This window comes from Ixodes scapularis, unplaced genomic scaffold, assembly GCF_016920785.2.
Source record: "Ixodes scapularis isolate PalLabHiFi unplaced genomic scaffold, ASM1692078v2 PGA_scaffold0__279_contigs__length_252992795, whole genome shotgun sequence".
In the NCBI taxonomy this organism is placed as follows: Eukaryota; Metazoa; Arthropoda; class Arachnida; order Ixodida; family Ixodidae; genus Ixodes; species Ixodes scapularis.
This window is the reverse complement of record NW_024609835.1, coordinates 5385259-5529437: the sequence shown is the minus strand read 5'-3', so window position 1 is coordinate 5529437 and position 144179 is coordinate 5385259. Positions and strand designations below refer to the sequence as shown.

At 45.1% G+C, this 144179-nt stretch overlaps 3 protein-coding genes across 3 annotated transcripts; 2 read left to right on the top strand and 1 right to left on the bottom strand.

Moving 5' to 3' along the window:
• The first annotated feature begins 28275 nt into the window (after positions 1-28275).
• On the top strand, positions 28276-72422 carry LOC115309897 (dermonecrotic toxin SPH-like). Its single transcript, XM_040213573.2, has 7 exons — positions 28276-28466; positions 49792-49868; positions 51729-51969; positions 54903-55034; positions 58786-58911; positions 67404-67641; positions 72036-72422. Exons 1-7 carry the CDS (start codon positions 28325-28327, stop codon positions 72352-72354), a joined length of 1275 nt encoding a protein of 424 aa, XP_040069507.2. The 5' UTR covers positions 28276-28324; the 3' UTR covers positions 72355-72422.
• Positions 72423-108426: 36004 nt separating this feature from the next.
• On the top strand, positions 108427-124350 carry LOC115314065 (dermonecrotic toxin SPH-like). The gene is made up of 6 exons (XM_040213574.3): positions 108427-108468; positions 111073-111313; positions 114369-114500; positions 118680-118805; positions 120499-120736; positions 124019-124350. Exons 1-6 carry the CDS (start codon positions 108427-108429, stop codon positions 124335-124337), a joined length of 1098 nt encoding a protein of 365 aa, XP_040069508.1. The 3' UTR covers positions 124338-124350.
• A 15662-nt stretch (positions 124351-140012) lies between these two features.
• On the bottom strand, positions 140013-142055 carry LOC120842439. Its single transcript, XM_040213567.2, has one exon. It carries the CDS (start codon positions 142053-142055, stop codon positions 140013-140015), a length of 2043 nt encoding a protein of 680 aa, XP_040069501.2.
• Between the last annotated feature and the right edge of the window lie 2124 nt (positions 142056-144179).

Here is a 144179-nt window from a genome sequence, read left to right as displayed (position 1 = left end):
ATTTATTTCTGTAGCTGGGCCCGTTTTGTGCTCGTTAATGTCCGTGTGCTATGATGTTGTTATCATGCATGTGTGGTTCTAAATATCCTCTTTGCAATGCCCACAAAGGCCAAAGTGACGTCAGCCGACCCCAGCTCACGCATTGGGCACTAAAACTTCGTCACTCGGACGTATGCGCTCGTCAACAATCAATACGTCGACGAATATTTAAATTCGCGTTCGTATCCAATGAGTGCCCTGACGGAACTTATCATCACTTGCGAATGCCAAGTTCTATGGTGTGCTTAAAAAGCACGGTGGAAGCTTGGGGTCATCGCACCGCTGCCCTAGCATGTCACAACCGCGTGATTTCACAGTTCACTTTTGAGTTGAGGATTACAGCTAAGAAAGAAGTAAAAAAATCATTTCATGGCCCCTTTAACACGGATATGTGTGCTACACCAAATAAAAATATTGACTTTTTGCATGCCGGTAAACTTCCGGACGACCACTTGGACAGTCGGCAAGAACGCCTCATATTCGGTGTCCGTCACTATTGATGGCGTTAACAATCCTCTGGATTGTTAACGCCATCCTGTGGACCATGCTGTCCTTCTTTGTTTAACCCCATCGACTGTTTATCGCCCAAACGAGGTTGAGACCGTCGTCGACTTTGCTCCTCGCCAGTCGGTGAGATACTCACCTTGAACAGTTCATTGGGTTATGAAAAGGTATGATGCCAAGCATACATTCGCTTACTATGGGGCAGTCGAGCAGCGGTCATGTCTCGAGGCAATTGTCCTGTCGTGGCCGGCGTAATCGGATTTTGTTCCACAGGAGCTAAGTCCGAAAGCACAAGGACGGTACGTACAGAGCGCGACACTCTTAGAGAGAACAAGCGATCGCCGGTTTTTCCAGTTTTTCTCTTTAAAACCAGGGGATGTCATCCAAGTTATTATTGCTACGGAAAGAGCTCGTTTGGTACTGTATTGTAAGCGATAAAACTTCGTGCTCGCTAATAATATTTAGAAGTAAAATGCGAAAATGCGCCGATGCAGTGCTCGCGCTAACAGTGTCGCAATGTGTACGTCCCACGAAGCGGCCGCCATCCCGGCTGCGCGGAAAACCACTCGTCTTGTCCGTGCACCTACGATACTTAGCAGCTCTTGTCGCCCGACAGTCCCCGGGCTGCAAATCGTCTCACTTTCCAGAAGAAACAGGCACCGTTCCTCCAGAGGCCCGTGCCGCACCGCCATGCCAAGCGTCTTTTACCACTTTTCAATGAACGAATAGAGATATCAACGAAACTAGACAAAAAAAAGTTGCCGCCCGGCGTCGCTAGCAGCACGGTTACCATGGCAACCTTTCAGGCCCAAAATGGAGATCACTATCGGCGCTTCTGACGTCGTACATCTCGATAATTTTGCGTCGTGTCGCTACTCTGGCAGCTACCCTCTAGCTACGCTGCCATATGGAGTGGCTCTAGCTAGAGCCACTCTATATGGTTGCGTAGCTGCCAGAGTAGCGACACGACGCAAAATTATCTAGATGCACGACGTCAGAAGCGCTGATAGTCATCTCCATTTTGGGCCTGGGAGGTTGCCTTGGTAACCGTGCTTCTAGCGACGCCGGGCGGCAACCTTTGTTGTGTAGTTGATATCTCCATTCGGTCATTGAAAAGTGGTATAAGACGCTTGGCATCGCGGTACGGCAAGAACCTCTGGAGGAACGGTGCCTGTTTCTTCTGAAAAGTGAGACGATTTGCTGCCCAGGGACTGTCGGGCGAAGAGAGCTGCTATGGTATCGTACGTGCACGGACAAGGCGAGTGGTTTTCGGCGCCGCCGGGATGGCGGCCGCTTCGTGGGACGAACGTACCGTCCTATTAGCCCCGAGAAGTTCGCGTGGCGCCCCCTTACGGCAAACCGGGGTGACGTCACGGCGAAGAGAGAATTTTTCCCCGACTCGCCCCGCTCGCCCTGTGGAGGCTGTGACGACGCTAGCTGTCGGCGCGCTCGTTTCTATTTAATTTTTTTTTTTGCGTGTTTTTCGTAGGAAGTGTAAATTTTTATATGTGCCTTTATTGAGGTATGGCCTGTAGCTACAGGCGAAACTTCAACCAACATTTTAAGCATGGTTGACAGGGCAGGCAAACACATGAGTCGCAGCTGGTATATGAAAATAAAGAAATACGGCCACAACTGCAGGAGCATCACTATAGATTTACATCTCGCACAATAAATGCTGCTGATGGTCTGAATGAATTGGCAGGTTATGTATACTATTTGTTTTGTATCTGTTTTTAAACAAGATCGCCGAAACAGAAAAGCTGCATGCTGCTCGAGCAACATGCTAAATACAGTCTCGGCCATGGGGAGAGAATCACACGTAAGACAGCCCAACTGCAGGCGCAAAGTAAAAAAACAAGCAACATTTATTATATATATTGCTCGAATTTCACCTTTGCTGGATTCGGAGTATTTCAATGGTCTCCACTGGTTGTATCTGTACTTTTGTTTATATCATCCCTCAAGTAATGTATAAAAACGTAAGCGAAGGTGTCTAGCTCGTTATTAGTCCCTTAAGCCCTCAAATTGATATTTTACTCAAATCTAATTGTCCTGAAGCTAAAATACCAGAAGCCTTTTTTACGCAGACTGTTGCCCTTCACAGGATCCACGTTTTCTGCTGCTAGTGCTGCCTCTACCACAAGACAGACGTTCGAATGCTTGCTTTTAATCCTGTTTTCATCTGTTGTCAGAGAGTCTAGCCGTAGGGAGTTTGGAGGCTGAGGAAGCTTTTGGGGACCTGCAGCAGTATCTCTTTTAATTGGAAATGACAATTCAGACTAAACGGTGTATTTTCCGAATACCCAAGGCTGGAATAAAAATGTCAGGAAAAAGTATAAACATACCAAATTACAGCACTATTGCTGTGCATATTTTGTGCAGTTCAACACATATCAAACAGGCAACTCGAGCCAATTCGGCCGTTTTTTGCTGCTACCACACAAACCAATTTCCAGTAATGCTGCATCCTCTAAGAAATATGCCTGCATACGTGTATAAACTATATAATTAATTTACGAAGAAGCTACATTTATAAAAAAAAAAAAAAACTGTTCCATGAGCACTTCAAAGATAATCAGACTCAGGGCCTTTAAAACATCTGCGAACCAGCCCATGCAGAGTGGCAACGCAAAGTCGGGGTCGCGAGCTAATTTGCTGACCACCCAAAGGCCCATGATATAAATGCATCTTCAAATGCCTTGAAAGCGGGATGTAATATCGTCCTAAATCATGAACATGCAAGGAACAGAATTCCAGCGTCTGAAACACCTGCGCCACCGCTTCACCGATCCATCGCAAAATTGCCTTGTGTCGTGTGGACGGCCGGGGAGGTTCATCGGCGGAATTGCCTCCGCCGATAGCTTTCGGGGTTTGTAACCCAATTTTAAAGGTAAAAGGGACAAGAAGGCTCATAGAATGTACGGAAGCACGTCAATATCGGCCTAACTCAACGTCTTGTACGAAGTCCAGCTCCACGAAGAGCTTGCGGCACACAACGCCAAACCAGGAAACCGGTGCTGGGAAGCGAGCCGATGCGAGATCGCGGAGCGGAGTCATCTCCCTGACGTCACGGTGCACCTCACCCAATCAGGGCGCGGCGACCGCAGCGACGCTTGTGTTCGCTCTCGGGGCTAATAGTCGGTTGCAAGCTAAGAAAAAACCGGAAATGCCTCTCAGAGGAAAATTTAATCCTACGCCGAGAAACGCCAGCCAATCGTTTTCATGACGTCACGATTCCGTGGACCAATCGCGATCCTTTTGAAAAAAAAAAAAAAGAAAAGCCCAACATGGCTGCTGCCCCTTAGCAACGCGACGCTAGTTTCTCGTGACAATTATTCTGCTTTTTTGCACCGTGTTTTACGTGCCCGAGGTTGCGCCACGAAATCTTGACGGTATCGGCTTGCGTTTGCAGCAGCTTTTGCGCGACAACGTGAGAATCCAGCGACGCTATCGCCAACGAAAATTTCGAAGCGGGCGCGAGGCTTAGCACTGCTGAGAGGTATGTTAGACGGTATGTTAGACAGTATCTTGGACAGAAAATGAATCAGGAAGACGGTACATTGTACATGACTTTCTTTCTTTACTAAACAGCTATTTCGTTGACAAAAACGTATTCTAACTTATTTAAATGTCCTGAATGAATTAAATAAATATTGTAGTAGTTTAAGACACGTTTCCTGGAGGAAGGAAAAGCAACGTTGCTAGCGAACTACTTTCTCGACGGCGGACGCACTTCAGATGGGCGCAATGCGCTTGTGTGTGGAGCTAAAAGATTGTTCTTAGGTTGCATCCGACTATAGTACTTTCAGAGTTCACTCCGATGGAACGAAATACGATTGCGCCGGCCGCGACCGGATGATTGGCTCGGAACATGACTGCTGCTCGACTGCCCTATAGACTAGTGATCGAGTTTATATGTTTAGCATCATACTTCTTCAAGAACCGATCATCCCTTCAAGATGAGGTTTTCTCACCGACTGGTGAGGAGCAACGTCGACGGGGTTCAACCAAGAAGGACGGCATGGTGGTCTCTAGGGAATTGTTGAGAGGCCATCAAAAGACGGACGCCGGATATGAGGTGTTCTTGCCGACAGGCCAAATGGTCGTTCGGAAGTTTACCGGCATTCAAAAAGTCAATATTTTTATCTGGTGCAGCACACATATCCGTGTTAAAGGGGCCACCGAAATTATTTTTAAACTTCTTCTTCCTTACCTGTAATCCTCAACTCAGAAGAGAACTGTGAAATCAAGCAGTCTTGACATGCTACTGCACCGGTGCGATGACCCCAAGCTTTCGCCGTGCTTTTTAAGCACACCGTAGAACTTGGCATTCGCAAGTTATGATAAGTTCCGTCAGGGCACTCATTCGCCAGAAACGTGAATTCAAATATTCATGGACGAATGCTGAGGAGCGCATACATCCGAGCGACGCAGTTTTAGTGTCCAATGCGTGAGTTAGGGTCGGCTGACGTCATTTTGGCCTTTGTAGGCATTGTAAAGAGGATATTTAGAACCATACACACATGATGATAACGTCATAGCACCCTGACATTAAGGAGCACAAAATGGGCCCAGCCACTGAAAATAAATATTACACTCGCAAGAAATAAATACGTCTGTAACTTGTTAATTAGAAAGACGGACACACCTCTGAGCATCTAAGTTTAATAGTATGTGTTGATGCATTGTCATATAGGAGGACATTTCATATACGTCACTTGAGCAAACGCCAGCTTTTCATTGAAAAAAAAAACAAAAAAACTCTGCGATCAAATGCAAGTTATTGCAACGAAAGCAAGTTATATCGAAATCTTCAGAACTGCCAATTCGTAAAATTGGCGATTAGTAAAAAAGGTTAAAGATCGCAGGAGCTTCCTCGCTAAAAAATGCTGCGATTATTCGGTGACCCAGTGCTGAAACAATTTCCCCTAGGCCCTATGCGCCGTATACCTTTCGTTATGATTCTCAGAAATTCAGACTTTCAAAGGAAGCTCGAAAAATGCGAAAATTTTATCCTAAAAGCTATGTGGAGCACAAGTTCGTCTGCTTCTTTTTGCAGGGGTTGTGGTGACGTCAGAACGCCGAGATTTTAGTGGCTCCGATTGAAGGATAGTGGGTTGACCTGAAAGCAAGCTGCCTTGAGGTCTACCCACAATTCTTTATTCAGAACCAATCAGAGCTCGGCATTCTGACGTCACCACGACCCCTACTAAAAAAAGCAGACGAACTTGCGCTGCGCATATCGTAAAATCGTTGATTAGTATACTCGGGAGTTGTGTGAATATTTATACAGCGTGTACTTGGTCAGCCATTTCAAAGTTGCGACGAGTCACTCGATGTAGATGAGCAATTTAACCAATGCAGTATAACCGCTAGCTCTATTGGTCTTTAAGGTGCACCACGCAGCAGTGATACACAACCGCAGGCCGGTACGATGCTCATCCAGATCGAAACGGGCAGGGGTGGGGATTGAACCCAGGTTCCCTGGTTGATTAGTGCAAAACGTAAACATTGCAGGAGCTTCCTCGCTAAAGGTTTGTGATCATGCGGTTACCTGGGGCTGAAACAAATTCCCCAAGGCCCAACATCCGACGCATAAATTTCGCATCGATTCTCAGACACTCCAACGTTCAAATAAAGCTAAGAGAATGCGAAAATTGCATGTTAAATATCTTATCGATGCTCAAACACATCCGGAAACCCGAGCACCGCTAAGGCGATATTAATGATGCTGTCGCACAGGTGCTAATATCCAGAGCGATCTTGCACAGAGAGGGTATAAAGTATCATTCTTTCAGATCTTCACGTTATACCTACGTCAGAAAGCACGAAGAAGCCCTAAATCGTCGGCAAGCTGCGGCACATCACGACTCCGCGCACCGAACAAACTCGCATCCACCAACTCTGGGCGCTGCCATCTTACCGATGACATCACGGCTCTTGAGAGGTCACGTGACGAGTCGTCACTCGGTTGCTACGGAAACCGAGCAAGCTCAGCTCGTTGCTATGGTACCGCGTGTGACCAATCGCGGTGAGAGGCGGCACAGGGAAAAGCGTGGCGCTACTCTGGCAGCTACGCTGCCATATCGAGTGGCTCTAGCTCTAGCGCACACCAGCTCGGAGCACGTGGAGCGAAAGCTGGCGCTGCAGAACCCAGGGATCCTGGGTTCAATCCCCACCCCTTCCCGTTTAGATCTGTGAGCGCCGTACCGGCGTGCGGTCGTGTACCACTACTGCGTGGTGCACGTTAAAGACCCCAGGCTAGTGGCTGTACTGCACTGGATAAATTTCTCATCTACAGCGAGTGACTCGCCGTGACTTTGAAATGGCTGACCAACTACACGCTGTCTAAACATTCACACAACCCCAATTATTTTCCGTCCTTGGAAGTGCCACTGCTTTGGAGGCGGGTCCATTTCACAAGAGCGAATGACATTTTAGCGAACAGCGACATCTGAGCGAATCGACGTTTTAGCAAATAACGAGGCGCGCGTCAACCCACCCCTCCGCGCTGCGCTTACGCCGCTTCGCAGTGACAGTCTGCGGTGGCTCATTACAAGAATATAGACCTTTTCATCCTCCCTCGCATGGGCGCTGCCATCTTAGAATCACGTGACGCGGCAGCCATTAGGTTGCTTCAACTTGTTGCTCCGCTCTCCCCTCCGCGCCTTGGCGGATGCGTTGTATTCGTGTTTGTCGTCGCGTTTCACCGCGCTTTCTTGCCTTATTTCAGAAACTGTTGTCCGATATGTCTACGTGGCGACTAAAACATCACGAGGCTTCGAAGGTCCTTATTTCAACTGAGGTTTGTTTACTAATAGCGTCGGAACATTCACATTAAGAAGCGTATATTTATGTCGCGCATTAAAGATCGGAAAGTGTCAAAAATAGTTAGCGCAATAGGACTATCTGTGTTTACTGGAAGTATCGTCCTTTGTATTCATAATATATCGAAAGCAGTTTATGTTGATTATCTGAGGGAACTCGCGGAGGAGATAAGCAAGGAACGTTTAACTTGTATGTTATCTAAAGCTAAAAATAATGGTACGTCAACATCAGGTGATTTTTTTGTTCATATTATCACACCTACATGTGTATCAGGTTCTCAATCTTCTTTTCCGACGTAAACATTCGGTTGGTCGGTTTACTTTTGAAGTTTAAGAAATTGTATCCCGTGCTCGCTCCCAATTCGACAGTCATTTAAGTGATTTATTGATTATTTTTATCTTTAGATTACCAGTTCAATCCACTTAATTTATTTTAACATAAAGGTTCGGACTTCCCGAGTAAGAAACTTCTACAGGCAACTTAACAGTAGCGAGTTTTAGAATAGCGCATTAAAAGAAATAACGTCGTTTCTATTAGCAAATTCCAAATGCGGTCATTATTGCATACGCAATAATGGCAACGTTTTTTTTGCGTACGCTGTTTTAACTTTTGCCAGTATCTAAAATCCAAAATATTTGACGCTGGAAAAAAAAAAAAAAAAAAGAAAAGCCGTCTGCATAACAATTACCCAAGTCCAGCGTTGTCGATGACGAATAGAGGCTTACTTTTGGTGGCAGACGACACCGAAATTTACAAAACGAATCTGTTCAACTTCAAACAAATAAATATTTGTCCTCACATGCCCGTGATTTGACGGGTTTTTCACTTGAGTAAGCAAATGTTTATATAAAAATAATTTATTTCCTACGGCCAATATTGCGAAATGCCGCTTATAAGTACTTTAGCAGGGTTGATAACTTAAGAAATTTCTTACTCAGCCTAGGTCGCACTGTCAAACTATGCTCGAATACTGAATTTAAACAAAATAATAATAAAGGATGCCGAGATGATACCAGCTTATAAAATTATCTGCGTCATTACTCGTCACTTTTTTTAGTCTGAGAAGTTCACTAAAGGTTGGGTGCCCACGAAAGCCAAACAGTGAGTAGTAAACTCGAGAGTTCATCTGCTCTGCCCGATTCAGCACATTGCTAATCAAGCTCTTGATGAGATTCTTTAGTGTCACGTGTTAGTCTCTTCATAAGTGGTCTTTTCTTGAAACTAGTGTGGCGCGTACGGCCGTAGACGATAGTAATCTTCCCTGTACATCAGTCAGGTGTTCCGCAACCAACCATAATCAGGTACATCAAAGGAGTTGGTAAAAAAAGCCCGCAATTAGGCAAAACACATCTCGTAGTTGTCATAGTGGCTCACTACCACTGTTGAATTGGTTGTGTGCAACAAGGTAAATACCTGATCACAAAATTGAGCAAAAATCACGTAAAACATTGAAACACGTTGAACCCGAAACCAACCAAATTGAAGCAACCTAATGGCGCCAAGTGCGTCAGCGTCCTCTATCCGCCGGTGAGGCAACTACTAAAATGAAAAGGTCTATAAACCCACTTAGCCCACCAGAAAACGCCGCTTCGCGGCGTCTGACTATTCGCTAAAATGTCATTCGGTGAAACGTGGGCGTTCGCTAAAACGTCATTCGATCTAGTGAGTGACTCCCTCTGGAGGCGGCCGTTGGAGTGTATGTAGGTGGATAGGGCTTGCGTATTGCCGTGTAAACGGCCTGCATCTTAAGGTTATTATGTAGTGCAATCAATGCAAAGGTGCAAGCGAGCTGTACAATAATGAATATCTTAGAAGCTCGTAGGTTTACTAACTTTATGAGCTGGGAATATATTTTTAAGAATACAAGTGTTTCAAAAGAATACTCTGAAAAAAAAAAGAACCAGATAGATGTCCATCAGACAGCGCACTTTTCGGTTCAAATGATCTGGTGAGCTAGTTGGCTCTACATCTTGGTGAAATTAACGCAGACAAGGAGGAAAAAGGGTAGAGACAGGACAGCGCTCTATCCTGTCTCTACGTTCTTCCTTCCTTGTCTTTGGACTAATTTTACCAAGATATTTTCGGCTCAAAGTGAAATGTTTATTTACCTTTAACTTTGCCCGTGTTAAATGCTTTGTAGTTTTAAGTTGAGCTAAGGTTTGTACACAGAATTTAGAAAAGCGTCATTGTGATTCCATCTGAATTGTCTTTATTTTTGTAACTAGTCGTAAGTAATTAGTCACTAGTTATTTTTATACAGCGTGAGGTTAGCCTGCCATAAACATACCGATAACGTTACCCGCTGTAGGTGAAAAATTTAGCCAGTGCAGTACAGCCGCTAGCCTGGGGTCTTTAACGTGCTCACGCAGTAGTGATACACGACCGCACGTCGGTACGATGCTCATCCAGATCGAAACGGGCAGGGGTGGGGATTGAACACAGGATCCCTGGGTTCTGCAGCGCGAGCTTTCGCTCCACGTGCTCCGAGCTCGTGTGCGCTAGCCCACTTGGCCACTGATTCCATCTCTTTCTTTTGTATTATTTTCTATCTGTTCTGCTCGTCTGGGGTGCTATGTTGCGCTTTTTGCACTCCGAGGAGACTTGGAAGAAGGAAGTGATGTCAACGACTAGAGCAAACGCAGATTGGATGTTGACAGAAGAAAACAAAATCAACATCCAATCTGCATTTCCTGCGTTGTTGACGTCACTTCCTTCTCCCTAGTCTCCTCGGAGTGCAAAAAGCGCAACATAGCCCCCCTGGTCTTCTCGAAACAGAAGAAAATGACGCATTCTGAATTTGTAGAGCCAGCGCCTGGTAAAGCATTCAAGTGGACGCCATTCGAGGCGTTGACCATACCAACCAGATCAACTCAACCGGGGTCACTTCAGCAGACCTTCTAATGGCGGACGCATCGATTAAAGTAAGGAAATACGGCCCGCTACAATAACTCGATGAATGTTACATCATAGAACCATTTTTAAGGGGAGGGGGGGGGGGGGGGGTCGCGGACAAAAAGGTTTCACCCGTGCCTAATATTTTGATGAGCCTCAAGGCTGGTTCACACAGTCCCGTTTTCTTACGTTATGTTACGTAAAGAAAACTTACGTCTGCTTACGCCACAAGTGACGGGACCTCGGTGCTTCCTATTAAGCGTGGCTACCAGTTCAAGGAGATAGCCGCGCACGGGAAATTCGAAACACGAGTGTTTCGGCGGCTTATACGTAACGCAAGATGGCGAATAAAGACAGTGATGCGTGTACAAGCCTTTACACAAAAAAAAATTGTTTTTGAGTGTGTGAGGGAGGAGGGGGGGGGGGGGAGGATAGGGGGCATCTGACAGTTGAAGTTTTTCACTGGAACAAAAGAAAAAAGGATTACATTGTCGCAATTAATAGGACTGCTAACCCCAGAACCAGCAATTTATTTATTTTGTGTCTCTTTTTTTTTTCCAATTTAGGGAGCCCTTCTTACTGAGGAATCAAGAAACAAGGACCCTCAAGTTCCTATAGAGGCCAACTAGCCGACTTTAAAAACGTTTTGATTATCCTTGGAGGGTTATCAGCCTTGATACTAGAGAGTTTTAGGGAACCGGAACAAAATACGATCGATAAACAAAAACGATCGATACCTTGGATCGGGCGTGTGGACCGATCGTGTGCCCTGAAACGGCTTTGGGGGAACCGTATTTGCAGACGATAGCAGACGATCGGTACAGGTCGCGCCCCCTGGCAACGGAAACCTGCATCCGCCTCATCGAGAAAAGACAAATTTGCGTTTGTTTGTACAACTCGCAGAAACTCAAGTAAATAAAAATCGCACCCTAAATATATAGAGAACCAAAAAAATAGTATACCTACTTATAGTTCGTCTCGTTTTTTTACTGAAATGAATGCGCTTCCGTAATACAAAAACTGGCGCACCGCGGCGTGTCGCCCCTAGCACGGCGAAGTTCTAAAATGTTCGTCTGCTAAAGAAGCAGACGAGCTTTCCGACAACAATGGCGCTCGATCTTTTTGACCATGGCTTGGAGTTGGCTCTATTCAGCGAAAGCAATTTAGAAAAAGTGATTTTGTACGACTGTCTGCGCACTAAGTGTGGCGTGAGTCTCTTTTGAACTTCCCGCTTTCTATAAGCGAGGCACGCACGCGCGTGCCGTGGGGCCCGTGACTTGTGCAGGGGCACGAGTGAATAAACATTCTTTTTGGTTTGCCGTGACACGGAGTCAGTCGCATTTCTTTCGGGTGCCACCGAGCACCGATACACTAAGAGAAGGCGCTTGTTAGCGGCAAGGCATAGAACGTTCAACTTGGCGTAGCTTTTGAGTAAAGAAAAAAGTTGTGATACCAGGAATGATGTGCGGATACCACGAATGATGTGCCAGCGTATTTTTTTTTTTCTTTCAGTTTACCAGATTTATATACTTGGGGAATAAAATAATGCCTCGACCGTACATGGTAACTTGTTTTCAAATACATCATGCGTTCTCAGTGGGCAAACTTCGGTGTTTTACATCAACAAATATGATGTTTACACCAACCACGTCCTGATATGCTGAAACGTTGCCGAAAGCAAACTCGATTTGGCACAAGAACACGCTCGCGCGCGCTTATCATCAACATTCGAAGTCGTCTGCTAGCGATCCTGTCTTTTTCCCTCGAGGCCCAATGCAGGATCGAGTATTAAGAAAGCTATGGAGAAATAAAACTAGAAATATTAAATCTCGAAGAAAATACAAAAATAACCAAAATATACTCACTTTCTCAAGTTGATGCGGTCATTTTTCTTGTACAAAGCTAATTCAATTCAATTTTCAATTCAATTTTCAATTTAATTCAATTTTTATTTTAAGATCAAGTCATACAAAATAAAGAGCTGGCCCACAAAAGCAGCATTATGCTTGCATGTGGGATCAGGCGACCAACTACAATACATGTTACAAAAAAAAAAAAACACTCAGCAGCACACAAAAAAAAAAAAAAAAAAATGAAAGGAACACAAAATTAGCAGCACAAATAAATACAAAAAGGAACACTTTAGAGCATGAAATATAGGTGTTTATAGCCAAGTCTACTCACGCAACCATGAAATAAAAGTACGAAATATCTCCAACGGTTAGGCTACGATATCTACAGCTCAAATGCTTGACACCAATTCCTTAGTTTCCTTTTTAGTACCCTAGTGGATTCTATATTCATAAGGGACTCTGGGAATTCGTTACTTTCCATACAGTGTGTATATTTTTGAAATGACGTATCTTTCAGTACGTCTTAAATCTCTATTTTACTTACGAGGAGGTCAATCCGTTCCTTTGCTCCTCGCAACGATAAGTTCTTTTTCAACGCTGCGTCATTCCAAAGTGCTGGAGCGAAAAAGGAGTAGCGCCTAGCAGCTCCTGAAGTAGAAAGATGTTGTCTACTACTGTAAATCTCTTGCGAGGAGGAGGCGGAGGGACGGAGGTAGATGCGGCGCTCATGTTGCTCTCTTACGGTACAGGTAGCAGACGATCACGGTCGTACGCACGCGTACCGATCGTTGCGCCGTGTACGGTACGACCACGAAGAAAATATAAAGGAAAACCTGTAACTTTACTGCTGTACACTTATTAAAACTATCACCAAATATTCAAAGGGCTCGTTTTATAGGATATATGTGATTAGCATTTGTACAGAAATTTTTAATTCATGCAACATTTTTAAACTAAAAAGTATCCAGAGCCTTGATGCAGAAGGCTGTTGCACACTCTGTTGCCACTACAGATAATCCTGTCATAACAGCAGCTGTAAAAAACGGGTGATAAGTGCTCAAAATTCACATCCAATGTTTGTATAAAAAAAAAAAAAACATATAATATGTAAAAAAAAAAAAAAAAAATTGTTCGGGGCCAGCGGGATTCGAACTCTCCACTACCGGTCCTCTACAGCTCAAGAAATCGGCGCTCCAATCCACTAAGCTACCAAGCAGATTTTTTTTTTTTTTTTTTTGAAACTGTTTATTTACATATTTATATACACAAAAACAGTATAATACACTATGTACAAATCATCAAAGCGAAAAAAATCACGTAAAATATGCCTCAACATTCTTCTCTCTCCGGACGTTTGTAGTAAACATCTTTAGAGAGCAAATATTGCAGCTCAGTACGAATTGTGCAAGATTTTAGCAGAAACTACATCTATCTTTCTCGGCGCAGTTCTGTCGTTAAGTCCATGACTACGTATACAACTCTTTGTATTTCCATAAAAAAATATTATATGATGTTTGGTGAACGACTGATACTTGCTACGATTTCTTTCCATTCCTCGTCCTCGGAGCGTGCCAACAAGCTCTGACCAACAAATATAGAGATGCTCTTGAAGTTTACCCAGGAAGGTTTGGCGACACCTCCATCCGTGTCCACTTTCCGTGTTTTCCATAGGCTATATAAACCAAGTACCACAAGTGTGTCAAGGGCCGTATCTAGACGGTCTCCGAAATGCAGGTAACGAAAGTTACTCTCCTCAACTTCAAATTCCTTTTTGACTGTTCTTTTGAAAACGTCCCAAAAAAATACAGCATCAACACATAGTACGAATGCATGAGTGAATGATTCGGTGGTGTTACACAATCTGCAGTTAGTGCTCCAAAATACATCGAATCCTCGGGATTCACGCCACTCTTTCACCGGTATCGTTCGGGAGTGAAAGCGGAAAAAGAACGACTTGCACTTTGGTGGTATAGGCATACGTTTCACTCTTTTTAAAACATCCGTAATACAATTTAAAGGAGCATTGAAAGGACTCAAGCGATATAGTGGTTCAGGGAATAGAGAACTAAGTAGACATTTCTGCAATTTCTTTTTGGAGCACGACTCCAAGAAAGCGCTTGTGAAACGTGCTCCCAAAAATTCAATGGTGTCTGCGACCTCTTTATAAAAGCCGCGTAAACGGATTGCGTCATTCGATGGAATTCCAGATACCTGTGCCTGTGTATACTTTGGTAAAAAATATTCTTTGCACGCTTCTAGGAACGGGTGTTGGGGAGTTTTAAAAAATTTCCATCTCGCGATTAGCTGTCGCACAAAGATGTGACCGAGGCCTAGACCACCATCTTCCGTTCGTCGAAAAAGGTTAGATCTGCGCATAGGCTCGTACGACGAATTCCAAATAAATGTCGCAAAAACTCTATTGAACTCATTAACTGTAATTCTAGAACAATGCATAACCTGTAGAAGGTATGTTAGCCTTGACAAAAGGAAGATATTGCATACGGCAACCCTCCCAAATGTAGAAAGGTATCGTTGGCTCCACATACGTACAGCTGACTTCACCTTTGTGCCTACAGAATCCCACATAGACTTTGGATTGTCCATCGCACTGAGTGGCACCCCTAAAAGCTGCGGTTTGTTTCTAGACCATTCAATGTCCACGTACTTGGCTGGTGTTGATCCCCACTCCCCGCACCACGATCCACTACTTTTAGCCTTATTCACAGAAGCACCAGACACATGGCAGTAGTCTTCGACATGTGACATAGCTGTCACTATGCTTGGTTTGTTGGAGCAAATGAGGGCCAGGTCGTCTGCGTACGCCAGGAGTTTCACTTCGCTGGCATGAAGTTGAAAACCTTGTATCTTTGTGTCGTTGATGATGACCCTGCAGAGTGGCTCTAAGTAGATATTAAAAAGTAGCGGTGACATTGGGCAGCCTTGGCGTACTGAGCGTAAAACGGGGATAGATTTTGAAAGAGACCCATTTATAATTAACTTAGTCGATATGCTATTGTAGCAAAGTGTAATGCCCTTTTCAAGAGTTTCGCCGACCCGTATGGGCTTCAACAGGGCAAAAAGAAATGAGTGGTCTACTCTATCGAAAGCTTTTTCGAGATCTAGCTGTAAAATGGCAGCTGCTTCTTGTGTGCGTTGGCATATCTCTAGCATTGATCGAACAATGTGGAGGTTTGTCTGTATATTTCTTCCTCTTATTGAACATGTTTGGTGATCTCCTATGACTTGGGTTATGACAGTTTGGAGTCTCCCTGCGATTAATCGAGCCAGGATTTTGTAGTCAGTATTGAGAAGGCTGATAGGTCTATAGCCTTCAATTTTTTTAAGCTTGTTAGGGTCTTTCGATTTAGGAATTAGTATTGTATGAGCCTTACGAAACGACAGCGGTAAGTTACCCATGGTGTAAGATTCTTCAAAAACGTTGCAAAGTATGGGGGCTAATTTTTCTTTCCACTTCTTGTAGAAGCTAGCAGGCAATCCATCTGGACCAGGAGCTTTGTGACTTTTCATTTCAGAGATGTTTTGCATAATTTCTTGCACATCCAGGGGTGAATTAAGTTTTTCCGTTGTGTCGTTTTCTAAGCAGGGTAGTGTTGATATTATCCCTCGCAGACGTGGATGAGGTGCCTTAGTGCCTGTTGCAAAAAGATTGGTGTAATGCGAGACAAAAGCCTGGTGAATATCACTTTCATTCTTCAGTTCCTGGCCGTTCAGTATTAGCAATGACACCGACTTTTTCTTCGCATACTCTCGTTCGGCATGTAGGTACCTCTTCGTAGGCTGTTCTCCTTCAGTTAGTTGAAGAGTGCGTGTCCTCACAGCCGCACCTTCATAGCGCTTCTTGTCGTGTTCTTCTATTTGCTTCTTTATATTTTTTATTTCATTCTTGTACATCCCTGGCTCTTGACATTCGAGATTATATAAGTACAAGAGGTCGTTATTTAGTCGTCTTTCTTCAGTTTTTTCGCGGTACCTTTTTATCGAAGATATCTCGATAGCTACTTCTCGAATTTTAATCTTAAACAATTCCCACTTTTGGCACCACCCAGTTTTGATGAGTCCAAAGTCAGTTATAAGGCTTTCTGCGGCTGTTTGAAAAGCATCGTTTTCTAACAGGCTCTCGTTCATCTTCCAGCATTCCCATGATTGCGGCTTTTCCTTTATTCGTTTTCGGTTCGATCCTACACTAACCATGACCATACAATGATCTGTGAAATATGCAGGAATTACTTTATAATCACTAAATGAACTACTAGCCGAACCAGACACATAGATACGGTCCAAACGCGCATGCGACGATCCCTGGAAGTGCGTATACTGAAGAACATTTTTTGTTGTGAAAGTGTCCAACAGGTCGCAATCCTGAACGAGAGCCTGAAGAATGTCAACACTTGGATCAACGATTTTCTTGATAGGAATTCTATCTTTGGCAGACAATACGCAGTTAAAATCTCCAAGGAGAATAACATCGAATCTTGTGTCGGCGTGAATCCTCACTTGATTGAATAAGTTCTCCCTTTGCGCGGAGTCATTGTACGCGTAAACAACAACTATGCGCCAGGGGTGACCATGTATGAGGACATTTGCAACTAAAAGCCTACCTGCATCTGTACCTTCCACTAAACTGCACATACGGTATTCTAAACTTTTTTTAAACAAAATGGCGCATCCAGCAGAGTAATCGGTTGCTGGGCAGTGGTATATATCGTATAAGCTTGACCATACGCTGTTAGCCGAGAACAAAACGTTATCCTGAGAAACCTTAGTCTCTTGCAATGCGACTATGTCACAATTGTGTGGTTCTAGAAAACGATATAGTTGATATTGCTTTTTGCGTGAATTAATACCGCGCACGTTAAGGGAGCATATGGTAAAAGAACTTATCTGGGTGGTGCCAAAGCTGACTGTAACCATTTAAACATTTGATTCAGATCGGGGAAGGTTTGGTTTCTTCCGCTCCTTGAACTTCGCCTTTCCACGTTGTTCTTGGGGATGGACGTCTTCCCTGCTCTGGGGGACATCTTTGGAGCAGCAGGGATCTGCTGTTAAGGTGGTGTCGATGGCGTCGACTTTCGCCTTTTTGCACGACCTTTCGTCTTCTGTCTCTGTCGCAGCAGGCGGAGTAATCTGTGTGGGAAGCTTTCTTGTCTCCTTTGATTTAGTGAGTGGAGCTTCAGGTGTGGGATCATTTGGTGGTTCTTGGATTAGGGCATCGATGGTGCAAGCTTTAGGTGCCTCCTCTTGCTCCCCCGAGGAGACCTCGCATGAGTTGTCGTGGTTTTCTTCAGATTCCTGAGAATCGTCCAGAGGTTCCAGGTCCTTAGTGAACAGTTCATCGACGTCCATGAGGTGTTCACTTACATCAGCCGATGGCGAAGCATTACCCTGGAGCTTGGAGGCATAGGTTACAACGCACTCCTCGGTGGAATGGCCATACCGCCAGCACTGTTTACAGCGTGGTGTAGAGCACTGTCGACGGATGTGGCCAATCGCTTTGCAGCGAAGGCAGAGCGGAGGTCGTCCGGGAATGACCACTAGAGTATTCACTCCGTAGATGGTGAGCATGTGTGGGACCTTATCAACCGAGAGGTGATCCTTGAGTACTAGTGTTACAAATCGGGTCAAGGTGTCTGTCTCCTGGAGATCTGAAAATCTCCACCTCTCCCTAGTTATCTCTTTCACCGTTCCAAACGGTTCAAGCACCTTCTTGACCTCGCTGTCCGGTAGCTGAGGCGGTAGCCAAAGCAGTTTCATTTTGATTTCATCCTTTGTAGGATCAATCACGAGGCACTTTTTCTTTTTGATTTCGAGTTCTTCTTGTGCTTTTACCTTGTATTTTGCAGCGCCATTGGCGAAGACGGCCATCCAAACATGGCTCATTTGGAAAGGGCCTAAGGCGACGAGATCTTTCCGGTCAATTATTGAAAAAAGAACTTCTTTGAGATCTGTTGCCTTGTACGGTCGTCCGGACATATCCGCATGCAAGAAAAGGGAGTTTGTGACGAGCATACCTGTAGGTAGACGTGGTAGAATGATTCGATATTCCTTGGTCTGCTTGGAGCATTCCGTTGCCTCTTCGTTAACCCGGTCTTCAAGGACCGTCATGCTGCTCTCCTTGGAGCTCATCTTACTTGTTGAAGGATCGCTGCCCTCTTCGTATCGGGACCCAGGGCCACAAGGGCCCCAGTGAATCACTTTGGTTCAAGAGGACGAAAATTAAGCGTCCACTTACGATCACTTCTTCTTCTTCTATCAGCTACCAAGCAGACGATTTTGGGCTGCAATTTATTGCGATTAAAAAAGTCCTATTGCGTTCTGTTCTTTATTCTTTTTCTTTTTTGCTGACTCAAACTTTATGGACTTGCTGTCACACATGGGGCTCCTGCTAGGCACTGCCACGAGTTATTTTATTCATGTTTGGAGCCACGGCACGCTCTCTCCGCCAGCGAAATAGCCGTTTTGCTAACGAAGCGAGACTGTCCATGTCGGCCATTGGTCGTGCCGGTCGTGCCTTACGGTTCCAACAGCGCATTACGGTAAGGTCGCAGAAGACAGGCGCATGCGCAGTTCGTACCGGAGAGCCCATCGTACCGTATCGGATGTGCAAAAACGGTTCCCTAAAACTCTCTACTGTCTGTTTCCGTAATGTTCGCGGTCGTACTGAAGCCTAAGACCAAAGGAGCCTTATTTCAGGTCGCAGTAGAAAAATGCAGCAGCCCAGACTGCGCGTATGTTTCCTCTGCCTCCACAGAGAGCATCAATTCGAGCGCAGACCCTGCGACGACTTCTACAAGTACGTCTGTGGAAACTTCAGGTCTGCTTCGGGGAGTGTGTCGAAGCAGACCGAAGACGAATTGTGGCTACGGGTTCGCGAGGCCTTATCAGATGTACCGGTGCCTCAAAAGAATCAAGACGAGTCAGTCTTTTACGGGATCGCCGCGTTGTATAGGTCTTGCAAGCGGGTTGCGGAAAAAGACAACGCACCAGCGGTGAAAACGCTTATGGACAATCTGACCATCCACTTTAACGTGGAGAAGAGTAGCGATGCAGTTACGAGAGTTCTTCGGCTTTCTTACTTCTGCAAATTCCAGACTCAGTTTGCGGTGGAGCTCGTCAAACTCAACCCGAATTCAGTCAGGCGAATTTTAGTGGTCGAATTCAACCAGGCTTACATCGAGCGTATCAAGAAGGTGGGGTTTAAAGGCCGCGATCAAGAAGATACCTTTTATCGAGAATATTTGGACGTGTATGACAAAATGTTGGGCCCTGCTCAAGATTCAATCATTGCGAGGATTCGTGATGTTGAGGTGAAGGCAACGCGCTTGCTTTTGAAACATTTATCTGCCAAGTTTAATGAGACAACGATGGATCTGCTTCAGGTATGTTTATATTCTGAGTAGTTTCATATGAGTAGTGGCGCTCTATAAATCATGAATACAATATTTAGCATGTCACCTTAGTCTAACAATCAAGCTCGGGCCTAAAACAAAAGCAAGCCAAAATATATTTCTAAAAAAAAAAAAAATCTACATTAAACAAGACGCATCATCCCGTGTCCATTAGAAGCTTGCAAGCTAACTTTTTTTTTTTTTTATTACGAAATATGTTATACCACGAAAAGACAAATGCAAGGCGTGTTGACTTTTTTTTTAATAAATACGACCCGTTGTTCACGTAATGTCTCTAATACATTTCAGGGTGACCGACCCGCTCTAGAATTTTACAGGAGCTACATCATGAATCTTCTGCGTTACGTGAGCTACGCAGGGGTCAATCTACGGTTCGCCTTGGACGTTCTAAGGTACCTGGCTCCGAAGACCGTTCACGAGCGCCGTTGCTGGACTTACATCCTCGCGCTGATGACAACCCCTGCAGCTACCGCTTACTTTTTACAAGCCGTATCGTCCATAAAACTTGGAGTGATGCAAAACATGTCGCGCACTATCCGAAACTACCTGCTCTCAGGGGCGGACGGAAACCAGTCAATTTGGAGCCGCGCGGCTGCCAAAAAAAATTAGAGTCCGTTTCCGTAAAAACTTGTTTCCCGAGGAACGTAGCATCCATAGACAAACTGGACGCGCTCTACCCGAAAATACTAGACGAGAACGCCCCTTTCTTGGAAAACTGGAAAAGTGTCTTGGCAGGGCATTTTCAGGAAAGGAACTTCCCTTGGCCACGATCTGAATTCCGACGCTACGCCGAACGCAATCTTTCATTTCAAGAAAGGAATTGTTATTTCCTCAGCAATGATGTTGAGGCCCTTGTTTTCTGTGGGTGGAGTGGCGGCGGTGAATTATGGCGGGTTAGGACACGTTATTCCGCATCAGATGTTTTGAGCGGCCGAGATCTTGCTTCCTTACGATTCCAGCAGCAAATCCTTGGAAGCCAAACAAAAGTACAAGGACAGACTCGTGTGCCTTCAAAAGTCGTATGGCGTGACTCTGAGAGCCCCCGGGGGAAACTCGAGCAACGTGAGGTTTTTCGAAGTGGTGGGTCTTCTTGGACTTTTGGCGGCGCATGCCAGCTTCTCCAGAGAAACGAGACACTTCGGTACTGAGAAACTGACTTCGGAAGAACAGCTCTTTTTTATCGCCGCCTGCTACAAATTTTGCGAAAGCAGTTCCCCCAGCGTGGGACCCTGGTCCAAGGCCGGCTGCCATTTGCCGCCGATGCATTTCGGTGTGGTCAAAATACGCAAATGAACCCCCCTAAGAAAGGCTCTTTTTGGTAGGACGTTACCTCGTTCTTCCACTTTTCAAAGATGTGCTAGGGGACTATGGTACTCGAATCAAAGTTGTCTAAATTGGTTACATAGGTGTATTCTCAGGTGGGAAAAGGTTTGACATAATTTTGACGCTCACGTTTGTGTAGTAGAACTGCGTAAAATACTTAGAGTCAGTGACAGGTAAAGAGTTCAGGGGAAGCTCCTCCCACCTCTTTCCACTTTGGCATAGCGAACGCTGGAGAGGAGATGACCTTCTCCCTGCCGTCCGCTCTGCTAAAGTTGGAAGAGATTGGAGGAATTTCCCCTGAACTCTTAACCTGTCACCGACTATAAAACGTTTAACGGTTTACGAACTGTCACATTCTTAGCAGAACTGTGAACATAAAAATAAACTTCACAGACTTTAATTGACTGCCACTTTTTGAGCGTGTGGACGACTCTATACTCCGTTTCACCTTCCGTCCGAGCACAGCGGACGCTAGGAGCTATCCCAGCCAATGCGGCGTTGAGGGAGTGTCATGCGACCTTGAGCTCCCTGTGTCGCCCCGCCCCACCGGCAGGTCACGCGACTTTCTCCCGGCGCTGGATCGGCTGGGATGGCTCGTAGCGTCCACTGCGCTCGGACTGACGGTGAAACGGAGTATAGTCGCCGGCAAGATAAGAACGGCAGGACGCGTCTCTCGGGCGCTCGACCTCTAGCAGGCGCTCGCTGCCTTTTGCCATGCCTTGGCTGCGTGTGCACGCCCGGGACTTTTCGAGACGCCGAAGAGTCGTCGTAGGTAGGGAGCTCGCGCTGAGGGCAGGACAACAAACCCCTGCCCGCCGTTCTGGTCCTGTAATGCACTATATTCACTGGAGCGACAATCAAACAACCGACACCGGCAAGTCTCAAATGCGTGCTGCAAGCATGAGAATGTGTCTTTGGCAGTCTTTCAATCACTCGTGCTAACCTCGCGAGCACCGAGAAACTACAAGCCTACCAAAGGTACCATTGCGTCATAGCCTCCTTTATCAAAGCCTGGCAGTTCGTCGACGGAACTACAGAGTGCACGGTCGCAGATTTGGAGCGCGAGGATCTGGTAGTACACAGCCTCAAAGAGCCCTTTGTCGGGAAGCTGGACGCCAGCGCAGAGCTTTTGCAGCGGCAAGGACCCGAAACACACTTTCGGGTCCTCCCGTCTCGCCGCAGCGTTTCGCCGCAGCGGGGCGCCAGTCACGTGGCTCTCCACTCTTCTGTTGTCTGCTGCACGTGCTGGAGGCTGGTCAGTGTCGCTTGTATCTCTTTGTCGCTCTAGTGGGACTCGGCCATAATGCCCAAGTCGCGCTAGAGCAGAGGTCTCAAACACGCAGCCCGGGGGCCGCATGCGGCCCGCGACTCGTTGGAACGCGGCCCGCAGGCACCCGGCTACTAGTCCCGGTTCCCATGCCTCAAGCGCTATAAATGGCATGCGCCAGAGTGATCTCATCTCCTCTATTCATTTTCGCTCGAAAAGTAGCCTTACACTTTTAACGTATCCACACAGTTTATAATAATCTGTGTTCATTTGCCCTTTTGTTTTGCTTCTGCTTCCCAGATTTTGTGATATACAACAATTCCGCTAGTAATCGAGCGCGAGCTCTTCGTTGAGGGGTGTTTCTCTGCCGCACGAACACTCGTTTAGCAGGAGAAACTGCCAAAGATAAAGCTAGAAAAAGTTCGAGATTTTCGCCTTAAAAAAATATTACCTTTAAAAGACGAGAATTTGTTCAAGCTTACTAGAAATCACCAAGAAAGCAAAAACTCAAATGAACAGATTTTTTTTTGTAGACATGTTAATCTTGGTTAATTCCTGAGTAAATTAAGCAACACTTACGACAGTGTACCTGCTTTCTTGTTTTATTAAAATGTCAGCACGTTGGTGGGGCGGTGTTATTTCAATTCTTGTTATCGCATCAGTTCAGGGCCCCAAAGTACTCATATATACAAATAAAATCTAAAGACGTCACTACCAAAACTGTGAGTTTAGAAGAAGCATAAAGAACTATGTATTTCATCTTTAAAATCTTTTAACAACCCCCCCCCCCCCCCCCTTTCTTACGTTGGCCCCTGACCTTTCTGGTGTGGGCCATCTGGCTTCCTCACTTAAATGAGTTTTAGACCAGTGAGCTATACTTCGTTTCACCTCATGTTGCACCGCAGCGAAGGCTAGAAGGGTGAGCTCATAGCGTTGGCGCCGAGATGTGCCCCAAAGCAAGGAGCTCGCGTTTGCAGCCTTTCCTGCGGTACATCATAAGGTGAAATAAAGTATAGAGCGTCAAACAAAAACAACTGTCACCGACAAGCCTCAAGCACGTCAGCATGCATGTGCACAAAGCTTGCCGGTGTTGCCGTTTTTAGATGCGGAGCATCTCTTGCTCGGGTCTATGTCCCGCGGCGTCGTAGTCCGCACTCACACTACGCATGCGCAACTCTCCTTCTTCCCTCTCTTCAACAGCTGCGCGTTACTCTCTCCGCTCTCTCTCTCTCTACCAGCTGCGTGCACTTTGCTTGCGTTCGCTTCTACTCACACCGCGCGCGCATGCGCAACTCTCCTCCTCTAGTCTCCTCTCCTTCACGTGTGAATATAAGCAGCGGTAGCGCGCTGCGCGCGTTCAAGGGAGGAAGTGGCCGAGTGGGCTAACGCGTCTGAGCTCGGAACGTGGAGCGAAAGCTTGTGCTGGGAACCTCCTGGGTTCGATCCCCGCCGCCCCCTGCCCGTTTCGATCTGGATGAGTTTCGTACCGGCACGCGTTCGTGTTATCACTACTGCATGATGCACGTTAAAAATCCCAGGTTAGCGGTTGTACTGCACTGGCTAAATTTCTCATCTACAGCTAAGAGACCGATTACCCCTTGAGGCGCATCTCCATCAAGGCTGTATAAACATAAAGAGCAAACCAATGTTTTTGCGCGCGTTCAGTTCACCGCTGTTGACTCCACTTCACTCCGTTCTTCCGATGAAGTGTGATGGAAGCAACAGTCCCGTCAGTTAGTGGGTTGGCGCAAGCAAGCGTCAGCACCACCCCACAAACTAACAGCAACGCTACGTCCACTGAAGACAAAGCTGCGCAGCGAAGGGCACGCGACGCTGAGCGCAAACGCTCGAAGCGAGCGGCAGACCCTGAACTACGGCAACGAGAAGCGGCGTCCATTCGTCAACGTCGAGCGGCGGATGCTGAACTACGACAACGTGAAGCAGCGGCGGTTCGAGAACGTCGAGCAGCAGAACCTGAGGTTCGGGACCGTGAAGTTCAACGTAAACGTACGAAGCGAGCGGCGGAACCCGAACTTCGAGAACGGGAAGCCGCGTTGGTTCGTGAACGTCGAGCAGCAGAACCTGAGGTTCGGGACCGTGAAGTTCAACAACGTTACTAACACCGTTAATAACACCGTTAATAACGATCCGCGATGCTCCGCATCACCCCATGGTTCCCCTCGGGAAGATGGTGTCATTTTTTTATTTTCGTTTTTTTTCGCCCTTTTTTTTGTGGGATTGGGTTCTAAGCGCCTATAGGCGATTCCAGAAATATGGATGACACCTAGTGGCTAGAACAGAAAGCTCTTGTGGTAGTTTCGCTCGCCAGTTTTCTCGATCGAATGAGATGTTCACAGCGTCTGGCGGACTAAAGACGAAGCCGTGAAAGCAGATTCAAAAAGACGTTGTGAAAAATCGCCAATAGGTGGTCTTTGCTTCTGGATTCATACGACTCTCGCAGATAGCTGTGAAGTTAGATCGGCGATAAACTGGCTGTGCTTACATGGATGCGACCGTAGAGCATCGAATCGGGATTTGACCCTTTTTACTGGTACTACGGTAGCAGGTGGTCAGAAGAGGAAGAAGTAGGAAGGCAGGGTGCGGTGCGATTGGTCACTGCTCGATTCGATACGCTACGATCGCATTCATGTTAAGGTAGCCTATGAAACGCTTTATTTAAACGAGAACAAAATCGATGCTATTTTAAACTAATATATATTTTAATCGGTACTTTCTTAAACTATATACGAGGTTTCCTTAAATGCTGTGGTTCAGAAAATGCAACAACTGCTTTATTTTTGCAAAAAAAAAAATCTCTTTTCATAGTTTTTATAAGAACAAAAACTTGAAAATTCGGCAGTATGCTATGCGACTCGTAAATTTCTTTCTAGACGCACAAGCTCGCAAACAACTCACACGCCCTCTTCCACATAAAATTAATAAAAACAAACTTCCAGCACGCAGAAGGTTTGCACTCAATCTTCGCCCCTGTCCCTTTCGATCTGGATGAGCATCGTACCGGCTTGCGTTCATGTATTCTCTAACGAGTTGTGCACAGTCAAGACGCCGGGCTAGCGGTCGTGCACCTCAAGCACTTCTCAAAGGGAGACCGACCTCGCACTGTCTCAACAGACTAGACTATTTGGATTTGCTTTGAATTTGGCTCATTTTTGTGACAGAAGTATGCGCTATTTTATAAATACCAGTGAAAATCAGGACTAAGCTTTTGATTTTAGGTGCTTTGATCTTAGTGCCTATATATTGCGAGCAGTGCATGTACGCTCATACTCTAGAGATAGACTTAAGTCAGCAGGACGCCACGCATAGGACTGAGCACGCCAATTTCAAATATGTATTTATTTATTACATACTGCAGACCTAATAATGGTCGAAGCAGAAACGGCAAAAAGTAAAAAGAGCAAAGCCCGATCTCAGAACAAGTGAATTATGGATCATTGAAAAAATGCAGTAAAAAAGTCGTGTACAAATGCGTATCTTCACTGACAAATTATAGGCGCTGGCCAAACTTAGAAGCAATATTTAAAAGCTGGCGCGCCGTTACAAAGAAAAGATAAAAAGGAAAACTCTGATGAACCGATTAATTGGGGAGAGAGCAGGATATATTTATTTAACTGTTAGGTTACAATCCGCTGAGAAGCGTCTTGTTTGGTCTGTGACCGCGCCCAGTCTGTTCTCTTCCAGGCGTCACGTTCTTCTCCGTGGCTCGCTTTCCCCCGCCGACGTCTCCGGTTGCATCAGCCCACCGTTGCCTGGGCTAAAGGTCGTGTTTGCTATGCGTGGCGAGCACCGCACACAATACACGGCAAAAACAACAAGTCGAACAAGACTTTTTTTAAAGACTGTTCAGTGTTGAGATAATAACGCGAGCATTTACAATGGGTGCAACGCTGAGAACCACCGAGAATGATGAACTTGTGTTGGTAGCATGGTTCCCTCAAATTTATCTAGTGAAAATACTTCGATCGTCGGTCATAACGCCACATTAAACCATAGCAAAAAAAAAATAGTTCACAAAAAAACTTAAAGGCCTGTTTCACTAAGTTACACGTATTTTTTTTTTTTTTGCTTTTAAATTTGTTTTTGTATATACACGAACTCAACTCTCTTACGTCACGCCGCGGTGGTGGCGCGCCGGACGCACTTCCGGTCTGGGGCGGTGGGCAAAAGTCGCCGTGCCAGACATGCATTCCTGTGTTCTTTTGGAAGAAACGAGACAAAAAACCTGCCTTCTCGTCAAAATTCTGCGATGGGGGCTGTACCAAGAGAGTCTGGAAAGGTTTGAAGATCAGTTTTCATGTGTTTTTGCCCCTTCCGTTCGTCCGATTACGTGGATAGTAGCCGTGAAAGGGGCAAACCAGACGCTGTCGAACTACGATTGCGTGTGAGGGCAACACTTTGTGGTCGCCAGATGAATTTGCTTTGTTCCAACATGAACGAGAAAAACCCGCGAAGTTTTCCGGACCACCCACGGGTTCAGTGCGTCTTCAAATTCACACGGCCGCCTGATCGTTCGAACTTTCGTCTGCTCTTTCAAACTTGTCTGCTTTTTGTCGTCCGCTCGTTCAAACAAAAGCGGCCCGTAGACCAAAATTTAACCCGGTGATTGCAATAAGAAGTAATTTCAGGCCTCAAAAGACTTAAGTAGGCTCGGTGTGAACAGTAGATACAAGATGTTGATCATTGGTACCGGTGGCCATCACCGACTTGTTACGCTTGGTCTGTTCCCGCTTCCGATTTTCAGTATCGACGTCGATCATCGCCGCTACCTTCTACACTATTGCAGCACGAGCGATGTCGCGACCGAAAATAGCTAGAAGAATTTTATCATAGTTTTGGCGTCCATTCTGCGGCGTTCATGCGAATGAATCACCGCACGTCGAATTATTTACGGAAAGTTTAGCAGCCGACGGTAACGAGCCTTGATAATTTCGCTCAGGCGATTAAAGTAATAAGACATTGCGATGAGGACGTAGAATCGACAATTCCAAAGCGAAAAAGAGTACGCAGACTCACACAGACGCCGACAACGTGACGTTCGAATGGTTTGTTGACGCGGGACGCGGTGCTTGTTGCCCAAGTTTTTGTCGTCAGCTCGTTCAAACGACAGCGGCCCGTAAATCAAATGTTGACCCGGTAATTGCGATAAGAACTAAGTGCAGGCCTGAAAACACTTTTGAAGGTTGGTTGGGGTGAGTAGGCTAAGTGTAAACAGATACAGGAAGATGTTGATCATTGTTACCAGTGGCCATCGCCGACTTGTAATGCCCGATTCTATTTGCGGTTTTTAGTATCGACGTCCACCATCTCAGCTACGGTCCACGCTTTTGCAGTCCGAGCGACGTCGCAACTGAAAATAGCGAGCAGAATCTCATCGTGGGAGTCAGGCTTCAGCGCCTATTCTGCGGCGTCCACGTGAAATGAATCGCCACACGTCACATTATTCACGCAAAGTGTTGCCTCGTTAGTTTTGCTGAAGCCGCTCAAGTAGGCAGGCATTGTTAGGAGGACGTAGAATCAACAATTCCAACGAAAAAAGGAGCACGGGGACTCCCACCGACGCCGACAACAACGCAATTCAATGGTTTGTTTATGGGCGACGGCGGGCTTCTTGCTCAACATCCCGGGCCCGCGCATGCGCGGCTCCGGTGGCGTCCGCTAGGGGCGCTCCGGTTTGTTTGTAAACATGAGTTGGTGTATAGTATAAATTCAATCGTCATGGCAAGCGTTAAAAAAATAACATCAAGGGTTTTTATTATTATTTCTTAAAAACACAGCCCTTCTTGTTTCTACTTGTCCTTGTATCACAGTGGCTATAAATAAGTTACATTCCAATTTATTTATTTGCTTTTTATATTCTAGAGATTGGCCAATTAAATAGAGCGGATCGACTTCTATGTGGGTTAATTCATTATTTTGTCGGCTGAGAAACGTGTTTATCAACCAATGACTTCACTTCTGACTGTAGACATCTAGTAGCGAATTTGTACTGCATTTATATTTATTGTTTGAAAGGAAACGGGATGGAAGAAGCGAAGGGCTTGTCCCCGACCTACCGTCTCTATCTCTGTCTCCGTTTCCTGAACAAGTTGCGTCACGGCGGAGCTTCCGTGGTTGGAACATTTTATCCGCAGGAAGCGCACATGGCGAAGCCCTCTCACGTGTAGCTTATGTTCCTCGCTTTAAGGAGTGTTTTAGAAGTGGGTGCTGAGTTTTTACCAAAAGCTGTGCACGCCGCTTTTCTAATTTTTTTGTTAACGCACTTGAAGTCAATTATTGAAAAAACTTCAAAACAACCGAAGCAAAAACAAAGTGAGTAACCTTACCAGCTTTTCTTAAGTCTCCTATTGATCTTCGTTTGAGAAGATAGGCCTTTTGCCTAATATTCAGTGGTATGATTAACACTTAGTTACGGTTAATTTTTTTCTACAAAGCAAGTCGGTGTAAAACGAGTGCATTTATATAACATGATAATTGAAGGGTAACTCCGGTCAAAAGTTGAACCAAAACGGAGGTTAAAAATAACGAGTAATGTCGAAATATTACACTAATGGGAAATAGCGATACATTCTAAAACCGATATTACAAATGCTACCACCAGCCTCTCACGGGCATTAAGCCGGTTGGCTGTTTGTCAAGCAACCTTGTGTCCTCATGGCATCTTCGTTTTCAAGAAGCTTCGTTGTTTGTATTGCCACTTTTTCGCCGGGTTTTTTGCTACGTGATGGGCCGAGTCAGCCAAAGTTCGGATTCGGCAAAATACGGCACGCGCCGAACTTTACGACGGAAATCCGGCAATGATTCGGGTGGCGTTTGTGCGCGAACACCAATCCACGTTATTCGATTACCTCAGTTGTGGAACGCCCGCGGGGGGGGGGGGGGGGGGGGGGGGGGGGGGTATCCTCTTTCACTTACTCACTCCAATCCGCCAAGCGTCGATCGAAGTGCCATCTACATTTTCGTTTCATAACTATTCGTTTCCAAGAGCCCGACTGAAGCGCCAAATGGCGATCTCAACGCCGCCATTTATCCCGCAGCGGTCACTCAAGGAACTGCACGTAATACCTATTTTGGCTTCAACCGGCTATCTCGGAGCCGAAACAGATACAATTGAGAGAGGTCACAGGGATGCCACCACCGTGTCCCCAGCGGGTGCGCCGCGCAATTGCCCCGAAGTTAAGACGGGCCTAGGTCGGGACTTGCTACCTGAAATGGCCGCTGAGTCATGGTTGTATGAAAACAATAATTATTGTACTGCAAAACCTTGCAATCTAAAGAACTTAGAAAACATCACGCGCCCCTATTTTGTACTAAACTCCAATAAAAGTTACTACAAAACGAGTTTTTTTCCGTCGGTTTTTACGTTTCTAGTAACGTTGAAACGTACGTATCCTGATTCAGTTACCAAAGCAGCTGTCCGGCGGCGCGTCGAGCGACGCTTGGCGAGTCGTGGTGAGTGAGGGGGGCTACTGTTCGTGCATGCGGCGCCTATGAGCAGTTCCGTAACTGAGCTAATCTAATAACGTTGGCATCAATTGACCGATCTCGCCAAGCGTTGGCCGCATGCGTGACGCCACCATAAAGGCCGGTTCAGACACTTGCGTTTGAGTGCGTTTGACTGCGTTGCGTCGAGTACCGAAAGCGAGTCACCGGCGCATCTGTGCTTCGTATGAAGCGTGGAGTCCAATTCAAGGAATCATTTTGGCACGCGATATAAGCAGCAGGGATGTCCTGGTTTGTCGCTGCCGCAACGCAGTCAAACGCAGTCAAACGCAACTGTCTGAACCGGACTTAACTTTAGTTCGCAGCAGGCCGCCGGCAGTGCACGAGAGGGCCCGTGCCGTCTCGTGCTCTACACGCGCAGAGCTCCAGCGAGTTTGTCGCACGTGCAGAAAGACTAAAGTTCTCTCGATGCATTGCGGCAGCGGTGGCGTAGTCAAACTGGCTGGTGAGGTCGGTCTATTGCAATGGCTTCAACATCGGCTGGTGGCGGCTACCATACGAACGTGACGAAAAGTAGTTGAGACAACTGCAAGGAAGATGAACAACGATGTTTTAGCACGAATATTACACACCCTAAAGCGGAGGTAGGCACAGCGCAATTTTAAACAAAAACCGTTAATATTTATTTTTTTCTTTTTTTTAGTCAAGAGCTGAAGATTAAGCAGGCTGTGCATTGTGCATGGCACAAGCGGCCAGGGCTGTTAGCTGAAATAATATTATACTGTCTTAAACAGCACGGTTGAAAACATGATCACCACATGTAGAACTGGTGCAGTCTACAACATGTTTACGTCTTAATTGTCACATAAGCTGTTGACATTCCTAAGAGTAACGCACTTTTTGTGATAGTAGGGGAACATTGCAACGTTGACTAATCAATACGTTCAAGGGCCCGTCGCCATTTTAGCGATATTCAGTTTGACGTTAGTAGGAGTTCACGCAGAAAAGTATTCTTTTGTTCATTTATTTAACGTGCATTCTGTTTATTTTTTTTTTATCTCGGTGTAAGCACCTTCATACAAAACTAAACACAAACCAAAGCCTTTTGTTCTTGCATATCCGAAACTTCAAAGTGCCATGTTCCTAAACAATTCAGAAGCTATCAACGCATGCAAAGCTGACAGAATATTAAAAAGCTTGCATACTTAAAATAATAGTGTCACTTCTGGTGGAGGCTCAGCAGGCGGATTCATTGCGGCAAGCAGAAAACGAAATTATCCACAGTTCCTGCTAGGGCCACAGCAGCAAAATGCTCACATTTGCAGACTTACATTGATAAAGTTCCAAAATATAAACTAAACTAGCTATCCAGGCGTACGGGAGTACCAGAAATAACCGCTTACCTGCGCGTACCTTGACTGAAGTCACTGCAATTTTGCATATAAACACACAAAAAAGACACTAATACACGTTTACTAAAATATCCTGTTATTTAGCAATAACTATGTCAACGTATATATAATTTGCTATACTAGACACTTAAAAATGTTTTCGCCAAAATAAAACATTAATCAGTTATTCAGTCCGACAACGGTGCTTTTTCGTCAAAACTGCCGTTTTTTTTTGTTTTTTTTTTGTTGCAATTTTTAGTTGTGTTAAATTCAAAAATTCGGCGCCGATTTTTTTCTATTCCGCAAACGTTTGGCCCATCACTAGTTTTCAGCCACCCCAACGGTCGATTTCTGCTTGTAATGTTATGTTTTAACGGCCGTAGCTTGTACGTGCTCTTTGGCGATCACCAACGAAGATTATTGACTCCCTGCTCGCTCAAGGGCGTCGTGGTACCCAAGGAAGCATTCACAGGCGGCCATACTTTCGTCCGTTCCTCCTCAGCGCGAACTTACGATTAGTTTCCACTAGAGACACCAAATAAGCCATGCTTCCCAGTAATGACACTTCGGGCATCCTGGTGCTTACAATCATGGCTGACAGTTATGTGAAGTTTTATCTGAAATCGCCGGAAACGCCTTTCCGTCCTCCAGAAATGTTAAAACAGTGCGTGACAGAGCCAAAGAATACCACCCGAGCTTCCTAACACCGTATCTAAAACGAAAACTTAAGAAGTCGCACTTCTTAATTTTGACGACCGACAGTTGCGTCTGCTCTGCACTATAGCACGAAGATGGCGGCGCCCAAAACAATATCGGGGAACAAAGTGCTTTCTTGAAGTCACTAAATATGAGCTACGCTTAGTGTATCGGCACTCTGCTCCCCAATATTGTTGTGAGCACCGCCATCTTGGTGCTTACAGAGCAGACGCAACTGACGACCGTCATGATTCAAAAGTGCGACTTCTTCAGCTTTAGATTCGGTGTTGGAATGCTCATGTAATATCGCTTCCCTGTGTCGCGCACTGTTGAAACATTTGTAGAGATGAAAAAAGATTTCATGTGATTTCAGATAAAGCTTCAGGTAACTGGCATTCACGATTTTAAGCCCCAAGACGGGTACAAGTGTCGTTACTCTGAAGTGTAGCTTATTTAGTGGCACTATACGAATGCCGATATTCTAAGCGTAAGCTCATTTTGTGGCTCTATACTTTGTTTCAGCTGAAGTCCAGACGCAGCTTATGTTACGAGCGCGAACTCCGGGTTTTCAGCGTCCCTGCCAAGCACGTTCACTCGTGAAGTGCAAGCACTGTTCAGGGGGACATGCTGGCCCTTGCAGCATAGTCTGCGTCTGGACTTAAAGGAGCTGTGCAACGATATTCATTTGGAATGTTTTTCAATATACACGAGCTTACTGGCACTAGTGGGAGTCAAGGATACTCGCACGCAACTCCGCTGGCCAAGAAACTCCTTTGTTGCGGTGTAATTTCAAGGACAAAAGCGATCATTTTCATTCAATCTCTCCTTTGCAAAATTTCATGACGTAACGTGGGTATCGCAGTACACCCCAAGTGACGATATTTGAATGCTGTTCATAGATTGGACCCGAGCATTGCGTGGGCACTCGATTTGGGCTCGTGATAATTACTAGCTCGAGAAGCATTCGGGTAGTGGCCCGCGTCCAATCGCTGCAACGACGACAATAGCCGAGCCATAACAATATCTGGAACTCAGCGCGTGCCCTGTGCTTTGCCAACCCCAGCGCGTGGCTGTGATCTACATTGGCGGCATATAATCGGCTCCAGATCACGTGGCCGCTTGTTCTGGCTGCGAGTTGAGGGGGTGAACGCTGCTCGTTTTTTTTTAATTTTTTTCTGGGACTTCTATTGCATGGGGTGAAAAACGAACGCGTGTTTCATAGGTCATTAATGTCAGGGATCCGTTCTAAGCGGTATTTGCGCAAAGTACAAAAATTGTTGCATCGCCCCTTTAAGCTGGGGGATCGGTGGCCGAGTGGGCTAGCGCACAAGCTCGGAGCACGTGGAGCGAGAGCTCGCGCTGCAGAACCCAGGCATCCTGGCTTCGAGCCCCACCCCTGCCCCATTTCGATCTGGATGAGCATCGTACCGGCGTGGGATCATGTACCACTACTGCGTGGTGCACGTTAAAGACCCCAGGCTAGCGGGTGTACTGCACTTGCTAAATTGCTCATCTACAGCTGGGAGACTCATCGCTCGTTGAGGCAGACCAAGTTCTAAGCTGTACAAACATATACCCACCCCAATGTTTTGACTTCAGCTAAAACGAAGTTTAGCTTCCACGATGAGTCTGCAACGTGTATCGCACACCACCAAGATTGTAGTTCTTCTCAGAAGATAAGTGGGAGTTTGTTCAGAGCCTGTGTTCATATGGCAAAGTTACTTTTCGGCCGGGCACTTTAGGAATGTGTATTAATATTTGCTACAGGTGTTTTATATCTGCAAAGCCATAAAACAGCCGTAGCATCCTACTTGGCGAAAGCAATATTGGCGACTCCAGCGAAAGCGACGCCGCGTAGCGGCAACGCCGAGAAGCTCAAGAAAGGAGGCCGTTTCGACTCTGTATTCGGCTATCGCTGCATGGTTCTCCTATAGGCAGCATAGAAACAAACATCGTTTCCTGTAATTACTATTATGCTTCCGCCGTGTAATTCCTACGCACTGGCTAGAAGGAGGTTTCTACCATCGAAATATCGCTTTGTTTTCATATGTAACACCGATTTAACGCTACAGTGCAAGAAATTTCTGGTGGTCCGCGTGCTGAACGATGAAAACAACCTATTTTTGTCAACCATTTTGCATGACCAACACGCCCACTTTGTTTGCTGGAGTCGCGAATAAGCGTTGCATCGCACGATGACCATGCAGTTGATCACAAGGGTTGCCATCATGCTCGAGTCGGTAGTTTCGGTTTCGCCGTAGACTCCCAAACAATAACGTGGATGCTTGGGCTAGTTGGTAATTCATGCTTGGATGGAACAGTACGGATGAACAGTCACACTCATAGGCACACAAGAATGAAACAGACTCGCAGCGCTGACTTACAACTCAGTCCTACATTTCTTCTTCCTCAAATCTTCAACTTCTTCGCCTTCGCCGTTAATGAGAACAACTTAAATTTTTACACACCAGAGACTAAATAGCCAATAAACATTAATAAATAACTTAATAAATAACTCATAGTTACATAAAGAAAAGTCAACTAAAGAAATAATATTGAAAAAAATAAAATTAAAAAAAAAATAAGCGAAAAATTTCTCATCACTATTGGTGCTTTAATGATATCTCTAGGTAAATCAGGGAATCTAGGAAGCCATTGCCGGGATTGCGGGTGTTCAGTGGACCTGAGTAACTGCACTGTCATTGCCAGGAGTGGTAACCAGCTGACACGAGAGATCATCGAAGCTGAAAAAATAGCCAGGTTGCACAAACAATGTGTTAGTGTATCACCCTTAGATTTGTCAAAGAAAGGATTGTATTGTCAAGAGATATCATCAAAGCACCAAGAGTGATGCGAAATTTTTCGATTAATTTTATTAATTTTTTTATTTAGTTTTTAATTTAATTTTAATTTTTTAATATTATTTCTTTAGTTGTCTTTTATTCATAAAATTATTAGATATATATTAAGTTATTTATTAATGATTATTGGCTATTTGGTCTCTGGTGTGTAAAAATTTAAGTTGTTCTTATTAACGGCGAAGGCGAAGTTGAAGATTTGAGATAGAAGAAATATAGGACTGAGTTGTAAGTCAGCGCTGTGAGTCTGTTTCATTCTTGTGTGCCTGTGAATGTGACTGTTCATCCGAGCTGTTTCATCCCAAACAATACATTGAGCTAGTATATCTACAAACATACACAAAGCATAAAAAACTGACATATCGTAATTTAGGGTCCCTTCCCAGAATTACGTCCGCAGTGTGACGAAAAGAAAAAAAAAGTCTACGCCCGCGCTACGAAACTTGGAACAAAACAAAATAACTGGGACATGCAAAAGTCCTTCCAGGCGCAGTAACACCATGTCGGGATTTTATATGTAAAAACCACGAATACGCCTACAGATGGCGCTAGTAGGGGGGAGAAAAATATGTTGAAATAAAGTTTTCCGGCTTCGCCAAATCGCAAGCTTGCTCCTTTCATTTCGCAACAAAAACATATGGATGTAAACTGTTATAAGATATAGTTATAGACAAAAGTCAGATGTCATATGTTTATCTGTGGCTCGGTTGGTTTCAGAAATGCTCGTGAGTGGTTAAAAATGGGCATTTCGAAGTAATTAGTAGGCCCCCTAAAAAGCATTTGACCACAAAATCGAAACAAGTTATTTCTGTAAGCTATTAAGTTATTTAATATCCTTCTAATAAAATTATTCCCAAATGAATCCGTTGGATCGTTACTGAGACGAAGTACCAAAACATTTGCCACAGGTTTTGCACACGATCGAGGAGCTACCATATCTTCTTAATTCAGGTGTAGATGTCTAGAAGCGCTGTATTTGCTGGACAGAGACACAGCATTTTTAATTGCGGAACACTTTGTTTCAGATCTACACAAAATGTTTTCAAACAGTCAGCAGGAAGCTTTTTGCTAGTTGGGCTGGAACAGATGCCCGACAAAAATCAAAAACACGAAATAAGTTCCATAATGATTTTCGAAATTTGCTCTCAAACGTCTCTGTTCAAAAAAAAAATGCGCGTGGGTATTTATCATTAAACATTTTCCACGTATAATTTTTCTGAAACCATATACGTATGTAATTTTGGTACGGCAAACTCCGTCGGAGTGTTTGCATTTCAAAAATAGCGTGGTACAAATTTTCCACGTGTTGATTTCAGCGAGAATTTTGGTTCCTGTTTCGGCATTTACGCAGCACTTCTAGAGTACGTCCAAAAAGGGAAACTTCGGAAAGAGGTTAAATTCGTCAGTCAGACAGGTAATAAAACCTTGGCATTACTTAGCACCAGCGGCGGGCATAACATGGTTCCTTAAAAACAAACGCATTGTTCCTTGAGTCACACTGTGTCCTCGTATACCTCACGGATATGAGGGAGAAATAAAACGGCGTCTACAACATCCACGGAGAGAGTTTTAGAAAATGCGTTTTCAACCGGGGCTGCGGCTTGATCTCTATTGTAGTAAGCTGGATCGCAGATGGGGAGCCCGTTGCCCATTACTCGACATCAGGCAATACGTCTATGGAAGAAATATGAAAAAAGTAGGAGTATGGAAGTTTCCAGGTTGTGCTCGAAGGCGAGTATATTATGATGTGCTGCGATCATTATATCGCGTTTCTGAAGATTAAATCGGTATTTGTCAAGCGACCGAACGCCGATTAAAAAGTTCAAATGTGCCGGAGCACCACCGACTGCACAGATGTCGCTTGCATCGGTTGCTAAAGGAATGACAAGTTCAGCCAATCAAGGAAATTATTCGAGTTTTAGTTCATCACAAAAGCCCTCGCTGCAGCTCAAAGCAAAAGATCGAACCAGAAATACTCTGTATGAGCGCTCGAAATGGTGCGAATGTCTCCAGTAAAGGCCTTCTAATTTCTCGTCTGCTAAGCTCTGATGACTTCGAGATCACGAACGACTACACATTGACTTTCGGCCACCCTTATATCATTGAACCGAATCCCAATTTACGCCCAACAAAGTCGCAACCCTCGACCCTCAACAACAAAACTTTCTCAAACATGATTGGTATCTAAAGCTTTTGATTTTCGCCCAGAACATTACCTCTCATTCCCGGAAAAGAACATAAAAGTTTCTTCGTCGAAAACAACACAATAACCTAAGAAATTACAGTTTTCCCCGTTTCTCCCATAGGGCCCTGTGCATTAAATGTTGTCAAGAGATGACTACCGGTGGTGCCGCTTGACACCAGCAAGACAAGCCTCGATACCCAATCCAGCCTATTCCGACAGTGGTTAGTGGCTGCGGCTATCAACGTGAAAACATTCTCAGCGTTTGCGACTCATGAGGAGGTGACACCAACCAGCAGCAAAGACGTCAACTTTAGAAACAGGGAGCTCCCGAAATGTCTAAATATGTATTGAAAACTTCCGCGCCTGGCGGCGAGAATGTAAATCAGAGGAACGAGGATTAAATGCACAGCTCTGGCGCCGCGAATATACAGAAGGCAGTGACGCGTCACGGAGGGTAAATTTACTGGGGATTTGAGCAGAAGTTCCCGGTACAAAAGAAGCCATGGCTTTGAGAACTTGGTGTTCCCATCTGAGTTGGCAGATAATAAGGGAAACGGGTTCTTCAACACGCCCAGCTAGGATAAATTTAATTGCGGTGTTACGTCTTGAAGAAAAAAAAAAGAGATTTGAGAATGTTTAGTGTTCTTTAAATATCCTCCATGAGACTAGCTTTCTCGGAACTTTTCAAAAGGAGGCTTCTAAGTTTTATTCATTGCATACACATCATTAGAGACAACAATTTCAAGTCCAGCTCTTGATAATTAGAATTTCGTTGAGCTTTGTGCTTTCTTGGCTTCTATGGCGTCACGCTGACAGATGAACAATTAAGGATTATAGATTAGCACTAGTACTTGGAAATGAGTAAATGGCACCTAAGGCGATGCAAGTGCATTCAGAATTTCCTCAAACTGCGTGCGTTAGGCGATATGATCGATGTACGGGAAGTCCCCGAGGGGGGCAAGATTTACGCAAGAATAGGCGGATTTCCACCTGAGATGTCGCGCTCACTACGCCCTCCAGGCAACTGGAATGCCTTTAAAAATGCTGTATATAGAGCACTGCGTTATTTCACACTACACGACACAATGCCTTGTTTTGACGTAGCCTTCGTCAGCTTTATAGTGTTTCTTGGATGTTTTATCCATACAGCTGCTTTTCTCTTTAGCCTTGGAGGACATCCTGTCCCACACAGTCATTGTCCTCTAGAGAGAAAAATCGGAGCAGTCCTGCTCTTGTTTTCTCAAGTTTTCAAGCACTCCTTGTGAACAACCAAAATGATAATTGGCTTTAGTTTTTATTTACGCGAGCACCTATACCGACCGGATATTTCTTGATTAGAGCTGTGAAGCCCTGATTAAGGTACGTGATTGCCACTATAGTTGCATAGGGCGTAATGTCCATTGACTAACCTTTTAAGACGTTTCCTCGGTTTTAAGACTGTCTCAGCGAACGATTACTGGACGGTTAACAAGCATTTGTTTTTTCTGATTGGGAAGAAAAGCTTACGCTTACTTATTCTAGACTGTCGTCAACTATGATTTTTTTCTATATTGTGTTATTTGCAGTACCTACAGAAGGAAACTACGTAACCTATTATGCAAAGCCTTTTCTGTGAACTCTTTACGTGCAAATATACACGGCGTATAAGTTCATCATGTATATATACAGGGCGTAAAATTACTTATAACTTTTTAACAAGGTAACGCTTAGTTCTGACACGCTGGCATCTGGTTCAGATCGCTAGCCGAGACGATTATTCGGCGATGCTTGATTTATTTTTGTGGTAACAAAAACACGGTAATTTTTTTTTTTTTTTTTGCACCCTGTCCTTGAATAACCAATCGCTGAGATATTTGGAGGCATTCGGTGTTTATTTCTTTCCGCAGAGTCAGTGTTTTGCAGCGTTTATTTCTGGTTTCGAGCTAAAATACGGTGTTTCTCGGGGCTTAAATGTGTTGAAGCAAACAGGACACGGCTAAGGACTTCTTGAATCACCGGGGTGCAAGAACGCGGCCAGAATACTTGGAAAAGCGTTTCGGCACCGATAAAAGAAGGACACCAAAGAAGGGGTCTGGTTCCCGATGGCTGAAGCAGCTTCACGTACAGTTCAATGTGAGCTGTCTTCCGGAATCTACACAAAATAAACCTGTCGAGAAAGATATATTTTCGTGAAGCTTGGATTTTTTTTTTTATGAAGAACAGTGTGTACAGGGTGTCACAAAAGAAAACTTACGCGGTCTTTTTTACCACAAAAATAAACTAGGCATCGTCGAACGCTCATTCTCCACCCAAAGGTAGCGCTAGAGGTCACAACCAGATGACAAAGTTTCAGCCCGATCCGATTACTTATTCAAAAGTTATAAGTGACTTTCTGAAAAGTACAATGGGAAAATGGCGGCCGACGGAGTTTTCAAACTCATGGGGCACTATGGCACCAGAAACCGAAAACGGGCAAAAATGGGCTCCATTTTCCCATTGAACTTTTCAGAAAATCACTTATAACTTTTCATTAAGTTATCGGATCGGGCTGATACTTTGCCATCTGGTTATGACCCCTAGCTCTACCTTTCGGCGGAGAATGAGCGTTCGGCGATGCCTAGTTTATTTTTGCGGTAAAAATAAGAACGTGTAAATTTTCTTTTGTGACACCCTGTACTTGGGGGCATTTGCTTTTCTCAGATTTTGATCAAACCGTTGAAGGGTTACTTGTCTGGTTTACCTGTGTAAACCAAAAAACACGATACCCCATTTATAAAGAAATAGGATTAAGAAAGTAATATTTTCTCATTTTATACCGAGATAAAAGCATTATTTGATGCCTTCATGAATAATCAACTTAATCCGTCTTAGTCCCTGTCCCATATTGTGTAAAGAAAAAGAGGCGTTTTTTTTCTTTTCGCGCTTCCTGATTGAGCAGGAAAATCTGGTTTTGCGACATACTTTGGATAAGGTCCAAACCATACCCTTCACTCTCGTTTATAATGTTTCGCCATAGCGAATTTGCTCGCACAACTCTCTTGGGTTTTTTGTCGTTCAACAGGAGCTTCGAGACACTCCAACGTCGGAGGGATATCCATTCATGCGAGTATTTTCCCGTATATGCCATTTATGCGGAAGTTTTTAACTTAATACCATTGTTTTCGCTTTCCTTGCTAATTAGCTTCAGCTTACTGGCTCGCGTTTCTTATCCGTTTGTTTTATTTTAGCTTTAAAACGAGTCTCGTGTGCAGCAACACTGAAAAACGTCGCGCTAATTTTGATGGCTGCGGCGATTTTCGAAGCACGCGGTTATCAAATGATGGGTTCAAGAAATGTCATCTGCAAACGGTTGCTCGAGATATAAAACGTTATGTCGCAGTATACGATGTTTTTTCAAGCCTTATTTTACGCTGAGCGTCACGGCAAGATTGCGACAATTCGACTTTCACGTTAAGAAAAAAAGAAAACACAAACATATTAGTTGTTCGTGATGAGACAGTTTAAGGTCGGTCTCGGACAGCCTTCCAGATATGGCGGCACTTGTTTGCGCTTTAGATAAGAAACATCGCAGTGCAGTAAACCTGCTATACTTAGTTTCAGCTTAAATTCAGACGCAGCCGACGCTATGAGCTAATGGGACCGATCAAGCATCGTTAAAAGTGCAGGTCATCGGGATTTCTTTGTTGATGATAGGTTCAGCGATGATAGAACACGTTCAGAAACATCAGTATACACCATGATGGTGCCCTTTGGACGTCCGGTTGGTCCCAGTAGCTCGGAGCGCTGACTGCGTCCGGACTTGAAGCGAAACTAAGTATAAAAAGGCAATTGGGCGATGAGAGTTTTGATGGCAAAGTAAAGCTCGAGGCCTTCGACGTGCATCGTGCAGTAACAGCAGGCCGTTCCCGATACACCTGGTAACGACACGATGCATGCTCAAAGGCGGAGTATTGGTGGACGTTATCTGAGTCATCGAAACGATCTACTAAAACTCCATATTAATACACGACCGCACACCAGAACGACGCTCACCCATATCAAAACGGCCAGGAATGGGAATGGGACCCAGAAACCCTGGGCTCCGCAGCGCGAGCTTTCGTTCTATGTGTTCCGAGCTGCGGTGGGCTAACGCAGTCGGCCATCGACCCCTCAACCTCCGTGTCCTTTATGGTAAAACGTTGTCTCTGGAAGGCAATGTCTACAAGAGAAACGGAAGTGTCAGCTCAAAGTAGGGGTCAGTGTAAGTGTCCGCTGTCAGTTTTGTTAACTAAGTGTTTAAGGGGATACTACAACGAAATTTCGGCGCTTATTTTATAGTCTATATGTGTTGAAAGGAGCAGTATCACATCGAACACACCAATATCTTGTTAAAAAAGTCACGAAAAGGAATTTTAAAACGAATTAAACGATTACCAAAGAGCACCTGGTGGATGTCGCTAACGCCTCGTTTGTAATGCCCGTTTACGAACCTTGACAGCTAGTGATGGTGAGTGTCTCGCCTCCGGCCACGACGAAAGAAGAGGGGAAGGAGGAACTCCCGTCTTCCCGAGAATCCCTTTTGTGTGTTCCAGGAGTAGCAATTGCCCCCCTACAAGATTTTAAAAGATTAACCCGTCACTCAAAATCCGTACAAAAGCAGCCACTTCGGTGGCTGGAACGACTAGGCCATCCCCTCAACGTCAGCCTCGCCGTAGCTTTGCTCGTCCCGAGACGACCTACGTCACGCTTGCGTCGGATGTCACGTGCTCTAAGCTGAACCTTCTCCGAGAGCTTGCTAGAGTGGGCCGTTTATAAGAAAAGATACAGCCACCAGACTCAAAATACAAACGTGTGATTGCCATTTACGGATATTGTGGATCATATTCAATTTATTTTTGAACACGACTGGATATATTTCAAATTTCGTTGAAGTATCCCTTTAAGGTTCCAACTATAGTTCGAGCCTTAAAGGGATACTTCAGCGATTACAGTTACAAGTTACAGGTTAAGAAGGTAGCGGCAAATGACCCTCAAAGGGAATCATATATCCCTCCGCCACCTCCGCATCCAATAGCGTCTCATCATTTCCGTGACGTGCGGCCAACGCTCGAGGAGGGTCTTACCTTCCTGTACCATATTTGCTTTATCTTTCGACTTTGACTTAGCATTGTGGAAGCCACGAGAGGGAGATTCGAGTTTTCCCTCTCCGATGGAAACAAATACGACTTTCGGGGATTAGCTTCCCCCTCCGATGGATACAAAGGCTGCTATCAGGGGCTCGGTTCCCCCTCCAATGAATACAAAGGTCGCTTTCTTAAAAAGTGGGATCGGAGACAAGTGGGAATCCATTGAAGCGGAACAAGGAGCACTTTCAGTGAACTCTTCTTTCGGGTCACTGTCATTCCGGCCAATAGTCGCATTACGGCCGAGAAAGCATTAAGGCCGAGGGGAGCGGAGGGGCCGGGAGTGACTTTAAGGCCGCATAGAGCATAACGGCCGAGAACTGCATTAAGGCCGATAGTCTCTGAATGAGCTAGTGTGGCCGACTTCTCGGGGGTCGCGTTGTGGTTGATAACTTTAGTTGCCACCAAATAAGACGGATGTCGCAACATATTTATTTTATTTGTCAGTGCTCATTCTATCTCTTGGTGACGGCAAATACTGCGTTTTTTGTTTTATTGATTCATCCTTTTTTTGTTACACTCCGTGTCAACATTTTTTAGCAAAGGCCGAAGGCTATGCTTTCGTGAGCTAATTAGAGAGACGGAACGAAACGCGTGATACTTCTTCAAGGCAAGAATGCAATCTGACGGTGAGTTAATTGCAATGTTCTGACATTCTGATGGCCCACTCTACTGAAAAAGAAATCATATGAATTTATTTCTGATATGTTTATTGGACACCCTTCTCATATCAAATCCTATTATTTCATAAAAGTTTGATATGCCGCATATCAGTTACACTGGGCTAGGTGGCGGTATGTACCGCACAGTTCCATGTGCTACAAAAATAATTTTATTTACTCACGCCACCATATAGATGCCTTCCGCATATCACTAGCATCAGCTGAACATATACATTGAGCGCATGCACATACAGGGCAGAACAAACATGAATACAACAATAACTACGTCTGAAAAATTGGTTTGCTCTGTATGTTTATACAGCCTTGATGGAGATACGCCACGACGGGTAATCGGTCTCTTAGCTGTAGATGAGACATTTAGTCAGTGCAGTACAACCGCTAACCTGGTATTTTTAACGTGCATCTCGCAGTAGTGATTACACGAACGCGTGCCGGTACGAAACTCATCCAGATCGAAACGGGCGGGGGCGGTGGGGAATCGAACCCAGGGGGTTCCGAGCGCAAGCTTTCGCTCCACGCTCCGAGCTGAGACGCGTTAGCCCACTCGGCCACTTTCTCCCTTAACTACTTCCGAGTTCTGCGTTTCCGCGTTTTATACAGGTCGTTTTGCAAGTACGACGTTTTTCGGTGACCACCTCACCAATAAATAATATTCTCAGTGTTGTATTCGAGTAGGCAGAAAGACTACCGCCGAATACTTCGTATTTATTCTGGTCCGGCCGTTGCGACCGGTCGGCAGATCGAGAGCTTGCGAGTGCCCGCGTTCTGCGTGTGCGCGCGTTCTGTGGCTGCTGTGCCAGCATCGTCGTCCTCTAGCACAGTGTTCCGACACCGGGTATAACACTTCTCCCCCCTAGAGAGAATCACCATGTTGCTGAGGCAACCGTCTTGGGCGTAGAGATCTTGATGATGCAGGCACAATGCTTGAGTCGGGATGTGCAAGAGTCTCTGGGCCTGGAGCATTTCGTTCGAAGTTTGTGGGCTCACTATTTATCGCAATAGTCCACTGCGGTAGAATACCTGGAGCCGGCTTCCCACTAATGTCCCTCGAAGAGGTCTCGGCCACCGGATATTCTGCGTGTTTCTCAATTCGGTTGCTGATGTGGTCCTCGTGCCGTCGAACTGTACCTCGCTCGGTAGCGACCAGCCAAGAACGCGATCCAATTCTCTTTGTGACGGTTCCTGGCATCCACTGTGGTGTTCCTGTAAATATTTTTACAAAGACGTCTTGGCCAACCGCGAGGCCCCTCGGCGACAAAGACTGTTGCTCCTTACTTTCTTCCGTGTTCCCCTTTTGCTCGCTTTCGAGGCGACCCAGGCGAGTGATCTGAGTTGTTAACTCTCGACCGAACATCATCATCGCTGGTGTCTTGCCTGTCGTTACACTTGTGGTGGTGTGCTGCTTGAAAAGAAACCGGGCGATCCTGCATGCCAGAGTTCCTGTTTTGTCTTTGGCCAGTGCACGCTTCGTTTCTTGCACCATTCTTTCGGCCTGACCGTTGGTGGCAGGATGGTATGGCGCACTTGTTCTGTGCTTGACTCCGTTTTCCTTAAAGAATTCGGTTGTCTCTTGTGATACGAACGATGTTCCATTATCTGTAACTACCTTCTCCGGCAGTCCAAACGTTGCAAATAAATTTCGAAACTGTTCGATTACTGAACTTGATTGTATGTTCTTCATTTGGCGTACCTCCAGCCACTTGCTGTAGGCGTCCACGACAATTAAAAACATTTTACCTTCCAGAGGACCGGCAAAATCAGCGTGGATGAGTTCCCATGGCTGGGATGCACGATGCCAGTCTGGAACAGGTACTTGAGGTGGGGATCGCTGGTGTTCCAGACAAGTGACGCAGGATCTTGCCTTTCGTTCGATGTCCTTGTCTATGCCCGGCCACCACACGTAGCCGCGTGCAGCGCTCTTCATTGTAACTATGCCTCTGTGGCCAGCGTGCAATAAGTTCAATACTTGAGATCTGCATGCGCTGGGGGCTACTATCCTTGTACCACGAATTAGGCATTGGTTGACTGTTGACAGCTCATTGGAGATGCTCTTGTAGGGACGATAGTCTTCGCCCTTCAACTTTTGCAGGTTTCCTTCTTGAACGGCTCTGTAGACGCGATTCAGGATATCGTCCTGCTCTGTCAATTCTGCGATGCGTTCTGGTGACAGATTCGAAATCGGAGAACATGCTAGCATTAGCACATCTCCAGGTATGCACGGTTCGTCTACCTTGGCTGGTAATGGTAACCGGCTGAGCGCATCAGCGTTCTGGTGGCATGCTCCTCGCCTGTACACCAGGGTGTAATCGTACGCGCTCAACTTGACGCACCATCTTGTCATTCTTGGAGATAACATATGTGGAATCGGTTTGGTCGATCCAAGGATTCCAAGGAGCGGTTGGTGGTCAGTGTATATGACGACATGTCGTCCGGCAATGTACTCGTGAAAATGACACACTGCGTACACGACGGCCAACCCTTCCTTGTCTAGCTGCGAATAGTTTTTTTCTGCAGCTCCCAATGTCCTTGACGCAAAGGCGACCGGCGCTTCACGTTTTAGGTCATCTTCCTGGGCAAGGACTGCCCCCAGGCCGTAGGGCGACGTGTCGCAGGAGAGCAGCAGCGGCTTGTTTTCGTCATAGTGTGCCAAAACAGTGGATTCTTTCACCAACTCTTTCAGTTTCTGGAATGATACCCTATGCTTGTTTTTCCATTCCCACGGGACATTCTTCTGAAGAAGTCCATAGAGGTCGGTTGCAACTGTGGCTCTGTTCCTGAGAAACCGGTCGTAGAAGGCCAGCAGTCCCAGAAACGCCTGCAGTTCGTTTTTTCCTCTCGGTTCCGGCGCGTCCAGAATGGCTTGCACTTTTTCATCTGTTGTGTGAATTCCTGCTGCGTCAATTCGGTGCCCGAGGAACTTGGCTTCGCGAACTGCGAACTGACATTTTTCTTTCTTGAGCCGCAGGCCTGCGTTTTCGAGTCTGGACAGTACTTGGTCCAGGCGTGCAGCATGTTGTTCTCGGCTCTCTCCACTCACGATGATATCGTCCAAGTAGATACTTATGCCCTGAATGTCAGCCAAGGTTGTTTCCATTGCACGCTGGAAAATTGCTGGTGCCGCTGAGATTCCAAAAGGCAGGCGTTTCACTTTGTACAAGCCTTTTATGGTGTTGATGGTCAATACAGCGGCAGTGGCTTCAGACACTTTCAACTGTTGGTAGGCTTGACAAAGGTCCAACGTCGAGAAAACGGTGCCCCCTCTCAGGTTTGCCAGAACTTCTCCTGTAGTTGGTAGTGGGTACGCTGCCTTCTTTGATACGGCGTTGACAGTACTTCTGTAGTCTCCACAGAGTCTGATCTCTCCACTCTTTTTACGTACGAGGACTAGAGGTGTAGCCCACTCCGAATGTTGTACTGGCTCGATTATATCCTGCTCTTGCAGTCGGAAGAGCTCTTGCGTTACTGCAGATCGCAGTGCTAGTGGAACGGAACGAGCCTTGCAGAACTTGGGCGCTGCTCCCTCCTCTAGTTCTAAGTGAACAGAGGGTCCAGTGTATCCCGAAATGTCCTCATTGAAGACCGTGGAATGGCGGTGTAAAACCGCTTGTACCTCTGGCGGCGTGTTCTGCTGTCGCACTTGGTTGATTCCTTGTAACCTGATGTGTAGGGCCTGGAACCAGTCGCGGCCCAGGAGGTTACAGCCGGATCCCTTCAACACTAGAAGCGGAAGCACGTAGTCTTTTGACTTGAATCTGACGGTAGCTTGGAGGGATCCCAGAAGCTTCAGTCCTTCGCCACTCCAAGTACGCAGTTCAACATCGTCGTGCGTAAGTTTCGGCGGATTCCGTGGCCAGGTTTTTCGGAAGGTCTCTTCGCTAATTAGTGACCAGGCGGAACCCGAATCAACTTCGAACTCCAGTGGTTTGCCTTCAATTCGAAGTGTGACGTGAAACTTTGAAACAGCTGTGTCCGGCGCCAGCTTGTGAAGTTCATAAAATGAGCATCCAGCATTAGGCGGTATTTGGCTCTCTGAACTTGTCGATGCCATTATCTGGTTCGCTTTCTTGAGCGGTTTGCTTGCCTGATGCTTTTTCTTGGCAATACAAGCTTTTTCAATATGTCCGCGCTTGTTACAGTATCTGCAGTCCGCGTTCTTGAAACGGCACTCTTGCGGATCATGTTGTCCCGTACACCGGTAGCAACGTCGCCCCTGTTGTGTTGAGGGCTCCTTGTTCCTCTTTTCCGTCTGGTGCACCTGATGCTCGATTTTGCTCTTGATGTCCTGCTGCTGCTTAAGTGCGCTCTCAGTTCTTACTGCCATGTCAAAAGCAGCTGCAAACGTCAAATCTTTTTCTGCAAACAGACGTTGCTGCAGCAGCTCGTCGCGTATGCCGCAGACAAATCTGTCGCGCAGCATGATGTCCAACGGCAGTCTGGTGTCGCAAAGAGGTGTTGCTGGTGTCCCAGTCGTAGCCCTTGTACCGGAGACCTGACCTGCCGTTGATGGCTGCGATGCCGTCGTCGCAGCAGTTATCGATGAGGTCAAGGGTATACTGAAATTGCAGTCTGCTGCCAGTTGCTTCAGAGTCGCGACGTAACTGTTGATTGACTCGTCGGCTAGCTGGTCCCGACGCTGGAACTTGTAGCGACTGTACAGCTCCGAGGCTTGAGGGTCGAAGTGTGTCCCAAGGATCGACACCAGTTCCTCGAACCCGATATCTCCCGGCGTCCTAGGGGCCACTAAAGCTCGAACGATGTCGTACGTTTCTGGCCCGCAAAGCGTGAGTAGCAGTGCCCGCTTCTTGTCCAAGCTCGTGATAGAATTAGCCACGAAGTAGAACCCTAAGCGTTCGATCCATGACGCCCATGCCTTGCCTGAGAAGGCTTCGATGGTACCTTGGGTCGGCATGGCTTGCGGTGGCTGTCCAGGCTTCGTTGGCTCGTACCAGGTCTCGTCGCCAGTGTTGTATTCGAGTAGGCAGAGAGACTACCGCCGAATACTTCGTATTTATTCTGGTCCGGCCGTTGCGACCGGTCGGCAGATCGAGAGCTTGCGAGTGCCCGCGTTCTGCGTGTGCGCGCGTTCTGTGGCTGCTGTGCCAGCATCGTCGTCCTCTAGCACAGTGTTCCGACACCGGGTATAACACTCAGCATGTTGGATTTTTTTTTTTCAGTAATGTCATATCTCTGAGAGTATTTTGAACGGCACAGGGAATGAATCTCTTAATACAAAGTAAACGCTCATACCGTAATCATTTGAAAGTCAATAAATCAAGCCGCTCCACTGCGGTCTCAAGCCACTTGTTTGTTTTCCCACGCGGCACGTCGTATACTGAAAAAAAAAATTATATGAATTTATTTCCGATATGTTTACTGGACACATTCATATCAGTTCTTAGATGTCGCATATCAGTTTTTGGTATTTCATATCGGTCTCAAATATCGCATATCAGTTGTTTTTTTTATATTTCATATCAGTTTCATATGTCGCATATCAGTTTTTGGATATTTCATATCAGTTCTTATATAGATGTGTTTTTCACATTTCCTAGTATGTGCTTCCTTCAACGTTTCGCTGTAAAAAAGATTGAAAATAAGATTTTAAAATCAACCTCACTCATTGTTTTCGTAGCCGCCTGGTAGAATCAGAGACATAAAGTGCTGAAATTTGAAAGACACAATAAATGTTTCACTAAACTTTTAAAAAGCCGATAATTAAAATATAGGAATGTTATACCAAAAAGGCGCCCTAAATTCGTAGCATTTATTTGGAAATACGTGCAGATGCAGATGAAGGAACTGCTGATAAAACGAATGATAAATGATAAAGCGCAGAAAAGCACATAAATAAATGAAAAATTCGGATAGGCAAGGCCGGCGTACCGAATGGTGCTAACCGTGAAGGGTGAAAACCAGCCCAAAACCGCAATACTTGCAGTCACCGACAGATACACTCTTAAAAACGTCATAAGTTTACTTTCCCGCGGAATACTGGAAACGAATTATTTTTCACGATTAGGTCAAAGCTGCAGTTTTTGAATAATCTGCGGGTTATAATTTTCGCGACGCGGTAAGATCTCAATATAGATTCTAATGTTTTTACATTATAACGGAATAGTTCGCGGGGCCTATTTTTTGCGAATCGTGGCCGATTGGCGAAATCTAGGCCCTCTCGAAAATTATGTAGTTTACAGTATTTGGAGCGCCAATCATTGTAATCTGAGTAGAGACCACGACGATTGACGAGACTGAAAATATGTTAGTTTCATCCACCATGCTCAATGTGGCGCCATCTGTCTTATTTGGTGGTAACTAAAGTTGTCAACCACAACGCCACCCCCGAGATTGCTGCCACACCAGCTGATTCAGAGAGTATCGGCCTAAATGCAGTTCTCGGCCGTTATGCCCCATTCGGCCTCAAAGCCACCACCGGCCTTTTCGCCCCTCTCGGCCTTAATGCGCTCTCGGCCGTAATGAGACACTATCGGCCTTAGCGAGATGCTCCCCTTCTTTCGACTGCGAAGAGATGTGAAGCGGGAGCATAACGCTTGTGGGAGGAACTTCTCTATACCTTCTTCACTTGTAACCGACTATAAATATAACCCAACCGGAACTACTTTGGAATAATGTCTTCGTGGTTCAACCGGGTTGCGCGAATCTGTAACGGTAGGAGAACATAAAACAATAATTTCCTTTAGAGCGCGTAGTTTTATTTCGAAGCATTTCTGCCAGTTAGTGCAGTTCAAATTTAATTATATTATTCGGGAAAGCAGAACTTTTAAAATTTTACATTTTGCTTCGTTTACCATACTGAAAAAAAAAAAATTGCCTGGTGACCAAGTAGTACGCAAGTGTATTTTGCTAGGTTATTATAACAAAGTCAAGTGTGTTACTAAGTTAAGGGGCTAAATAAAATGCGAGGCCTGTTTTTGCACTCCGCAATTCAAATACACGAAGTTTTTTTTGTTTTTTTTATTTTTCTTAGGTGCTTGACTATTTTCTAAAGTGCTCATGCGATGTTCAAGCTTTGTTCAATCGGATACATAGGAACGCATTGCGATTAAAACCGAAGGCACAAGAGTCGTAGCTTTAAACATTGGAGGAAAGGGGGGGGAGGGGGAGGGGGAGTGCGATTAGACGTTTGCAAAAGGTATGATGAAAAGCGCTGGCAAAATGCAGCACCTCTGATCGCAAAATGCGCGTATAAATTATAAAGACCACAATGCACATGTCCTTGCAGGAGTTCATCGTCACTGCGTCAGCGCAAGAGGCAGCATGATTCGTACCTTTGCTCTGATAACAGCACTCGCGATTACGGTAAGTGCCAATCAAAATGTAAGTCGCGTGTTCGAGTTCGAGGCCTTGTAGTCACGTTACTTTCGTTAATACTCTTATGTCTGGAATACTCTGCAGGAGTACGAGACATACCGCAGTATCGTTCTATTAAGAATTATGGGGATTTAATTCACGAACGACTGACTGCGTAGATTCAGCGCGGTAATAACCGACAACCTGAGGAAAGCCGGGCTTTGCGAGTCCCAAGCAGTACAATGCAGAGCGCAAGATCGTCTGCTTCTCAGACATGGGTTGCAGTGACGTCAGAACGCCGAGTTCTGACAGGCTCTGATTGGAAGGATCGTAGATAAACCTCAATGCTAGCTGCCTTGAGGTCTACCCACTATCCCTCCGATCGCAGCCAATAATTGCTCGGCGTCTTTCTGACGTCACCGCATACACGGCACTATAAACAGGCGAACTTGCGCTTTGCATATCACTCCGCAGCCCACACCACATCTTTACTTACTAATTTCCTGCTTATGTCATAAGTGTATCAACCTAGCTTTGTGGTGGGCTCTTTCGCTTTGGGGATAATAACTCAATATTTTGGCTCGTCAATATTTCCGTGTCAGTAGTACCTCGTCTTAAAACCCAGAAACCTTTAAAATATATATATATATACGCGGCCGACTCAGTGTAGAAGAAATTCGCTCCATCCTGAAAAGGCTAAGTTCTTTGCCACTTCCTAACGCCCCTTATTTGTGTGTACAAACCAATATTAGCATATTTCTATTGTAAAAGCATCCATTCAAGATTAAACAATAAACAATAATCCGTTAGATCAACGAGTAGAGGTGGATTTTGAATATATAACATCATAACTGTATATATATATATAATGACAACTGCCTTTAAATTGGTGGATGACTGCTTAAGGCTTTCACGATGTAAAAGTGCAGATGGCGAGAGAATGTGTTTTAGAGAACAAGAAAAAAGCTTGTCCTTAATTAAATAATTTCTGTGCTGGTTATGAGACGGTGTAGTCCTTCTCTCTTCTCTTTCTTGTCTCGAGGTTTCTTATTATGGATGTGCACCAGCTCGCCGGCGTTTTTACTCTAATTTCACAATAAAAACCTCATTCATTAGAAAAGTTCTAAATCGTATTGCGTGAGTGATGCAATATTTTTTAGGATAAATAAGTGAATTTATTAATCTATCATACAACTAGAGCTAGCGACCGGTAAATAGCTTAGAAAATACTCTTCCCACACCTTTGCACCTTTGCACTTCCCACACCTTTGCAGCAGAGCGAATGCCGGAGGGAAGGTGACCTCCTTACCAGCGTTCGCTCTGCTGAAATGGAAAGTCGTAAGGGCAGTTTCGAACTCTTTACCTCTGCATATAGAAGTTTAAACATCCCAACATAGGGAAGCAGATATACATACTACTTATGGCATAACGGCTTGTCAATGCACTCATTTTTAATAATTTTCGCACTATCCATGCTCTGTCGCAGCGTACTAACTATAAGCTCTCGATACGAGCGCGTTCGAACTTAGTGGCGCAATGTTGTTTTTTTTTTTCTTAAATTCAGGGGAGGGGGGCTGGGGGCAGAGAGAGAGAGAAAGTCCTTTAACGCAGTTTATAAGTTTTAACAGTCTACTCGCATCTCCAACGGCGTGCATTGGATCCCCCTTTCTCCGTTCCACATTTTGGCCACCAGGCCGCGCCAATTTTAGTTGCACACTTGGATAGGATGTACCACACCGCTTCCTTCCTTCACGTCTGTCTTACTAGGAGGCGTCGCCTCCTCTGGAGTGGCGAAGAGAAAACATGGCGTTACTGCTATATCGTGCTGTTTTAGTTATGACGTCGGCTCTCACATTTCCCGCCATTCAGGTACAGTGCCAAGACGACAGGAGGCCGTTTTACGTTATCGGTCACATGGTGAACTCTATCCCACAAGTGAGCCAGTTCCTGGAGCTCGGTGCCAACGCCATCGAGAGCGACGTGGAATTCAGCGAAAACGGCACCGCACTCAGGACCTTCCATGGACTTCCGTGCGACTGCCTGCGAAGATGCAAGGAGAGCGCAGATATCGTGGATTACTTTCAGTACATCCGGAACGTCACCGGGTTCAGTAAGATTTTCTGTCCAGAGCCAATTTTAACGCGATATACTCAAGGGGTTCGTGTCGCAGGAAAGCCGGCATCGGCGTCGGTGGACTTCTGACGGGAAAATCGTGATTGGCCACTAGGGTCATGACATCAAAGCCACATGACCTCGCGCGGGAATTTTAAACCCACAACGCTCACGTGAATTGTGACGTCAAGCGTGGAATGAAAGTGATTAAGACATGACATGGTAATGCGAATTATGGGTAACCTTATGTCTGAAATGATTTCACCTTATAAAACAATTCTTTTACCTTAAAGAAAAATATATAAGGATTTCAGGCGGGATTCTAGCCCACGACCCTTCAGTTGCGAGCCAGATACGCTACTGGCTACGCTTGCATGACTTGAAAACGAGCGGGAGTTGATGTGCTTCGCCTATCGCGTTCCACCTTTTTTTCACACCTTGACCAACGGTCTTAGCCGCGACCAACGGCGTCGGTTGATAGCTTCGGCCACAGTAAACCAGTACACAAGTAAACCGTGAAGCAGTGAGCAGGCAGTCTTCCAAAGCAATATAAATTAAATTGATCCATGTTGCGCAAGTCACATAAACCTCTTTTTAGGAACATTTATATTCGGATGATAGACTGCCTCGAGAGATGGCCGCTTTTTGAATATCGTAGAAGGAAGCCAGTGCCTCAGGACTGGCTTTCTTCAGGCTGTAGTGATCAGGTGAATGAATGCTGGTAGAAGTACACAATAGTTATTTATTTATTTATATATTCAAAATACCTTGCAGGTCCGTTTCTTGACATTACACAATAAAAAGGGGGGGGGGGGGATTTAGTCAAAGTAGACCATAAGCATTTTTAAAAGCAGATACTTACAACGAAGGATTTCACGTTTTCTCAGCCGTGAACAATTTTAGCGGAAACACAACGCAATTTCTACATTTTAACACTCTTTTAGGAAGAGCCCTACCAGCAACGAAAATTCACGTTTTGTAGAAAAATGTAAAAGACTATTTAGGTAAGACCATCATGGGAAATAGAAGCTATAAGGCACTCAAGTAATCTAGTATAGCAGCTCGAAATGTAGCATGGTCATAAAGTGAGGTTATGTTGTCAGGGAGCCTATACGTCTACTCCTTTTTTTTACTCCTCTTATCTAGAGTCCAGTCCTCCGCTGACACGGATGATGTTCATTTACAACAATTATTTTAACCCTCACGTGGGCTTTTTTATACCTTTTAAAAAGTTCAAGAATAGTATAGTGGTTAGGATTGCCGAGTAGTTTGTTTAGTTCAGTGCCGTTTCATGTGAAGTGTAACCCTAAAAAAGGCCCCTAAAGCTGTTTGGGAAACATAATAAAACTCCAATTGATTGATTGATTGATTCCAGTTCATAACAGCGCGTGGCAACGGGGTTATTGAAAGCAGATGACCAAAAATACGCTTATAACTCTGACTGTTAGTTAGATGGTGTGATGTTCGGTTAGGAGGCGCAAGGAGCTAGGCGATAACTCTGGGTTTAGTAAAGCTTGATTTGTGAATAATGCATGGGAGGGCAGTGATGCGACGCATCTCGAGAACCTGTAGGGGGATTTTGTTTTTAAAGAAATAGGCACTTGTATGCCGGGAGTAAGATGATGTTATACACCTTGCAGCACGATTTTGGAGGCTTTCAATTTAGTTATTAAGGTATTTCTGGTGGGGATTCCATACGGCAGAAGCAAATTCAAGTAAGGGGCGATCGTATGTTGTATATGCCAACTTGCGTAGGTGAAGGGAGACAAAGTAAAGGTAGCATCGTGAATATCCCAATGTTCGGGATGCAGAACTGGTAATGACGTTGGCGTGGTTATTCCCAGGCAGGTCACTAGAAAGATCAACGCCCAAAACCCGAAACTTTAGAAGCGAGAGGTTTAGAGACCCGAGTTACCAAGATGATATGAATAAGGTGATAGTTCTCTAAGAATTTATTATTATCACAAAAATGTGTAAAAGACATACAAAATTTGGCGAAGCTGGTAGGAATAATTTGAAAAGGAATCGCATAGGTGTGTCCTACTGGCTGTCGACGTTTTGCCAAGAAATTAGTTTCTTCGAGCAATGTAAGCTAGCAAAATACGGGCTACCACTGTAAGACGTTCAGGTGGTTCATTCAGTGTATCACTTACCCTTCCTTTCTATGATGAACCTAAAGGGTTATGCCAACAAGTTGTTCAACGGCGACGCCTTTATTCCTATATATTAAGAAGTATGATTATATAACAGTTTACATTTTTGTTTTCTGAGTTCGTCCTCTGCGCGCCATAATCCGCCAAATTTTAACGCGCTGCTTTCTTGACGGCACACTTGAAGAAAAAAAAAATGCAACGATTAAAATGCGCTTTTATCGCTTTCGCTCACTACTGGTTGTGGGCTTTAAGATGCAGATAACAAAAAAAAAAATGAAACTTCAAAGGTGAATTTTAATCGGGGTCTTCAACAGTGTGCTCATCAAATTTTTAATTGAAAACAGTTAGTTTCACTAATACCAACTAATAATTAGAACATTGTTTACCACTTTAATGTACTACAAAAGTCACCTTGTTATATGTGTAGTTCCGGTGTCGTTGACCAAAACGTCATTAACCTTTTCTTTTTTCTTTTGCGATGCGTATTGTACGTTTAAACCTTTACTTTAATTCTGTAAAAAAACTGTATACTGCCTGTAAAAAAAATGTATAGTCATATTGTTGCCCTAAAATAATAAAGTTATTGTGTGTAATAAAGTAGCCTATAAATAATGCATATAAAAATTAATTCCTGCATTAGTTACCGTGTCATATAACCTGAAACATCGTTAAAGTGCCTGCCATCCCGATGGGAATAATCGAAAAATACATCCAAAGAATCTCTCCATGTTTAATGTTTTGTATACTTATTCCTTTTGCTCCTAATATATTTTTTCAGGACACAGCCAATATAGCGAAAAACTTCTGCTCGTCTTTCTGGACCTCAAGGTATCCAAACTACCTCCGGAGAGTAAATACGCCGCTGGAGTAGACATCGCCACCAAGCTCGTTCTACATCTCTGGGACGGAGGTTTGTGCGCCTAAATGCCAATACTCCGGCACACCAAAATAAAAATAAAAAATTCAGTGCATCTAAAGTGGTGAACTGGGCGAGTTGGTTAACGTTGAACACGATGAAACATCGCGCGCAAAGAAACAAGGACAGAAGAGGAAGGAACAGATAAAGCGCGAAACACATGTACGACGAAACCGTCCGATCCGACGTCCGACCACGCAATACCACGGTCGGAGGCGAGGGTTTTCAACGCTCTCCGATGCTACGAAAACCCTCTCTCCCAAGGTCATTCCGGCAGTCCGCACGTCGGATCGGAAGGTTTCGTCGTACATGTGTTTCGCGCTTAAGGCGCCCCTCTCTGTGTTCCGTGTTCCTACCTCTTTTGTCTTTGTCTCTTTGTGTGCTATTTATTTTTCATCATTTTTAGTTCATCTCCTTTTTCGCAAAGCGCTTGGGAAAGCAAATTGCTTCAATCTATGGAGGAAGTTTGTCGAATGACGACGAGGCGAGAGGCTAAATATATTTATGCTGGCGGTCAGCTTTCTCTGGCAATGCAGTCAATGCTAGGGGAGAGGGTCCGCCAACCGCTGTATACCAGATAGACGCGCTTTCCTCCTCTCTTCAGATTGCCGCAGAAAGCAGACCGCGAGTACAGAAGTTGCAAGTAATCAAATGACTTGTAACCGAGTTCTTTTTGGAGTTATTTTGTAATAATCTGATGGCACTTATTAGAAATGAATCACAAGAGCAATAGTACTACTTTTTAACGTGCTAAAAGTACTTGTAACTGTCACTATTTATTTTCTCCCCTATCTAATGGCGCCCTGTATTTCTAGAAGTTTAATATCAAGCAATTACCAAAATATGAGAAATAAGAAGATTTGAGTTCTTAATAGTTGGGGAATTCCCAATTCGAATCTGAACTAAGTGTTAAAAGAGAGTTTTCAAACCGGCAGAAGAATCTGTCATTCGGAAATCTGAAGTGATCGGAAAAGTAAGGGTTACTTTTCAAGTAACGGCCAATTTCTTTTGTTCTAAACTAATTAAGTGACCTAATTGAATATTTTGCAACCAAGAGTAAGTGTAATTGTAATCAATTTTTTTTTTCTTGTAACGCGTACAAGGCTGGCCGTTATGACGCCAAGCATAACCTGAACCCCTGAAACGTCATGCTTAATGTCATAGCGCGGCGCAGACAGTTTGTCACAGCGAAACGCAGACGAGTTCGTCGAGCTTCCGCTGTAGACTGCAGCTCTCTCGAGTACTTTTGACGTTTGAGAAAGTACGCGTACCAGATTTCTTAGAGTGTTTATAGCGTTGATAATCGAAATGAACTCAATGGCTACTTGGTTACGCGTATTATAATATATGCACCACGGAAAATGGCAAGCAAACTCGTGAAACATCAATTGTTCTACTCCATGTCGCACCAAGTCCCAGTGAATTTGACGCTGTGATTCGACGGAGAGAACCAAGCAGTACAAAAAGTGCACCGTCACGGTTTCAGTCGTTTTTGCGCGTTTACGGTAACCGGCTAGACTACTGTACGCCGTGTCACCAGTTTCGTGCAGTACAGGCGAAGGCAACGCGAGGCGAGTTGGTAAACGTTGACGAGCACTAGGAAGGCTGAGGAAAGAAAGAGAAACCTCCCCTCTCTTTCCCCCTTCTCCTTTACTGCCGTCGTCTCCGGTCCCGCCGTCCTAGTCCTAGTTGAGACGTCTGGTGTTTCCCTCTCTTTGGAGCCTCCGTCTTAGGTGTTAGAAATGTTTATCTTTAACCAGCTCGCCTGCCTTAGCGCTCGTCTTGTCTTCTAGTTCTGCTACGGTTGGTGACAGGTTAAGAGTTCAGGGAAAGCTCCTCCCACCTTTCTTCCCTTTGGCAGAGTGCTAGAAAGGAGGCGACTTCCTTTCCAGCGTTTGCTGTCCTAAAGGGGAAAGGGTGGGTGGAGCTTCCACTTTATTCTTAACATGTCACCGACTATAGGCCTTGTCCTTTTGGACTCTGTTTATTTTAATAGTGTCGATACGTTTCCTAAATTAAAAACATGCTACTACTTCCACAAATGTTCTAAAGAAGTCCAATCCTTTGTATAGTATTGTTGCCTCGTTGCCTGGCTCTGGCGTAAAATTACGAGGAAGACTGAATTAAAATATATAAGGGTTTCTAAGCTAGTGCTGGCGCTATTACTTTTTCCAGGCTTAGATTAATAATACTTTATGTTTTTTTGTTTTTTTTTTCGTTTTTTGTTATTTTCCCCTTAGTCACTGCGGCGTTCTGAACGACGCATTTTGAAGATAAATGCTGTAATTGTTTTTAGAACTTTGATAATAACTGTGTATTAGGTCTTACATCACGAGTGAGAGTTTTACGATGATCCTCATTTATGTAAACGTTGCTAATTATTTTAATATAAATTGCGTTACTCCAGAATCATTTTAGTTTGCGTTTTTACAAAGTTATATAGCTTAAATCCAGGTGATTCTCTGCCTTAGAGGTCGTGTTCAGAGACAGTGAAGCCGCAGGTGTAGTTTAGAATCTCATCTCTTTCTTGGCTCTTGTTGGGTTATCAACACGGCTGTACGTAAAGCTTTGATCCGTGTCAAATAAAAGCGCGGTAAGCCCGAGCTACTAAGAAAAGCGCGCAGCGTACAGCTCTGCTTCCCAATAACGCCACTATACCCTCTAAAAAAACCCTGTGCGTCTATTTCCCCGCACAACACTCGGAGAGCCAATCACCGCAACTTACGGAGGCAGCTCAGCGAATGACAGCGCCGAAACATATGGTGTGACTAGATGGAAAGCGCCGAATAAACAAGCACGAAGAAGGGGACAGAGACGAAGCGCACTCTCAACTGAAGGTCTATTGAAACAAACATTAACTATTAATACCGTTTATCTGGGTGTTGGCTCAAAAAGAAGACCTCTTTATCTGTTAAGTGCAGTGACGGCGCACTAATACACAGACTCTCCCCTTGTTCTCTTATGCGGTCTGCCTCGTGTATTCCTCGCGCTGTTTTGTTTGCGTATCTGCCCAGAACTGTTGTTTCCTCCAATTCCGGACCACAGTGCACCGTGATTGCGCGACGGGGACTGTTTCGCTGACCAGGCATGTTCCCTGACCCTTTCATTTATGCAACGCGCCGTTCAGCCCAAATACGATTTCCCGCAACTCATTGGTATGTTATATACCACTGACGTTGCACACTCCACATATTGCTTAGCGTGTTTCCTTTGGCACACTTTACCCTCTCCCTTTCCGTTGTTTATTTTTGAACATAGATGAGACAGCTTGTGTGGCGCTGAAAGCACCACTGGCACTTCAAAATGAGCCGCCACTTTTTTAGATTGTGCGACAGATTGTGAATGTAAGGAATCTTTAAACCAAAAAACGTAGTCTGAGTTGTTACATTAAGCAATGCTAGCGTGACAACAACTCAGAATGCCACAACTCAGAATAGGAAGCCCGATTTAATACCTTCACGTTTTCTTTTTTCTTTTATTTTTTTTTCTCATCATTTGTTGTTCAACGTTTTTATCGCCTCATGCTGCAATCCCATTGGCCGCAGAATGACAATGAGGTGTTCGGCACTAGCCCGCCCAACGTTTTTTTAAGATGCCACTGACCGTCGTTCTGTGCAAGCCCTGCTGCGAACCACATGGCGCCCCTTTTATACCCGTTGGTCGCAGCGCGTGCCGCTTCTTTATTTTATTTTTTTGGCGAAGTAGACGCTGATCCGGATGTGTGTCTTCTTTGTCGCTTCTCTAGTACCGTTCTACGACACGATGAACGTGTTGCTGTCCATCGGCCGCGCATCCGACATGGCCGTGCTCACTGGAGCCATCGACACAATAATAGGTTTCGACCCCAGCCTGTCTCTGTTCAACCATGTGGGTGAGTCTGCGTTTTCCACTAACTGCTATAGATAAAAATAAAATCAGCACTACGACATCCTTCATTCTCGTTCCCATGACGCTTTAACGCTGCTATACTCGTATTCCCCTCAAGAAAGGCAGTAAAAATGTAGTCCGGCTCCTCGCGGAACGTTACTAATTTTCTCCTTCATGCGTTGAGCGTTGAGTTAAGATATGAGCGGGTGAATTTTATATTAGCTTTGTGTTTCTTTATCAAGACGTACTCGTTTCGAGCGCCACAAGCATCACCTCATCCTCCGACAACCATACATCCTTATAAGTACTACCTCGCGCAGCGCATAAATAATGCGCAAAGCTCCTTTTTTTTTTTCTTTTGTCGTTTCTTGATGTGACAACGAGTGTGGTAGAATGTGCCCTCAACTGGTCAATACAAATACGTCCGACTCCTAAACCTCACGGGGGTGGTGAAATTCAGACTTACAACATTGGTCCAACATAGCGTCGCTTGGAACAATATAAGCCTTCACATGTTGACGTCATCACAGTGAGATCGGGCGAACACACCGATTGGATACGACTGCTGCGTCAGGGTTCGGCTGGGCCTCGCGTCCAATCAGCGGGTCGCAGGATGCTAGGCATCGGGCTCGTGTCCAATTGCTGAGTTGGCGCCGTCTGACTGGGATGGCGTTCCATGGAAGGAAGAGTCGGGCGTTCGGAGGACTTCGTCATTCTAGGTGGCGTTTATTACGGCCGCTTGTAATCGCTTACGGAAAGAGAACACTATAGAGAGCCTAGATTGTAAAGAGGGTTCTTCTCAAACCACGGGGAGCGTTTGCAATTTAATGGCGGACGCCTCCCGCGCCCGATTGGTCCTAAGTGCGCATGCGCTGCGTTGTCGCGTCGCGAGGAGGAAAGCAGGTGGACAGACAGAGACGTTTGCTGACGATCAACGCGTTCGTCACCTCCTCGCAGATCGCATTGCGAACGCGGCCCATGGACTACGTGACCCCGATCGAGCAGTTGGACACTCTGTGTAATACAGGCTCTCTAGAGAACGCACTGGAAGACTGGCGCCATCTCTCAGCTCTCCGTGGAACCCTTCCGATATCTTTCTATATATATATACAGGGTGTGACAAAAAGATCTACAGGATTTTTTTTTTTTTTTTTACCGCAAAGATAAACTAGCATTACCGAACGCTCATTCTCCGGCCAAAGGTAGCGCTAGAGGTCACAACCAGATGCCAAAGTTTCAGCCCGATCCGATACCTTATTGCAAAGTTATAATTGATTTTCTGAAAATTTCAATGGGGAAATGGAGCCCCTTTTTTGCCCGTTTTCGGTTTCTGGTGCCATGGAGCCCCCTGTATTCGAAAACTTCATCGGCCGCCATTTTCCCATTGAAATTTTCAGAAAATGAATTATAACTTTTGAATAGAGAGGTATATATATATATATATATATATAACTGAGAAGAAAAAAGCCCTTAGTGAAAACAGCAACAACGGACGATTTCGAAGATTAAATCGTCCGTTGTTGCTGTTTTCACTAAGGGTTTTTTTCTTCTCAGTTATATACCCACGCCTTCGGCCTCCCGCCACCATGAGCGTTGTATATATATATATATATATATACCGGGTTTTCGTTTTTGATTTGAACAGATTTATTTTAAAAAATCCGTAAAAGATGGAATGATACGGTTTGTGCAGGTGAGTTATACGGCCAGGGGGGGCATTTTATAAAGAGCTAATCGTAACGATCAGTTGGCTAATTAATTAAAATTCGTTAATTTACTTTTTAATTATTGAAAATAGACATATGGTTCTAATTAGAAACTTGCACAGCGTCACCGAAAACCACTAAATCAGTCATTTTCAGAAGGACTTTGAGCGCGTGAGAAGCGTAGTAGTGCACTAAAGTTACACTCGTGGAGCAGGTACAAGGCTGGGGCTAGATAAGAGACGGAAAAATCGCGCGGGCGCCTTACCGCAACCGCTAGCTTTGTACCTGCTCCACGAGTGGTAACCACTAAATCATCTGATTCTGGAAAGATATAACGCCGGGGAAGCATTTTACGGCGTTCTGTAAAAGCGTTCCATTTGGACGCGTTTCTAGATTTCGGTTTCTTACCGGAGCGCATCACCGCGCCCTCGGTCCTGCTCCCCAGTGGCTGAGCCGCGCAACAGACGTGCGCCGTACTTCCCTCGATTCTACGAGGAAGGCGAAGAGGTGGCTTCGCGCCGCGACCTCCGGGGAGCAGGAACGCGGGCGCGTAGATGCGCTCCGATAAGAGACCAAAATCTAGAAACGCATCCAAATGGAGCGTTTTTACAGAATGCCGTAAAATGCTGCCCCGGCGTTATATCCTGCTAAAAATAGTTGATTTAGGGGTTTTCAATGATGCTCAGCAAGTTTCTAATTGGAATAATATGTTTAATTTCAGTAATTAAAAAGCTTATTAACGAATTTTAATTAATTAGCCGACTTATAGCAAAGATTAGCCGCCCACATAATGTCCGCCTGGCCGTATAACCCACCTGCACAAACCGCATTAGTGTAGCTTTCACGGTTTTTTTAAACAAATGTGTAAGAATAAAAAAAACACCATATATATATATATATATATATATATATATATATATATATATATATATATATATATATATATATATATATATATATATATATATATATATATATATATATATATATATATATATATATATATATATATATATATATATATGGGTGTTTTCATCTCAAATCGGGCAGGCTAAAAGGGCCTAATTTTTAATTTTCACGAAAAAAATATATGTTTTGGGGGTATTTCTCAAATGAAGGAGGGCGCAAACCGCATGTTCTCCCGCTTTTTCGTTCTCGAGTTACGAGCCGTAGAAGCCGCAGTGGCAGAAACTAGTGTTTTTGCCTGCCGTCGCAGGTCATGTGTTTGACACCCTCTGCTGACGCTATTGTTTTTTCTACACCCTTTTAACTTTCCCCCCTCATTTAATAGGTATTACAAAGATACCTTGATGTATTCAAATATTTTTAGGAATTCGATTGTTTTCTAAAACACACGTCAAACTCGTCACTCCGGTCGGTTTTTGGTCAAATTTGACAGGTCATTACTTTGTCTGTACTTAAGGTAAATTTTCTTTCTTTGGCTCTACAGAAAGCCCAAAGCAAGCCCATTATAGATATAATAATATCATTATAATCTGTCGACTAACCGCTCCGCTACCTTCACGTAAACGTTGTAATAAATAACAAATGTTGAAAGTTTGAGGTCGATTTTCTCAAAAACCCCATTTTTGTACATTTTATTTTTTTAACTATCTTAGACATATTAGTCGACTACAAAAAAAAAACAGTCTAGAAATGTAATATTTTTGTTGTATGTCCTCTGTTTGAGCCGCAATCGCGTGAAATGTGTGAACATTTGTTATTTTTTACAACGTTTACGTGAAGGTAGCGGAGCGGCTACTCGGTAGATAATAATGATCTTATTATATCTATAATCGGCTTGCTTTGGGCTTTCAGTAGAGCCAAAGACACAAATTTTACCTTAAGTATAGACAAAGTAATGACCTGTCAAATTTGACCTAAAAGCGACCGGAGTGACGAGTTTGACATGTTTTTTAGAAAACAATAAAATTTCTAAAACTATTTGAATACATCAAGATATCTTTATAATACCTATTAAATGAGGGGGGAAAGTTAAAAGGGTGTAGAGAAAGCAATAGCGCCAGCAGAGGGTATCAAACACGCGACCTCCGACGGCAGGCAAAAACACAGTTTTCTGCCACTGCGGCTTCTACGCTTCGTAACTGAAGAACAAAAAATCTGGAGAACATGCGGTTTGCGCCCTCATTCATTCGATAGATGCCCCCAAAACATATATTTTTTTCGTGAAAATTAAAAATCAGACTTTTTTAGTCTGCCCGATTTGAGATGAAATTTCGCATATCGGGCAGACTGAAAGGGTCCAGGTTTTAATTTTCACAAAAAAAAATATATGTTTTAGGGGCATTTCTCAAATGAATGAAAGCGCAAACCGCAAGTACTCCAGATTTTTTGTTCTCGAGTTACGAAGCGTAGAAGCCGCAGTGGCAGAAACTAGTGTTTTTGCCTGCCGTCGCAGGTCGCGTGTTTGACACCCTCTGCTGGCGCTAGTGTTTTTTCTACACCACTTTAACTTTTCCTCCTCGTTTAATAGGTACTATAAAAATAACTTCACGGATTCAAATATCTCTAATAGTTTGATTGTTTTTTAAACAAAATGTCAAACTCGTCATTCAGGTCGATTTTTGGTCAACTTTGACAGGTCATTACTTTGTCTGTACTTAAAATAAATTTTCTTTTTTGGCTCTACAGAAAGCCCAAAGTAAGCCCATTATTGATATAATAATATCATTATTATCTGCCGTGTAGCCGCTCCGCTACCTTAACGTAAACGTTGTAAAAAATAACAAATGTTCACACATTTCACGCAATTCCGGCTCAAACAGAGGACATACAACCAAAATATTACATTTCTAGACTATGTTTTTTTGTAGTCGACTAATATGTCTAAAAAAATTTAAAAAAATAAAAATTTACAAAAATGGGGTTTTTGAGAAAATCGGCCTCAAACTTTCAACATTCGTTATTTCTTACAACGTTTACGTGAAGGTAGCGGAGCGGTTAGTCGACAGATCATAATGATATTATTATATCTATAATGGGCTTGCTTTGGGCTTTCTGTAGAGCCAAAGAAAGAAAATTTACCTTAAGTACAGACAAAGTAATGACCTGTCAAATTCGACCAAAAAGCGACCGGAGTGACGAGTTTGACATGTGTTTTAGAAAACAATTAAATTCCTAAAAATATTTGAATACATCAAGGTATCTTTATAATACCTATTAAATGAGGGGGAAAAGTTAAAAGGGTGTCAAAAAGACAATAGCGTCAGCAGAGGGTGTCAAACACGCGACCTGCGACGGCAGGCAAAAACACTATACTCCGTTTCACCTTCAGCCCGAGCGCAGCGGATGCTAGGAGCCATCCCAGCCAATCCAGCGTTGAGAGAGTGTCATGTGACCTTGAGCTCTCCGTGTCGTTCTGCCCAACCGGCAAGTCACGCGATTCTCTCCCGGCGCTGATCGGCTGGGATAGCTTTTGGCGTCCACTGCGCTCGGACTGAAGGTGGAACGGAGTATAGTTTCTGCCACTGCGGCTTCTACGGCTCGTAACTCGAGAACGAAAAATCGAGAGAACATGCGGTTTGCGCCCTCCTTCATTTAAGAAATACCTCCAAAACATACACTTTTTTCGTGAAAATTAAAAATTAGACCCTTTTAGCCTGCCCGATTTGAGATGAAATCACCCATATATATATATATATATATATATATATAGAGAGAGAGAGAGAGAGAGAGAGAGAGATATATATACAGGTTTTTTTTTTTAAGTTTAACAGAATCTTTTTTTTTTTTCAAAAACCATAAAAGCTAGATTAATGCGGTTTGTGCAGGTGAGTTATACGGCCAGGGGGACATAATTGAGGAGGCTAATTGTAATGATCAGTCGGCTAATTAGTTAAAATTTGTTATTTAACTTTTTAATTAATTAAAATAGGCATATAGTTTCAATTAGAAACTTGTTGGGCGTCGTCGAAAAGCCCTAAATCCGTCATTTTCAGCAAGACTTTGAGCACGTGAGGAGCGTAGTAGTGCACTTAACTTAGCACTCGTGGGGCACGTACAAAGCTAGCGGTTGCGATAAGGCGGCCGCGCAATTTTTCCGTCTCTTATTATAGTCCCAGCTTTGTACCTGCTCCACGAGTCGTAACTTTATTGCACTACTACGCTTCTCACGCGCTCAAACTCTTTCTGAAAATGACTGATTTAGTGGTTTTCGATGACGCTGAGCAAGTTTCTAATTGGAACTATAGGTCTATTTTCGTTAATTACAAAGTTAACTAACAAATTTTAACTAATTAGCCGATTGATCGTTACGATTAGCCGCCTATACTATGTCCTAGAACATAGAACATAGCTTTATTTTTCATTTTAACAATACAAACATACAGATAACGAGCCGGTATAAGCCTCAAGGGCTTGTGTACCTAGCTCGGCAGGTGGCGAAATCACAGTGTACTTCAAAATGAAAGCGTCTATTTACCCTCAAAAACACAATTCAGAAAAATACTGACGAGGAATACACACATATATATACACACCCGTATATAGAGAGGACATACCGTTACTTGGCACGTAATACAGGAGGTCAGAAAATGTCAAATCACTGATCTAGGTTTCGGAGTGCTTTTTTAAGTTTATTTTTAGATCTTATAGAGAGCAATGATTCTCGCAAGTTGTTGAAAACATGTGGTGCATAGTACATTCGAGTACGCTCGCCATATTTTGTTCTGATTCGCGGTACATCAAAACGAAGTGAAGGTCTCATAGGTCGCGGCTGCAGATATGGAGTTTTAAACATAGAATTCCAGAAGTGCCGGAGAACGACTGTTTCTTTAAAAAGCCCCTCAAAAGACGGTAGTTGAAGTTCACGAAATATACATGTATCAAGTAAGATATCTGGCTTATCAAATGCAACACTTTTCAAAATACCTCTTTATAAAGAATTCGCCCTGGCGCGCCAAAAAAGGGAGCAACCAGAAAAAATTGTTATACCGTATAGTAAATAACTGTATGCCAAAGCTTGCGTTAACATCTTTCTAACAGAAAAGGGCAAGAACATTTTGACATTGTAAAGACAACAGGACATGCTTCTTAGTCGCTTACATAAGTATGACATTTGAGTACTCCACGACAAGTCGCTGTCAAAAAAAATTCCCAGGTATTTTACCGTTTTCACATACTGCAGAGCTTCACAACTACAAGAAATACAGGTGGAAGTATGCAGCGCTACAGTATCCGATAGTTCTACCTGCTTGAGCGGGTGCCTAAAACAAACAAGTTTTGTTTTTGACGCGTTCACTTTGATTAAGTTGGAAAAAAAACCAATCCATTGTGAAAATAAGATCTTTCTGAAGTTTCCGAACGGCAACGTGGTAATCTGCGTCACATGACATCAAAACTGTGTCGTCCGCATATTTATATATTTTACACTCCGATATAACATTAAGAAGATCATTTACATAAAGGTTAAATAACAAACGCGATAAAACGGACCCTTGCGGAACCAGGCAGTCAGAAAGGTTTTATTACTTTTGCGATTTCTAAAAGCTACAACTTGGGATCGTCCTGAAAGATACCCATTTAAAATCGAAACCTAGACCGTATAACTCACCTGCGTAGACCGCATTAACCTAGCTTTCATGCTTTCTTTTTAAAAATTCTGTTAAGCTTAAAAAAAAACACCCTATATATATATATATATATATATATATATATATATATATATATATATATATATATATATATATATATATATATATATATATATATGTTTTCTGACCATTCCTTCACCGCGGACTTAAGGCCCGTTCACACACTGTTGCGCTTGCCTTGGACCGAATTGTTGTGATCTTTTAAGACGAGAGAAGAGACTGGCACGCTGGCGCCATCTTTGAGGTGACCCGGGAACTGCGCTTCACTAGAGCGAAGGTTTCGCGGTATATTGCGAGATCAAAGGTGCGTACTATCCAGGTGATGTTATCGTCTGTAACAATATCAAAACTATTTTCAAGAAAACAAATAATGATGCATGCACATACAAACAGAATATATACAGGGTGTCACAAAAGAAAATTTACACGGTCTTTTTTACCGCAAAAGTGAACTAGGCATCGCCGAACGCTCATTCTCCGCCTAAAAGTAGAGCTAGCGGTCACAACCAGATGCCAAAGTTTCAGCCCGATCCGATAACTAAATCAAAAGTTATAAGTGATTTCCTGAAAATTTCAATGGGAAAATGGCGGCCGACGGAGTTTTCAAACACATGAGGCGCTATGCACCAGAAACCGAAAATGGGCAAAAATGAGCTCCATTTTCCCATTGAAATTTTCAGAAAATCACTTATAACTTTTGATTAAGTTAACGGATCGAGCTGAAACTTTGGCCTCTGGTTGTGACCTCTAGCTCTACCTTTGGGCGGAGAATGAGCGTCCGGCGATGTCTAGTTTGTTTTTGCGGTGAAAAAGACCGTGTAAATTTTCTTTTGTGACACCCTGTATACGGTAACTGCGAGTGTTCCACCGCTATACGATAGAAGGAGCCAGTGTGTTATCCCGTCGTAAGCGATTTTAAGAGTTCTGAAGGCACACAGTTGGAACGCAGTCTCAAATGTGTGAACCAGCCTTAAACATAATTTTGACAATTTTGTTAGCAACCGTTTCCCATACAATAGAATGGAAATTTGACCTCGCAAATGCTACAAGACTTTCAGAACAGCTCCAGGGGAATAGAATGCCCGCGCCTCAGTGTGCTCTTCGCTTTTTCCTCGATAATATTCAAAACAGCTTTCTCCATTTGGGTGTTACCGACGCCCGACAAAACCTCTTCGCAGGATTTGATGTGGGTCTGAACGACAAGCTTGAGAACATCGCTAAAATGTACGAACGACTGGGTGTTAATGGACACCGCTGGCAAGGCGACGGTATCACAAACTGTCTGGTCAACCTGCGATCTCCACTCCGACTGAAGGAAACGATTTCGTACAGAGATACCAACAAGAGAGAGAGCTACGTCGACAAGGTCTACTACTGGACCGTAGACAAGGTGGCGACCATAAGGAAGACGATCCGGTGAGGAGACGTGATTTCGTTTTAATGTATATTTACGTTTCTCCCTTGTTCTACGTTTCTGTGGCTATAGAATCAATATCAACTTAGAAAAGACCTCCGTCAAGTTTATTAGTGTATTATCTATATAACGTCTCTCTTTTTGCTAGGCATTGTTTGAATTAAATGCATTGCATTGCAGGTTTTAATGCACAACAATGCAGTGCATTGCATGTGTCTAATTGAAACAGCAAACGAAGACAAAAAAAAAATCAAACGGCGCAAACTACAGGGTGACACAAAAAAAAAAAATGTTCAGCATTTTTGTTTTTACCGCAAAAATAAACTAGGCATCGCCGAACGCTCATTCTTCGCCCAAAGGTATCGCTAGAGGTCTCAACCAGATGCCAAAGTTTCAGCCCGATCCTTGAACTTAATCAAAAGTTATAAGCGATTTTCTGAAAAATTCAGTGGGAAAATGGAGCCCATTTTTGCCCATTTTTGGTTTCTGGGTTCATAGAGTCCCATGCATTCCAAAACTCTGTCGGCTGCCATTCACCCCCCCCCCCCCCCCCCCCCAATGAACTTTTCACAAAATCACATAACTTTTGAATAAGGTATCGAATGGGGCTGAAAATATGGCATCTGGTTGTAGCCTGTAGCCCTATCTTTCGGCGGAGAATGAGCGTTCAGTGATGCCTAGTTTATTTTTGAAAAAGAAAACTGCACTTTTTTTTTCTTTGTGACAACCCTGTACATTCGAAGTATCGCTGCGTTATACCCCGGCTTCAAATTATAAGGGGGGGGGGGGGGGGTGTTCTCTACTCCAGTAGGACAGTTTTATGCAGTATACGTTATTCGCAAATAACATTTTAAGTACAGACATATTTTATTGTGCAGACTGATTACAATAGATTTTTCTAGTGTCAGTGGCGACAGCCTTTCGTCGCACCGTCTTGGATGTTCGTTCATCTCATTCCCTGCTTCGTACGCGCTGTTAACTATACGTTATAACTTCTACATCTAACTTTTTTTTTTAATTTTGGTACCAAGTGGCGCATGAGCTAGAGCCTATAAAATGTCTGAGAATCTCGAGTCACACCTCAACAATTTACACTAACGCGCGTACCGCTAATACAGAAACTACACTAAAATACTTACTGTACTTTATTTCCTAAAAAGCACGACATGAAATCAGAAAAATATAGTGATTTATACCGGTACTAGTGTTCAAAGATTCACATATCGTGACCAGGACGAACTTTGGACCATAAGCAACTTCACGGACTCGTTATTCGCATCATTATTACTGCAAGCTGGTTAGGCGCAAACGCGACGAATTTTCGAATAGTCACAAAGAGAAGCACATGCGTGTAAAGGTGGCAGAGTACAACAATGAGAGATGTTCTGGAATGCGCAGCCGCCGTGCTAAAAGATTCTTACCGTGCGCAACATGGTGGTACAGAGCGCGACACTGTAAGTGCGAACAAGCGATCGCCGGTTTTTCCAGTTTTTCTTTTTGAAACCAAGGGATGCCATCCAAGTTATTATTGGTACGGAAAGAGCTCATTTTGTTCTGTATTGTAAGCGATAACATTTCTTACTCGCTAATACTACTTAAAAGTAAAATGCGAAAATGCGCCGATGTCGTGTTCGCGCTAACAGTGTCGCGATGTGCACGTGTCTTCTTCACCCAATACAAACCAAAAGACAAAGCCTGCAACCCTCCCCCCGCTCTCCCCCCAAAACGCCACCACCAAAACGTCACCACCAAAACGTCACCACCAAAACGTCACCACCGCGATCCAAAGGTTGCGTGTGCATCACCGCCAACGCGTCTCGCAGCGTCTCCCAACGAGCGCGACGCTAGCAGGCGGCGACGCCAAGGAGACGGTCGCGTTTGCCCCCTTGCGGCGACTCTCAAGAGCTTTAGCGTGTTTACCGCTTGGGGCGTGTCGGAGATCCACTAACAATGACGTCACGCACAGGCCTTGTCTTTCACGCGGTCGTGCTTCCGCGGGCACCGACTTAGGGACATTTTGTTCCGTACCAAGTTCCTATAGCTCTAGGAATTTGAAATTACGAGGCGGGCAACTCGTCTGCTTCTTGCGAGGAGTTGCGGCAACGTCAGAACGACGCCAAGCCCTCATTAGCTTTGACTGAAAGGATAGTGGGTAAACATCAATGATAGCTGCCTTGAGGTCCAACCACTATTCTAGTTTTAATTTAGCTAATAAGAGCTCAGCGCTCTGACATCATCGCAGCCCCTGTGCAGGAAGCAGACGAACTTGCGCTCCGTGTAGGTTCGCGAAGATCTAATCGATCTGTGCCGTTCCAAGTTTGCCAATTCTCTCTAGATGATACCTTAACATTTGGGTGCACCTAAGAGCGGTTGAAACACAATGGAGCCAAATAAGGTGGACAATTAAATGAGAAAAATTGTCAGGTCTTGTTCTGGTCCTTCAGGCCTTGCGAACAAATATGTGCAGTCGCAAATGAAATAGAACTAGAACGTGCACTCTCTGGAACCGCATACTCTCTGGTTAATTACACATTCTAGTGTCTCCGGCCAGCGATAGCAGTAACTGTCGTCTGAAAATTGATCCGTTATATTCATCCTTAGGCGTTCTGTACACACATTTTGCTTACAGGTACAGCCGGGCGAAATGTGTGCAGTGTTGCACACGTTCCTTTAAATCAAAAGGAACGAAAGCTCGTTTCTCGTTCTTTCTGAATTTCGGAATGTGTTCCCGCTAGAAGTTCCATGTGTGAAAGAGGAACTCGTTCCCGTTACAGCTAAACAAATGAAACGTATCGTTACATATACGTTACTTTTGTATTTTGCTGATTACCAGATATAGTCAGATGCAGCAAAGTTTTCTTTTGTTTTTTATCTATCCTATCAAATGGCAAAGCACGAAATTGAATGCCGTGATGAAAAGGCACCAGCAGAAGAGAACAATCGTAAGCAGGGTTTCATTTGGTGATAAATTCACCTATAAAATCGCAGCTTTTAACCGTACTCATGGTTGTGGTGGGTGATTCAGACAAGCCACATGTACTCTTGCCCCACATTACAGGAGCGTTTTAGAACAACCTGGACACCTTAACAACTGTTGCTTCTCGATGTTGCTGCCAGTAAAACGAGCAAGTGAAAAAGAGGATAGGGCTTTTGGAAGGTCAATCTTGAAAACTACAGGTCCTTCGTGAAGGTTGGATTTGTTGTTCAGTCTGATATTGGTGGTGGTGGAGGCGGGGGAGGGAGGTGTAGGAATAAAGGTTAATTTCTGCGTATCTTTTGAAGGAATGTTGAACCAAACCTTTTAGTGTCTATAATAAGTGGCGCACTATCTTTTCATGAGTCAGCAGCCGCCGGTGTGCACGAGCACACGAAACAAAATTGACGTTATAATAACCCCCATTCGCGCTTAATCGTGAAAGGGGGATATGATAAAGTCAATTTTGTTGCTTGTGCTCGTACACCTCAGCGGTTACTGACTCGTAGAAAGATAGTGCGCCACTTATTATAGACACTGAAACGTTTGGTTCAGCATCCCTTTACGTGACCAATTTTCTGAATACAAGGGTGCGTTAAATTTATGTCACCCCCGTTCTTTTGTCGTAACTGTAGGTCTCTTTGTGTAAGTTCAGTGAGGGCTGTAGTCGGCCTGGAGATTTTATGGTGTATGAGGATTCGTGGAAGCAAATAAAGTAACTTAGTTTGAAACGTCCGTGTTTCTATGTATTTTCCTTCGACGAAAAGTTTGGTTCCTGTACCGCAGTCTCGGGCACTAAAAAAGGAATCTGTGTCCACTAGCTCTCCTGCACCCTTCCCCCCCTCCCCCCCCCCCCCCCCCCCCCCGGACTGTTACCAAGCGAGGACTACACAAAATAAACCCTAAGATAGGTAACCAAAACATTAACGAGATCCTGGTCTTCGTGAAAATATTGTTTTTATAGTTTTAAAATTTCCCTCTTGAAAATGAAATAAAAATGACCCCACTGGACGAAAAAAATGAACGCCGTTCCTTTTTCCCTTCCAGTAAAATTGTGACGTGTTCCCGTTTCAGTTCCACCGATGCAAAATGGAACGGCGGCCTTCCTTCGTTCCTCCTGACAGGAGGAACGAAGGAAACGCCGTTCCATGGAACGCCGTTTCGTACAGCACTGAGAGTGCGTACGCGTTTAATGCAGAATGGCATTATTTCCAAAGCTAACTAGTGATGACGTCTGCGACACAAATGAGCAGGCTTTGTCTTTTAGCTGTTATTGCTTGGCAGCAATTTTGAGCGTGTCAGTTGGGTCAATAGATCAAAATGCAACTGGAAGTTATCAACAACTGTACTGGGAAAACTTAATCAGGTCAGATGTACTTTAACTATGTGTGTAATATTTTTTTTTCGCACGTTTCTTTGCAGGAGGGGTGTGGACGCTATCATCACGAACAGACCAAAACGCGTGACAGGCGTTCTAGAGGAAGACGAGTTCAAAAAAACTGTTCGACTCGCAACCTACCGGGACGACCCTTGGATGAGGCTTCAGAGTAAAACAACGGAGCGCAGACCCAATGAACCTGACTCAGACATGGATGAAATGGGGGATGAAGCCAGCGAGTTCGATTTTGAGCCTTTTTCCTACCCGTTGTCTCCTAGAAGACCACTCTCTTCCCGGAGTCCTGCCATACGAGATAGTTACAACGTATGGCCACAGCACAATCCTTTGAGCCCCTTTTACTAAGCCAGGTCACAATGAACTGACTGCCGACCATATTTACCACGAATTATATATTGTTCGAATTTTGAAAACTTTGTCGTGCGCCGTGTAACATGCGCTTGCAGACCCGTTCTACTTTAGTCTTCAAGTATATAGCCAGAGCAACAAACACCAAACGTTTCTTTTTTTAAAGCTGGTAAATATCGCTTCGTAACGTTTGACAACAAGTCACGTATTGCTAGGTACTATTCGTGGATATCATCTTTTGTAAAGAGTCCTACCTGTTCTATAGTTATCTGTGCCCGCTACTTTAAAATAGACAAATAAATTCGTATTCAAGTTTGACTTAAAACGACGGAACAAAAGTACTTATTGGCCGACGTGGGACACCGCGCAGTCCTAGAATGGTTACTACGATGGGCATTGGAAATTACTAAAGTGCCTTCCCTTGTTTCTATCTCCAGTCTCGGGTTTACAACTATATCATATTGGCTGATTATATGTTACCTCTTTTTATTTTTTTTAAACCATAATTTTTCTTTTTTTAAACCGTTATTGTTTGAAATTAGCTTCCATAAGCGGTTACCCTAGTCTTAGTTTTTTTGGGAAAGTGTATAGGCGAGGCGTTGGTAGAGCAATTCCCCTTCATGGACAACAAATAACTTGAAACTTGTGACTGGACGCAGCTGGAAAGCCGCAAGCCCAGGAATTGATGTCCGACTGCGCTTACCTTGTATACGCAGGAATAGGTTTCTACTTTTTGTTTACATATATTAAATACAAAAGACATAGAAGGTATTATAGAATTATTAAGCTATGTTATAGGTGTACCTCAAAACAAGGTACCATGGCCTCGAGGAGATACTAAAACAAATACAACAATACCTTATAAGTCAAAATGATTACAGGTGTATTTGTTTTGTTTCTTTTAGTATAATGATTTGTTAATGAAGACCTCTACGGTCAATTTCACAGGGCGGCAGAATACTGTAAATGGCCATTTTCGGAAAATTTTTATTCCCTTTTGAAGGGAAGCTTCCCGTAGAAAGTTGCCACTCAAAATGAGAGGCAACTTTCTTCCATATTGTAGGCATTAAAGTTGTCATTGTCATTTTCGCTCGCTTTGTTCTTTGTCCAATCAACTACATTCAAACTTTCTTTTCAGTCCAAAACTCTTCGAAACACGACACCACCTTTTGTAGGCCTCCTGCAACTGACGTCAGTTACAGTTAGACTCGAAACCAACATTGTTTTGTCCCTTGTCCGTATCCCCAGTCTCGGGTTACAACTATGCTCAATATTGTCGTCCGCTATCTGTTTCTTGGCGCCAAGTTGGAGGCATTTGGTGTCTTATTGAAAAAGCAGTAGTGCCATAGAGTCCGAGCCGCCTTTGTTTAACCAGATTCCAGGACATTTTCTTGTTTAAGTCAATCGCAGAGGTTCCTCACCTGACACGAAGTGCACTCCAGAAACGCTCAGTTGGGGTACGAAGCTCTTCTGTAGAAATCATAAAGTTAAATATAATAAACTAGAGTGAAATGCTCCACGAATTTGTTTGCTTCGGAACGGTGGGGCATAGACGCGTGTATCAGCAATACCAGTTGGTGGTCCCGATGAGCCCGTGTCGCTGGTGGCGCCTTAATATGCTTAAAGAGACACTGACACACCAAAAAATGTTTTTTTTTTTGTTTTTGTTTTTGCCAGACGATTTATTATGGGGTCTGAAGACTACCCAATCAATATTTTGCTACAGCGTCATGTATATTTTTAATAAAGTCAAAAAACGCACAATTCTCGAAAACAAAACCAAAACTAAAGAGGTGGCGGAAGTCACGTGGCGGTGATACTTTTTTCTTCCCAAACAACGCATTTGCAGCTTATTGGAAGCCACGAAAACTGGGTATCGTATTTATTTTTTTTTATTTTTAATATTGTGTGCGTGCCATCGATGACCTACGACTTTGATTAAATTTGGTGGTAGTGTCTAAATCTTAGAAAACGGCCCGTTACCACGGAGAAGAGAGCGAGCGCGACTCAAACCGGCCAGTTCTCGATCGGCGGTTTTCGGGCGGAAAGAGGCCGAATTTTGAGTCGCAAATTCTGTTCCGGGTTGTGGAGCTTGCATATTTCACGTACAATCAAAAATCTCGGCGAGCATAAATACCCTGTCAGTGTCCATTTGAAGAAGCTGCAACACATCACGTGTAAGGTCTCTATCTTCTCTTTTTTTTCACTTTGCAGAAAAACATTGGAATCACGCATTGACCAACTTAAACAAAATTGGCAAGCGCTCGTGCAACTTCAACTTGTCGCTGAAAAACGAACAGGCTTAACCCATTGTCAGCGTGCTTTCTTTCACTCTTTTGTTGCTTTCTTTCTCGTTCTTCCTCTTGCGACCGGAGATGTGAGCTCCAAGGATTTGCCGCGTTCTGCCCCCGTCTTACCCGCCTGTTCGAGATTAAGCCGGCGTATCCGTCGGAGCCATTCACCAGGGCCGGATTAAGAGATTTCGTAGCCCTGGGCTAATGCTGGCCAAGGGCCTGAAATTTGGATCATAATGATGATGATAATAATGACGACGACAATGATGATGATGATAATGCTGGTCAATAATGAAGAGTTTCATTAAAAGAAAAAGCCTATTTTATTAAAACTTCCCCGCTTCAAATGCCTATGTAAATTAATGTACTAAGTTAGTGCGATATCTTTTAATAATATTTACAACGAAATTTCTGACTATCCGTATATACCATCAGTATCATACAGAATACAATCTTATGTATTGCCCTTAATTTGCACGTGAATGACACAAAGGCTGAAAATGAGCTAGTTCAATCAAATCTGAAAGAAACACGCTACGGCACTGCGTTATCCGGGCGTATGTGCACGTTTTCAACCCAGCAGAACCAATCAAGACGCAACGCGCAGAAATCCTTGTGTTTGTGGCTCCTCCCACTATAGACGTTCCAAGCAGCAAGTGGCTCTTGAGAATAATTTCCTTACGTGTTCTCTCTAGGCAGGGGCGTGCTCTGGGGTAGGCCGCGTACAATGCTTTGTCGAAACAGACAATTTTAAAACAAATGAAGCATGCACGTGCACCAAGCGGGAGACGCGTTTTGGCAGTCGTAAATCGAGCGGCTGTGAGGTCAGGGTCTGGTCTTAATTTGAAAGAAAAAAAAACCTGGATTAGGCGATTGTCAACGTGCCGCTACCCAAAAAGCAAAATGGCAAGCAAAAAAAAATTAGTTAAGCCAAAGATATTGGCTTTAAAACACCCCAGTGGCACCCAGAAAGTTCAGACGTTCCGTATGATCCCCCCGTCGAAATATCGGCTTGTAACAACCCTCGAAAGAGAAAGAAAATATTTTTTGCTTTATTTGTTTTGTGTCGAACCGCAGCGGAAGACTAGGGGCCTCCACTGCTTCAAGCGCAAGTTCAGAATTGACGTCTCCTGGCTCCTCGGGCGTGAATCAGCGCGTGACGACACCTCTGGACTGGCGCTTGATTGTCTGTTGAGGCCCCTAGCAATCCGTCCTGGTTCAACACGAGATGTTACGAAGTATGTCGGAGCTGGAAAAAGTAATATGACCCTGTAGAAAAATAAAAAGGCTTTAAAGGAACCGACAGGAAATTGATTTCACAGTGCTTCGGACGCGCTGGTGATGAGTGGCAACTGTCCCAGGCCAAAGTGATTCACGACTAAAGTGGTTCTTTAACAAGCCAGCAACAAACACAGGAAAATAAAGAAAATCCTCGTTTCTGGGGGGTCTTTCGCACCCTAAGAGGGAGAAAGGGCTACCCGAGCGAGGGCCAACCCGCAGCCCCACCCCGAGAGCCGAGCGAGCCCCCCCCCCCCCCCCCCCCTTGCTCCTTCTTTCTTGAGGCTAGGAAGGCTGTACCCTGGGCTCCAGCCTTCCTACCCCCCCCCCCCCCTTAATCCAGGTCTGCCATTCATGACGCCGGCGAACCGATTGCTCGATGGTCATGGTGTAATACGCCAAAACAACAGGGACAGACAAAACGAAGGTAGAACTAGACAGGACGCGGCGTAACTTTCAACTGAATTGTTTATTTAGAAGACAGAATTTAGGAAAAATATAATATAAAAGCAGGCACACGTGGCAGAACAACAGATAAGGTCCAAAAACACACCCCCCTCAAATGCCAGTGTCATTGGTTCTTCAAATAGTAGAATTCTTTATCAGTCAATGACAAAGAGGGAGCGCTTATGCAAGTATTGTCGTGGTGGGACCTAATCAGGAAAGCTTCATGAATTTCTCTTGCCGTTTTTGTTTTATAATGGCCCATGACACAGGTGTCACCAAAGATGGGGCTGCACTTTTCAGAGTTGGGCCCGCAATCGCAACGGTCACAATGAACCGCTAAGTGGCCAGACGGGGACTGTCTGATCGCCAACGCATGCTCTCTGACCCTATCATTAATGCATCTCCCCGTCTGGCCAACGTACACCTTACCACATGACAAGGGGATTTTATACGTGACACTGGTAGCGCACTCGCGGAACTTGGTGACATGTCGTTTTTTGCATGACTCTCGTGTCACATCCGATTCGTCTCCTAATCGGCTTATCCTCTTACAGAGCGAAGAAAGTTTGTTCGGTGCTGAAAAAACGACTGGTACGTCAAAGCGATGGGCCACCTTCTTCAGATTGTGGGACATCTTATGTATGTACGGTAGGACAACAGGCCTACCTACTCTCTTCGGAGCCCTTTCGCACACTGCGCTGTTGTCTTTTCTCATCTTTTTTGCTAAGGTCTCTGAAACATCCCGAAGAACATGACGGGGGTACCCTGCCGCTTCAAGTCTGCTGAGTTGAGAATGAAAACTGTTGCTCGAGCGTCGCCTTGTCCTGGTTTCCAATGATTGCCGAAATTTTAGAAAAAAACCCTACTGCCGCATGTAGCTCCGTTTTCTCATCGACTTCTACGGCTGGAACAATTACTTAAGGTGCAACTGACCATTGCAAACCTCGAGAAACGGACAAACTACACTGCGAACACGGCCCCAAAGTACACGAAACATAATAGTGACGAATGCCTCCAACATAGATTCCGGTGGGCTCCTGTGATATTTACAAACCGGTAGTAGCGTTCCATCATGGTCTCATGCAAGAACCCTATCAATGAGGCGCAATAAAAGAAAAATTATTGAAAGCATTATTTCTCAGTTACTAGTATGACTCTTTTGGTCACTCCTACTTCTTGCTCATCAAAGGTTGTAATTGTACAAACAAAATTCAAGTGCCTTTATTAAACTATGTGGCATGATTTCCTGGTTGCTTTAACTTCATGATTTCCTGCTCATTACACTGCTCCGATATACAAAGCAGTGCATCAAGGCAGCTTGCTTGTTTCTTTTTTCCACTGTCTGTACTTTCCCTAATGAAAATACCCTTCAGCACTGATGTGTTGTGGGACCTTCTCAGCACTTCATCGTATGTCCTGTGTCCTTCTTCTACTTTCCGTCCCGTCCTTTTCGCGCTGTTTTTTTAATATGTCGTCCGACCAACCAGTCCAGCAAGCTATTCTGTTACACTTCAAACCCCTTCAACCCATCAAACCCCCTCAGCCGATCAAACTTTTCAGCCCAAACCCCCTTATCCCATCAACCATTTAAACGTGAGCCACAAAAGCTTCCATCGTACTGCTTCTTCGCAAATGTGTTTTGTTTTGGCATGCTTTGTGGGGCGTTTGAAATATCTACAAATTGCCTTCACTCTGTCGCTTGAGTGGGATGTGTTGGAGATCTTGTTTTGGCTTTTGTGCTAACAAGTTATTTTGATCTCTTTGTGTGGGTTGCTTCATTTTTTAATTCATTTCAATATAAATGCAAAGACGGGGGAATAGTTTTGTGAACCTGATGCCAAAAACACTTTACTGGTCACCGAAGTATTCAACTAAAATTGGACAACCTAGGTGTGCTTAATTCGATGTAAGCACTTATCCAATTTAATAATATGTGAGTTTTATTTACACTGGCTAACTTTAAATATGTAAGGGGAAGGAAGTGTTGGCAACCCTGTAGGTAGGCGACCAACTCGGGCTCTAATAAGTTAGTTTTATTTACCTCTTGCACTGGTGCAGAAAAGTGTACGGTGGTGTACTTCCGGTATGTGTATCGAGATACGACCTCAAATACAGAGCCCTACACTTTTCTGCACCAGTGTAGGTAAATTGAACGACCCTAATATCCTCCGTCATAGGCACAATATAGCCGTCTTTACGACGTCACTCTTGACACGACGACTTGAGCTGGCTTGTCAAAAGGAAGGAAGCAGCACGAAGAGCTTTGGCGGAAGCCAACGCGGCTGCCAAATTGGCTGCAGAAGAAGCCACGGCTGCAGTTACGGCTGCCGTAAAGCATCCGCTTCGGAAGCAACAGCAGCAGAAACACCAAGAGGAATCTGAAAAGAAATCTGTGGCAGGTAAGCCTTCCAAGGGAGCCAAAGACAAAGCCAGAAACCAGGGCTCTTCGCGTGAAGTGATGACCACCCGTTTCAAGCCGAAGCTCCTGAGCTTGTTTTCAAGCTGGTGGAGACAACAAACTGCGTGCGGAATTGTTTCGAATGAATGCGGCTACTTTCTAGTCCGGTTTGTGTCAACAAACCAGACTATTTGCAATTCCATCCTGCCACTCGCCCTCTTGCGGACGAACGAAGAATCAGAGGAGCGGGGACAGCGGCTGCGGCGCGGAGACGATGGAAGGGACTGTCGGTTTTGGTGCCTTGGTGCTGCTATATTACCGCATGGTTCTGGTCGACGTGTTCGTGCGTGAAGCGGTTTTAACGAAAAAAGGTAGCGCATTAAAATAGGAATTCTTGTGTTCCGCCTCGCAACAGCGTTGCACGAAGGGACCGGGATGTCTCATGTCACCGTTTCGTGAATCGCATACGCCGCGGATGCCTGGTCTTGGGGTCGCCAGCTCAATTTGTGCTCAACGTGACGGCAAACGCTCCATCTGGTAGTGTGGAGTTCTATAACGCACGGTCTACGAAAAGTCTATTCTTTGCGCTAGGAGAAAACTGTCGCGCATTTCGATCAATAGACATCGGGAATGGGTTCGCGTTTTCAGGCGGTTACAAGGAACATGGCCCATTTGTTCCAAGCACTTTCAAAAGACAGAATACGCGTACTTGATTTCAGGTAAATACAAAAACAAATAAAGGAATGCTCGAAGCTTTTCCAGCGCGTCTGTGCTTGCCAGCTGTTCATGACATAGCTTTTAATGGTCAGTTTTGGTGAGGCGGGTCTCAACGTTGCAAAAACACTGTACAGTTAACCATTTCGTCGTTTACCCTGAGCTTGGGGTTTTTTTTTTTGAAGAGCAGAAGTAACAGAAAAAACAGACAGACCTGTCTGTTTTTTCTGTTACTTCTGCTCTTCAAACAAAAAAACCAGTCTCAGGGTAAACGACGAAATGGTTGACTTCCACCAGCTAGCCTGTACTTTGACTCTTTTCTCGTTACTGTACAGTTGCCCAATTCTTTAATAATATCACGCGAGCGTCGATCGCCGGGACGGCCAGCGCTGTGCCGCGGAGAAATGCGGCGTCACGGGGGATATTAGGCACGTGCGCAGAAAGCTCTCTCCGGTGCGAGCGTCGTCTGCTAGGCTATTCTGTTGACCGCACACAGCCCCTGTTCCTTATCTGCCGGCATAGCTGACCGCCTTTAAGCAAAGATCTGGACAGCGCTTGCTTGCGTGATACCGTGATACTGCTCAAGCGTGAAAGAAACCGCGCTTCATCTCGTTTAATTTAATAATTTTTTTTATTGTTCTTTTAGTTTTTGTTTGCGTTTAGTTTCTCAGCACCAAAAAAAAAAAAATACGATGACGCGACAAGCTGGATGCAACGATGCAATAAACTATATACCACAGCCAATGCTACAATCCATCAAAACCAATCCAGCGCTGTCGCCCTGCCACGTGACATCGTGCTTCCAAGTGGAGTTGTGCCCAACGGGAAGGCCACGTGAGACACTTTTAGCGAGGGACTGGCCAAGATGGCTCATAGCGTCGACTGCGGTACAACACAAAGTGAAACGGAGTATAAACAATCGGCGACACGCGCTCCTTTGCTACGGAGCAGGGCCTGTGAGCGATCAGTAGAATAGCCTAGCAGACGACGCTCCCGGAAAGGGCTTTGTGCGCATGCGCTTAATCTCTCCCGTGACGCCGCATTTCTCCGCGGCACAGCGCTGGCCGTCCCGGCGGTCGACGCTCGCGTGATATTATTAAAACATTGGGCGACTGTACACGAATGTACGTATGGTATATTAAAGTAGCTCGTTTTGATAGAGCATTAAACAAAACTCCTAAACATGCTGATGGTTTTAATAGGCAGTTTTAGCATAACCTTACCGCAAGTTACTGTGAGCACAGCAGCGCTCCTGGAGCGCGCTGAAAATTAAGCTTCAAAGGCGCGACACAAACTTCCGATTGCAATGCTTCACCATACGGTAGCCTGCGGCCACGCTATCCTAAAACGTCCTATGAATAACCATAGCGCAATATTGTCACGTACTGCAGTACACTGAAATCGTGACTGTGAGCAGCGAGTTGTGTGTGTGACACGAAGAGGCCTGGCTAGAATCAAAAGGTAAAAACAAGGCTACTGTGATGTGGCCTGTTACTTGGCCGCAGGAATATTCGTTTCACCGAGATTTCTTCACATTGTCATGAAGGACAAATATAGACAGGGTTAAATAGCAAACAAAAATAATAAAGCAAAATTTAATAAGACTAGTTTTTGCTAACAAAGAATAGCTAGTCATTGGTATTCGCAATGAGAAATCCTGGTGAAGGAGGTGTGAAGCTAACATGCAGCCAATAAACAATATTGGAGGTCCCCGTCACTTAGGCACAAAGCGTCTCATTGGATCGGAGTCCTCAACGAACGCTAATGCAGCCCTCATGTCCGATACAAGATCCCGGTGTATGTACCCAACCAACGGCACACTCTAATAATTGCCACAACCACTGGATGGAGCACTTTTGAAAAGGGCCTATCACGAAATGTGGCAACAGTTGAGCAGTTTTGTTCCTCATCAAAATGCAGGTATTGGTAGTGGCACTAAACGCTCTTGTGAAGCTTCACATAATCAAAGGATTTCCGTGGCTTTCCTTAGTTAAAGGGGTGCTCCGGCGATTTTTTCATGATCCCCAATTAGCCTGAACATTTGCATAACACATCAGCGAACATCGCTGAAATAGAAGGGAGTTCTAGCGAGTCGTTTTTCGAGCCCATACGGTTTCGAAATCACGAATGGTGCAGCTGGTCCGTTCTGTGAAACCATTCGTGAAATTCGTCATATTTTTCCGAATCCTGAAACTGGCGCAACCGTGTAAACGATGATAATGATTGTGTTTGACCGGTGGCGCCATCTTTTAGTAAACATGTGGAACATTTTGTATCGTGTGAATATGTGGCGGCTCGTGTTTCCGGCGTACGACTGATGTCAACAAGACGGCCGACGTAACAATTGCCGGTTGGAATTTCAAGAACATCGAAGCTACATAGAGTAAGAAGTATCTGAACGACCATAAAGGTATGTGGTGTGTCTCCTTGAACTTAAACGATCATTCACGTTGTGTGCCGTCGAACCAAATTATTTCATCTCGTCGCGGTCGTCACGGCAGCCAGTCTGCCTGCAGGTCGCAAACATTTACTAGCATGCGCAGTTTACAGCATTCACAATCGCTTACCATTGTGAGCAGTCGTCGAAATAATTTGGTTCAACCTCTTAAATGAAGCAGATTAACAGCATGCCCCAATCGCCTCCGGCTGTCCTAATCCTAATGCTCGACTGGGTCGGCGGAGTCAGTCACCGAACCAACCGCAATCTTCTTTTTTCCCCGAGTCATGATCGGTGACGGCTGCGTTGCGGTGACGACTCCAGCGGCCGGAGTGGGAGAAACGAACGAGAAGAGCCTCCCGATGCCCCGAACGACTCGCGCGTGCATGGCAGTGGCGTCGCCGATGCGTTCGAGGGCGAACCGTTCATGTGGAAATGACCTGCTAAAACTCCCTAGTACGCCAAATATCAGGTAGAAATATTTTTTATAAGTTTTTAAATTTACAATTTTGGCCCTCACCGTGTTTTCAAACAAAGTCTCTACTGGCAACAATGAAAAAGTGACACCTGTGGAAGACACTGGTTCACTCTTTGGGGTGCAAAATTTGTTCCCAACTGATTCCAAGCAGTTTGATGGTGTCAAATGACTCCCTCAGAAGCTCGCCCCAGTACCCGTGCACCAGCACAGAACAAATGTCTGGCAAAGTCTATTTTTTCGACTGCTAACTCGAGTGGCAAGCCTGCCTTCCACTGACGTCACAGGACTGAAAAGTGCGGGAATATTTGAATGTTAGTTTTTGCAACACTTTCATTTGCCGATTTCACAATAACTATTATGAATTTCGCGATACTAAAGAGCATACTGGAAAGGGTAAATGCCTGGGACTCAGAGAATATAGTTAGTTGGGGTAGGTCATATTAGGTTAGGTTAGATTATTAGAGCAAGATCGACGGCGCAAGACGCGATTATGTTGGCAGTCACCTCCTTTCCACTTGTTTTCTTTCTCGGCATTTCCGGCGCCTGGAGGAGAGGGGGACCGGCTTGGCCATCACGTTGAGGTGGAGAGAGTGTATGCCCACATCGTTGAGGTGGAAAGTTTGTATGACGATTCCGCGACATCATGAACTTTACGTGCAGAATTGAAAATAAAACTCGCGCCGTCAACATTGCTCTAAAAAGAAAAAGAAATTTAGCATAAAATTAATTTTTTTTGACACACTTGTCCTAACCAGACTGTTTAATTCTTTTTTTCAGTGGCCAGGGTACAAACTTGTTGCCGTATAAGCTGTCATTTTAGCTGGTGGATGCGATTATGATGAAAGATGTGCGTTAACCTCGCTCAAATTTTGTACACAATTTTTTTTTTATTTATAAAGAAGACACCAGATCCCAATACATTATTTAATGATAATTACATTATGAAATGTTGTTATTTCTCACTCAAACCTGCGACGTTATCCATGTGCCTTTTTGGTTGCTTCATCACTTCGCTTTTGATTCGTGAATCCTTTTTCGGCTTTTGGGCTTGTGAACACTGGATTGAGTTTTCTTGACTTTTTTTTTCTGGTCTTACATTTTTTAGCGCCTGCAAAAAAAATGTTATCAACTACAAATTACTACATAAGATCGAAAGCAGCTTACACAACAGAGTTGAGATGAAGAGAAGGGAAAAAAAATGTAGTCGTTTATAGTTGGTGACAGGTTAAGCGTTCAGGGAAAGCTCCTCCGTCTTTCCACTTTAGCAGAGCAAACGCTGGAGGAGAAGTCACCTTCTCTCCCGCATTCACTCTTTTAACCCCTAAACTCTTCTTGACCGTGTCCATATGGCCATCGATCACCTGTGATCGATGGGTTCCAAGCGCCGTCAAAAAATTAAATTTAGCGCCTAAAATTACGTTCCACAATATCGTGGATAGAAAAGAATCCTAGTTTCGGTTTCAAGGCAGGTTTGAGCTTTATCACAAGCAGGTGGGCTGTTAAAAGTAGTGCTGGGAACGGTGTCTACACTCGTCTAACATGGCTGACTGCTTGCGTCAGTCTATGTAACAAAAATGGCAAATATAAAGGAATTGCCGTCAAGGCTATGACAAAACCAAGGTAGAACACAAAGAAAGCGCTCTTTTGGAGATGTGAGGTGCACTATCTGGTGCTTCACCAATCTAAGCATTCCTTCGTTGAAAAGCACATGTGTTAGGGAAGCCAACTTGCCGACGAATCAAAAATGAACGTCAGTTTGAGTGCACTAACTTTCAAAAGTACAAGTCCGAGGACACCTAAGCACTTCCTAGGTTGTGAATATGAAAACATGAATGGTCGCTCTTTTGCTTCCTTAAGGGCTGTTTGTACTCCAACGTCGACGAACGCAACGCGCGCCGGCGCAGACCGTCGTTCGTCGGCCGCTACGCCGCGCCGAGAAGCGCCCGAACGATGGTGGTTACAGTCCAGCGTAGACAAACGCTGGTCCAGCGCGCCCCGACAGACTGCCCCACTTTGCGCATGCGCGTCTCCGTGGCAACCGCATCGTCTCTGCGTGTTATCTGTGGGCAGTAGCTTGCGCCACCTAGCCTAGATGGAATCGGCCAGTGTGGTTCGTCCTCGTGCTGTCATGTCATGCTTCAAAACAACCATTCGGGGTAGCGGTTAGCAGTTCAAAAACAAGCAAATGATGGTGATAACGAGTGCAAACCAGCATTTATCTTCTTCTAAATGTCACACAAATGTCAACAAAAAAAAAACGATATTGCGTCTGTCAATTCAAGCTGCTTCGCAGGTTCGCCGGAAGCGTTCCAGGCGACTCCGGCGATTTTGCCGGAATACTTCAGTCAAATCGATGCACTCGATATTCCACAGAGACCTCTTTCTGAAAGATAGCCGGTGTGTTATCATCATAGTAGGCTTTCACGCTGACTTAAAAAACGGACACCGAAGAGCGCGGACGATGCCTAAATCACGCAATGTAGTTCGCGTTCGAAACTTTAACGCACTTTACAAAGCCTATACAAACAATACAGGATTCAATTCAATTGTCATCGCGTACCGCTACTATCGTTTACAAGCTGAGACAGACCAATTGAAAATTTCTGGCCGGCTAAATAGTTCAGAGGTTTCACTGTGTCCGCTGTTCCCGTACATTCGACAACGCTATTTCAATCGGGAACGACTGCCGGTGAGTGCGACTAGCACATGGTTATAAATATCACACACATTAGGTCATCCTTAATTCTAATTAATCATACCTATGGAGCGTCGTCGAGCTTCCAGCTTTTGCCGGCACCCCAACAACACGGCCCACCACCACCGGCTCGTAAGGTTGATAGGCCTTTCAAGAATCGAGGGTAGCGCGTCCTCAGAGCGGTCCATGTCCACGCACACACTCGCCCAGTCAAGCGCACGAACGTTAAATACGCACACCAACACGGGAACACTACAACAGCACACGACACACGGCAAGAACGACAGGTTCAGATCCCAGAAAAGAGCATCTCGCACACTCCGACTGGCCCCGACTTCGACCCTGCCAACCGGATTCCCGAATGAGGCATTCGCGCGAGGGGTTCTGGGATAGCCCCCGTCGGCGACGTCGTCGTCGAACGTTGTACGTAGAGCATGTCCGAGTCCGTCGTACGCTACGCTGTCGCGCGTCGAGCTGCTTGCGCTGCGCTGCGTTCAAGCTCGCAGACCGTCCGCGAGCGTGAACGAGCGCACGCGCTCGTTGACGTTACGACGGAGTATAAACAGCCCTTTAGTGCGTCTGCGGCGTAGTGGCGTGGGAGGCCACGTTTCGCCGGCCAACGGGCGAGCGCGCGCCTTCGTGAAGTTAATGCGCCGCGCTAAGCTCGGCCGTGCACCCTCTCCGGAGTTTGCCCGAGCGGGATGTGCGGCCAGGCCCGCACCGCCGCACCTCTTACCGGCGACCGGACCGCTGCGTGCACTTTGCCGCGATGCAGAGGGCTTCTGTGGTAGCGTTTTCGGGAACTACGCCATACGAGAGCCAATGAGGGCCTCGTTCCTTGATGACGAGCGCCAGCCAATGGGAGCCTATCCATCAGACTTCTGCTGCAGATGACATTGGGACAGGCCGTAGAGTAGCTCAGTGGAAAGGTGACCGCCTCACACGCAGCGGACATAGGTTCAATCCAGAGTGTAGGCATGCAGTTATTTTCTTGCGGAGGGTTTCGTCACACATCTTGCAATATTTACCCTTTTATTTTTTTACAATTATCACACAAAAAAGATGTGAACGAGACGTTCGCTGAACTAAATGGTATGGAACTCCCTCTTTGACAGCTGTGAACTCACTTTCCACAAAATGCAAGGAGCATATGAATCGGCTACCGTCCGCTTTACTGTTCCACGGGAGTTGCAGCTAGTCATTGGTCCCGATCCCGATTATCTTTCGAGAAATTGTGCAGACTCTGACGCACAATGCCCCTTTGGGATCCAGAACCTGTGAGGCAGCTTTTCATGCAAAATATTGGGGCATTCTTTTCGGAAACGATCACGGGCATTCACCATGGGCACCCGCTACTCATTTCCAACCATTCAATGTATGAAACAACTCATCTTGAAGTGCAGAAGAGCGAGTGGAACAAGCATATCTGCAAAGGAATCGCACGGCAAACGGTACCCGCAACGCTGTCAAAGACGTTGTGTCAAAGGTGTAGCCACGTGACTTCCGGCACTCTCCCCTCCTCTACATGCCTCCGACCTCCGTATGCATGTTTCAGTTTCGGTTTCAAGCAGTTGCGTTTCTTGGCTTCATTACTATATACGTGACTCTGTAGAAAAATTGTAATTGGGTAGCCTTCTGACATCATGTTAAATTGCCTGGCAAAAAATGAAAAAAAACAAAAAACGTTTTGGGGGCCTTTAATGCTTTCGCATTAAAGCCGTGGGTGTGGGGCACATCTTGTATTTTCGTAATTTTTCTTTTATTCATTATTTAATTTGGCATAGCTGTAGAAGTTTCGGCGTTTATACGCCTTCCGTACGTACACTGTATTTTCAAGAAATAAAATTTTAAATCTTTTTTCCATAATATACGAGCCTGTTTTCTTTTTAAATAACAATTGACAACAGTTTGATGTGTCATATTTCTACGTAAATTACTCGAATTAGTTAGGAAAATGAAAACATTTGAAGGGATCCTTTGAAAATTGCTACTCTTCTCGCGGTCAGGAAAGAGTGAACGCAAGTTACACTGCTATAATCAGGGTGTCGAACCGGAACTGAACCGAACCGAAAACCGGAACAGAACCGTTATTTTTAGCCGAACCGGAACTGAACCGAACCGAAATCTTCACCGCCATCTTGGAACTGAACCGGAACTGAACCAAAAAAAAATATAACGGTACCCGGTTCAAAACGGTTCACGGTATTTTTTTTTGTTAGTATTACAAATTTATTATTTGGGAATAAAAAATTGGCACGTGTATTCCTCTACGCATTGATCAAATCGTCATATACAGAATTGCAATGTATAATAAATCCTTGTTTTTTGCGGCGCTTTCTTATTGGCACTATGATTAGGCATGAGTCACATCGTCACGTGACGTCATGATGTTAAGACATGCTGTCAAGTAATGTCACATCACGTGACCCCGTGACGTCACGTGACTCACCGCGTTAAGTCGATTCAAATTGAGGACGTTGCTATATCTATTAACGTTGTTGATACTGTGACGTCACATGACATCACAACTTCGCACTGAGAGTCACGTGACACCATGATGTACTCGATTGTCATGATCCCGAGTCGAATGCCCTGGTTCATGACAACCAGTATCGCCAAACATTCGGGTAACGGCTCGTGTTCAACTCAAAAATTATGATGGGCCCGAGTCCCACTAGAGCTAGAAACAGAAAGAAACGACAGCGACAAGCCTCAGACATATGCAGCATGTTCGCGATGGTACCTTTATACGGCTTTGAGTTGTTCGGTGCTCGCGAAGTCTGCACGAGTGTTTACAAGCCTGCAAATGGTACCATCGTGCGAAGGATACTCGTGTTTTGGCATAGCCTTCTTTATTCTACAAAGCCTGTCAAATCGCGAAATTCTCTGGTTTAAGGCTAGCCGCTGTCGTTCGTTTCTGTTTGTCGCTTTAGTGGGGCTCGGGCCCCGTTATAGCCGAACTAAAACTATACCTGAAGATTAGCCCATGCTCTCTGCTTTGCCAACCCTGCGTAAAACTATGATAAACATTGACGGTGCATATATTAGGATCAGATCACGTGGCTGATAGTTCTAATGGCGAGTTGAGGAGGGAAAGCTGTTTCATTTCTTTCTTTTGACTGCGTCTGCCATTTCGCGGAGGGGCAAACTAATGGATGCTTTTGCAAGTTATAAACGTCAGGGATTACAACTTAGCGGTATTTATTGAACTTAAGATAATAAAAAAAATGCTGCACGACCCATTTACATGTATGCACACCATTGAGGCTCCCAAACGATGATATACGGCAGCCTAATGAAATGTTGCAGCACATGACTGATAAAGAACAGAGTCGTGAAGTAAGGTCCCAAAACAAGTGTACGTAAAACCTAAGATAACATTAGCCTCCCGAGGTAGTACCTCGCGACGTTTCGAGCTGAGGCAAGCTGATGCCCAAAAGTGATTTATATTAGGATTCTAAAAATCTTCGTTTGCCCTGCGCGGAATCTATGTTTAATTAGGAATATAATTTTATGCATTTCTATGCATCTCTTTTTGCAGTAAAGCGTTGTGTAAGGGATTATTTAAAAAAAAATTGCGTGTCATCTCCTTATTTCTGCACATTTCGTGTATTTGCCTTCAGATATATCATGTGACCACAGTGTTTTTTGCATACCCTGCAACCCAGTATTTTACACTGCAAAACAGCTAACAAAAGCACGTTTCCGAAGACTCAACAGCTGGCGTATTTTCGAGTATCGTCCTTCCGTGTCGGCCTCAGGCGGTTATGTGAAATTCATGAAGTCCAATTTATCGATGATAATAAAAATATACTTAATTCCTGTCTGAAGATTTGGCAGCATAAATAGAAGATCGTCTCCTCAAAGATATATAAGTAAATGAACCTTTAAATTATTTGAAAGATGTTCTGCAAATCTTTTCCGGCGCTTTTATCCTCAATAGACACGTTATAGATGGTTTGGAAAAGCTTTAAATAATGTTTTTTTTTTATTTTGAAGCTAATTTAAATAACTATATGTGTTCCTCACGCATATATAACTTCTCAAATATATAGAAGTTTATTATTGCGTTTTTTATGCGTTTTTATTATCGCCTTTTTTTACTGGAACGAATGGTGGAACTATGACGATTGCACACTTAAACTCTCAGAAAGTGTCCAATTAAGTAGCTTCCGAATTGAGTAGAGCATGAAATTCTACTTTGTTCTATTTAACAAAAATCATCAATTAGCGAGGGTGATGCTTATTTGCAAATTAAATTGACCGGCATTTTGTTAAGAGCAAACCTCAAGAACCAGGCTCTGCCAGTTTATCCAATATAAGAAAATGTTCACATGGGTAAGCACTGTTTTAGGTCAGATTCGATCTCAGTACGAAGGCGCTCATAGGTTAGAGTGAATAATTTCAGCCACTCCTTTTCGCATGATTCGTCGCCCGCATCATGCTGCTGAGAGCAAACAATGCTAGTTAGAAAAACAAGCATTGCGATTGTCGCTTAGTGTTTCTGTAAAATATAGACTGGAAGGACTTGTCCCGTGACTTTCGTGACATCTTGAAAATTATATTGCCTTGAGTTTAGTCGTCTCGTCATCATATATATATTGTGAAACGTATTCCATAAAACACATTTTATGGTGTATATGGCGACGAACTGCCCATTTCATTATTTTATTCACTGTAATAAATTCCTTAGTTCAAGGGCAAAACCACGAATCAACATCTAATACTGCGATACAAAGTTGTACCAATCACGGGTATTTCAGGCAACCTACTTCACTTCGCGAAAACATTTCGATTCAAGTACAATGTATGTGACTCTGGCAAACGAAGGAATGTTGAGTCGTATATACACGACGTTTTGTATGTTAATGTAGATCTTCCTTTCTTGTTGTGTAGGTATAAATAACAGAATTTTATAATTTTTGTACCTGAAAACAAAACTGGATTGAACAAACGATAAAAAAAGAAGAAATCTATATACTGTAAACGACTTATTTTTCGTGGGCTCAATATTTCGCGATTTAGGTCAAAGCTGAAGTTTCGGAATAATTCGCGGGTTGTAATTTTCTCGACGCGGTGGAATCTCAATATAAATTTCAATCTGTTTACATTTTACCGAAATTTTTCGCGGGACCCATTTTTCGCGGATTGTAGGCGATTCGCGAAATTCTCAAAAATAAGTCCTCGCAAAAATCAGATCGTTTACAGCAGTTAGTTTCACTGCCTAAATAGTGCATATGACAGAACAAAGCAGAAAATGTATTATCAATTTAGCGGTTCAAACCGGTTCGAACCGGTTTGAACCGTTATTTTTTGCGCCCCGGAACTGAACCGGAACTGAACCGAAAGCCGTGAACCCGAACCCGAACCGAACCGATAAAAATATCGGTTCGACACTCTGGCTATAATCGAGAACGAATGCAACTGGAATGTTTGTTTCAATTTACAGACTTTTCACGGCTCCAAACACTCAGCCGTACCAATCTACAAGGGTCTTAACTGTTGAAAATGTTTGATTACACAAGATAGCCGAAAGGCATGGGTATTCCCCGCTTTTTGAGGCCTTTCCTGCATGCAATACCAATAATGGAGCCCATACTCTAAGAAAAACGCCGTGACCGACTCTATTCAACTGAACGCGTAAACACAATGTCATGCGTCTAGTGCGTATATAAAAAAAGAAACACCGGCAGATGAACCCTAACGTCCAAGGCCTCCAAGCCTCGCGCCGAATGATGCTGTACCTAACAAGGTCACAATTACGTCATATATCAATAAGTGATCGTAAATGAAAGACCAAGACTACGAAAAATCTGAACTGAACGAAGTGCATTTCCAGCCAGAATTGGGGTTTATTGGTGCTTATTACGTTTACAGCAAACACAAAAAAAACTCGTGATTTTGATTAGCTATGCACTGAAATGTCCGCACATCGAAACGTCCAACACCGAAAAGTCAGTGCTCCGAAAAGTCCGTGCATCGAAAAGTCCTAGACCCCTTTTTCTATCACTGACAAACTCCTTTTTTTTCTCTGCTTTAGTCTTGGGTTAACCATATTATAGTATACTTCCAACAGCTCGCCAGCGCGCTGAATGTATTTTCCAAGGATATGGGACCCTAACACCGCGCTTGTGAAAGCGACAAGCCCAGCGCGTCTGCAATATGTACATAACAAAAAAAAAAACGAAAAAAAAAAAAGAAAACATTACGCCCGCGCTAGGAAACTTGGAAGAAAACAAAATAACTGGGTCATGCAAAAGTCCTTCCAGGAGCACAAACAGATGTCGAGATTTTTTATGTAGAAACCACAAATACGCTTACAGATGGCGCCGTAGAGAGGAGAAAAATACGCTTCGCCAGATCACAAGCTTGCTCCTTTCATTTCGCTACAAAAACATATGGAGAAAACTCTTATAAGATATGGTTATAGAAAAACAATTATCTACAGATTAAGATGTAATAAATTTATCTGGGGCTCGGTTAATTTCAGAAATGCTCGTAAAAGAGTGGTTAAAAAAGGGGCATTCCGAAGAAATTAGTAGATTCCCTAAAAAGCATCTTATCACAAAATCGAAACAAATTATTTCTGTAAGCTATTAAGTGATTTATTTTCTTTATAATATAATTATTCACAAATGTTTCTGTCAGATAGTTACTCAGACGAAGTACCAAAACATTTGTCATAGGTTTTGCATACAATCGAGGATCTGCCATATCTCCTTAATTCAGGTGTCGATTCCTAGAAGTGCTGTATTTGCTGGACAGAGACACAGCATTTTTAATTACGAAACACTTGGTTTCAAATTTACACAAAATTTACAACAAAAAACAGCCGGAAGGTTTTTTCCTAGTTGGGCTGGAACAGATGCCTCAGAAAAATCAAAAACACGAAATAAGTTTCTAAATTATTTTCAAAACCTGCTCTCAAACGTCTCTCTTAAAAAAACAAAAAAACATGTGCTTGGGTATTTATTGGTAAACATTTTTCACGTATGATTTTTGTGAAACCATATACCTATGTAATTCCGGTACGGCAAACTCCGTTGGGTTGTTTGCATTTCAAAAATAGCGTGGTACGAATTTTCCACGTGTTGATTTCAGTCAGAATGTTGGCTCATGTTTCGGCATTTTTGCGGCACTCTTACACCATGTCCAAAAAGGAAAACTTCGGAAAGAGGTTAACTTCGTCGGTCAGGCAGATAATAAAACCTTGGCATTACTTAGCACCAACGGAGTGCATAACATGGTTCCTTGAGAACAAACGCATTGTTCCTTGAGTCACATTGTGCCCTCGTAGGATTCACGAATATGATGCAGAAATAATACGGCGTTTACAACATCCAGGGAGAAGGTTCTAGAAAATACATTTTCAACCGGGGCTGCGGTATGATCTTTATTGTAGTAAGCTAGATCGCAGGCGGGGAGCCCGTTAAGGCATCACCGGCGCCCATTGCTCGACATCAGGCAAAACACTCAAGTCTATGAGAGAAACACGAAAAAAGTAGGAATATTGGAGTTTCCATGATGTGCTCGAAGGCGAGTATTTTACGATGTGCTGCGATCATTATAGAGGGTCTTTGAAGATTAAACCGGTACATTTCAAGCGACCGAACGCCGATTAAAAAAAAATCAAATGTGCTAGAGCACCACCGACTGTACAGGCGCCGCTTGCTTCGGTTGCTAAATAAATGACAGGTTCAGCAAATCAACGACATGATCCGAGTTTTAGTTCGTCACAGAAGCCCTCGCTGCAGCTCAAAGCGAAAGCTCGAACAAGAGGTACTCTGAACAAGCGCTTGAAACGATGCGAATGTCTCCAGTAAAGGCCTTCTAACTTATCGTCTCCTAAGCTCTGATGACTTCGAGATCACGAACTTTCGGCCACCCTTGTATTATTGAACCGAATCCCAGTTTACGCCCAACAAAGTCGCAACCCTCGACCCTCAACAACAGTTTTTCTTAAAAATGATTGGTATCTAACGCTTTTGATTTTCGCCCAGAATATTATTAATTTTCATTTCCGGAAAATAGCATAAAAGTTTCATCGTCGAAAACAACACAATAAGCTAAGAAATTACAGTTTTCCCCGTTTCGCCCATAGAGTCCTGTGTACTGGATGGTGTCAAGAGATGAGTGCTGGTGGTGCCGCTTGACACCTGCAAGACAAGCCTCGATCTGCCATCCAGCCTACTCTAACAGTGGTTAGTGACTGTGGCTATCAACATGAAAACATTCTCAGCGTTTGCGACTCTAGAGGAAGTGACACCACCCAGCAGCAAAGACGTGAAATTTAAAAACAGGGAGCTCGCGAAACATCGAAATGTGTAACGAAAACTTCCGCACCTGGAGGCGAGAATGTAAATGAGACAAACGAGGATTAAATGCACAGCACTGGCGCCGCGAATATACAGAAGGCAGTGACGCATCACGGAGGGTAAATTTACCGGGGATTTGAGCAGAGGTTCCCGGTACAAAAGAAGCCATGGCTTCGAGAACTTGGTGTTTCCATCTGAGTTGGCAGATAATGAGGGAAACGGGTTCTTCAACACGCCCAGTTAGGATGAAATTTTATTGCGGTGTTACTTCTTGAAGAAAAAAAAATCATTTGAGAATGTTTAGTGCCCTTTAAATATCCTCCATAAGACGAGCTTTCACGGAACTTTTCCCCAAAAGGAGGCTTCTAAGTTTTATTCACTTCATACACATCATCAGAGACAACAATTTCAAGTCCAGCTCTTGATAATTAGAATTTGGTTGAGTTTTATGCTTTCTTGGCTTCTACGGCATCCCTCTGACAGATGAACAATTAAGGATTATAGATTAGCACTAGTACTTGGAAATGAGTAAATGGCACCTAAGGCGATGTAAGTGCATTCAGAATTTCCTCAAACTGCGTGCGTTAGACGATATGATCGATGTACGGAAAGTCCCTGAAAGGGGAGAGATGTGCGCAAGAATAGACGGATTTCCACCTGAGATGTCGCGCTCACTACGCCCTCCAGGCAACTGGAATGCCTTTAAGAATGCTGTATAGAACACTGCGTTATTTCACACTACACGAAACAATGCCTTGTTTTGACGTAGCCTTCGTCAGCTTTATAGTGTTTCTTGGTTGTTTTATCCATACAGCTGCTTTTCTCTTTAGCCTTGGAGTACATCCTGTCCCACACAGTTATTGTCCTCGGGAGAGAAAAATCGGAGTAGTCCTGCTCTTATTTTCTTAAGCTTTCAAGCACTCCTTGAGAACAGCCAAAATTATAATTGGTTTAGTTTTTATTTACGCGAGCACCTACGCCGACCGGATATTTCTTGATTAGAGCTGTGAAGCCTTGATTAAGGTAAGTGATTGCCCACTCTATTTGCATAGGGCGTAATGTCCCTTAACTAACCTTTTAAGACGTTTTCTCGGCTTTAAGACTGTCTCAGCGAACGATTGCTCGACGGTTGACAAGCATTTTCTTTCTAATTGGGAAGAAAAGTTTACGCTTACTTATTCTAGACTACCCTCAACTATGATTTTTTTCTATATTGTGTTATTTGCAGTCCCTACAGAAGGAAACTACCTAACCTATTATGCAAAGCCTTTTCTGTGAATTCTTTACGTGCAAATATACACGGCGTATAAGTTCATCATGTATATATACAGAGCGTTTTTTTTTAACATAACAGTTTTGTTGTAAAAATACCGTGAATGTTACACTCATGCGGTTTGTGCAGGTGAGTTATACTTTCACGAATGACAATTGATGAGGCGTTGATAACTGAAGAAACCTAAACGTTTAATGGGGCGAACTTGTGCCCAAAATGAAGAGAACACAAAGAAGAAGAACAGAGCGTCGCGGGCGTCGAAGTCGGCGTAACAGCAGGTTCAAGCGCTAGGGCGAGACTGACTCCGGCTTGCCACGTGGAACCACTTTTGTACATGCGTGGGCTTCTGGAACAATCGGCGTGCAAGGTTCGGCGTGTCGAACATTCTAACCTCGAATCAGCCAACACGGTTCTCGAATTTGCGAGAACATTACGTTAGAATCAGCAAAAATGCGTCTTCGCGGCCAGGAATCGAACTCTGGCTTTCTGCGCGGCAGTCAGGCGCGATAACCGTTAGGCCACGAGCGCCCTGCCTGCTTGGTCAGCTGCGCTTGTGGCAATACGGTCAGGGGGGCATAGCATAGCGGGCTAATAGTAACGATCCGTCGGCTAATTAAAAAAAAATCGTTAATTAACTTAACGATATGTTAATAAACATATGGTTTCAATTAGAAACCTGTTCAACGTCATCGAAAACTACTAAGTCAACCTTTTAAAAAGATATAAGGAAGGGGCAGCAATTTACGGTGTTCTGAAAAAAACGCTCAAATAGACCCTTTCCGAAATTCAGTGCCATCTGGTGGTTCGTATAGCCGTTTAGGTTTTGCCCTACCAATGGCGGTAATGAAGATGTATTTCATCGGACTCCGTCACTTTCGCAAGTCAAAGGCACGCGAGAAATCGTTCAATGTGCTTTTTTTCTCGACCACTTTCAGTTCGATGGTGACCCAGAACTTGCAATGAGAACAAAGCTCCAACTCACACAGATGCCTCAATAAATTTCTATCCACCAAAGGGTTCAAAGCCGATGGTGTGCCGCCCACAAATTGACTGAATCTAACTTAGAAATAAACGCTTACGTAGCTCTTGTGTTCCATTCCTACGTCGTGTCGTACTAACCCCCCGAATGTACAGGCCTCGCATCATCCGCTTCGGAGCATCTTCAACGTCTTCCTTTATCAGTCACTAGAAGGCCGCCATTGGTAGGGCACCGATGCCGTTCTACGGATGATTATGGTGATCAGAGTGGCCAGACTGAATTTCGGAAAGGGTCTATTGGACGCGTTTTTAGGTTTCGATTCTTTATCGGAGCGCATCTCTGCGTCCGCGGTCCTGCTCCCCAGTGGTTGAGACGCGCGACACTCGTGCGACAAACTTCCCTCTATGCTATGAGAGGCGCGAGGGGGTGGCTTCTCGCCGCGGCCACCGGGAGGTAAGACCGCGCGCGCAAAAATGCCCTCTGATACGAAACCGAAGTCTGGAAACGGCGTCCATATTGAGCGTTTTTTAGAACACCGTAGAATGCTGCCCCTGCTTTATGTCCTTCTAGAAAGAGTCAATTTAGTGGTTTTCGATGACGCTGAGCAAGTTTTTAATTGAAAACCATCTGTTTATTTTCATTCATTAAAAATTACACTGACGAACTTTAATTAACGTTTAATTAACGATCAGTTAAATAACTGATCGTTACGATTAGCCCCCTATACTATGTCCCCTTGGCCGTATAACTCACCTTCACAAGCCGCATAAGTGTAACTTTCACGGCTTTTTTAAAACAAGTCTGTTAAGTTTAGAAAAAGAAACACCCGGCATATGAAGCACAGATTGTGTCGTGCGTGCACACACGACACACCCCCGTGGTGTTCGGGTTCATCAGAACGCTCGAGAGAATTTTAAATTCATTCGGGAGTAGAGCGTCTCACGAGCTTTCCTCAGGCTCTGCATCTTTTGGTTGGCGCGTGTAGGGCCTTGAATCATTAGAGCTACTGGATTGGCCCTCGTGGTAACTGGAGGAATCAAGAGGGGAGGAGGTTTATTACGCCCTTTACTTCATCCATTTACTTTCGTCTAAGGTTTTAACGTCTTGCGCCCGCTGCGCTGTCCCGTGATGTCGTGATTACACGTGGAGATCTGCGTTTTCTGTGTGGAACCAGCTGCGCGGACCGACGATCATCCCGCAGGCTAGTGCGGGATTTGGACACTCGCCGCCGACAGTCCCCTGCGGTCTGTACCCCGTTTCGCTTTGCGTCCGACCGACGCCGACGCTACAATTCAATGGAGCGAATCAATCAGCCCGAAAAGTGCATCGTCATGATACTTGTGATGCGCTTAAAGCGATAAACGGGTATCCCGTTCACCAGGCAGAATGACCTCCCTTGGCTGCCGCCATGTTATATAATTTTGACCACTACACACGTGACCGTACCAAATCTTGAGGCTTTTACGCAAGACTGAGCCGAGATTTGTATTGCGATAGCTGTAAAAAAACATGATAAATTAATTTTTCGATACTGTTAGCCCCAGAGATCCGTGTCTAGCTTCGATAAAAACCCAAAATACAGCACCGCGGCTGCCGACATCTAGCGGAGGCATTGCGAAGCTGCCTGAGTTTTTCTCATAAAAACACATTTTTGACTTAAAACAAACGAAACATAACTTATCTCGTCGGCACTGTTATTAAAGATCAATAAGCTATTATTTATGCGCGGTACTTCGTTAAACTGAACCTAAATTTGGACTTCGCAAAATAAGGCCGAAGAAGCGTTGAACGGCACGCCTTCGAACTCCAAAACATTACTCATACACCGATATCTCAAATGGATGGTCGTACTTTTGGAAAAGGAGGGCACGATCAAGCGAGCTCTTTGACATCATTGTCCTCCGGGAGAATTGGAGAATGAGGGGAAGCAGCCTCGCTCAACACCTTCTAGGTGTTGGCTCGCTTCTCTCCTCCTCGCTTCGGTACACCAGCTCGACGGGACGTAGCGGGGAGGAGAGAAAGGGAAGGAGGATCATGGTGTGGCTTGTCTCGTCGGCCACGTCGGCCGTGTTCAATGGCGCACTTTTTTTCCAAAAAAAATACGGCGATCCGTAAGAGATATCACTGTACGAGTGATGTTTTTGGGTTTTGCAGCGTCCCGCCTATCCGACCAGGGTTGTTTTGTGGGCTCGAAATTTTGCTTCAGTATCCCTTTGAAATCTAGACGAAAAGCTATAAGGTCACGTGACTGTGGTCAAAAATGTGCAACATTTTCGGCGGCCAATTAGGGATCACTTTTAGCTGCCTGCTTGTCACTCTAAGGCTCTCTACCTCGCTGGTTTGCTAGCACCGACTGGACGAATGGGGCACAATGAAGGCGCCGTGATGTTGCGCTTTTTTCTTGCGCAATAGGTTCAGCCGGTCCCCCCCCCCCCCCCCCCCCCACCCCCAAATACAAAACAAAACAAGCGCTGTGACTACGTTTTTTTTTTTTTTTCCTGGCTTTGTTTGCTTGGTTCCATCGTATCCCATACCGTCAGCTAGGATCGGATTTAGGTGAAATTCAAGAGTTTTAGGGAACCGTTTTTGATCATCCGATACGGTACGAGGGGCCCTCCGGTACGAACTGCGCATGCGCTACCGCAGAAGACCCCCATAGGCGCAGTTCGTACCAGAGGGTCCATATCGTACCGTATCGGATGAGCAAAAACGGTTCCATAAAACTCTCTAGCAACTCGCCATCGACGGTTGCCTGCGGACTAAGTATGCGGGATTAAGCATCACTCACCGAAGAACAGTCGCGTGCTACCGCGGGCGACCGTCGGCGCAAGTCATGCTTAGTTCAGTTGTTTGCGCTCTCCTCCATCTCCTACGTGTGGCGCTGAGCAAAAACCGCATCTCCACGTGGTGAATGATGTTGATTGGGGCGAAGCTCTGGTGGTGCTGGTCTGCGTAGACGCTGAGCCGCAGCATGCCGAGCCTTTCGTTCCTTTTCATCCATGTCACGCTGCGGTCAAATGCTCAAATGCGTATACTACCACGTTCCATACCACACACTCTCTTTCTGACATGGATGAAAACGAACGAAAGGCTCGTCATGCTCCGGCTCAGCGTCTACGCAGACAAGCATCACCAGAGCTTCGCCCCAATCAATATCATTCACCAGGTGGAAATGTGGTTGTTTTCTTTTTTCCCCTACACGAGCACGGGAGCACGTGCTCACGTGCTCGTGAGCACGTGAGCTCACGAGCACGAGCACGTGCACCCGACGGCGGACGGACATACGGACATGGCCAGCCGGGCCAGCCCTTAAAGAGCTTCGATTCTAAAAATATCGTTCTGCTGATCCCGTGGTCAGGGGTTCGATTCCCGCCGAGCTTCTCGTTGTTATCACCCTGTGTTTTCAATTCTGTGTCCCACGTAATTGTCCCGTTTGATTTGTTACGACTAGTTAGGACTATTCTACACGCTTTGGATGCTTATGCATTGCCTGGCACGGGCTATGTATCCCTCATATTGCCTTGGTCTACGCCTAACGCTTTTTTGTACCACTCGAGCGTGGCACTTTCCTATTAAATCTGGACCATAAGCGCATTCTGTGTTAAAAAAAAGTGTTACTGTTACAAAAATTGCAGTGGCTTAGCTCGGCTATGCCAGGATATACGTAGCGTGAGCGGTCGGGCACGTCGCTCAGCCTCCTGGTGACGCCGCTTTGCTAGACGCTCCTCCCTTTGCTACGGTGTCTCCGCAGCACGTTTAGCCTTCTTCCGTTCGTTCTTCCTACGTTCAACCTCTGATTGCCAGGCAACGGGATCCAATGAGTTAAGCTTCTCCGCTCTTCTGCGCCGCTGAGCAGCAATTTTGCCCTCCTTCTCCATGGCTATGCCACACTGGCAAACGCCCCGCTATATGTATACCCCCCTGATACCTCTGCGCATGCCCACAAAATGAGAGGCGCTATCAAGCGGCTCCGGTGCAGCGTCAGACTTGGCTACCGCGTAACGCAGGCGCACAGCTGGGCACACGCTGGCGCCAGTGCGTCTGCCGCGGCTATGACGTCACTCCTCTGGAATGCGCAGACCGGCAAGGCGCGCGCGGCGGCGGCTCCGGCGCGCCAGCTGTGCGCCGTGTGACGTCACTGCTGCTCGCGCATGCGCAGCATGGCTCTCCAGGAGCCACGCGAAGCTGCTCAACCTCGGCCAGTGTAGCTCACGCTAGAAAAAGTGTTAATGTTTAATAATGAGGTTTCGTGAGGGTAATAAAAAGGGCCGGCCCCGCCTACTCGCATGAGACATATTCGCCAGTCTGTGTTTAGAAACGCCGTGATCAAGTTCTGCGAGCAACCTCTTTCAATGAGTATGTTACTTTGGTCGCGTTGTAATCTTGTGCGGTGACACACGGCGTCACCGTACCACATCTCAACCAATCCGTGGCCCCGCCGCGGACCGCAAATACACTATCTCTTTTTCTGCAAAGTCGATTGAAACCACGCATGACTGCAGGTGCAAACCATTATTTGCTTCTTCCACTGTTCTCGCTAGGCACAAAGGTAAGACTGTTAGAGAGATAATTGAGGCGGACGCCATCAATAGTTCCGGCACGTGTTGTGCACGTGTTTTTTTCTGGCACCCCTGAGGACCACCCGAAAAGGAGGTTAACCTTTCTAATTTGTGCTGAGCTTTGAAAACTAAATTTACACCGAACCTCTCTGCCACTGATATAAGATGAGAGATTCCAACCTAGTAAGGCACACACACAACATTCTTCACAACCGGTTTTTTCCACAGGAGCCGGATTGAACGTACGTTCCTTACACCTTGAGCACAACTGTAACAATCCCATCCTGCTTTAATTGCTAAAATGGTTGTGAAGGAAAATTGAGCTTGGCAGAATGTATTGTCGGTTTTTATTTAGAAATGCCTGACAGGAGTAGAGCAACAGTCCATCGTCACTCAAAAACTCTGAGCAATTGATTGAAATATTGAATGCGCATCATGGGAGAAGGTGCGATGTGACAACTGTAGACATCAAGAACATATGTTACTTTATGGATAAGTCGGAGCTATTAATAAGGGTCAGGAGGTGGTGTGATGATAATCTAGTGAAGTTGCAGTCTGCCACTGGGGTTGATGTAGATAGTTTTATCAGCATTCTGGAGTGTCATTTAGAGTCCACTGCCGTAGACTTTGATGGTTCTCTTTTTATTCAGAAACAGGGTGTGTGTATCCGGTCGTGAATTGTTTTAGTGTTGTCCGAGAGTTTTTTTTAAAACGAGACTTATGTACACGTTGACACGGTTGTGCGGTCCTTGTCGATTGGACTGCACAACCCTGCCATCGCAACAGTCGAATTAAGCACTTATAGACGAATGCAAGCTGCGCGACTGGCCGCCGCCATGTCTCTGCTCGAGCAGGCACGCCCGTGCGATTGCGAGCTTGCCAAAGCTACGTTCACCCGTGCGTTGCACGCGCTTGCACGCATGGGGCACCACTTGTGGCGCCATGCTTGCAATTGTCTATAGACCTACTGTTGCACACGGAAAAGGGCCTGTGCTGGAGGTACCGCAAGGAATCAGCCAAGCCTCTGCTGGCAGCTGACAGCTGTCACTTGAAAATAGCTAAGAGTGGTGTAATTCCGTCTGCGATGGATAACGCCTGTAAAGAATCCCGTATGTTTTAGGTTGGTGAGGCAGTTGAGTTGCAAAAGATGCGTAGTCTGGAAGCGGGCCATCACCTCAATGTAATTGTTACAGTTGTGCTCAAGGCGCTGAAGGTTTAATCCGGCTCCTGTGGAAAAACCGGTTGTGAAGAATGTTGTATGTGTGCCTTACTACCATGGAATCTCTCATAACTTTATATCAGTGGCAGATAGGTTCGGTGTAAATTTAGTTTTCAAAGCTCAGCACAAACTAGAAAGGTCAAACCCCTTTCTGGTGGTGTTCAGGGGCGGCAGAAAAAAACATAAGGACCCAAATGTAACTTTTCAGGCAGGAGCGGTGTACGGGACCCTCTCATTTCGTCGAAACTCGTTTCGTGGAATTACGTATCGTAGACAACTTTTCACGGGCACACGTTTCATGGACACACGTTTTGTCGACACGATCGTTTCATCGACACTCGTTAAGCGAATTGAACGCTGTAGGGACATCTCGTCACGCGTGTATCATTAGTAAGGGTTCTGATGGAGTTGCCTGTTATCGCATGTGGCTGGTCAGTCATCAAGCGGGGTCGTCTGGGTGGCAGGTTGGTGTGACCATGAATCATTTGGATCTGTCTGAGTGTCCGGCTTTCAGTGACCTACACTCTAAAAAAAAAAAAAGGTGTATTCTTACACCTTTTGTCCCCTATAAGACACCCCAAAACTTCAGACGTCGATCTGACGGTACTACCTTTCACGAGAGGCTTGATAGCCGTGTGGTACAACTTATTAACATAGCTAATGTTTATGTTACTGACTACAAAAAAAGTAATCGAGGTTTTCTTGGCCCTACTGCAAAACCTCAGTGTTTTCTTTCTGTGGTCTTTGATACGTACTTCAGCTATTTAATCAGTTATATCGCTCCGTTATCAAGCTCCTAGTAAAATGTATGGCTGTCTGTGCGCCAAACTAAAGTTTTGGGGTGCGTTATATGGGACAAAAGAGTGTATGGTGATACCCTTTTTTTTAAAGAGTTCTTTTTTGGTGGTGAGGGTCTTGACGTGTATATAAGAGCGTTCCTTGTTCAAATAAACTATACCCGTTTTTTCAAGAAAAAAAGAAAGTTTCGAGCACTTATTTATTTATTTATTTATTTATTTATTAAAGTACCCTCAGAGCCCGAAGGCATTACAGAGGGGGGAGCACATACATGAAACAAAGATGTTCGTATACGCGACGCAAAGTCTTAGGAGATTTGGTTGTCGGAGAAAAAAGCGATAATTTTGGCGCTGGAACGTGTACATCTTGATAACATATATAGTAGAATCAAGCTACATATATCTTAGTTCTCCACATAAAGGTGGAAATTTGTAATGGTTCGCAAGGAGTCGGACTCCTTTTACTAGAGTTCTTGACGTGAAAACGGGCATAAAAGCTGTGTTTGAGACTTGTTGTCTTGTGCGTCATTTTTATTGTTCGTGTCTCCCGCTACTATGGAAGTTCTTCACCAGCTCGCCTGTGTTTTATAACGGACTGAACGGTTTTGTAGATCGCAAAACGATTTAATTAGAACTTTGTGGAATAATTTGATACGAGAGGGCTATATTCGCGTCCGTTTTCAGGCTTCTTTCAAACGTATTTTATTTTGATCCACACGCCTGGCTTGTTCGTGTCACATCGTGTTTCTAGGAGTTCTTCTTTCTCATTTCCAAGCCGGGATCCAGCATCGGGGGTCGAGGTCGAGCCCCCATCCGGTCGAGTCGGGGAGGCTCTCCTTACGGGTCTTTGCCGCCAGCGTATTTGCTTACACTCCCGAGCTCAAAATCCTTGCGCCCTCGCACACTCGCACATTTTGTTAATGCTGTCATGATCCACTGTCTAGCGTGGAGGGCGGCGTCGGCGTGATGTGCTTGTAATCGGAGAATCTGCTGCGGTGCAAGGCGAGTTGGTTGAAATCGACGTCAATCGCTGCAAGTTGTTCGTAAAAAAAAAAAAAAGAGCTATCGTGTGGCAGCTTGGCGGCAATCCGGTGTGCCTTGCGGGGTAAACCTGGAAATGGTGTAGGTTTGATTGTTCACGTTGGTGATGACTTAAGTGTCCGTGGAAAAGCAGGTCAAGTGTAGAGTAGGAAGGCCGTTCGTGTACCAAACCCTGTCCCTGACGCTGTATGGAGCTGGTCGATGTTTTGCATTGTAGGAACGCTTCATGCCGTGAAGGTAAGCGAGGTTCGCGTTTGCAGCGTCGCAGTTCACGCGGACGTCGCCGACCTCGTCGGGAAGCGGGAAAAATTCCATTGGTCGACGTGGGACAAAGTTGAACAGGAGTTCGAACGGTGATGTCTGGAGTGCGGCGTACGGCTGCTGGTTCACTCGAAAGCATGTTGCCTGGAGATAATCGCTCCAGTGGTCGATGTCGCCGTTGACGTTCTTTCGCGCAGACATGGAAGGATTTTTCCGTTGGCGCGTTCAACAAAGTTGTTAGCTTCGGGAGCGTAAGGTACTGTTAGGGATGCTCTGAATGTGCCTGTCAGCGAAGTATCGCGAAGCCGAACGAGAGGTTAGGACCCTGTCGTTGTGGGTCATGACGGCTTGCGGCGTACCGAATGAGTACGAGTTCTGTAAATCGAAGGACGTGCTCGGTCGACTTGTTAGGCATGGGGCGTGCGACAAGCGCGTGGTGAGGCGGAACGCGGTGATAAAATACCTGTTGCCGTCGGTCCTCGTCTTGCGAAGGATCTTGCGCCGCGGCTGCCAGCCGGCGACATATTCTCTTACAAATGAGAATAAACAAGACTAACGGACGCACTCTTCACAGCGAAAGCAATGTATACCCCTCCATAAAAAAATGAAATAAAAAAGTGTGTTCCTTTTTATGGTATTTCCATCTTGCTTTCCAAATTCAAACGACTCCTTTCTCTCTCCCCCTCACTGTCTAATTTACACCCCCCCCCCCCCCTTTCCCTCCCTCTTCCGCGCCGCGCCGCCGCCGATCCGTTGATCCCCGCGCCGTCAACACGCCGCCGCCGGAGGTTCAAACACCGGCGCGCCGCCGCCGGCGATTTCTGACCGGCGCACAGGTCTAGCCCGCGCCGAGCGCTCGCTATTTGCCAGGGGAGGGGCTATTAAAGTTTCGCTGTTGCTGTCGTTGTTGTTTTCAAAAATCTCTTAAATATTTTGCGATTCAACTAGAGAAGAGCTAGCCGAGACGATCATTCGGCAATGCGTGATTTATTTTTGTAGGGACAAAAACACGGTAATTTTTTTCCTGTGGCACCCTGTCCTTCAATAACCGATCGCTGAGATATCTGGAGGCATTCGGTGTTTATTGCTTTCCGCAGAGTCAGTGTTTTGCGGCGTTTATTTCTGATGTCGAGCTAAAATACGGTGTTTCTCGGGGCTTATGTTGAAGCAAACAGGACACGCCAAAGGACTTCTTCAATCACCGGGGTGCAAGAAACCGGCCCGAATGCTTGGGAAAACGTTTCGGCACCGATAAGAGAAGGACAGCAAAGAAGGGCTCTGGCTCCCGATGGCTGAAGCAGGTTCACGTATAGTTCAATGTGGACTGTCTTCCGGAAACTACACAAAATAAACCTGCCGAGAAAAATATCTTTTCATGAAGCTTGATTTTTTTTTTTTTTTTTCATGAAGTGCAGTGTGTACTTGGGGGCATTCCCTTTTCTCTGATTTTGATCAATCCGTTTGGGAGTTACATTTCTGAGTTTACCTCTGTATACCGAAAAACACGGCTCCCGGTTTATAAAGGAATAGGATCTAGAAAACAATATTTCCTCACTTTATACAGATATAAAAGCATTATTTGACGCCTTCATGAATAATCAACTTATTTCGTCCCATATTGCGTAAAATAAAAGAGGCGTTTTTTTATTTGTTTTTTTCGCGCTTCCTAATTGAGCAGGAAAATCAGGTTTTGCGAAATACATTGGATAGGGTCCAAACCATATCCTTCACTTTCGTTTATAATGTTTCGCCATAGCGAAGTTGCTCGCACAGCTCTCTTGGTTTTTTTTTTTTTTTGTCGTTCAACAGGAGCTTCGAGAAACTCCAGCGTCGAAGGGATAGCCATTCATGCGAGTATTTCCCCGTATATGCTATTTATGCGGAAGTTTTTATCTCGATACCATTGTTTTCGCTTTCCTCGTGAATTAGCTTCAGCTTAGAGGCTTGCGTTTCTTAACCGTTTGTTTTATTTTAGCTTTAAAACGAGTCTCGTGTGCAGCAACACTGAAAAACGTCGCGTGAATCTTGATGTCCGCGGCGATTTTCGAAGCACGGGGTTAAGAAATGATGGGTTCCAGAAATGTCGTCTGCAAAGGGTTGCTGAAGATATAAAACGAATGTCGCAGTATACGATGTTTTTGAAGCATTATTCTACGCTGAGCGTCATGGCAAGATCGCGACAATTTCACTTTCACGTTAAGAGAGAAAAAAAAAAAAAAGCAAATAGTTGTTTGTGATTCGACAGTTTAAGGTCGGTCTCGGACAGCCTTCGAGATATGGCGGCACTTCATTAGGAGGGTCCCGACTCCCTTGATATATCTCTCAGAAGTTCTTCGAAAATATCATTGTTTGCGCTGTCGATGAGAAACTTCACAGTGCAGTAAACTTGCTATACTTATTTTCCGCTTAAATTCACGCGCAGTCGATGCTACGAGCTAAAGGAGACCGATCAGGCACCCTTAAAAGCGCAAGTCACTGGGCCTTCTTTGTTTATGATTGGTTCAGCGGTGATAGAGCACGTACAGAAACACGACGAGCACCATGATGGTGCTCTTTGGACGTCTGATTGGTCCCAGTAGCTCGTACCGTTAACTCCGTCTGGACTTGAGGCAATACCAAGTATAAAAAGGCAGCTGGGCGATGAGAGTTGTGATGGCGAAGAATCGCTCGAGGCGCTTGACGTGCATCCTGCAGTTATTGAGGGATCTAGAAGGCCGTTCCCGATACCCCCGGTAACGATACGATGCATGCGCAAAGGCGAAGCATTGGGTGACGTTATCGGAGTCATCTGAACGATCTACTAAAACTCTGTAATAATACACGACCGCACGCCAGTACGACGCTCACCTATATCGAAACGGCCAGGTGTAGGAATTGAACCCAGGAATCCTGGGCTCTGCAGCGCGAGCTTTCGTTCTACGTGCTACGAGCTGCGATGCGCTAACGAAGTCTGCCATCGACCCCTCAACCTCAGTGTTCTTTATGGTAAAACGTTGTGCTCTGGAAGACAATGTCTGCAAGAGAAACGGAAGTGTCACCTCAAAGTAGGGGTCGGCGTAAGTGTCCGGTGTCAGTTTTGTTAACTAAGTGTTTAAGGTTTGCAGCGGTTTGGCCTTGCAGCTGCCCGTAGGGAGGTACGACACCCGGAATCCAGTTCAAGAAAACAAACGGTTATTACCTTTCGGGTTCCCCGCGGCGCCTGCCACTGGGCAGAGTTGGCCTGAAGCCTGGTTCAGACAGTTGCGTTTGACTTCGTTTGACTGCGTTGCGGCTGCGAGAAACCAGGACATCCCCGCTGCTTAAATCACGTGCCAAGATGATTCTTTTAATTGGACTCTACGCTCCATACGAAGCACAGATGTGCCGGTGACTCGCTTTCGGTTCTCGACGCAACGCAGTCAAACGCACTCAAAGGCAAGTGTCTGAACCGGCCTTGACTCTTATAGCGGGATGTGCGGTGCTTTCACGCTCCCCTCCCGCTTGAGCGTGCGAGCGCCCCCACACTTTCCTCCCCTCTGGGTGCGCGCGTACTAGGCGTCGTCGTCTTCAAAGATGACGTCGTCCAACTCTCGGAGGAGGTGCGGGCGCAGTCGGCGGAGTAAGTTCAGTGCCCTGTCCAGGTCCGCGTCCTGCGGCACGTGGGCGGCTGGTGCCTGCTGCGCGCCGACCCCTCGGGCGCAGCAGGCCGGCCCTATGTGTGGGCCAGTGAATTTCTGGTACCCCGCAGACTTCGCAGAGCAGGGCGCTTTCTTCCGGGGCATAGTGTGCCCGGGGCTCCGTGGGGTGCCGGTCGGTGATGGTCAGGCGTCGAAAGGGTTCCGGGACTCGACCGGCCGGTGTTCCCGTCGGGACCTGGGGCTGGTCATCCCATGCAAGTCGCGACCACCAGCCAATGGCGGACCCGTCCGGGGTCAGAGCGGTCCACGTGGCAATGTGTTCTGTGGGGCGCGTGGGCGCGGGCTGGAACCGGTATGATGCTGCCCGAAACGGCTGCCGGCCCCTCGGAACGAAGGGTCCCAATCGCGACGAGCGAGCGTCTCGGCGTCCAGAACCCGGTTGGCGGTCGTGAGGCATGTCCTACGCATGTCAAAGGTATTGTTAGCAAGTGAAGGAGCACAGTGGATAGCGCGACTCGACCATAGTGAGGGCAATGGTAGGGTTCAATTCATTCGGAAGAACCAAGAAACACCCCCCCCCCCCCCCCAAAAAAAAAAAACAAAAAAAAACGAAGGTGAGTATTTTTTCTCTCCGCAAAGGACCCAACTAGAACCCAACCGGAACCGTGCACTTTAGAATTATTTCCTCCTGGTTCAACCGGGCTGCGCTAATCTGTAACGGCACCAGAATATAAAACGATATATTTTCTTTAGGGCGCATAGTTTTATTTGGAAGTATTTCTGCCATTCAGTACAGTTCAATTTTAGTTAAATTATTAGGGAAAGCAGAACTTTCAAAATTTTCCACTTTGCTCAGTACACAAGTGTATTTTGCTTGTTTATTATGACGAGGTCGAGTATGTTACTGAGGGAAAAGGGTAAATAAAAGACGAAGCCTATTTTTGCACTTTGCAAATCCAATACACGAGGTGTGCTTTTTTTTTATATGCTTGATTATTTTCCAAAGTGCTCATGCAATGTTCAAGCCTTGTGCAATCGGATATGTAGAACCTCAGTCGAATTAAAACCGCCGGCACAAGAGTAGCAGTTTTAAACACTGGAGGAAAAGGGGGAGGGGGAGTGCGATGGGACGTTTGCGAAATGTCTGATGAAAAACGCTGGCAAAATCTAGCAGCTCTGATCACAAGATGCGAGTATAAATTGTAAAGACTACAATGCACGTGTACTTGCAGGAGTTCATCGTCACTGCGTGAGCACAAGAGGCAGCATGATTCGTACCCTTGCCCTGGTCACGGCACTCGCGATTACGGTAAGTGCCAATCATATTGTAAGGCGCGTGTTCGAGGTCGAAATCTTATAATCACGTTACTTTCGTTAATACTCTTATGTCTGGAATACACTGCAGGAGTACGAGATACACCGCAGTATTATTCTATTAAGAATTTACGAACAACAGACTGCGCAGATTCAGCGCGGTAATAACCAACAACCTGAGGAAAGCCGGGCTTTGCGAGTCCCAAGCAGTACAATGCAAAGCGCAAGTTCGTCTGCTTCTCGCCCAGGGGTTGCAGTGACGCCAGAACACCGAGTTCTGATTGGCTCCGACTGGAAAGATAGTGGGTAGACCTCAACGCTAGCTGCCTTGAGGCCTACCCATTACCCTTACAATCGGAGCCAATAGGGGCTCGGCGTACTGACGTCACCGAAACCCTTGCAAAAGAAGCAGACGACCTTGCACTCCGCATATCACTCCGCAGCCAACAACACATCTTTATTTACAAATTTCCTGCTTACGTCATACGTGTATCACTTGGTGGCAGTGTTGTATGCGTTACCGAAAAAAAGTAACTAAATACGTTACTCGTTACTTGCAAATAAAAGTAACGCGTTACAGACCTACGTTATCTCAAAATAAAAGGAACGCGTTACCGTTACCGTTACTGATAAAAAGTAACGCACGTTACTGTTGCGTTACTTTGTATTCACGAACTAGAACATTTGCTGTTTCGACGTTTGATATGTGCGTAAGCGCCATAGCTAAAATATGTCCATGCGGAAACTTAATTACCCTCTCATTTTTAGGGTTTCACCCGAATAGTTACAAGAAAAAACGCGGAAGTATATATGAAGCTGATTTATAACATGGAAAACGGGAAAGGGAATGACACGAAGGTGTCATTCTCTTTCCCAGCGGGAAGCAAAACTCAGGCTTCGACGCAGGAATCTCCCAAATCCACCCGAAGCCGGACCTCTTTGGCCTTCCAGCCGAGGCGACGGCGGTAGCGAGGTCAACGAGCCGCGGGAGAAAACCAGTGGCAGGTGGCGTGTGACGTCAAATCTGACGAGCACCGACGTCAAAGAAAAGTGGAGGACAGCGGCATTTTTTGACAAAGGAATTTATGACTGAACACTTAAAAAACAAAAAACAAAATTAAATTTTTTTTTTAAGTTTTAGGAAGTAAAGTAACGTAACGTAATTTCGTTACACGTTACTCAAAATAAGTAACGTAAGTACGTTACCCGTTACTTCTTTGGAAAAGTAACGAGTACGTTACTATGTCACCAAAAAAAGTAACGCGTTACCGGTAACGCCGTTACTTGTAACGCGTTACCGCCAACACTGCTTGGTGGGCTCTTTCGCTTTGGGGATAGTAACTCGCTATTTTGGTTCGTTTATATTTCTCGTCTTAAAAACCCAGAAACCTTTAAAAGAAATAAAACTATACGCGGAGACTGGGTATAAAAGAAATTCTCCCCATTCTGTAAAAGCTAGGTTCTTTGCAACTTTTTAACACCCTTTATTGGTGTGTAAAAACCAATATTAGTATATTTCCAGTGTAAAAGTATCCATTCGAGATTAAACAAATAAACAATAATCAGTTAGATCGACGAGTAGAGCTGGATTTTGAATATATAACATCACAACCGTATATATAATGACAACTGCCTTTAAATTTGTGGGTGACTGCTCAAGACTTTCACGATGAAGAACTGCAAATGATGTGGGGACGTGTTTTCTGGAGAACGAGGAAGAAACTTGTTCTTAATTAAATCATTTCTGTGCTGGCTATGAGACGCTGTAGTCCTTGTCCCCTCTGTTCCTGGTCTCAAGGTTTCTCATTATGGACGTGCACCAGCTCGCCTTCGTTTTCACTCTAATTTCACAATCAAAACCTGGTTTATTAGAAAAGTTCTGAATCGTTTTGCGTGAGTAATTCAATATTTTTAAGATAAATAAATGAGATTACTAATCTTTTATAAAACTATAGTTGGTGACTGGGAAAGAGTTTAGGAAAAAATTTCCCACACCTTTTCACTTCAACACAGCAAATGCCGGAGAGGAGGTGACTTCCTTACCAGTGTTTGCTCTGCTGACATGGAAAGGCGTGAGGACGTTTCGGACTCTTAACCTGTTAATGACTGTAATATAGAAGTTGAAACATCCCAACATAGGAAAAAAGATAAGCACACTACTTCTGGCATAACAGCTTGCCAATGCACTCAGTTTTAAGAATTTTTGGAATATCCATGCTCTGTCACAGTAAACAAACTACGAAGAAGCTCTCGATACAAGCGGGTTCGAACTTAGCGGTGCAATGTTTTTTTCTTAAATTCGGGAAAGGGGGGGGGGGGGGGTCCTTTCACGTAGTTTTCAAGTTTTAGCTGACTACTTGCATCTCCAACGGCGTGCATTGGATCTCCAATTTTTTTCCCCTTCACATATTGGCCGCCAGGCCACGCCAACTTTAGCTGCACAGTTGGATGGGAGGTACCTCACCGCTTCCCTCCTTTACGTCTGTCCTGATGGGAAGCGTCGCCTCCTCTGGAGTGGCGAAGAGGGAACATGCTGGCGGTACCACTGTGTCGTACTGTTTTAGTTCTGACGTCGGCGTGCCCATTTCCCGCCATTCAGGTGAAGTGCCAAGACGACAGGAGGCCGTTTTACGTCATCGGTCACATGGTGAACTCCATCCCTCAAGTGAGCCAGTTCCTGGAGCTCGGTGCCAACGCCATCGAGAGCGACGTGCAATTCAGCAAAAGCGGCACCGCACTTAGGACCTTCCATGGACTTCCGTGCGACTGCCTGCGAAGATGCAAGCAGAGCGCAAATATCGTGGATTACTTTCAGTACATCCGGAACGTCACCGGGTTCAGTAAGATTTTCCGTCCAGAGCCAATTTTAACGCGATATACTTAAGCGGTTCGTGTCGCAGGAAAGCCGGCATCGGCGTCGGTGGACTTGAAACGGGAAAATCGTGATTGGTCGATAGGGTCATGACGGCAAAGCCACATGACCTCGCGCGGGAGTTTCAAACCCACAACCCTCACGTGAAATGTGACGTCACGCGCGGAATGAAAGTGATTAAGACATGATATGGGGGGGTAATGCGAATTATGGGTAACCTTATGTCTGAAATAATTTCACCTTATAAAACAATTAATCCGCTTTAAAGAGAAATATCTAAGAATTTCAGGCGGGATTCGAACGCACGACCCTTCGGTTGCGAGCCATATACGCTACTGATTACGCTTGCATGACTTGGAAACGAGCGGGAGTTGATGTGTTTCGCCTATCGCGTTCCACTCTTTTTTCACACCGTGACCGACGGTCTTAGCTGCGACCAACGGCGTCGGTTGATATCTTCGGCCACAGTAAACCTGTACACCAGTAAACCGTGAAGCAGCGAGCAGGCAGTCTTCCAAAGCAGTATAAATTAGATTGATCCGTGTTGCACAAGTCACATGAACCTTTTTCGAGGAACATTTATTAATTCGGATGATAGACTGCCTCGAGAAATGTCCGATCATCTAATATTGTAGAAGGCAAATAAAGCCAGGGCCTCTGGGCTTCTAACCTGCAGATCTTTAACGTTCATCGCGCTTTAGTGGTCAGGTGAATAAATGCTGGTAGAAGTACAAAATGGTTATTTATATAATTATATATTCAAAACACCTCGCAGGTCCGTTTCTGGACATTACATAATAAAGAGGGAGGGATTTAGTGAAAGTAGACTATAAGCAATTTTAAAAGCAGATACATAAAACGAAGGATTTCGCGTTTTCTCAGCCGTGAACAATTTTAGCAGCAACACAACGCAATTTCTACATTTTAACACTCTTTTAGGAAGAGCGCTGCTAGCAACACAAGTCGTGCTTTGTACAAAAATGTAAAAGACTATTTAGGCAAGACCCATCGCGAGAAATCAAAGCTATAAGGCACTCAAGTAATCTAGGGTAGCAGCTCGAAATGTAGCATGGTCATAAAGTGAGGTTATGTTGTCAGGGAGACTTTACGTCTATTCCTTTTTTTACCCCTCTTATCTAGAGTTCAGTCCTCCGCCGACACGGATGATGCTCATGTACAACAAGTAGTTTAACCCTCACGTGGGCTTTTTTTATACCTTTTGAAAAGTTCAAGAATAGTATAGTGGTTAGGATTGCCGTGTAGTTTGTTTAGTTCAGTGCCGTTTTATAATGTGAAGTGTAACCCTAAAAAAGGCCCCTAAAGCTGTTTGGGAAACATAATAAAACTCCAATTGATATATTGATTGATTGATTGATTGATTGATTCCAGTTCATAACTGCGCGTGGCAACGGAGTTATTGAAAGCAGATGTCCAAAATACTCTTATAACTCTGACTGTTAGTTAGATGGTGTGATGTTCGGTTAGGGGGCTCAAGGAGCTGGGCGATAACTCTGCGGTTTGTAAAGCGTGATTTGTGAATAATGCATGGGAGGGCAGCGTTGCGACGCATCTCGAGTACCTGTAGGGGGATTGTGTTTTTAAAGAAATAGGCACTTGTATGCCGGGAGTAAGATGATGTTATACACCGTGCAGCACGATTTTGGAGGCTTTCAATTTGATTATTAAAGTATTTCTGGTGGGGATTCCATACGGTAGAAGCAAATTCAAGTAAGGGCTAATCGTGTGTTTTTATGCTAACTTGCGTAGGTGAAGGGAGGCAATGTAAAGGTGGCGTCGTAAATATCCCAATGTTCGGGATGCAGAACTGGTAATATCGTTGTTGCGGTTAGTCCCAGATAGGTCACTAGAAAGATCAACGCCCAAGGCCAGAAACTGTAAAAGAGAGAGGTTTAGAGAACTAAGGTACCAATGTGATATAAATCAGGTGATAGTTCTCTAAAAATTCATTATTATCATAAAAATGTGTAAAAAAATACAAAATTTGGCGAAGCTGGTAGGAATAATTTGAAAAGGAATCGCATATTCGTGTCCTACTGGCTGCCGACGTTTCGCCAAGAAACTTAGTTTCTTCGGGATGCCCTGAAGGAGCAATGTAAGCTAGCAAAATGCGGGCTACCACTGTAAGACTTGCAGGTGGTTCATTAGGTATATCACCTACACTTCGTTTTTATGATGAACCTAAAGGGTTATCCCAACAAGTTATTCAACGGTGACGCCTTTATTCCTATTTATTAAGAACTATATAACTGTTTACATTTTTGTTTTCTAAGTTCGTCCTCTGCGCGCCATAATCCGCCAAATTTTAACGCGCTGCTTTTTTGACGGCATACTTGAAGAAAAAAAAATGCAGCGATTAAAATGCGCTTTCATCGCTTTCGCTCACTACTGGTTGTTGGTTTTAAGATGCAACTAACAAAAAACTGAAACTTGAAACGTGAATTTTAATGGGGGTTTTAGTTAGATCGGGACATGGTGCAAGGCTATAGATGTCCCAAATTATTTAGAGAAGTAATGTTTGTCGACGTTTTCAACAGTGTGCTCATCAAATTTTTAATTGAAAACATTTAGACTCACTAAAAAAACTAATAATTAGAACATTGTTTACCACTTTAATGTACCAGCAAACTCACCTCGTTATATGTGTAGTTCCCTTGTCGTTGACCAAAACGTCATTAACCTTTTCTTCTTTTTTTTGTGTGTGTGATGGGTATTTTATGTTTAAACTTTTACTTTAATTCTTTAAAAAAAACTGTATACTTCCTGTAAAAAATGTATAGTCATATTGTTGCCCTAAAGTAATAACGTTGTTGTGTGTAATAAAGTAGCCTATAAATAATGCATATAAAAATTAATTCCTGCATTAGTTTTTGTGTCTTAAAACCTGAAACATCGTTAAAGTGCCTGCCATCCCAATAGGAATAACCGCAAAATACATCCAAAGAATCTCTCCTTGTTTAATGTTTTGTATACTTATTCCGTTTGCTCCTAATATATTTTTTCAGGACACAGCCAATATAGCGAAAAACTTCTGCTCGTCTTTCTGGACCTCAAAGTATCCAAACTACCTCCGGGGAGTAAATACGGCGCTGGAGTCGACATCGCCACCAAGCTTGTTCTACATCTCTGGGACGGAGGTTTGTGTGGCTAAATACCAATCCTCCCACACAGCAAAACAAAACACAAATTCGGTGCATATAAAGTGGTGAGCTGGGCGAGTTGGTCAACGTTGAACACGATGAAACATCGCGCGCAAAGAGACCAGTACAAAAGAGGATGGAACGCATAACGCGAGCCTGTCTGTGTCCTGTGTTCCTTCCTCTCGTGTCATTGTCTCCTTGAGGCTTGTGCGCTATTTTTCATCATGTTCAGTGCATCCCCTTTTTTTGCAAAGCGCTTAGGAAAGCCAATCGCTTCAATCTATGGAGGAAGCTTTTCGAATGACCACGATGCTAGAGGCTAAATATATCGAGACGTTACAAGTAATCAAATTGCTTCTAATCGATTTCATATTGGAGTAATTTTGTAATAATTTGATTACACTGATTAGAAAGTAATTAAAAGAGAAATATCAATGATTTTATATTTACACAATTTACTTGTAACCATCAGTATTGAATTTCTCCCCATTCTAATGGCGACCCTTATTTCTACAAGCTTAATGCCAGGGACTCCTCGAACCAAGTCAAAGGAAGAAAGATGGTTAACCAAAATTTGAGAAATAAGAAGATTTAAGTCCTTTATAGTTGGGTAATTCCTCATTCAAATTTGAACTAAGTACCAACAGACAGTTTTCAAACCAGCAGAAGAATTTGTGATTCGGAAAATCTCAAGTGATTGGAAAAGTAAGGGTTACTTTTCAAGTAACAGTCAATTACTTCTTGTTCTAAATGAATAAAGTAATTCAATTGCATATTTTGTAACCAAGAGTAAGTTGAATTGTAATTGATTCAAGTTTTCTTGTAACGCGTACAAGGCTGGCCGCTATGACACCGAGCATAACGTGAGCCCTTGAAACGTCATTTAACTACTCATTGACTCATTGATAAGTGTACCACTAAGGAGGCGTTAAGCTGTTGGTGGGTCACTGAAAATAAGAATAAATAAAAATAAAATAAAATGATGTCACAGCGCGGCGCAGACAGTTTGTCACAGCGAAAGGCAGACAAATTCGCAGAGCATCCCCTTTAGACTGCGGCACTCTCGAGTACTTTTGGGAAAGTAGGCGTACGAGATTTTTCAAAGTGTATACTAGCGTTGATAATCTAAATGAACTGATGGGCTAGTATGGTATACACACAACGCAAAATGACAACGAACTCGTAACATCAATTGTTCTACTCCATGTCATACCAAGTCCCATTGCATTCGACGCCGTGATTCAACGGAGAGAATCAAACAGTGTCAAAAGTGAATTGTCACGGCCTTAGTCGTTTTTGTGCGGTTACTGTAACCGGCGAAACTGTACGCCGTGTCACCAGTTTCGTGCAGTACAGGCGAAGGCAAAGCCAGGCGAAAGGACAAAGGGGCGAGCACTAGGAAGGCTGCGGCCTTCCTAGTGCTCACCCCTTTCTCCCTTCCCATGGGGAGGGAGAAAGGATCCTCCTCTCTCTTTCTCCCCTCGTCCTCTATTGCCCTCTTCTCCCGTCCCGCCGTCCAAGTCCTTGTTGAGACGTCTGGTGCATTTCCTCTCTTGGTTGCCTCCGTCTTGGGTTTTAGAAAGGTTTAACTTCAACCAGTTTGCCAGGCTTATTACGCTACCTATACTTGGCGCTCGTCTCGTCTTCTAGTTCTACTCTAGTCGGTGACAGGTTAAGAGTAAAGTGGAAGCTCCTCGAACCTCTGTCCCCTTTGGCGGAGTGATGGAGAGGAGGCGACCTCCTATCCAGCCTTCGCTCTACTAAAGTGGAAAGAGCTGGGAACTTCATTCTTAACATGTAACTGACTATAGTCCTTGCGCTTTTGGGCTGTCTTTATTTTAATAGTGTCGATACACTTTTTAAATTAAAAAAATATGTTACTACTTCGCGAATGTTCTAAAGAACTTTAATCCTTTGCAGCGTAGTATTGTTGCCTCGTGTCCTGTATGGCTCCGGCTTGAAATGACGAGGAAGACTGAATTCAAATGGAATTAGGTTCCTAACCTAGAATTATTACTTTTTCGAGGTTTAGAATGAGGGTACGTTATGCTACTTTGTATTTCTTTTTTTTTTTTTCCTCCAGAGCCATTGCGGCGTTGTGAGCAACGTATTTTGAGGATAAAATCGGTAAATTTGTGTTCAGAACTATGACGGCAACAGTGTTTTAGGTCTTACATCACAAGTCAGTGTATTATGCTGTTCCTCATTTATCTAAACGTTCCTATTTTGTTTTAATATTGCATTACCATAGTCGATTTTTGTGCGCGTTTTCTCAGCGATATCTAACTTAAATCCAGGTGATTCTCTGCATTGGAGGTCGCGTTCAGAGACAGTGAGGCCGCAGATGTAGTTTAGAATCTTATCTCTTTCTTGGCTTTTGTTCAGTTATCAACACGGCTGTACGTAAAGATTTGATCCGTGCCAAATAAAAGCGCGTAAGTCGAAGCAACTAAAAAAAGTGCGCAGCGTACAACTATGGTGCCAATAACGCCACTATAGTACACTTTAAAAAAAGCCCGTCCTTCCGCTTTTCCGCACAACACTCGGAGAGCCAATCACGGCAACTTACGGAGGTAGCTTAGAGAATGACGATGCCGAAACATATGTTTAGACCGAAACACGCAGTCTGAGTTGTGGCATTAAGTAACGCAAGTGTGACGTTTTGCATTGCTTAATGTCACAACTCAGACTGCGTTTTTTGCCCTAACAATTGTTTCGGCATCGTCATTCGCTGAGCTGCCTCCGTAAGTTGCGGTGATTGGCTCTCCGAGTGGTGTGCGGGAAAGTAGACGCACAGGCTTTTTTTTTAGAGTGTAGCCCCTGACGACAACTTGAGAAACGCAGGGCGTGGCAAGTCTCATGCATCTCATTTTCGCATCGCAGCCAATCAGGTTGCCGCGTTTGCCGATAAGAACGGCCAAGGATAAATCACGAAGCTAGAACCGTGAATTAACATATTAAGCACCGCCCTGCGTTTCTCAAGTTGTCCCTGATCATAAACGCAGAAGATCACGTTTAAGATTTCAGCGGGCACAAGAATAAACATAAATCGGGATTGAGCAAAGGAATTTCTTTTTAAATAATTGGTGAGAGTTGTAATGGCGAAAATCAACTGTCCACTATCACCCATACCTGTGGGAGCCAGTTTCGTCGTTCGGTGGGTCATTTGTAAAATAGCCTGCGTCATCGTAGAAAATTGTACTCAGGAATTGACCAAGTCGCAAGTTGGTATTGGTGTAGCAAAATGGCGTGACTGGACTGGCGTAGGGAATATGTGTGAATCCGCCGTCTGTTGTGGTTCAACGTTGGTGAAGAATGAAGTGCCTCAAAGACATACGCTACTTCACCTAGTGTCTAAAGAAATATATTGGACCTCTTGGATAATGCGCTCTTCGGAGGATGGAAGTGTATGTGGTCGAACAAGTTGGTACATTCACGCCAAAGAAACTACACGCGAATGGTATCAAACCGAGCTCGACTGGTAGAAAAATAGTTAGTTATATATTTTATAAATAAATCGTGAAATAACAAGGACGTCACAGATGGGAGGGCAGGCTCATCTGGAACACGCGTCATACTTGTAATTTAGCAGAACGCCATAAGAACTGTCGCGTTTCTGCTTCTACCTGGCCAAAGTGTCCGGAAATTCCGATATCTTTAAATATATGCATTAAAGGGTATTGACGGGACGCCATAGTGCGCCGTCCTTCACAGCTCGAGCTCAGAACTAGGCTTCAGTTATCTTCTATCGAGAACAAAAATCTTGATCGGGAGAAATGCACGACTATAGACGTTCAACGTGCGTTCAACCCAATGAAGATCGTTGTTCTTGGCAGAGGGTAAGTGGGAGCTTTACCTTTGGTAGCTAAAGAAATGGAGGACAGATCTGTAACATTCACGTTTGTTTTCTTTTGCCTCTTTATTTGTTGTTCAACGTTCTTATCGGCTCATGCTGCAATCCCACTGGCCGTAGAACGACAATGAGATGTTCGGAAATATCCCGCCCAACGTTTCTTAAGATGCCACTGACCGTCGTTCTGTACAAGCCCTTGTGCGAACAACGACCAACAATATGGCACCCCGTGTGTACCCGTTTGTCGCAGCGCATGCCGCTTCTTTTTTTCCTGTCGAAGCAGATGGTGACCTGGATGCGCGCCTTCTTTGTCGCTTTTCCAGTACCGTTCTACGACATGATGAACGTGTTGCTGTCCATCGGCCGTGCATCCGACATGGCCGTACTCACTGGAGTCATTGACACAATAATAGGTTTCGACCCCAGCCTGTCACTGTTCAATCATTTGGGTGAGTCTGCGCTTTCTATTAACTTCAATAGATAAAAATAGAATCAGCACTACGACTTCCTCCAATCTTGTTCCCATCACGCTTTAACGCGGCTATACTCGTATTCCCCTCAAGAACGGTAGTAAAAAGTAGCCCGGCTCCTCGCGGAACGTTACTAATTTTCTTCTTCATGCGTTGAGTTAAGATATCAGCAGGTGGTTTTTAGATTAGCTCTGTGTTATTTTATCGAAACGTACACGTTTCGAACGCAACAAGCATATCGCCTCTTCGTTCGACAACCAAGCCTTATAAGTACTACATCGCGCAGCGCATAAATAATGCGCAAAGCTTTTTTTTCTTTTTTCTTTTTTTTGTCTTGCCTTGAGATGACAACGAGTGTGGTGGAATGTGACCTCAGCTGTTTCAATGCAAATACGGCGCACTGCTCAAACTCAAGGGGTGGTGAAATTAAGACCTATAATATTGGTCCATACATAGCGTCGCTTAATACGAGCCTTGCGCACGTTAGAGTACGCTTACGACTGGTTGACACAAATTCCGTTTGACTGATGCCCGACGTTGTGCCAATAACGCCACCTGGAACCATCGGAGCCTGCGCATGTTGACGTCATCACAGTGAGATGGGGCGAAGACACCGATTGGATACGAGTGCTGCGTCAGGGTTCGGCTAAGCCTCGTCTTCCAACCAGCGCGTCGAAGGACGCTAGGCATCGGGCTCGTGTTCAGTACCTCAGTTGGCGCCATCCGACTTGGATGACGTTCCATGCCAAGAAGAGTGGGGCGTTCTAAGGACTTCGTTATGCTAGGTCGTGTTGATTATGGGGGCCGCTTGTAACCGCTTACGGCGAGCGTACGCTGTAGAGAGCCTAGATTGTAGAGAGGGTTCATCTCAAACCATGGGGAGCGTTCGCAATTTAATAGCGGACGCCTCCCGCGCCCAATTGGTCGTAGCTGCGCATGCGCTGCGTTGTTGCGTGGCGAGAAGGGAAGCAGGAGGAAAGGCGGAGACGATCAACGCGTCCGTCACTTCATCGCAGATCGCATTGCGAAAGCGGCCCAGAGACCACGTGACCCCGATCTATTTTTACTCATCATTCCTTCACCACGGGCTTAAGGCCCGTTCACACACTACTGTGCTTGCCTAGGACCGAATTCTTTCGATCTTCTACGATGAGAAAACAAACTGGCACGCTGGCGCCATCTTTGAGGCGACCCTAGAACTGCGCTTCACTAGAGTGAGCATTTCGCGGTATTTTGCGAGATCAAATGTGCGTACTACCCAGGTGATATTATCGCTAATAAAAATGTCAAAATATTTTTTAAGAAAACAAATAATGATGCACACACAAACAGAATATATATACGGTAACTGCGAGTGTTCCACCGCTATAAGATAGAAGGAGCCAGTGTGTTATCTCGTCGTTAGCGATTTTAAGAGGTCTGAAGGCACACAGTTGCAAGCAGTCTCAAATATGTGAACCAGCCTTAAACATGATTTTGACAATTTTATTAGCGACCGTTTCCCACAGCATAGGACGGAATTTGACCCTCGCAAATACTGCAAAACCTTCATAATAGTTCCAGGGAAATAGAATGCCCGCGCCTCAGTGTGCTCTTCGCTTTTTCCTGGATAATATTCAATACAGTTTTCTCCATTTGGGTGTTACCGACGCCCGACAAAACCTCTCCGCAGGATTCGATGTGGGTCTGAACGACAAGCTTGAGAACATCGCTAAAATGTACGAAAGACTTGGTGTCAATGGACACCGCTGGCAAGGCGACGGTATCACAAACTGTCTGACCAGCCTGCGATGTCCACTCCGACTGAAGAAAACGATTTCCTACAGAGATACCAACAAGAGAGAGAGTTACGTCGACAAGGTTTACTACTGGACCGTAGACAAGGTGGCGACCATAAGGAAGACGATCCGGTGAGGAGACGTGATTTTGTTTCAATATATATTTGCGTTCCGCTTTCGTTCCCCTTTTTTGTGGCTAATATCGATATCAACTTAGAAAAGACCTCTGTCACGTTTATAAGTTTATTATCCATATAACGTTTTTCTTTTTGCGTGGCACTGTGTGAATTAGATGTAATACATTACAGGTGTTTAATAGACAACAATGCAATGCATTGTATGTGTATAATCAACAACAGCAAACGAAGGCAAAAAAAATCAGACGCCGCAAACTATATTGGACGTATCGTTGGGTTATACTTCGGCTTGAAATTACTGAGGAGTTGCTCTCTACTCCAGCCGGACAGTATTATGTAGTATACAAGATACACAAATAGCACTTTAAGCACAGTCATATTTTATTGTGCGCTTTGATTACATCAGATTTATCTAGTATCAGTAGTGACAACTCTTCGTTGCACTTTGTTCGTCTTGAATATTCGTTCATCTAACCCCCTCCTTCGCACGTGCTGTTAACTTTACATTAAAACTTCTACATCTAACTTTTTTTTTTTACTTTTGGTTCCAAGTGTTGCATGAGCTGGAGCCTATCAAGTGCTTGAGAACCTCGATTTGCACCTCAGCAATTTACACTAACGCGCGTAGCGCTAAAACAATAGCGACACTAAAAATATCTAAAGTGTACTTCTTTGTTTCATAAAAAAAAAAACAGGAGATGAAATAATAAATATATAGTGATCTATACCAGGGCTTTGAATGTTCAAGGATTCACATATCCTGACCTGGACAAACTTTGAGCCATAAGCAACTTCACGACTCTTTATTTTAATTATTATTATTGCGAGCTGGTTCGGCGCAAATGGGACGAATTTTCATATAGTCACAAACAGAACCACCTGCGTGTACAGGTGGCAGACACAACAATGAGGGATGTTCTGGAATGCGCAGACACCGTGCTATGAGATACTTACCCCGTGCAACATGGCGATAAGTGTAATCTTGAGCCAATGAAATCTAAAAGACAAACCCTGCGACCATCCCCCCCCCCCCTCTCCCCCAAAATGTCACCACTAGTAGATCCACGCACCGCGATCCAGAGGTTGCGTCACCACAACCGCCAACCCGTCTCCCAGCGTCTCCCAACGAGCGCGACGTTAGCAGGTGACGGCGCCAAGACGGTCGCGTTTGCCCCCATTGCGGCCACTCTCGTCGAGCTTCAGAGTGTTTGCCGCTTGGGGCGAGCCGAAGATCCGTTAACAATGACGTCACGCACAGGCCTTGCGTTCCACGAGGTCTTGCTTCCCCCTTGGGGCGTGTCGGAGATCCACTAACTATGGCGTCTCGCATAGGCCTTGTCTTCCGCGCGTTCGTGCATCAGCGGGCACCAAATTAGGCACGTTTTGTTCCGTACCAAGTTCCCATAGCTCTAGTAATTCGAAATTACGAGGAGAGCAAGTCGTCTGCTTTTTGCGCAGGAGTTGCGGTAATGTCAGAGCGACGCCAAACTCTCATTGGCTTTGGCTTTGAAGGATAGTGGGTAGACCTCAATGCTAGATGCCTTGAGGTCTACCGACTATTTTTTCTCGAATCAGCCAATAAGAGCTCAGCGTTCTGACATCATTGCAACCCCTGTGCAAGAAGCAGACGAACTTGCGTTCCCTATAGGTTCGTGAAGATCTGACCGATCTGTGCTGTACCAAGTTTGCCAAATCTTTCTAGATGCTAACTTAACATTTGGGCGCTCCTAAGACCGGTGGAAACAGAAGGGAACCAAATAAGGCACACAATTAAATCAGAAACCTTGTCTGGTCTTGTCTTTTCCCCCAGGCCTTGCGAACAAATATGTCCAGTCGCTAATGAAATAGGACGAAAACGTGCAAACTCGTTCACCGCATACTCTCTCGTTCATTACACTTGTTAGTGTCTTCGGTTAGCGATAGCAGTTAACTGTCGTCTGAACATTTATCTGTTATATTCATCCTCAGGAGTTCCGTACACACATTGCGCTTACAAGTACAGCCTGGCGAAGTGTGTGCAGTATTGCACATGTTCCTCAAAAAAAAAAAAGGAACGAAAGCTCGCTTCTCGTTTCTTCTGATTTTTAAGACGGGTTCCCGTTCAAATTCCATATGTGAAACAGAAACTCGTTCCCGTAACAGTTAAAAAATGGAACTTGTCGTTACATATACGTTACATTTGTATTTTGCTGATTACCATATTTAGTTAGATCGAGCAATGTTCTCTTCGGTTTTTATCCATCCCATCAAATGGCAACGCACGAATTTCAATGCCGTGACGGAAAGGCACCGGAAGAAAACAAGCGGATCAGGGTTTTATTTGGTAATATATTCACCTTTACGAATCTTATCTCTTAACCGTATTCATGGTTTTGGTGGGCGATTCAGACGAGCCAAATGTACTCTTAACCCACATTACACGAGCGTTCCACAACAACCTGACAATTTCCAATCAAGCAAAGTCTCTTGTTCGAACTTAACAACAGTTGCTTCTCGATGTTGCTGTCCGCAAAACGAGCAAGTGAAAAAGAGGGCAGGCCTTTTGGAAGGTCAATCTTGAAAACTGCAAGTCGTTTTTCGTGAAGGTTTCATTCGTTGTTCAGTCTGGCCGGTCTTGGATTTTAGGGTGTATGAGGATTCGTGGAAGCAAATAAAGTAACCGAGTTTGAAACTTCCGTATTTCTGTGTATTTTCCTTCGACTCCAAATTTTGCTTGTGCACCGCAGTCTCGGGCACTGAAAAAAGAATCAATGTCCACTCGACTGTTACCAAGCGATGACTACGCAAAATAAACCCTAAGATAAGTAACCAAAACATTAGCGAGATCCTGGTATTCGTAAAGATATTGTTTTTATACATTTAGAATTTCCCCTCTTGAAAATAAATTACAAATTACCCCACTGGACAAAAAAAATGAAAGCCATTTCTTTTTCCCTTTCAGTAAAAATGTAACCAGTTCCCGTTCGAGTTCCACCGATGCAAAATGGAACGGCCTAAAAGCAATGCGTTCCAGGAACGCCGTTTCATACAACACTCAGTGTGCGTACGTGTTTTAACGCAGAATGGCATCATTTCAAAAGCTAACTAGTGATGACATCTGCGGGACAGAAGAGCAGGCTTTGTCTTTTAGCTGGTATTGCTTGGCAGCAATTTTGAGCGTGACAGTTTGATGAATAGGTCAAAATGCAATTGGAAGTTATCAACAGCTTTACTGGGAAAACTTAATCAAGTCAGATGTACTTTAACTTAATATTTGTTTTCGCACGTTTCTTTGCAGGAGGGGTGTGGACGCTATCATCACGAACAGACCAAAACGCGTGACAGGCGTTCTAGCGGAAGACGAGTTCAAAAAAACTGTTCGACTCGCAACCTACCGGGACGACCCTTGGATGAGGCTTCAGAGTAAAACAACGGAGCGCAGACCCAATGAACTTGATTCAGACATGGACGAAATGGGGGATGAAGCCAGCGAGTTCGATTTCGAGCCTTTTTCCTACCCGTTGTCTCCTAGAAGACCACTCACTTCCCGGGGTCCTGCCATACGAGATAGTTACAGGGTATGGCCACAGTACAATCCTTTGAGCCCATTCTACTAAGCCAGGTCACAATGAACTGTCTGCCGAACATATTTACGACGAATTAAATATTGTTTGAACTTTGAAAACTTTGTCGTGTGCCGTGTAACATGCGCTTGCAGACCCGTTCTACTTTAGTCCTAAGTATATAGCCAGAGCAGCAAACACCAAACGTTTCTTTTTTAAGCTGGTAAATATCGCTTCGCAACGTTTGACAACAAGTCACGTATTGCTAGGTACTATTCGTGGATATCATCTTTTGTAAAGAGTCCTACCTGTTTTATAGTTATCTGTGCCCGCTACTTTAAAATAGACAAATAAATTCGTATTCAAGTTTGACTTAAAACGACGGAACAAAAGTACTTATTGGCCGACGTGGGACACCGCGCAGTCCTAGAATGGTTACTACGATGGGCATTGGAAATTACTAAAGTGCCTTCCCTTGTTTGTATCTCCAGTCTCGGGTTTACAACTATATCATATTGGCTGATTATATGTTACCTGTTTTTATTTTTTGAAACCATGATTTTTCTTTTTTTAAACCGTTATTGTTTCAAATTAGCTTCCATAAACGGTTACCCTAGTCTTAGTTTTTTTGGGAAAGTGTATACGCGAGGCGTTGGTAGAGTAATTCCCCTTCATGGACAACAAATAACTTGAAACTTGTGACTGGACGCAGCTGGAAAGCCGCAAGCCCAGGAATTGATGTCCGACCGCGCTTACCTTGTATGTGCAGGAATAGGTTTCTACTTTTTGTTTACATATATTAAATACAAAAGACATAGAAGGTATTATAGAATTATTAAGCTATGTTATATGTGTACCTCGAAACAAGGTACCACGGCCTCGAGGAGATACTAAAACAAATACAACAATACCTTATAACTCAAAATGATTACAGGAGCATTTGTTTTGTTTCTTTTAGTATAATGATTTGTTAATAACTAACTCTGCTGTCAATTTCACAGGGCGGCAGAATACTGCAAATGGCCGTTTTCAAGAAAATTTTATTCCTTTTTGAAGGGAAACTTTCCGTAGAAAGTTGCCCCTCAATGTGAGAGGCAACTTTCTTCCATATTGTGGGCATTAAAGTTGTCATTGTCATTTTCGCTCGCTTTGTTCTTTGTCCAATCAACTACATTCAAACTTTCAGTCCAAAACTCTTCGAAACACGACACCACCTTTTGTAGGCCTCCTGCAACTGACGTCACTTACAGTTAGACTCGAAACCAACATTGTCGTCCGCTTTCTGTTTCTTGGCGCCAAGTTGGAGGCATTTGGTGTCTTATTGAAACAGCAGTAGTGCCATAGAGTCCGAGCCGTCTTTGTTTAACCAGATTCCAGGACATTTTCTTGTTTAAGTCAATCGCAGAGGTTCCTCACCTGACACGAAGTGCACTCCACAAACGCTCAGTTGGGGTTCGAAGCTCCTCTGTCGAAATCATAAAGTTAAATATAATAATCTAGAGTGAAATACTCCACGCATTTGTTCGCTTCGGAACGGTGGGGCATAGACGCGTGTATCAGCAATACCAGTTGGTGGTCCCGATGAGCCCGTGTCGCTGGTGGCGCCTTAATATGCTTAAAGAGACACTGACAGACCAAAAAATGTTTTGTTTTTGTTTTTGTTTTTGGTTTGCCAGGCGATTCATTATGGGGTTTGAAGACTACCCAATTAATATTTTGCTACAGCGTCATGTATATTTTTAATAAAGTCAAAAAACGCAACAGCTTGAAAACAAAACCAAAACTAAAGAGGTGGCGGAAGTCACGTGACGGTGATACTTTTTTCTTCCCAAACAACGCATTTGCAGCTTATTGGAAGCCACGAAAACTGGGTATCATACTTCTTTTTTTTTATTTTTAATATTGTGTGCGTGCCATCGATGACCTACGACTTTGATTAAATTTGGTGGTAATGTCTAAATCTTAGAAAACGGCCCGTTACCACTGAGAAGAGAGTGAGCGCGACTCAAGCCGGCCAGTTCTCAATCGGCGGTTTTTCGGCGGAAAGAGATCGAATTTTGAGCCGCAAATTCTGTTCCGGGTAGTGGGGCTTTCATATGTCATGTACAACTAAAAACCTCGGCGAGCATAAATACCCTGTCAGTGCCCCTTTAAAGAAGCTGCAAGACATCACGTGTAACGTTTCTATCTTCTATTTCTTTCTTTTTTCTCTTTTTTTCACTCTGCAGAGAAACACTGGAAACACGCATTGCCAAACTTAAACAAAATTGGCAAGCGCTCGAGCAACTTCAACTTGTCGCTGCAAAACGAACAGGCCTAACCTATTGTCAGCGTGCTTTCGTTCTCTGCTCTTTTGTTGCTTTCTTTCTAGTTCTTCCTCTCGCGACCGGAGATGTTAGCTCCAAAGCTGGCGTATCCGTCGGAGCCACTGATCTCTATATCTATTTGCTGGATCGCGTTTGACCAGCTCCGCCTATGGACCGGAATGCTGTCACTTGCGGCCATCTTTAGGTAGAGTTATATATTCTCTAGCCATCATAGTAATATGGCGGACAGCGCAATGGCGGCAGGGTGCCATAAAATAGCCGTGGATCTAGTACACTGTACCGTGGGAGATATTTCGTGCTTGATTGAAGTTCATTTCATTTCATTTCATTTCATTTATTTTTCCCTCAGGGCCCGAGGGCATTACAGAGGGGAGTGGGTTACATAATATAAAATAAATCTAAGATATGCACATGAAACAGAACGAGAAAAATAACAATAGGTTAGTCAAATTCTGGAATATAAATATTGGCAATACAGTTTTTAAACGCCACACCATCGGAAATCGATACCGCAGAGGCTGGAAGGTGGTTCCAGTCAAGAGTGGTGCGAGGTATGAACGAACTATGAAAAGATGTAGTTTTACACGAGGGTACGTCCATTTTATGTTGATGATCGAGACGTGACGAGATGTAAGGTGCAGGCGTTAGTAACCTTTCACGTAGGAAAGGGTTATGATGGTATAGCTTGTGATACAGGCATAAGCGAAAAATTTTTCTGCGCAAAGCAAGCGTTGGCAGTTTTAGGCCCAATTTCATTGATGTTACGCTAGCGATGCGGTGATAATTAGTGAGGATGTAGCGAGCAGAACGGTTTTGGACCGCTTCAACTGCAAGGGTTAGTACGTCAGTACCGGGGTCCCAGATGGAGGAGGCATAATCCAGTTTTGAGCGAACGAGTGTTTTGTAGAGAAGTAATTTTAGCGACACAGGAACTGTTGAAAAATTCCGTTTTAGGAATCCGAGCATGCGGTTAGCATTATTTGTTATGTATTGGATATGAGAATCCCAAGAGAGAGTGGATGAGATATGAACGCCTAAATATTTATAACATGAAACGTGCTCCAAAGAAACATTGTTAAAAAAGTAGCGAGGCGTGTCATTTTGGACACGGGAAATTCTCATTACTTTGCATTTGTTAACGTTAAGCTGCATATTCCACATGTTACACCATTCTAACACACTGTTAATGTCTGACTGAAGAGAAATGACACCTAAATTATTAGTTACTTCACGGTATATTACACAGTCGTCGGAGAATAAGCTGATTGAGGACGAGACACTGGCGGGTAGGTCATTTATAAATATAAGAAAAAGCAGAGGTCCCAACACAGAACCTTGGGGAACCCCGGATGTTACAGAAGATAAAGACGATGAAGTGTCATTTACAAAAACAAATTGGGACCGGTTAGTTAAAAAGGCATGAATCCAGGAAAGAACGTTAGCGTCGATATTAAGTTTGCTTAATTTGTGAAGTAGAAGCCTATGTGAAACCTTATCAAAGGCTTTCGAAAAGTCCAGGAAAATACAGTCGGCCTTCGAACTACGATCAAGAATGCGATGAAGATCATGTGTGAAAGTTAGTAACTGTGTTTCACATGAAAAGGACTTACGAAACCCGTGTTGCGCGGGAGAAAAGAAGTTGTCCGATTCTAAAAAATTTACAAGATGTGAGAAGATTATATGTTCTAAAATTTTGCATGAAATACTTGTTAGAGATATCGGACGATAATTGAGAGGAATATGCTTACCACCAGTCTTATGCACAGGCACAACCTTTCCCCCCTTCCATTCGCCGGGTAGAACACCAACACTAAGAGATTGCTCGAAGAGTTTAAATAGTATAATGGACGAATATTCCTTGGTGTTTTTTAGGAACTTCGAGTTTATATCATCAATTCCTGCAGAACAAGACATTTTTAGATTATCGACTAGGTGAATAATGCCGGCAACGTCGAATATAATCGGAAGCATGGGTGAAAAATCATTTTGCAAAAGCAGTGGCACAGTCGATAAATGGTCATGGGAAAATGAGGCGACAAATGTAGAATTTAAAATAGACGCACAGTCACTAAGCGACACTGGTTCACCAACGTCGCTAAAAAAAGATACCGAGGGTTTTTCATTGCAATTGACCACATTCCAGAACTGCCTAGGGTTATTAGTACGCATGGATGGCAGAGTTACAGAAAAGAAATGAGCCTTCGCGTTCTGAACTGCCATTTTGTAGATATTAGAAGCATTGTAATAATCGGACCATTTAATGTCATTATTTGAAAACTTAGCGGTTCTAAACTTCCTCTGTTTCTTGTTAGGAAGCCTTTTTAGCGCAACGTTAAACCAAGGCGCTTTTGAAGGTACGGAGAGATTCCGTAACGGTATGAACTTGTTAGTGAGACGCACTACTTCCGATTTAAATAATTGCCAGTTTTTGTCAACAGAACCCTCAGAAAAGCGCAATAAGAAAGAATCAAGAAACACACAAAGTTCATTATTGATAGCCGCGTAGTCACCTTTACCATAGTCACGTATTCGCTTGAGACTCGTAAGCGAGCTTCCAGCAGGAACATTAAGGAAGAAATGTATTATAGAATGATCACTGAGACCCTCCATGTTGCTGATGGAAGAAATTAAAGTAGGTGATGTTGTTAGTACTAGATCCAAGATGTTGGATGCGGTTGGAGTGCTTCTGGTAGGAAGAGAAACTAGCTGGGTAAAACTGAAATCATTGCAAAGATTTATGAACTCGGCTGCGTCAGTCGAAAACGGGTGACAATGGGTATGTAAATCATTCCACACAATATTCGGATAATTGAAGTCGCCAAGAAGGACGATAGGAACGGAAGGAAAGCGGACCAGTATGGAGTTGATTGCATCATGAAGGTTGTTCACAAAAGAATTATTACAGGAAGGTGCTCGGTAACATACACCTAACACAAGTTTTTGATGATTCAAACACAAGCAAATGAACAAGATTTCTAAATCGCTAGTCAAGCGTAAACAAAACGATTCAATGTGAGCGGCAACTGCGATTAATACACCTCCTCCAGTTCTATCACCCCTATCACAACGATAAATGTTGAAGCGCTTTTCGCAGCAAAATATTTCAGAATTCTTTACCCTGGAGGAAAGCCAAGTCTCAGTTAAAATCACGATGTCAGCGCAGCAGGAATCAATGACAGAGCACAGATTATCTCGGTGACGTATGACACTTCTTATATTAGTAAAAACTACGGACACCTGTTTTGCACCGTGGCGTGAACCATCCCCCCTCACGACCTGCTATGATGATGTAGATGCCCGCGAATTGTTAGAAGAGACTGGCGCTGTACCTTCTGCCGCACGCGCCTTAGCGCCATTACTCAGCTCGAAGATAGTATCATTTGAAGAGTTATACATGTAGCACTGCCTGTTAATAAATAGTTTATTATACCGCAACTGAAATACGCATTTTTTTGTTTTCCCAAACTCGATTAGTTTCCTTCTGGCAAGACGCGTTGCTGGTGAAAAGTCTTCACTCAGGTACGTGGCGCTTCCTTTTAGTTTGAACCGTGAGAAAAATATTTTATCCTTGTCTTTAAATGAAGAAAACTTTACTATTACTGGCCGACATTTATTAGCGACGAAGGGCCCAATTCGGTGCGCGCGTTCAATGCAGTCGGGAGGAGCCTGAGTATCAAGGATATGGGAGACAATGTCAAGCACTTTTTTTTCACTTTCAGCCCAAGTTTCTGATTGAACGTCTGGAATTCCGTAGATAACTAAATTATTTCGGCGCGACCGATCTTCCAGATCATCAAGCCGATTGGCGAAGTTAGTGCTTTCAGCAAGACACTGCTTCGCGCGAATTTCATTGTTGGCAAGCTCAAGTGCGGATACTTTTGTTTCAACAAGAGAATGTCTAGTTCCAATAGCGTTAATTTTTGCTTCAATGACGTGCTGGTTTTCTTTTATCTCTTTTACAGTATTAATTAAACTTTTCTGCCCTTGCTCCGCCCTCAAAGAACGGTCATTCAAATCTTGCATCATCTTAAACTTTTCTGCGAACTGCTTGGTTTGGGATTCTGTCATAGGGCCGGGGTTAGTCTCTACATCGCCAGAAAGAATTAGTAGCAGTTTTAAAAACGCCAATACACTCAACAAGCAGTTCAGAACAAACACTGGCGCATGGAAACGAAAAATAAAAGACATTGTTGGTTTTCTTAGCATGTAATGACGGAATGGAACCAACCTGCACAACGATGTAGACAGGGTTAGATGGCGTCATTCTCCGACTGTTTCCATGCCCACTGACGGAACTGTAGGTGCTTCCCGGTTTTGTAGGAAAACCGTCCATGAATGATGATGTCGATGCGGCGGCTGGCGCGAACGGCACGAGGACTAGCTGCGGCCATTCGGCGGAAACATTGAAAGTGCCGCCGCCAGAGCGTGTCAGGTTGAAAAACGCCCCTTGCGTTATCGCCGATGGTGCGGTGAAGGCTCGAGGGTATGACGATGGTCCTGTCCACGAGATAGTCAGGGAAGCCAGGATCTGCACAACGATGTAGACAGGGTTAGACGACGTCATTCTCCGACTGTTTCCATGTTGTTCGACGACGCAGATTCTTGAAACCCGGCGTGAACGGTAGCCTCATCTTTGAGGGCCCGGAGAAAGTTCTACGAAAGCGCAGCACCGGGGGAAAGCAGCGCAGCTCGCATCGAAAGCAGACTCTGTACCATCGTCTGCTTTCGATGCTAATTTTGATGCGACTTTCGATGCGAGGTGTACTGCTTTTTCCCCAGTGCTGCGATTTAGTGAAACTTTCACCAGGTCCTCAAAGATCGGGCTACCGTTCACGCTGGGTTTCAAAAACATGTTTCGTTGAACAATTTCAATCAAGCACGAAATATCATCTACCCTATTTTGACGGCAGCCTGCCACCACGCCTGCCAAAACGCTGTCTGCCATGGATGGATGACAGTGGCTGCAGGAGCTGTACCTTGACTAGAGGTAATATAACTCTACCTAAAGATGGCCGCCAGTGACCGCATTCGCAGAGCGGGCAAACGCGATCCAGCAATTGTCATTGAGATCAGTGGTCGGAGCCATTCACCAGGGCCGGATTAAGAGATTGTGTAGCCCTGGGCTAATGCTGGCCAAGGACCTTAAATTTGGATCATAATGATAATGATGATGATAATGATGACGACGACAATGATGATTATGATAATACTGGTCAATAATGAAGAGTTTCATTAAAAGAAGAAAAACCTATTCTATTAAAACTTCCGCGCTTCAAATGCCTGGTAAATTAATGTACTAAGTTAGTGCGATATCTTTCAACAATATTTACAATGCAATTTCTGACTATCAATATATACAATCAGTATCATACAGAATACAATCTTATGTATTGCCCTTTGCACATGAATGACACAAAGGCTGAAAATGAGCTAGTCCAATCAAATCTGAAAAGCGTATGTGCACGTTTTCAACCCAGCAGAATCAATCAAGAGGCAATGCGCAGAAATCCCTGTGTTTGTGACTCCTCCCACTATAGATGTTCCAAGCATCAAGTGGCTCTTGAGAATAATTGCCATATGTGTTCTCTCTAGGCCGGGCCGTGCTCTGGGGTAGGCCGCGTACAATGCTTTGTCGAAACAGACAATTTTAAAACAAATAATGCATGCACGTGCACCAAGCAGGAGACGCGTTTTGGCAGTCGTAAATCGATCGCTTGTGAGGTCAGGGTCTGGTTTTAATTTGAAAGAAAAAGGTACGTGGATTCGGCAACTGTCAACGTGCCGCTACCCAAAAAGCAAAGTGGCAAGCCAAAAAAAAATTTACTTAAGCCAAAGATATTGGCTTTAAAACACCCCAGTGCCACCCAGAAAGTACAGACGTTCCGTATGATCCCCCCGTCGAAATATCGGTTTGTAACAACCCTCAAAAAAGAAAGAAAATATTTCTTGCTTGATTTATCCAGTGTCGAACCGCAGCGGAAGACTAGGGGCCTCCACAGCATCACGCGCAAGTTCAGAAGTGACGTCTCCTGGATCCTCGGGAGTGAATTAGCGCGTGACGACACCTCTCGGCTGGCGCTTGATTGTCTGTTGAGGCCTCTAGCAATTCGTTCTGGTTCAACGCGATATGATACGAAGTATGTCGGCGCTGGAGAAAGTAAAAGGACCCTGTAGAAGAAAAAAATAGAGTTTCAAGGAGCCAAGAGGAAATTGATGCCACAGTGCTTCGGACGCGCTGGTGACGAGTGGCAACTGTCCCCGACCAAAGTGATTCACGACCAAAGTGGTACTTTAACAAGCCAGCAACAAACACACAAGAAAATAAAAAAGATCCTCTTTTCTGGGGGGTCTTTCGCACCCTACGAGGGAGAAAGGTTTACCCGGGCGAGGGCCAACCCGCAACCCAACCCCGAGAGCCGACCAAGCCCCCCCCCCCCCCCCCCCCCCCTTAATCCAGGGCTGCCATTCATGACGCCGGCGAACCGATTGCTCGAGCGTCGCCTTGTCCTGGTTCCCAATGATTGCCGAAATTCTAGAAAAAAACACAACTGTTGCATGTAGCTCCGTTTTGTCATTGACTTCTACGGCTGGAACAATTACTTAAGGTGCGACTGACCATTTTAAACCTCGAGAAACGGACAAACTACACTGCGAACACGGCCCCAAAGTACACGAAACATAATAGTGACGAATGCCTCCAACATAGATTCCGGAGGGCTCCTGTGAGATTTACAAACCGGTAGTAGCGTTCCATCATGGTCTCATGCAAGAACCGTATCAATGAGGCGCAATGAAAGAAAAATTATTGAAACCATTATTGCTCATTTACTAGTATGTCTCTTTTGGTCACTCCTACTTCTTGTTCATCAAAGGTTGCAATTGTACAAACAAAAATCAAGTGCCTTTATTAAACTATGTGACATGGTTTCCTGGTTGCTTTAACTTCATGGTTTCTTGCTCATTACACTGCTCCAATGCACAAAGCAGTGCATCAAGGCAGCGTGCTTGTTTCTTTTTTCCACTGTCTGTACTTTCCCTAATGAAAATACCTTTCAGCGCTGATGTGTTGTGGGACCTTCTCAGCACTTCTACTTTGCGTCCCGTCCTTTTTGCGTTGTTTTTTTTAATATGTCGTCCGACCAACCAGCCCGGCAAGCTATTCTGTTACACTTCGAACCCATTCAACTCATTAAACCCCCTCAGCCGATCAGACCCTTCAGCCCGTCACACCCTTCAGCCCAAACCCCCTTATCACATCAACCATTTAAACGTCACCCACAAAAGCTTCCATCGTACTGCTTCTTCGCAAATGTGTTTTGTTTTGGCATGCTTTGTGGTGCGTTTGAAATATCTACAAATCGCCTTCACTTTGTCGCTTGAGTGGGATGTGTTGGAGATCTTGTTTTGGCTTTTGTGCTAACAAGTTATTTTGTTCTCTTTGTGTGGGCTGCTTCATTTTTTAATTCATTTAATATAAATGCAACAACGGGGTATAGTTTTGTGAACCTGATGCCAAAAACATTTTACTGGCCACTCAAGTATTCAACTAGAATTGGACAACCTAGGTGTGCTGAATTCGATGTGAGCACTTATCCAATTTAATAATATGCGAGTTTTATTTACTCTGGCTAACTTTAAATATGTAAGGGAAAGGAAGTGTTGGCAACACTAAAGGCAGGCGACCGACTCAGGCTCTAATAAGTTTGTTTTATTTACCTCTTGCACTGGTGCAGAAAAGTGTAGGGTGGTGAACTTTCGGTATGTGTATCGAGATACGACCTCAAATACACAGCCCTACACTTTTCTGCACCAGTGTAGGTAAATTGAACGACCCTAATATCCTCCGTCATGGGCACAACATAGCCGTCTTTACGACGTCACTCTTGACACGACGACTTGAGCTGGCTTGTTAAAAGGAAGGAAGCCGCACGAATAGCATTGGCGGAAGCCAACTCGGCTACCAAATTGGCTGCAGAAGAAGCCACGGCTGCAGTTACGGCTGCCGTAAAGCATCCGCTTCAGAAGCAACAGCAGCAGAAACACGAAGAGGAATCTGAAGAAAAAAAAATCTGCGGCAGGTAAGCCTTCCAAGGGAGCCAAAGACAAAGCCAGAAACCAGGGCTCTTTGCTTGAAGTGAGTACCACCCGTTTCAAGCCGAAGCTCCTCAGCTTGTTTTCAAGCTGGTGGAGACAACAAACTGCGTGCGGTATTGTTTCGAGTGAATGCGGCTACTTTCTAGTCCGGTTTGTGTCAACAAACCAGACTATTTGCAACTCCATCCTGCCGCTCGCCCTCTTGCTGACGAACGAAGAACCAGAGGAGCGGGGACAGCGGCTGCGGCTCGGAGACGATGGAAGGGACTGTCGGTTTTGGTGCCTTGGTGCTGCTATATTACCGCATGGTTCTGGTCGACGTGTTCCTGCGTGAAACGGTTTTAACGAAAAAAGGTAGCGCATTAAAATAGAAATTTTTGAGTTCCGCCTCGCAATAGCGTTGCACGAAGGGACCGGGTTATCTCATGTCACTATAATAGGGGCGTTGGTGTATAGCATACGCCGCGGATGCCTGGTCTTGGGGTCGCCAGCTCAATTTGTGCTCAACGTGACGGCAAACGCTCCATCTAGTAGTGTGGACCTCTATAACGCACGGTCTACGAAAAGTCTATTTTTTGCGCCAGGAGAAAACTGGTCGCGCAGTTCGAGCAATAGACATCGGGAATGGGTTCGCGTTTTCAGGCGGTTACAAGGAACATGGCCCATTTGTTCCAAGCACTTTCAAAAGACAGAATACGCGTACTTGATTTCAGGTAAATACAAAAACAAAAAAAAGAAATGCTCGAAGCTTTTCCAACGCGTCTGTGCTTGCCAGCTGTTCACGACATAGCTTTTAACGGTCAGTTTTGGTGAGGCGGGTTTGAACGTTGCAAATAACACTGTACAGTCGCCCAATTTTTTAATAATATCACGCGAGCGTCGACCGCCGGGACGGCCAGCGCTGTGCCGCGGAGAAATGCGGCGTCACGGGATAATTGATTTGTAGGCAAATCAATTATCGTTAGCGCACTGACCAGCGTCAGCGAGCAGGCGCACGGGTAAACCTGGGGAATCTATCCCGTTCTCTTCCGCCATCTTGGAGCTACCGCCCTGCCACCTACAGAGCGTTGGAGTTGCGAATCGTGTCAACAAACCTGGCACTTTTTTTTTTACTCTTGACACGCGGATATATTGAAAATTTTAATTTACTTGTATGTTCTAACATACAATAGTTCTAACAACTAAGCAGCGAGCGCGCATATCATGCAATAATGAGCAGTCTTTTAAGGGCAGCTGACATCAGAGTTCACAAAATGCTCCCAAAATACTGGTTGCAACACAGAGATTATACGTATATAGCACAACTGTCCTCTAAGGGGTGGAAATGCAGTGCATTTGACACATTCTACAATGACCGGGAAGGCCTGGCAAGAATCAAAAGGTAAAAACAAGGCTACTGTGATGTGGCGTGTTACTTGGCCGCAGGGATATTCGTTTCAACGAGATTTCTTCACATTGTCATGAAGGACAAATATAGACAAGGTTAAGTAGCGAACAAAAATAGTAAAGCAAAATTTAATAAGACTAGTTTTTGCTAACAAAGAATGAGAAATCCCGTTGAGGGAAGTGTGAAACTACCATGCATACAGCCAATAGACAATATTAGTGGTCGCCATCACTTGGGCACAAAGCGCCTCATTGAATCGGAGTCCTCGACGAGCGCTGATAAATACCTTGTTTTTGATAAGAGCTCAGCAGGGTTCATGCCAACGCTAATGCAACCCTCATGTCCAATACAAGCGCCCGGAGTATGTACCCAAACATTGGCACACTCTAAAATTGCTACAACTACTAGAATTAGATGGTGCACTTTTGAAAAGGGTCTATCATAAAATGTGGCAACAATTGAACTGTTTTGTTCCTCATCAAAATGCAGGTATTGGTAGTGGCACTAAACGCTCTTGTGAAGCTTCACATATTCAAAGGACATCCGTGGCTTTCCTTAGTTAAAGGGATGCTCCGGCAATTTTTTCATGATCCCCAATTCGCCTGAACATTTGCTTAACACATCAACGAACATCGCTGAAATAGTAGGGAGTTCTAGCGAGTCGTTTTTCGAGTCCATACGGTTCCGAAATCACGACCGGTGCAGCTGGTCCGTTCCGAGAAACCGTTCGTGAAATTTGACATATTTTAGCCAATCCTGAAACTGGCGCAACCGTGTAAACGATGATGATGATTGTGTTTGACCGGTGGCGCCATCTTTTAGTAAACATTTGAAACATTCTGCATCGTGTAAATCTGTGGCGTATGGCTGATGTAACCAAGACGGCCGACGTAACAATTGCCGGTCAGAATTTCAAGAACATCGAAGCTAGATAGAGTAAGAAGTATCTGAACGACCGTAAAGGTATGCGGTGTGTCTCCTTGAACTTGAACGATCATTCACGTTGTGTGCCGTCGAACCAAATTATTTCGTCTCGTCGCGGTCGTCACGGCAGCCAGTCTGCCTGCAGGTCGCAAAAATTTACTAGCATACGCAGTTTACAGCATTCACAATCGCCTCCTGCTGTCCTAAGCCTAACGCTCGACTGGGTCGGCGGAGTCAGTCGCCGAACCGACCGCCATCTTCTTTTTCCCCCGAGTCATGATCGGCGCCGGCTGCATTGCGGTGACGACCTCAGCGGCCGGAGTGGGAGAAACGAACGAGAAGAGCCTCCCGATGCCCGAACGACTCGCGCGTGCATGGCAGTGGCGTCGCCGATGCGTTCGAGGGCGAACCATGCATGTGTAAACGATCTGCTAAAACTCCCTAGTATCCCAAATATCAGGTCGAAATATTTTTTTTATAAGTTATTAAATTTACAATTTTGGCTCTCACCTTGTTTTCAACAAAGTCTCTACTAGCAACAACGAAAAAGTGGCACCTGTGGAAAACACTGGTTCACTCTTTGGAGTGTAGATTTTGTTCCCAACTGATTCCAAGCAATTTGATGGTGTCAAATGACTCCCTCAGAAGCTCGCTCCAGTCCCCGCGCACCAGCACGGAACAAATGATTGGCATATTTTATTTTTCAGACTGCTAACTCGAGTGGCAAGCCTGCCTTCCACTGACGTCACACCACTTTTTTGCAACACTCTCATTTGCCGCTTTCATGAATTTTATTAATTTTATTTTACGAATTTCGCGATACTAAACAGCATACTGGAAAGGGTAAATGCCTGGGACTCAGAAAATATAGTTAGTTGGGGTAGGTCAGATTAGGCTAGGTTAGATTATGACAGCAATATTGACGGCGCAAGACGCGATTTGGTTGGCAGTCACCTCCTTTCCACTTGTCTTCTCTCTCGGCATTTCCGGCGCCTGGAGGAGAGGGGGACCGACTTGGCCATCACGTTGAGGTGGAAAGAGTGTATGACGATTCCGTGACATCAGGAACTTTACGTGCAGAACTACTCGCGCCGTCAACATTGTTGAATTGCAATCAAGGCTGTGCAAAACCAAGGTAGAACGCAAAGAAAGCGTTCTTTTGGAGATAGGAGCGGTACTATCTGTGCTTCACCAATCTAAACATTCCTTCGTCGAAAAGCACATATGTTAGGGAAGCCAACTCGCCGAGGAATCAAAAATGAACGGCAGTTTGAGTGCACTAACTTTCAAAAGTACAAGTCCGAAGACACCTAAGCACTTCCTGGGCTGTGCATATGAAAGCATGAATGTTACGTCGACAAACGCAACGCGCGCCGGCGCAGACCTGCGTTCGTCGGACACTACACAGCGCCGAGAAGCGCCCTAACGATGGTGTTTACAGTTCAGCGTAGACCTCTGTAGGTCCAACGCGCCCCGACGAACTGCTCCACGTTGCGCATCCGCGTCTCCGTGGCAACCGCATCGTCTCTGCGGGTTATCTATGGGCAGTAGCTTGCGCCACCTAGCCTAGATGCAATCGGTCAGTGTGGTTCGTCCTCGTGCTGTCCTGTCACGCTTCAAAACAACCATTCGGCTTAGCGGTAATCAGTTCAAAAACAAGCAAATGATGGTGACAACGAGTGCAAACCAGCATTTATTTTCTCCTAAATGTCACACAAATGTAAAAAGAACGATGTTGCGTCTGTCAATTCTAGCTGCTTCACACGTTCACCGGATTCGTCACAAGCAACTCCGGCGATTTCGCTGGAATACTTCAATCAAATCGATGCACTCAATATTCCACAGAGACCTCTTTCTGAAAGATAGCCGGTGTGTTATCAACATAATAAACTTTCACGCTGACTTTACAAAGCCTATACAAACAATACAGGATTCAATTCAATTGTCATCGCGTACCGCTACTATCGCTTACAAGCTGAGACAGCCCAATTGAAAATTTCTGGCCGGCTAAATAGTTGGGAGGTTTCACTGTGTCCGCTGTGTCCGTACATTTGACGACGCTTTTTCAATCGGAAATGACTGCCGGTGATAGCGACTAGCACATGAGTATAAATAGCAGACACATTAGGTCATTCTTAATTCTAATTAATCATACCTATGGAGCGACATCGAGCTTCCAGCTTTTGCCGGCACCCCAGCACCACGGCCCACCACCACCGGCTCGTAAGGTCGATAGGCCTTTCAAGAATCGAGGGTAGCGCGTCCTCGGAGCGGTCCATGTCCACTCACACACTCGTCCAGTCAAGCGCACGAACGTTAAATACGCACACCGACACGGGAACACGACAACAGCACACTACACACGGCAAGAACGACAGCTTCAGATCCCAGAAATGAGCACCTCGAGCACTCCGACTGGCCCCGACGACGACCCTGCCAACCGGATTCCCGAATGAGGCATTCGCGCTAGGGCTTCTGGGATAGCCTCCATCGGCGACGTCGTCGTCGAACGTTGACCGTAGAGCATGTCCAAGTCCGTCGTAAGTTACGCTGTCGCGCGTCGAGCTGCTTGCGCTGCGTTGTGTTCAACTTGACGTTGGAGTCCAGATACCCCGTTCACAGACAGCGTCAGCGAGCGTGAACAAGCGCGTGCGCTCGGTGACGTTAAGACGGAGTATAAACAGCCCTTTAGTTCGTCTGCGGAGTAGTGGCGTGGGAGACCACGTTTCGCCGGCCGACGGGCGAGCGCGCGCCTTCATGAAGTTGCTGCTCCACGCTAAGCTCGGCCGTGCACCCTCTCCGGAGTTTGCCCGAGCGGGATGTGCGGCCAGGCCCGCACCGCCGCACCTCTTACCGGCGACTGGACCGCTGCGTGCACTGTGCAGCGGTGTGTGTGTGTGTTCGTCGTTTGGTTTTAAACGTCACCTAGGTTAGCCTAGCACGGGGTAGCTGGCATGGGCAGGTAACGTAAAAAAAAAAAAAAAAAAAAAAAAAACTTTAAAGTTGGGTTATGGTTTTTGTGTCTCGTAGAAATGCCAACATGGCTTTCAGGACGTTCTGACACTTTCGTCCGGAACCGTCGGGTGCAAGGATGTCATTAGTTGTGAGGTCGCTCTTGCCAAGTCTCTTGCGCAGTGCTGCTCGTTGAGTTTCGTATGCTGGGCAGACACACAGAATGTGTTCCACCGTCTCTGCGGAGTTACACTGGGAGCAAAGTGGGTGCTGCCCCTTACCTATCTTCGTAAGGAAAGCATTCGTGTAGGCCGTGTTTGTGCGCAGGCGTCGCACAAGAGTCTGCGCCGCCCGAGATAGGCCGGACAGCGCACCTCTTGGTAGCGCCGGTTTTGGCTTGCTGTCTTGAAGGTGCCAGTGGACGTTGAGTGCCGCCTGCTGTGGGTGTGGTGGTGTGGGGACAGTGCGAGGCGCTAGGTGAGCTTCACCGGCCAGACTGTCAGCCCGTTCGTTGCCCTTAATGCCAGTGTGTCCTGGTATCCACTGGAAACATACCGTAGATCCGTGGGTTAACAGGAATGATAGAGTTTGTCTCGCTGCAGTGGTCGCGGGATCCGCGCACTCTGCATTGGCCAGTTTCTGGAGGGCACACCTTGAGTCGGTGAGGAGCACCATCCGGTGAGGTGACAGCTGGGCAGCCGCTTGGAGGGCCTTGTCAATAGCCACTAGCTCGGCCGTCGTGGAGGATGTAGGCGCCTGTAGCTTGCCGCACCATTCCAGGGCTAACTCCGGGATGTAGAAAGCTGCCGTGCTGGATGTTCTAGCCTTGTTTACAGAGCCGTCCATGTATATCTGCAGCCAACCACCGTAGCGTTCTTCGATGTGTTTTTCCACAGCTTCTCTGAGAGCGTTGATCGGTCCAACTTTTTTGGCTCGCAGGTGCTTGATCCGTAGCTCGATGGATACCTTGGCAACTTCCCAGGGCGCTACCCTTGCTTCGCTCGTCATCGTCGGTAGCGGGCCGGCTATGTTTAGGAAATCTTCTACCGTGTCGTGCCATGACCCTTTGGTCCGAGCTTGGATTCGCTGCAGGAACCACCTTCCTGGGAGAGTCGTAGAGAGCCGGGCTAACTGGGAGAGTCTTCTGGCTCTGGCCTGGACTGTAAGCGGCTCTGCTCCCGCCTCCTGGAGTACCACAGCATTCTTGGCCGCGTTGGGAATTCCCAGTGCTGTACGTAGCCCGCGTCTGTGCCCTTGCTCCAGCCTCTCCATATCCGTCTGGGACGGGAACATGTAAGGAAGCCGGTACAGGATTCTAGACGTCACCAGCGCGGACTGGGCGCTAGTGATAGTCCGTTCTGTGCAACCCCATGTGGTACCCGTCATGTGGCGGACAGCGTTCATGGCCGGCCTGCATACGGCGGTTGTCGCTTTCACTGCTTGTGCCCAGCGCAACCGACTTGTGATGACAATTCCTAAGAAGCGTTGTTTGTTCACACACGTGAGGGGTTTTCCTGCCAGTTTGATGTCAGGGGGGCGAAAACGTCGACCATTTCCGCGTACCGGCATCCAGACAGTCTTATCCTGGGAGAGGGATAGCCCGGATTTGGTCAGGAAGGTGTCTACCGCTTGAACGGCGCTTTGTATGCTGCGGTGGATCTGCGTGGTGTAGATACCCGTAACCCAGAGGCAGATGTCGTCTGCGTAGATCGACACCTGAACCGGGAGAGGGGTCGAAGGAAGAGAGTGCGGTAGTGGTGTCATAACCATGTTGAAGAGAATCGGGCTTAGCACGCTTCCCTGAGGCAGTCCTCTGTGAAGCAGTCTTGGCGAGGATGCCGCGCCTTCAGCTTGAATCTGGATCTTGCGTCCGGTAAGAAAATTGGCCAGGAAGACTTGAATTTTTCCGGTCAGTCCAATCTCAGTCAATCTCCGGAGTATAGTGGATGGCGGCACGCCGTCGTAGGCTCGTTCCACGTCGAGGAAGACTGCCACCGTGTTTCTCCGCCTGTTCTTGTTTTCCTCAAGGTCGCTCGTGAGGTCCAGGATGCTGTCTTGTGCTGCCAGCCCTCTCCTAAAGCCAGTCATGCACTCCGGGAGACACATGCGTTCTTCCAGGTACCACCGAAGGCGCCACTGCACAAGTCTTTCGAACAGCTTACTTATGCACGAGGTCAGCGAGATTGGGCGGTAAGACTCAGCTTTGTCTGGGGGCTTCCCTGGCTTCAGTAGTGGAACAACCGTTGCTACTTTCCATTCTTCTGGGACGTCGCCAGAGTCCCATATGGAGTTGAACCAGGTGAGGAGGGCCTCGAGTGCATCGTTCGTTAAGTTCGTGAGCGCCTGGTAAGGGATCCCGTCGGGCCCAGCTGCAGTCTTCTTACGACACTTCCGGAGGGCGCTTTGGAGTTCCGGTGCAGTAAAGGGGGCATCTAGGGGCCCAGGCGCAGCGTCGGGTGCCAGCGGTCGTTCCGTCGCTTCTGCGGGGGCGTACAGTGCGCCTAGTCTCTCTGCTGCATCCACGAGTGTTACGTTAGCCGCAAGCGCTAGGACTTGCAAAGCGTGTCTTGTCCGACGTTTCCCGGTCATTGCCCCCAGTACCGCCCACAACTTCACGAGGGAGGTGGGTGCGTTGACGTCTTTGCACATGAGCTTCCATCTATTTCTAACCAGCGCTTTAGCGTGTCTTCGCAGCTTGGCTGATATTCTGTTGAACTTGGACTTATCCGCTGGATTGTTTGTCCTGCGGTACTTCCTCTGCGCCCTGGTACGTGCCGCTTGGAGATTGAGGAAAGTAAGGTCCGGTTTGGGGAGCCATTCCGAGACACGGGACGTGCGCGTTGCCGCCTGCAGCGCGTGAACGATGGCTTCTGGGATGTCTGTTTGGGTGAGGTCCAAGGATGCACGGAAAACGTCCCAGTTCGTGCACGATCGCGTCACCTTTCGGGCCGTCTGGCACCCCTTTATCGTGATATGAATGGGGAAGTGGTCGCTTCCTCTGGTATCTGGTGCTGTTTCCCAAGTCAGCTCCAGCGATGGTGTGTGTGCTGTGACGTCGAGGACACTATACGTTCGAGGGGGCCTGAAGAAGGTAGGCGCACCGTTGTTCGCGACAACCAATCCGAGCTCTTCTATCATTTGATTGAGGGCGTCTCCCCGCTTGTTGGTTTTCTGACTTCCCCATACCTCGCAGTGCGCATTGAAGTCGCCGCACAGTAAAAGGTCTCCTCAATGCCTTTACACCACTCTACAATGTCCTTCGTCGGCAGCGGCGTACCATCGGGACGTACGTATCCGACGAGTACATGCAGCGAGCGATTTCCGAGGCTGACTTTTGCGGCCACGAATTCCGCCGATAATGTACACAGTCGGCTGGTGTCAACTGGGACGTGAGGCACCCCTCGTCGAATAAAAAGAGCCGCGCTCCCATGGGGGAAACTTGGATTGGGTTGTAAGTTTCACGTATCCAGGTAAAGTTTGCTTCCCTGGTAACCCTGCATCTGCGAGTGCCAGCACAGGGCTGGGATAGCGTTGCAGGTGCAGGCTGAGCTCACTGTGTTTGACGGAGAGACCTCGGCAGTTCCACTGCAGCACAGTTGGTACGTCACTCCGCCTAGGGTGGGACTCTTCCTTAGGACAACGGGTTACTGTTGTGGGAGATTGGTGTTGTGGGCGCATGGTGCGTGCTCAGGCGGACTGTGGGGCGATAGCCTCGAGACTTTCGCTGACGGCGTCAAGAACTTCCAGTGCGAACTTTGCTTCTGGTGTGTGGCCCCGTGCTTGGGCCAGTTGCCTTACTGCGCGAAACAAGCGTGATACCATTCGGAGCAAGGCGACGTCAGCTGTCTCCATCGTCGCAGGAACTTTGCCCTGAGCCCTTCGTGCGGCCTTGGCATAGCGGCAGCCCTTGTCCTCCATCGTAGTGTCGTCCGGCCGGAGACCGCGGCTGTGATTCTTCTTTGGAGGATGAGTGGTATCCTGGTCCCTCCTTTTCTCCCTCCCTTCGGTCTAACTCCCTGGTAGCGGCGGGAAATCTGTTAAGGATAGCTTCTGTTGGGACCTCGCCTTGCGAAGTTCTGTGTCCGCTGCTTGCGCAGCGTTTCGGTGACCCTTGCCGGTGTTCTGCTTGCGTATAGCCGCTTTTGCTTCCGAGTGGGTGTACGCCGTTTTGGCGCGCATCTTGCACACACGGCGTTCTTTCCTCAGGACTGA

Coding starts and splice junctions, on each gene's coding strand:
- LOC115314065 (XM_040213574.3), top strand. CDS start 108,427: ATGATTCGTACCCTTGCCCTGGTCACGGCACTCGCGATTACG. Junction 108,469..111,072: donor TCACGGCACTCGCGATTACG/GTAAGTGCCAAT, acceptor CCCGCCATTCAG/GTGAAGTGCCAAGACGACAG. Junction 118,806..120,498: donor GTCACTGTTCAATCATTTGG/GTGAGTCTGCGC, acceptor ACCTCTCCGCAG/GATTCGATGTGGGTCTGAAC.
- LOC120842439 (XM_040213567.2), bottom strand. CDS start 142,055: ATGACTGGCTTTAGGAGAGGGCTGGCAGCACAAGACAGCATCCTGGAC.
- LOC115309897 (XM_040213573.2), top strand. CDS start 28,325: ATGTTCCTCGCTTTAAGGAGTGTTTTAGAAGTGGGTGCTGAGTTTTTA. Junction 28,467..49,791: donor ACAACCGAAGCAAAAACAAA/GTGAGTAACCTT, acceptor ATGTCCTTGCAG/GAGTTCATCGTCACTGCGTC. Junction 67,642..72,035: donor ACCATAAGGAAGACGATCCG/GTGAGGAGACGT, acceptor GTTTCTTTGCAG/GAGGGGTGTGGACGCTATCA.